Source organism: Leptosomus discolor, chromosome 6, assembly GCF_034619465.1.
Source record: "Leptosomus discolor isolate bLepDis1 chromosome 6, bLepDis1.hap2, whole genome shotgun sequence".
In the NCBI taxonomy this organism is placed as follows: domain Eukaryota; kingdom Metazoa; phylum Chordata; class Aves; order Leptosomiformes; family Leptosomidae; genus Leptosomus; species Leptosomus discolor.
In genome coordinates, this window is record NC_141396.1 from 65,859,912 (window position 1) to 66,002,404 (window position 142,493).

General features: G+C 46.5%; 4 protein-coding genes across 5 annotated transcripts; 2 read left to right on the plus strand and 2 right to left on the minus strand.

The window, feature by feature from the left end:
* Nucleotides 1–19,665: 19,665 nt before the first annotated feature.
* Nucleotides 19,666–50,947, minus strand: SNAP47 (synaptosome associated protein 47). 2 transcript variants are annotated; one of them, XM_086466575.1, is made up of 5 exons: nt 50,918–50,947; nt 41,733–42,288; nt 35,780–36,264; nt 31,656–31,786; nt 19,666–22,298 (listed from the first exon to the last, which is right to left on the minus strand). In XM_086466575.1, the coding sequence occupies exons 2-5, from the start codon at nt 42,227–42,229 to the stop codon at nt 22,152–22,154; spliced, it is 1,260 nt and encodes a 419-aa protein (XP_086322701.1). In that variant the 5' UTR covers nt 42,230–42,288; nt 50,918–50,947; the 3' UTR covers nt 19,666–22,151. The 2 variants fall into 2 exon arrangements, with proteins under 2 accessions (XP_086322701.1, XP_086322700.1); XM_086466574.1 differs by lacking the exon at nt 50,918–50,947 and adding an exon at nt 33,571–33,594 and having other exon boundaries at nt 31,656–31,768; nt 41,733–42,251.
* A 1,085-nt stretch (nt 50,948–52,032) lies between these two features.
* Nucleotides 52,033–57,294, plus strand: JMJD4 (jumonji domain containing 4). Its single transcript, XM_009946289.2, has 6 exons — nt 52,033–52,297; nt 52,918–53,083; nt 54,198–54,323; nt 55,023–55,290; nt 56,000–56,146; nt 56,962–57,294. Exons 1-6 carry the CDS (start codon nt 52,033–52,035, stop codon nt 57,271–57,273), a joined length of 1,284 nt encoding a protein of 427 aa, XP_009944591.1. The 3' UTR covers nt 57,274–57,294.
* Nucleotides 57,295–60,958: 3,664 nt separating this feature from the next.
* ALS2CL (ALS2 C-terminal like) lies at nt 60,959–86,288 on the minus strand. Its single transcript, XM_009946290.2, has 26 exons — nt 86,208–86,288; nt 85,701–85,809; nt 84,651–84,843; nt 82,809–82,874; nt 81,920–82,085; nt 81,337–81,465; nt 80,879–80,998; nt 79,017–79,093; nt 78,530–78,596; nt 77,619–77,815; nt 75,094–75,159; nt 74,188–74,286; nt 72,442–72,600; nt 72,023–72,134; nt 70,478–70,555; nt 68,849–68,976; nt 68,273–68,446; nt 67,611–67,704; nt 66,891–67,048; nt 65,310–65,378; nt 64,710–64,883; nt 63,800–63,842; nt 63,335–63,396; nt 62,416–62,565; nt 61,307–61,403; nt 60,959–61,030 (listed from the first exon to the last, which is right to left on the minus strand). The coding sequence occupies exons 1-26, from the start codon at nt 86,286–86,288 to the stop codon at nt 60,959–60,961; spliced, it is 2,940 nt and encodes a 979-aa protein (XP_009944592.2).
* Nucleotides 86,289–104,828: 18,540 nt separating this feature from the next.
* Nucleotides 104,829–138,557, plus strand: TMIE (transmembrane inner ear). The gene is made up of 7 exons (XM_086467363.1): nt 104,829–104,883; nt 105,441–105,542; nt 105,636–105,712; nt 108,689–108,814; nt 117,270–117,387; nt 133,665–133,814; nt 138,208–138,557. Exons 1-7 carry the CDS (start codon nt 104,829–104,831, stop codon nt 138,555–138,557), a joined length of 978 nt encoding a protein of 325 aa, XP_086323489.1.
* Nucleotides 138,558–142,493: the final 3,936 nt, after the last annotated feature.

Consider the following 142,493-nt stretch of genomic DNA (forward strand, 5'->3'; position numbering starts at 1 on the left):
GTGGGTTGTCATCCCACCCAAGTCTTTCACACAAACAAGATTTACAGTCTAATTAATGTCATGATCTTGCAAATCCTCCCACAGTGGAGGATGCCAAGACTTATGTGGAAGTCTGCATATGGCAGTGAGCTCATGTGGATGGTGTCAGTTAAGGGACTCAGACCAGCATTTAGATACTAGTGCAGACTTTGCGGCTCAATCCACCTGGCCAGGTGAGTCACCTAGGCTCCTTCCTGAAATAGAGGGAGAGAGATATCCAGAAAGCATTTCATCCCATCCCACAAGAGAATCTAAAGGTAGGGATAAACTGCCAAACAGCCTAGATCTCCGGCTTGCTGCCAGGTTTTGGCCTCCTAATTGTCCACTGTGCACGGGCGTTCGTTTGTCTCTCCTGGAAGAAGAGATAGCTTATTTTTTTTGAGATGAAATCTGAGTGCTTGCTGGGAAGATTTGGCGGCAGGGATCCCTCCTCATAAGCAGTTTGGGTACAAGGGAACATGTCTGCCTTCCTTCAGCTCACGCTGCCATCCAACGCTGTCCCAGCAGGTCTCGTTTCCTCAAGCACCAGGACATGCGGCACTAACCTTTGGTGGTGATGTATAAAACCACCACTGCCAGGGGCTCTCACCCCACCTCCTCATCTCAGAGGATGGATCAGGCCACCTGGGCTCACAGGGGAGTGGTGGGAAGACATTAGGAGGATCAGCAGGACTTGAGTGCTCCGGTTTGTGTCCTCACCGCAATACGGGCATCTACCAGCTTGTGCGAAAGGACACCTCCTGCTTTTAGAGACTGCTCCCAGGGTGGGCCAGCTTTCCTCAGCAGGGAGGAGTAACCAATGCAAAAGAGAGTGGGTTTTGTGCTTGTGGGCAATGAATGGAAAAGCTCAGGAAACCTCTGCAGAAAGTGCTCGCAGCCAACCTGGCTTCATTTCTGGGTCTGAGCTACTGCCTGTCCTCCTGCACCCTTGGCCAACTCGTTTAATCTCACTGCTCTTGGTAGTTGAAGGTGTCTAAACCACTCTCTACTATTGGGTTACCTAATCTGGATTGATTTCCGTGAGGATTACAAATCCAATGTGGAGTTGGGTACCTAAATGCTGGTCTTTTTATGATTCTTTGCCTTGGTTCCCAAATGCAAAGTGAGGAAGATGATGTCTTCCTGTGCTTGTGGTGTCTAGTGAAGAAGATGATCTCCTCCTGTGCTTATGACGTCTACTCAGGCTGCACTTGCTCTGAGACAGTGACTGTCTCTCACCAGACAGATCCTATCTCAACAAGAGAAAGCAAATGGGAGTCTGCTCTGTGCTACAGGGACTTCTTCCACCCTAAAGAAAGCTCTGATAGATGAAAAACCCCTTCCCCACCAACCTAACGCCAAAGTCCCTCCTTTGTCACACGGGCTGGTGGGCTCCTCCTTTGACACCCAACACAGAGCAACCCTCTGGCATCCCTGGGCATACTGCTGATGGGACCACAGATGGGATATCCCTGGTGGGATCCATTGCACCCAGCTTCAACCATCTCTAGATGAGGTGGCCAGCCTCATGGACACTATAGGCCTCCCCTGAAGCATGTACAGAGATGCTAACTCTCCCAGGGGACAAATCATGCTATATGCCCCTGAAACCTCTTTTAAGATGACAAGAATCACCCTCTGGCATTGCCAGTTTCTCCTCTTTGGCTGTAGATGTTTAACTTTGCAGATGGCCAACACAGAGCAGGTGAACCCCCCACCAGGTCGAAACATCTACTCTGACGTGTGTAGAAACTACACAAGGGAGCCCCAGATTTGCCATATCCTGCTGGTTTTGGAGGGTTCATTGCTGGCCAAAAGGCAATTCAGTGTTCCAGTTGGACTACAGTAGAATTAAGGCCCAGAGCTACCTGGTCTCCTCAGGGGACACTGCAGTTCAGGTCCTGACACAGAGGAGCTGCCCTGCCCTCTGTAACAACCTGTTGTTGACCGTGGGTTATAAAGGGAGCCTAGAGAGGACACGTGTATCTCCTTCTCTTGCTTAGCCTCTATACCTCCTCTCTGAAGCCCTTCCACCCCTCCGAGGTGGGTAAGCACTTATCAGGGTGAGTCAAGCTTGCAAAATGCAACCCAAAAGGAGACGAAATAGATTGGGGCTGGGAGCCACAGTGTTGTAACCTACAGAGTAAAAGCCCTACGGCCCCACCCAGTGCCAGCCATTCCCCTATATCCTTAGGGCTGCATGTTTTTTCCACATACTGTTCAATTTATTATTTGCCAGTTCCAAGTATAGCAAATTCACAGAGTGAGAAAAATCTCATTTTGAGTTGGTTTTGGCTTCTTTCTTGCAGTTGGACTCATTTGGAACAAGGTCTTTGTACTTTATTACAGCAAATGCCCACGGGTTATTATTTTGGAGAGCCATTAGGGAAAGGAGTCCGAGTAGAGGGGGGCGGTGGGCTGAAGGGGGGCCAGGAGCAAAGGCGCAAAGCTTCTGAAATGCATCGTTTTTCACCTTGCCATAAAAACAAATGGCAGAGAGAACCTGAGCTAATAAACACCCATTGAGAAGAGGGTGATTTTTTTCCCCCTCTCTTTGGCTTTGACCACTGGGGTTCTTTCACCTCTTTTTAAACACATGTAAATCGTAGAAAAAAAAAATAAATGTCTATTCAAACTTACAAAGAAATACCTTGGGCCAAATTACTTTAAAAAAAGAAGAAGGCTGGTGAAAGTTCTGCATGCATATGGCCAGATCAGACAGAGAGAGAGGACTGGAAACGTGGACCTGGACTTCAGACACCCTCTTGTTCAAGGTGCTGTACATCCTACTTGTGGACATGCCCATCTAAGAGGCAGATGAGAAACGATATCAAGATACTGGTTAAATCAATAGAGTTTTCTCAGAGTTTGCGTGATTGTTTTTCTCTGGGCACAACGTGTCTCCAACCTTTCTTCAACTGTTTTTCTTTACGTCAGCATTAGGAGTCAAGAACATGGTACGTGCCAATGCGCTATGTCTTGATGATTTGGTAATGCTGCTATATATATGATTTTATTAACCATACCTTTGTCAAAATACAGAATTTTTGCCAGTTATGCTTCAATTAGACAGTAGGTGGGATTGATCTTCAAAGTCAGAAATAATTACCTGGGCCTCTGTATAGGCAATGGTGAGAAATAACTCTTATCATAGCATAAGCCCCAGAAGAAAACCTTGGAGTTAGAGGTCTACCTTTACATTAAAAAAAAAAAAAAAATTAGGTCAAAAATAAAATTAAGTGAGGAGGATACTATACTCTTTAGGCACGTTCAGGTCATTACTTTTTGGAGAATGGATATTATGGATTAATTTAACTCAGAAATGGGACAACACATCCATTGTTCTGTTGGGTCCCCACCCATAAATCAAACAGAGGTTTGAGGTGGTATAATCAATCATTTTATTTGGACAAAACTATTTGAGATTATAAAGTATGGTGCTTTTTTGGATGGCTATAATTTGCAGTTAGAAGGGTCAAATATTTATATAGGTCTTCTCAATAGAAAATTTTCTGAAGCTACAGTGTTAAAGCTTTTGTGAAAAGCTATTTTCAATAGCATTTTGTTTGTTGATTTATTTTTTCGCATTTTAAATGACAAAAATAAGGGAGGAAAAAAAAGCATTTTCCCTTCAACACACTGCCCTCCCTCCTTTATTCTGCAAAGAAATAATACAAGAGAGCCCACACCAGACTTCTGACACTGTAATTAAAGAGTTGGGTTTTTGGAAAGAAAAGTATTTTATAATTTTCTACGAAAAAGAAACATGAAAAAAACTAGAAGGAAAAGAAAAAATACTAATCTCTTTCAGCAATTTTAATCAAAAACCTCACTTTTGGCCTACTCAGTTCAACATTAATTTCAATCAAGGGAGGCAATCAGCCAGAAAATCTGCACAAACATGTCTCTAACCCACATTGTCCTGATGAATAGCACTGTCAGTGTATGCAAAATCATGTATTTTCTTAAACGGGAGGAGTTGTTAGCAAAAATGAGAACCAGCTCCATGCGCAGACACAAAGGCGCGTGGCTTTCCTTGTTGCTGCTTTACCCCCTTCGTTAGCGGGCACGACCTGCCCTCACGCCACCCCACAGCGACACCGACGGTTGGATCCGTACGATGAGCTGCGGATTCCCCCTCATCCAGTAGCAACCGTACAAACAGGGTCAGATGAATCATGCCCAAAAAGTTCCTCTTCCTCCCCGTCGCCCATCAAGGGACCCCCAAGTGATGACTTCTGTGGCGTTAGCTGGGATGAATGGGAGACGAGGGGCTGAGTCCAACGCAACAAACAGCCATATGGTGGCTTGTAATGGGCTGAGAACAGATGGATCAGCGAGCGATTTATAGACGTAATAATGCTGTACGATCCCAACCCCATAACGAAGTCATATTATCCCCAGTTTGCAGACGAGGAAATTGAAGCATGGGGGAAGTGTAGAGCCCAGTTCAATTTCTGGCAAAGCTAAATTATTTGTCTGTCGTTACCCATGATGAGGAAAATCTGGGAATACAACACAGGCATTTTGAGACCGGTCCTGATCTAGGGAATCCCAGCCATGAACCGTCCGGTTACGTGCGGGACCTGGAGCTGACGTGGAAAGTCTCCTGCTTGGCTGTGCACCCTGCTGCATCGCAGTAAATCAGCTTGGCACATCCTGCAAACTCTTGTTTTGTCGCAGCTCTGGAGAGGACTTCTGGTTCTCTCGTGTCTTGCCGCTTTTTGGGGAGAAAGCAAAATAACGAACGGGTCGAGAGTGTTTCTGCTATGAAGCGTCATATTGCTGACTGCTCTGGGAGTACCTCGGTCTGTTCCTTTTCTTCCTCCACTCCAGGACACACTCCCAAGACGTGGAGCACTGGGCACCTCACAGATGATGGAGCCAACGCTTCCCAGAAGCGTTGCAATTCCTGTGCACGTGCCAGTTGAGCGCACTGCACATTTTCCCAAGTAACAGCCTCCCAGTTCCCAAGGGATCTCCAGAAACGGCTGGTTTGCTGCAGCTCATGCTGCCAGCGTAATTCTTTCAGCTGGTTGCGGTTCACCATCTTTCTCAAGGGCAAACTGGGAACCAGCAGGTCAGAGCTAGGTCAAGTGATGGTTGCTTGCAGCTATCATCTTTTCCAGGGGCTTCAGAAGCCATTTCTTGGTGCAGGTAACCCCAAACCCAAGGGAGGGGCTGTAGCATCAGCAAGCACTATGGAAGCTGGACGCAAAATGCTCCCGCCTCCAAAAGGAACCATCCAGCCCACAGCTTGTTACCACAACGTCCTTGAGAAAGACGATTGTGGAAGGTGGGACACAGGCTGCACGAATTGTCCCAGACAGGTTAGGGGCTGAGCATCCTAATCGCGGCGCGTGGAGACTCCTTTCACGGAACATCCGTGCCAGATGATGTATAAAAATGCAAAGCTGCTACAAGAAAGCGAAAGCACGGTCACACCACCAAGCTACACAGGTAGCTCTGAACTGCTGAGCTGCCTGGTGGATCTCCTCTTGCTGTAGCACCCAAGAAAACACGGATTAATGCACTGAGGCCATGGTTTGACGGCGCAAGGCAGCAGCTCTCCCCTCCCCAGTCAGTCTAAACCACCACAGTCCCGCGGCACAAAGCACCAAATCAATAGAAGTGAACTGGCTGGGATCAAGGACATTTGGGTGGGTTAAGTGTGCCCGGGCTCGTTTTCCATCTCATCTGACCCTTTGCAGCTAGTGGAGAAGTGACCTAAGGGCCAAGAGGCAGAGCAAGCTGTGGGTCCGAGCTGATTGCTGATGTAACGCACGCAGTGACCCAGGTTAGGGAACACCTAACCCAGGTATCTCCTAGCCTGGGGCATCTGGCCATGATGGCAGCCACCAGAATCGCTGCCTTAGCTGACTTGGTCTGACTTTCTGCCCATGGTGAGCTCCGTGCTGTCAAGCTACCTTGCTCCTTCACTGCTTGAGCCAGCTGATCGGCATTTCCGATCCTCATGGCTGCAGTGGGGGGTGTGGGTTGACATGACGCTGAATCCGAGGTAAATTGCTCCTGTGGGCAACAACCATCCCCCTTCTCCTTCTCCAGCTACGTGGTTTCGATACTCTCAGTGTTGATACTCCAGCCATTGTCCAGCCACGTGCTAAATCAGAGTAACTGGCGGATCAGGCAGAAAACTGAGGAGGTTCACATCAGATCGGGTCATCGATCGCATTCACCTCTTGGCTGTGCAATGAGCAGGTCCAGCACAAGGGAGAGAGAGGGAACACGTGTCTGGGGCCGTGTGGAGGAGGGAGCAGGCCGTTCCCTCCATCGCCAGATTAAGTGCAACGTGAAACCTCTGGTTTCACCGTGGTCTAAATGGTCTAAGGCTGTGGGGGTGCTTCTTCCCCACCACACCTCTTCATTTTAGCACCTTTCCCGTGCCAGCACTAACACTGAGGTGGCTGCAGGATGCGCTGGATCAGGTTCTTGATGTGGATGGGAGATATTTTTTTTTTAGTTTTTTTTAATTTTGTTTTCCTGGCTAAGATTGCAGCCAGGTCACTTCCCTCATCTGGCTCCCCCCACAACCGAGCAAGGTGTGGTGGTTGGGAACTGCAGAGGCAGAGGAAGCCCGCTGATTACGCAGGCAAGACGGATCAAATGCTTTTAAGCCTTTGGCCAAACCGTGTCCCAAGACACAGGCCAAACGGGTTGCAGATCAGCAGATCTGGGGGACAGAGCAGACCAGAGACTGGCACAGCAAACCAACCCCCGCAGGACGGTCAAAGCGTTTTGTGGCTTCAGGTGGGGCAAACGGGATGTTTAAAGAAGCAAAAGGAGAAGGTGGGTAGATTTGCAGCAGAGCAACAGCCCTCAGCAGGGACTGCTTGGGATGGCTGCTCTGCCTGGAGGCAGCCAGTGATGCACCCAATGCAGAGAGAAAATGGGGATGGGAGGACATGGTGTGAAGAAGCTCAAGTCCTTCCATAACCGAGGCATGACATGAAACATGCTTCCTTGTGTGCCCTCATGGCTGTTGGCCCTTTTTTGGACCTTTGGCTCTTTTCTTTACCCCTCCCCACATCCACTGAAGGGCGCTCGGAGCACAGGACCTCTCGGTGTCATCTGCCAAGGCGGCACCACCTTTTCTTCAGGCTACCTTCCTCCACCACATCCACCACTCCGGCTGAACTGGAAGCCAGACTGTTCTGGGAGTGGCGTCCCCTTGATTCAAGCTGAACTAGGTTAGATTTTTTTTTTTTTTGGTCATTCAGACAAAAATAATGATATTCTCATCTGTTGAGCTCCAACATTATTATGGGCTTTTCAATGGATTCCATATTGCACCCTCAGTTATAACATTAAGCCAGCCAGCTCCAAACCGCAGGATGATTGAAACATTCTGGTTCAGCGGCGTGTTCCAGCTCACGTCAAGCCAAGTTACTTTAAATACATCAAAATTCATGGGATGCATAAAGAACGCAGGTCAAACACAGTCACAGAGATCTGTGGCTGATAGGAGTGGCGCTCAAAGAATGCCACGGGGGGAGACGGTACCGCTTCTTGCTTTGCGAATTTGAAATGAAATGAAATGAAATAAACAAAATAAAATATAAAATAAAACAAAACAAAACACAAAACAAAACAAAACATGTGAGGAGGCAGATCTTAGTACATGCAATAGATCTGGAATTAGTCCAGGTTACCTGGAAGAACCTGAGCAAATATGTCTTTGACTCTTAAGTTTGCCTGTCTGGAATACGATGAGTCCATGACCCCCAAGACAATGTTTGAAGAACCTCAACACCCAGCAATGTCTGGAAGACAGGACCAAACAAGCCTACAGACGTGCAGGTGTCCATGAAGCAGCACAATCAGGGGATGCATTGCTCTCCCTTCCCACTCTCCTATAAAAGCAAGGCCAGAAGAAATGCAGTATAATTTGGGGCTGGAATCTACATATATAGGACCTTTGAAATCAGGGAGTACACAGACTAGGAGGATGAGACCACAGGACACGTTTTCTGAATGACTGTTTTTTATTTAAAATTCCCCAGTTTGAAAATTGTTACTGGAATTTTCCTTAACAGAAAACCTCAACCAACCAGTACTATGAAAGTGCTTCTTAAAATACTACAAGAAATACAGAGTTGTGTTTCATCACTGTTGAACGTGTCAGCTTTGGGTGGGTGAAGCCTTTGAAAAGAGTACTAAAACCCCAATGCCACCTAATTTTTGGAAAATCATTCAGGATTTTTTTTTTTTCAGAAATTTTTACAATAAACGTTTTGGGAGTACAGTTGTACATTTTAATTTCAGGTCACATATTTGACTGTCAGGAGAGAACAAAATCAAATGAGAGGAATAGCTGTGTATTAATTTTGCTGAAATAACTGAACAGCCTGTTTTCATGTCCTGTTGGGCTCTCCACCACTCCTTCTGTGACTTGCTCTATTACAGTGTTTATTCTGATCAACCTGAGTGTACACAATCCTTTGCAGCTTTGCTGGATTCATTCAAGGCATCAGAAGTGATTTTTTGGCCAGTGTAAACAAAAGTAACAGTGAGCTTCAACCCATTTGATGTGGTTTTAATATTTCAATAAACCCATAGATTTTTATTTTTTTAATAAGAGCGAGAAATTCAAAAGTGAGTGTAAATGTATATTGCGTTTGCAATAATAGCTGGGAATTAGTCTGAGTATTACATCAGCCTGAAATACTAATTTTTTTCAGAATTCTGAGCTCCCTTTCAACGTTGAGGCCAACCCTTTGAAACGCTGAGTGCACTGAACTTTGACTAGATCCGGATCCCTTGGAGGCTGGTTGCAGCATCTGTCCTTTCTGCAGTGATGCTGAGCTCCTCTGGTTTAGTTCAAAAGTCTGATTCTGCAGTATCTGGACGCTCAGGATCTGATTATCTCAGCTAAGGTCTAGGTTTAGGACCGTGGGCAGCCTCCGCTCTTCTGTAGTCAACGACCACAGCCCTCATGTAGATGCCTGGAACACGTGGGATGAACAGAGGTGTAAGGCGCAGCCATTTGCAACGTCAAGGATCATTCCCTTTCATGCAGAACCTGGCACAGCAAGGCCCTTCAGGCTCACAGAAAGAGTGAGCACTTTTACAAAGAGCAGGAGTTACCACCTCTGGAGACGGAGGTCTCAGAAAGCCATGCTGAAGCGCCATCAGCCCCGCGCTTCACCCTTTTCACCTCTGGCTCCATATTCTTTGCTCTTGGCCTCCCATCTCCCCCATCCTGCCCAGCTGCAGCCCACAGTTACGAAGCCATGGAAGAGAGCTGGTGTGGAAATTATTTTCTCATGTACCTGGAGACCAGCATAATTTCATATTAGAAGCTCAAATTAAAATCCTATTATAGTGAAAGTAACCGGAATCCCAGCGGGACAACATACCAAACACTAGCTGAAAACACCTTCCCGAGCATGCAGAGAAAATCACGAGGGAGAATGGCATCTGTTACTAACATCTGAGCGCAAATTCTTTCCACCTGCCACAGGCAGAAAGTCAAAACCCCTTTCATTTTCTGCCGAGCGCTCGAGCCGCCTGTCCGAAGGACACCGTAAACCTCATTAGCTGGCTTTCCACCACGGCCTGCGTGGATGCTATTTCAGGCCCTGCCATCAGCCAGCACCGAGGAGGCACCTGGGGATGCTGGTCCAGCTGACCAGCTTGCATTTCCCAGCTAGAACGACGGAATGCTTTCATTTCCTGAGCAGAAACCGCAACGTTCGGTATTTCTATAGATATATCGACACAGGGTAGAAAATCACTTATCAGGGCAATTGCAGCCACTATAGAAAAGCTTGATACAAGAGATAAACACAGTCTTTGGATACCACCAGCAAGCCAAGAACATCAATGCAACAATAAATCCTAATATCGAGGTCCTACCACATCCCTTGTCAACAGCAAGCCTTAAAGCCATTTCTGAAGGTCAACGATGTCGGCGCCACGTGATGCGCAGGGAAGGCACACAACGCTGGATGAGCACTGCCCAGGAGAGCTGGAAAGGTACCCTGTACCTCTGAAGTCCTCCAGAAACCTTTCTGAAGGCAAACATCAAGAAAGCAGAGCAAATCCAGGGCTCTCAGCCTGCCGTAGGCTGTGCTCAGGTACAGTTCTGCAGGACGAGTCCTTCTGCACAGCCATGCTGGGTCACCTGCTAATTCCTTCCATGCCCTCTTTTATTTTTTCCTTTTTTTTTTTTTGCTATTTAATTCCCAAACTGGGACTATCACTTATGCAGACGTAGAGCACCCAAAGAAGCCCACACCTCAGGTTGGGAGCTAAGGTTCCCACGCCTGTTTCTGCTGGATGATGGAGGCTGTGAAGGGGGAGGGTTCAAGAAGGAACCTTCTCCTTAGATCAACTGCGTAATCAGAGGTAAAAATGGCATCAATGTGCCTTTGGTTGTGGCCTTCAGCTGGGACCTCAAGGTCAGCGGCATCACTGTAAAAGCTACCGAGGCTGCAGGTTGCCTGCGTTGTCTGTGCAGCAAACGAGCAGAACAGGTACCCAAATAAACAATTATCCTTTTGCAGCTGCTCTGGTAGCTTCTCCCTGCCCCACCCCCCCAGGCCCTTGAAAAGCAAAACTGGGTGGCTGGTGTTAAGCAGACAAAAAGGTCCTGGAATCCTTTCCTCGGATCCTGCCCCAAGGGCTGGTTGGATTTGTTGGCAGCCAAATTCTGGCCGCAGCCTTCCCCTAGACTTTGGCGTGTCTTTCCAGCCCTGAGCACTACGCACAGGTCCTTCAGGCGGTCCCAGAGCCCTGGCTGTCGCAGGAAGGGGGGGTCCAGGGCCGAGCTGCCCCTGGGGGCCGGGTGAGCATGCCTGCACGGTTCGGTGAGGCACCTGGCGTGGTGACTAGTCCACTGGGATGGAAGCAAGGAATTCATTTTTGGTTTGGCCACGACACTGCTGTATGCCGCTACACAAGCTACTGTACCACCTTGTGCCTCAGTTTCCCCATTTAGAATTCACTGACTAGTACTGCTCAGAACCACAGAATGGTTGAGGTTGGAAGGGACTGCTGGAGGTCATCTGGTCCAAGCACCTTGCTCAAGCAAGGCCACCTACAACCAGTTGCCCAGGACGTGGCTTTTCGGTATCTCCACAGATGGAGACTCCACGACCTCCTCGGACAACCTGTGCCAGTGCTCGGTCACCCGCACAGTGGAAGATTGTTTCCTGACATTCAGAGGGAACCTCCTGTGCTTCAGTTGATGCCTATTGCCTCTGGTCCTCTGGGCACCTCTAAAAAGAGCCTGGCTCCATCCTCTTTGCACCCTCCCTTCAGATATTTATATATATTAGACAGATCTCCACAAACCTCTTTTCCTGGCTGAATAGTCCCAGCTCGCTCAGCCTTTCCTCATATGTGAGGTGCCCCAGTCCCTTCGACATCTTCGTGGTCCTTTGCTGGATTCTCTCTGCTATGTCCACATCTCTCTTGTACTGAGAAGCCCAGAACTGCACACAATACTCCAGGTGTGGCCTCACCAGCACTGAGCAGAGGGGAAGGACCACCTCCCTTGACCTGCTGGCGATGCTTTGCCTAACACAGCCCAGGATACCATTCATCTTCTTTGCCCCAAGGGCACATTGCTGGCTCATGTTTAGCTTGGTGTCCACCACGACCCCCAGCATCCTGTCATGCTGCTTTCCAGCACGTCCTGGTGCCTGGGGTTGTTCCTCCCCAGGGCCAGGACTTTGCATTTCTCCTTGCTGACCTTCAGGAGGTTCCTGTCAGCCCATTTCTCCAGGCTGTTGAGGTCCCCCTGGATGGCAACACGACTCTCTGGAGTACCAGCCGCTCCTCCTAGTTTGGTGACACCTGCAAACTTGCTCAGGGCACACTCTGCCCCACCATCCAGAGGAGTAATGAAGATGATAAACAAGACTGGACCTAGTATTGACCACACTGCTAGTTGCTGGCCTCCTTCTAGACTTTCTGCTGCCAATGACTACTCTCTGGGTCTGGCCATTCAGACGGTTTTCAGTCCACCTCACTGCCTGCTCATCCAGCCCGTTCACTTGCTCTAAAAACCCCACAAGGTGACATTTATGGCAAGTGCTATATAAAAGCCAGGCATTGTTATTAAATCTCACCCTTAGTCAGCAAAACACTCAAACATGTGCTTAAGATTTAGAGTAAGCTTAAAGCGCATTGGGACTCCACCGCCTGATTAAGTGTCGTGCTGAAGTGAGAGGGATCGCTGAGCAGCAGAAACACGCTCCTGGGTCGCCCATCGCACTTAATGCTTCTACGTCAACAAAGCGCAACCTGGAACAAAGCTGGATTTCACTGCTGAGGTGCTCTGCAGGAGGGACCTGGCACTGAAGCACCCACCTGCAGCCCAGTCCTAAAAGCACCGCTGTCCTCCTCAGCAGGGAGATTTTACCTCTAAAGGACACGGCAGGTACAACTCCTCCTGCTGCAATAGTCATGGCTGACCCCACAGAGCAAGGAGAAAGGCAGCCTCAGTGGCAGATAGACAGAAAGTCCTCTAAGCTTTAAAGGAGGCATCCAAATTCTTTGGAAGAGATTCTCTCCATCGATTTATTACGGAAAGAGCACAGGACCATCAGCTTCCTAACTTCGAACCAGTCTTAGAAGCAGCAGAAAAAAAAAAAAAAAAAAATCTTAATTTTAAAAGAAATCAATGCCCAAACTTGCCTTTTTGCTCTTGAAAAGCTGGTAACGTTCTGAAGCCAAAGGTTGTCTGCAACCTTAATAACTGCAAATGGATTAAAAAGATCAGATTCTCACTTAATGACCAAAGTTTGGGAGCTGGAGTTTAAAGGGATAAATTACATTGCATGGCATTTGTGGTAAAATTGACGGGGTTGAGAACACAGCAACTCATATAGCCTGAAAAACTTTACAGCTGGATGGTGTACAAGTCTCTTGCTTACAATAATTTTTAAAATGTCTGTTCTTCCTAAAGATTATTTCTAAAATAGTCTGTAGCGGGACCTGATCCACTTTATGCCTTCATTCAAACAGCATGCTGCTTTAATTTATATTTTTTTATGAATGCGTAAAAAGAAATATGTCTGTGTACTTATATAAGGATGTGAGTCCCACTGAACAAAGTGCCTGAGCACTCCACAACCTTCCAGCGTTTATCCGTCTGGGAAAGGGCAGTCCAGGCTCTGCACTTGTGTCAAAGACTGATTTTATTTTGTTGCTTTGGGTTTTCTAATCTATTTATTTGAATACGTGTTTGAACTCATTTGCTTCAGAAATCCTGAGCAGATCCCTGCAGCACAACGAAATCAGGCAACCAGGGTCTGGTTGTGTAAATCAGCGTGCAGGGTTTGGCCCCCAAGGGGGGGAGAAAAAGAAGGGGGGGAGAAAAAGAAGGGGGGGAGAAAAAGAAGGGGGGGAGAAAAAGAAGGGGGGGAGAAAAAGAAGGGGGGGAGAAAAAGAAGGGGGGGAGAAAAAGAAGGGGGGGAGAAAAAGAAGGGGGGGAGAAAAAGAAGGGGGGGAGAAAAAGAAGGGGGGGAGAAAAAGAAGGGGGGGAGAAAAAGAAGGGGGGGAGAAAAAGAAGGGGGGGAGAAAAAGAAGGGGGGGAGAAAAAGAAGGGGGGGAGAAAAAGAAGGGGGGGAGAAAAAGAAGGGGGGGAGAAAAAGAAGGGGGGGAGAAAAAGAAGGGGGGGAGAAAAAGAAGGGGGGGAGAAAAAGAAGGGGGGGAGAAAAAGAAGGGGGGGAGAAAAAGAAGGGGGGGAGAAAAAGAAGGGGGGGAGAAAAAGAAGGGGGGGAGAAAAAGAAGGGGGGGAGAAAAAGAAGGGGGGGAGAAAAAGAAGGGGGGGAGAAAAAGAAGGGGGGGAGAAAAAGAAGGGGGGGAGAAAAAGAAGGGGGGGAGAAAAAGAAGGGGGGGAGAAAAAGAAGGGGGGGAGAAAAAGAAGGGGGGGAGAAAAAGAAGGGGGGGAGAAAAAGAAGGGGGGGAGAAAAAGAAGGGGGGGAGAAAAAGAAGGGGGGGAGAAAAAGAAGGGGGGGAGAAAAAGAAGGGGGGGAGAAAAAGAAGGGGGGGAGAAAAAGAAGGGGGGGAGAAAAAGAAGGGGGGGGAGAAAAAGAAGGGGGGGAGAAAAAGAAGGGGGGGAGAAAAAGAAGGGGGGGAGAAAAAGAAGGGGGGGAGAAAAAGAAGGGGGGGAGAAAAAGAAGGGGGGGAGAAAAAGAAGGGGGGGAGAAAAAGAAGGGGGGGAGAAAAAGAAGGGGGGGAGAAAAAGAAGGGGGGGAGAAAAAGAAGGGGGGGAGAAAAAGAAGGGGGGGAGAAAAAGGGGAAAAGACGTGGGTCGCTGCTCCAGGGCCTGCTTCCACCACCAACTCACTAACAGCTCAGCTGAGGCTATTGCTCGTACTACAGTCACAACCAAAGCCTCGCCGTGCGAGGCGTTTACAAATAAACAGGTGACTTCATAGCCCAAAGCTTCACCATTAAGGAAGTTAAAGACAGGCTAAGGGTGAATCGTAAGACCCAGCTGACCGTGGGAGAATCGAGCCACAGAGCACTGCAACGCAGAGGGAAGATCCCACGGGAAATTTCTGATCAAGCTGTGACTGGATATAAATTTCTCTTAATTACCGATTTTACACTCAGAAGTTCCTTCCCCTCCTGGGAATGGACAGTTCTCCTCTTCGTCAGGCTGTTTATGAAGATTAGCTTGGCAGAGCGAGAGCACTGGATGGGAGACGCTCTCTATAAAACTCCCAACGTACGAAGCCACAGCCTGAAATTATAAACAAGAAGGGGATTATGCTATTAACGACCGTAAAGATAATTTCTGCTGTGAATTGTCCGTAGGTGTAGCAGGAACCAAGCAGCCTCCCACAAAAGCAGGTTTGGAATGGCACACCTTTTCCATCGGCTGAGCAACAGGGATTGAAGATGAAAATAGAAAAAGAAAAAAAAAAAAATCAAATCCAAATCCAAAATGATTCACACACTTTAAGAAGAGTGAAAATCATCACCCTGTCACGTCTAAACACGGCACTGATGGCACCAGAGGCTTGGCTTTACGAACAGGCAGCGTGTGACTTCGGCAGGAGCCTGTCAGCCTGCGGGAAGACACCGAACCCATCAAAATCCACGTCCATCTTCTCCTTCCTCCAGTTCTCTCCTTTCCTCCCTCCTCTCCTTCCTCCTACAAATTCTTGCCACGAATGGAAAAAGAGGCAGAAGATTAAGAAACTGATCCTTACCTGATATATCGAGGCTTTGGCTGGGAGTCGACACCTTCGACACAAGGTAAGATGAGCCAGGGCACATCTGCAGCTCCAAGGTGGTTGTACGTGCTTCCTCACCCATCAAAGGCAAACGTCTTCGTCTTCATCAAGAGGCACAAAGGTATAAACAACATTTACTACAGGATAAGACTATAAAAACAGACGATCAGAGCAGCTGACCTGTTGAGAGCTCACGGCGTAACACCCTCCGAGAGCTCCTTGGCTTGCTTTACCAGCAGGCGGCAAGATCTGGCTCTTTCATTTCAGGAAGAAGAAGGGGAAACGGGACAGAAAAACGTGGCATGAAACCTGGGCTCTGATTGTCATTTATTTCCACCCGCAGTGCAGCAGGAAAAGGCTGGAATCTATTAAGTAGTTCAAAATTGAACTGGATCCAGTCGTCAAGCTGAACGTTTGATGGGAAAAAAAAAGAAATACTTCACCACAATATCACTTCTAGCGGTTATGAAAGCATCGAAACAGGCATTATAAACGCAGCCTCCTGAAAAACCTGCAGTCGGACAGCACATGATTAGCAAGCAGCAAGGTATCTATTACCTTTAAAGTCAGTCTAGCATGACCAAGGAACAGAGGGAAAACTGTTCTCCTTGTGGTCTCTGCGATGGGATACGGGCTTTCTAACCAGGAAGACGATGCTCCAATTCCAGCTGGCGTTCATATATGCTGTAGGATTAGCAGTGAGCGAGCTGAGGACGTTGGCTCGGCCAAGAGCGTCCAGAAACGGGCGGCTTCACGTGAAACCGAGCTGCAAGTCTTCTGAAAGCACATGCGGGAGAAAACGTGATGGTTTCGTACATCCATCACCACCTGAGGGCACTTGGATACCTCGACACTCTCTTCCTACGAAACTTCCCTTTCCAGGTCAGAATTGTTTCAGCTGAAGGTAAAGGCTTGGCAAGGAGTCGTACTCGAACTCACGCGGCCTGAATGAATTTTGAGGCCTTACCGTGGTACGTACCAGTTTCTATACCTGTTACCACCGGTGTACGACGCAGGCAGGGATGTTTAGACAGCTTTATGAACACCATGAGATGACTGAAAGCCGATACACCCTCCGGTGCTCACCATGCAGCATAACCAGCAAGCCCAGTCAAAAACTCAGCCCAAACCCTGTGTTAAACACTCGTTAATACATGTATTAAGAGTAAAAACCGCAAGCCTGCGGTGCGGTTGGCTTCTTAGGCAGAAGGGACAAGGAAAAGAACGGAGGCAGCCCAAGAGGTTCATTTCCCAAAGGAGAATTCAAGTTCTGGAAACCGTTTCACCGAACGTGGATTCCTTTTCCAGCAGCTTGGCAACACAGGGAGGGCTGAAGGGAGGTTGCCATGGCAGAAGGGAACCCCTGGCATTGCTGCACGCCTGCAATGACCCTCTCCTGTCTCTGTTTGCATCCTCAGGGCCGTACACAACGTTCACCGCCGTACAAAGCCTCATATCAAAAAAACGTGGGCCGTGTGGAAGAAATCAGAACATTTCCGAGCAGGTCTTTCTTTTTCGAAAGGATTAAAGCAGTCCCCGCGGACGTTACGCGCTGAAGCTCGCCGAAATACACGCTCGCTGTCCGAACTAGAAGGAAAACGTTAAGCACCGAGTGTTTTACAAGCCCACGATACAACGATGAAAAGCCTCGTGAGCCTCGCCACGCGTCAGAAGATGGTCGTGCTCCTAACCCCACGCTTCAGAGGCTTAAGTGCAGTTTGTGGCTTAGTCCTCCTTGCAGAGGACTTAAACCTGTCAATGGTCTGGTGTCTCTGTTTCCACCCCCTGTGAAACGGGGGGGAACCAGTAATTCACTCGGAGGGAAATTCCAGTGGGTTCTACATTCATTCGTAGTATCCAGAACTGCGGGGTTTCCTCCCCTAATTAGAGTAGCTCCACAGTACGATGGGCACTTTTAATATAAATTAGGACTCAAGATTATCAGCTTGTTTAAGGCACTGAAGAGATGAGGAACAGTGATACTGCCAGGATACAGACAAGCAATGGAAACGCCAAGAGGAAAAAATCCTCGTTTTCGGCTGATACAAAGCGAGCACACCCCAAGTGAGCACGACCTCCAACGGAGAGCATCTGAACTAAATTCCAGACAATATGCACGGCTGACGGCCTCTAGCAGTGTCAGAAATGAAACCTCATCAGACTAAGGGCAGATCTTCCTTCTCCTTTCCGAAGCAGCCCCATCCCACCCAGCACAGCAAATTTCCTCTTCCAGAAATCTCAAGCACCGTTCCCCCCCCCATGGTGATGTAGCCCAGTCCTCCAAAGCTCGTTCTTTGCTGTCAGCTCCTGAATAAATCCTCAACCAGAAAAAACAGGGTCTACACCCAAACCTACACCATCCTTTTGAGAGCACCCATTGCTCTCCCTTTGCCTTACTCCCACGTCGCCCCCACGAGCATCCTTATGGTTCAACGGTTGAGCGGTGACGTACAAAGTCCAGGGCAGGTCCAGCTCCATGGGTTTCTTCTCTCTAAGCTGCACCAATTCCACAGCGCCAAGCGGGAAAGCTGAGAGCAGCAGGGCACGCGGCTGACACCCAGGCAGGCACCTTTTGGGAACCAGACAGCTTCAGGCTTAACTCCGTCGGTCAAGACGCACCAGCTGCTCTAAGGCAACGGCTTATGACACCACCATCCACGTGGCTCTCTTCAGCCCTTATTCCCCCCGCAGCCTGAACGATCCAGGGTCTAATTAAACCCCTAGGAAACCATCAAAAAAATGCCAGAATCCTGAGCTCAGGCTTCTTAATTTTGATGTCGAACTACTTTTAACCCCTCTGCTGCCAAACCCGATAATAAAAGGGTTAAAATCCGCTGGTTGAAAAGCCAACCGCTTGACAGAAGCCAGGCTGGACTTCCAAACCACGAAGCGAACACTTCAAACAGGAGGCAGCTTGAAGCCAGGGCGCTTGTTTTGCCTTCGGTGCGCCCTGGCTCGCCCGCAAAACGCTCGCCAGCGCCAGCACGGGCTCGCTGGGCTGGGACGAGCGCGTGCCGCCCCGCTGCCACAGGGACGAGGCCGGCGGGCAAAGCCCACGCCAGCACACATCCCCACCGGGTCCGTAACGGACAGCCCAAGGAGCCTCGGGCTGAGTTGAGAGTCGCCCAACAGGAGAGCCCGGGGCGGTAGGCGAGCCAAGCGCTGTTCACCCTGCAACATCCAGCTGTTAAACCTACGACTGGGACCATTACAAAACTCTTTTTCCCCCCTCGACCAGGCTGAGGTCGGCCGTCACCCCCACTCACCGAGGCGGGGGATGCTGCTGTCGTGGTTTGTCCTACCAAAAAAGCAAATAGAGGCAGTTTCTCTCCCAAACCCTCCGCCCCAGAGGCAGGCTCCAACGTTGGCGAGCAGCTTTGCTCCCTTTCCTTCGGCGAAGAGCACACCGGCGGTTTCAAAGCACCGGCTTTGGAAAGAGAGACCGCTCTCACGAAGCTTTTGGTTAAATTAGCTCGTTGCCGGAAAAAAAAGCTCCTGACACCGCTCGCCTGAGGATTGCAAAGCAATGATTCCACAGGAGCCCTTCAAGCAGAAACGCACTGAAGCTCCAGCCATTGCAGGCTCGCCCATCACTGCCGTGAACACACATCGGGTTAGAAACCCACCACGCGATACAGTCCAACCTAGTTCTGCTTTGCAGGAGCTGAAAAGCCTCCCTGAATAAAACCCCTTTATTTTTTAGGTTAGAAACTCTTTTATTAGTGTTTTCCCTTATGTCTCTTAATGAGAACCCCCCCACTTTTCACACTGCAGTAAAAGACCCGCAAAAAACTGTGTATATAAAAGGCAAAACTTATCCTAAAAGTACGTCTCTCAGCATCATGAAGACAACAATTATGTCAGTGAAGACCAAAGCACAAGAATCCTCTTTGGCACATGTGACCTGCTGCGTCTTACCCCCTGGAGTTTTGGTCCAGGTCTGCAACATTATTTGGAAAAGAACGGTGCTTGGGTTTAAGGTAGAAGGGAACTCAGGAGGCTCTAAGCACTTTGGCAGTAACAGAAGCTGTGTTATTCCATAAGAAGAGAAGTCTTGACCACAGTAAAATCTTTATACTGGTGTACCAAGAGGCTGTTCAAATCGTGACATGCCCAAGCAGTCCTTGGTCCACTCTCTCAGAGTCGGAGCAGCTCCTACGCCGCCGTCTCCAGGACGGAGGACCAGCCGCCGCATCTGCTGTGCCGACATTCCCCCACTCCGTTGCCCCCCTGAGGCCAGCTGCCATTCACGTTGGTGACATTCCACCAATTAACATTCACCTTTTTCTTTTTTCAATTAGAAACAAAGCCTCTCCTAAAACCCAACCCTACAAGAAGTGCTACGTTAAATTCCGTTCCGCAGTATGCCAAGGAGGGGGGATAGAATATTTTTTACTGCAACTTCTCAGCCAAGTGAATACAAGAGAGAAGATGACTATTCCAAGATATTTAATAAGAAGAAATTACAGATTGAAAGTCCTCCGAGCACACAAAATTCAGCCAGTGCACAGCTCTAGAACGGGTCACTTCTTACAGACAATATTACTATTTTTTTTTTGCTTCAGCGTGAACGTGTTGGACTAACGCAAACCACAAAATACTGAATCAGATGCAACAGAGATAGTGCTAAAACCCACAACAATAAAAAAAGTATGGCACACAGGATGCTAAACTAAACAACGTGTAATTAGTATTTACTTTTTTGGCAATCCTGGTTCGGATTCGTTCAGCTCAGAGATTCGTTCCCCGGCAGCACCAGGTTCAGTCAACATACGTTTTGTGCAAAGTATACTGTTAAATTCATGAAATAATTAGTTGTGTAAACATACCTTCCCTTCACAGTAAAACAACAGTGATTTGGGAACTGGAAACAAACAAGAGAATCCCAGACAATATTTGATTTCACAGTACATAGCTTATGTATACATAATCACCATATTCAGGCAAGTAGGTAAAGTGCATGCCAGTAACAACTTGGACTGTAAATTAAGAACTTACAGTGCAGAAGTACATTTTACTCCAATACTAACAAACTAATATGAAGTAATACAAAACAAGGTAGAGTAAGATCTTGAAAAGAACCTACTCTGTGTGATTTACTGTACCTTCTTTTAAAAGGCAGGCTGAATTACTCTGCAACGGGAAAATTTCACATCAACTATCAGTGGAATAAACAGTTCAGAGCGTCACTAGTTAAAAATATTGCACCAAAAGTGTTGTATTTGAAAGCAATACAAGAAGAATTTTTAAATATAAAACCACTTTTTTTTTAAAAAAAAAAAAAAGACATATTACAACAGCTACTTTGAACTAAAATAGCTGGTAAACTGGAGGAATTGATGAAATGTGAGCTCTCTGCCACAGGCGATAGGTACCTGGATTATCTGGAATCTCTCCTATCCAGTATGAAGTTAGGAGGGGAAAAGGTCTCCTGTAGTCTCAATGGAGCCAACTGTAAACTCAACGAAACCTATTAGACAATAACAGACAGTATTCCCTTTGATTTTAGAAATACAGGTCTACAAGGAGTCTTGAAACGCTTCACCGTCAGTCAGTGCAAACAAATAAAAGCCACAAGACAGACGGAGGTACCACGACTATCAAACGTCACCCGGATGTCTACAGCTCCGACCACAGGCCCCTCAGCCTGTGAACCTGGAGCAAAACCCACATGATGGTCCTCACAACTCACAAGGTTCCCATTTAGAGAGCTGGAGGTGAACGGTAGGGAGATCCTTGGAAAATGAGGGACAGAGAAGCAAAGGGACAAGAGACCTTCCACTAACATCCATCGGAGATGCGGCAGCCCAGATCCATCACGGTATTTAGGGACCACGCTAGGTGAACACTATGTTCCCGATGCTCTGAGGCCGCTGCATCCCACGTGAGATGGTTACCAAAAACCTAAAACCACTCTGTGCAAGCGAGGGATACGGTGAACTCCAAGAACTGAATAAATTCGCCCGCAATGAAAATCACTTTCTCCGCTCCAAGATCAACTCCTTCACTACTTGTGCAGTTTAAAGGGGGGAAATGAGACGCGCGAAAACGTGCAGGTGATCACTGAGGATCAGCAGTCCCTTCTGGGGAAGCAGAAGCACGTATTTGCCTTTGACACTTTTTGTAAGCGACTTTAGTAAGCAAAACACCAGCGAATGGCAAACTAAAAAACCCCAAATCTGCTCAATAAGTAGATGTCTCTAGCAATACACATACATTAACTAACCTTCTCCTCTTGATTTCCCAAGACATGGCATCAGACAGCCACGGCCACTAAGTCTTCATTACTCTTATAAAATTTCTGGGTACATTAAAAGCACGATTGAAACGTATTAAAACTATTCGCTGAGGGAACACAAGGTTTTATCACCATCATTTTGCTCACCTCAGCGTTAACGTACAAAAAAAAAAAAGCCTCAGTGGCTGCAGTTGGGACACCTGGCCCTTAGTTCAGCTATTAACTATTTTAAAGACAGACCTTGAGAGAGAATTAATAGGCTGTAATCATCTAAAGTAGTCTCATATGCAGTTCATTTCTCCTTCACTTCTCCATTGCAGTAATAAAACAAGAAAAACTTTCAAAAGCAGCAACGTAAAAAAACACATAAAAGTTGATTCAGATTATATCACATCCCTTCATATTTACAGATTTTTCTGTAGTAAAGAATCCACTATCATTCTTTCACTGCCATTAAAAGTCTTGGCCTTTTTAACCCTAAAACAGCCTTCAAACATCACCCAAGTCTGGAAACGTTTCCAAAACCCTCAGGAACTCAACCACAGCAGCCTCGTATTCCAGACAACATTGCAAACACCTCCCACGCAATCCAAGTGTCCGGTAAAGAAACAGTCTTGAAAAATACAGTTCCCCAGCCCTCCTCTTCCTCACGATACCGTCCCCACCGGCTCCGGCAGGCGCTACGTGAGCTTCTTTATCCTGCGGTTCTGCTTGGCGATAGTCAGCGTCGCGCGGTCCACGGAGGTAGCGATGGAATCGAGGGCTTCGTCCTGTCTCTCCAGCTCAGCTTCCGTCTCCAAGGCAAGGCCCTTCAGCTTCTTGAGTATCTGTCAGAAGAAAAGAGTGAGAGCTTTCAGCCAGTTCTTTGGGAAACGCGACAGACCCACGGGAATTCGGTATTTCACCGCTCTCCACGACCGAAGCATTGGCTGGAGCCTGCCCTGAAAAGCGTTGGTGAAGAGACGCTGATCTTGCTGTGACTGAGAAAAACTAAACCATGAACTAAAGACCAGAAACATCGAATCTGAAAAGTTAGGGTTATGGGGGAGGGGTTTGTAAACTAGAATTAAAAAAAAATCAATGTAAACAACAGCTTTTTGCTGGCTCAGTTATTACCTCCTTGGTTTATCCTCGTGTTAGAGCAGAGGCTTCTCCTGAGGTGTGGTCGAGTCAGAGAGCACGGCTGGTGCAAACATGGCTGAAGGCATAGCAAGGTTAGGCAGGGCCCAGGTCAAAGGACAGAAAATGTTGTTTTACTACAACCCACTAAAGAAAGAAGTGTCACTGGACGGAGCAGAAGGGAGAAAGTGAGACCTGGGCAACCAAATACATAATTTTCAAGGACTGGAGAGGTACGAGGGGACGTCAAGGCGGCCAAGAGGCTCAGGCTGTACCTGAGATGAGAAACAGCAGATGCACTGGCTACAGCTCTATTCCAGGCTGCAAGCGTTGTATTACAGGTCAACCAGCTCACACTGCACTTAGCAAATGACTGTTCGTACGTGGGACTGTAAGCAAACACCCTGAGCTACCCCAAGACTGCAAGGAGACCCTGTTGTCCGAAAAAGCCGACAGATCCTGGTGCAAACAGAGCAGAAGCCTCTGCAGGGGAAGGAGAACGCCAGGCTGGCGCATTCTCAAGGCTTGGAAACATCCATCAGGATGACTTACGGGTCCTACTCAACTTTAATTTTCATCAGTTCACACAACCGAGCCCAAGAGCAGAGATCCAAACAACACAAGAAAAAAAAATCTGTCTTGATTCCTTACCCTCTAACACCGGCTCCTTTTAGCAGCAGTCCACGAGTTACAGCACTGCCTCTTCTTCCCTCTTGTGGCTACTCCCTTCACAAGCCTGGTTGCACGAACTGAAAGCACCTGCCTGACAGACAAGCTCTCAGCTGCCTTCCCTCGGATGCATCCGAGGGAGATGGGGAAGCAGCGTCTCATACTGACTGGAAATGCGGCTTCTGGGTCACTTCAGACCATAAAGGGGCTGTCTCTGCTGGCCACCACGATCCGCTTCCTCAGCCATCCCCGCGATATCCTCACCCTGCCTGCTTCACAACAGCGCGTCACCCAACCCGCCGCAAAAACAGTCTCCAAGAAAGCAAATTATCCCAGCGCTATCCCGCAACATCCCCCGCTGTGGTACGCGAGCACCCAGGTAATGCTACCGAAGCCACCAGCACTGCAGCCTGTGTAATAAAATAAATCTGTAGCTTTTGGTAAATTAGGGGAAAAGAATTTTACGCTATACATGTTTAATCTTTTTTTTTTTTTTTTTTTTAATAACAACTGGCAAATGCTGTTTTCTTGTTTTCCTTTTAGAAGATGCACAATCAGCCCCCAGAAAGCTGCTGGGAAACATCAGCGGCCCCTTCACGTGCACGCGGGGCTGAATTCCACAGCAGCCCCTTGGTTTGCAGCTATGGCTCTTACCGGGTTGAGAAAAGCAGCAAGGAATAGCAAATCTAGCTGGAATGGCAGGGGAATTTTACGCAGAGAAAATGCTTTGGCTAAAGCTGGATGTCAGCCTCAGTAGTGAGATTTATCTTGTAAAATATTGCTCAGCTCTTTCCATAAATTAAAAGCAGCTAGAAATACGGCTGCGTGAATAACTGGGTTTGAAATTTGGCTGCCGAAGGAAAAAATACAAAACAAACCATGGATCAAGCTTAACCTACCTTTTTCTGTTCTCACCAAAACTACAAGCTAAAACCTGCTCTGTTTGTATCACTTCAAGTTCTTCCACTGTAACAGGAAAGCGAGGCTGAATCCCCCCAAACTGGAGGTGGTAGATGTGTGTGGGATAGGCACCAAAAAGAAAAATGACACGATCAGATCTATCACGTGTGTGAGATTCAGGACACGGGTCTGAAATGAGGTCTGGCCTCTCCTGAGGAAGTAACTTTGCTATTTGGAAATGAGAAGTTCAGAGCTGACTCTCCCTCAGTCTTTCCTTTGAGCTTCTTCTGCATTTATTTTATACCTACAAACACACACACATTTTTACAGTAGCCAGGGCTACACGAAATGACTCCTGCCATTCATAGTCACAGTATAATGAAGATCAGAAACGACCTCTGGAGGTCTTCTCCTCCGCTCCACCCAACTAAGAGCAGGGCCAGCTTCAACGCTCAGCTGAGAGAACATTACAGGGTTTCAGCCTCCACCCCAACAAACTTTTAATTCTTTGTACTAGTTTAAAAGAGGAGAGACCTCCCTCCTCCAGTATAGCCTAAAGGCCGGCAGTGAAAGACATGCGCTTCGTCCTTTGCGGATGATTTAAAGATGGTCCCTGCTGCCATTTCTTTCAGCAAGTTTACTAAAAAGTTTTATCAAAGAGCATCCCAAAATGTGTTTTCCAGCACAGCAGCACAGAAGCAGCAGCAGCTGCCAATGCTTTCTAGATCACGGCTTGACGCTCGCTCCAGGATGGTCCCGCTGGCCATCCAACACCCCCGCCTCCTGCCGCAGCAAGGCACGGGCTTTTGGAGGTTTAGCACCACGCAGCCCTGGCCCTGAGGTCAGTTCAGCTTTCCTGAGCCGTGCCCTCGCCCAGCACACCTCAGGTTGTGGAATCCACGGAGGGGAGGACAGAAGGTGGATGTGGTGACACGCAGCGCAAGCCTCCAAGCAGGGGCTGGCACGAGAGGGTGCAGAAAGGAAGCAGGGACATTCCTCCTTCCCCACCTCTCTACGAGGCACCAATTTATTTGAAAAAATCAAACCTGTGCCGAAAAAGGACCGGGCTTGCCCTGAGAAACGGTTTATTTTTGGTGGCAAACCAGATTACTTTTGATAGGCTTCGCATTCATTAGAGGACACAACATTTAAAATACAGAAAAAAGACACAATTGTTGGGAACAGAAAAGCTTTCAGAACACGAGAGCAGTAAAATGGAAGCTCAAGTCGGCTACAGGGCTCTGCTCGGTTCACCTGCCAATTAGGCTCTGCCCTGAAACGCAGCGGGCGATGACGATGTGGTTACTCACACACAAAAATAAAAGGCAAGCGGCTCACTTTCATCTGTTAATTCTCTTTCCCTAAGAGTCTGGTAATAAACCCCTTAACCCTTTGTCTGTCAGCATCTTTGACCCTCAAGCTGAGGGCCGCCACTCAACCCAAGGGGACCTGAAATAGTTAAAGATCCTTTTCCAGCACAGGCCACAGAGCTTGCTGGCAAGAGTTACTGGAATCTGAAGTCTGGCCAAAGCCGGTCACTGGTTTTGCAAAGCCAAATGATGGCAAGATGTCTAGTTATCACTGCTCCACTTCTGTCAGCTGCTCAGAGCAGCAGCGCCTTCGATGCCAGCGCGTAATTTGGACGGCGAACCAAGACACGAAAACTCAGCGTGAAACTCTATCTGTCGCACAAAGCCAAACAGCAGGTACGAGCCCATCAAAGACGCATTTTCAAGGCACATTTCCTCAGGCACCAGTCGGTGCCCTGTTGAGACAGCCTCGGATTTATGCCACCGGATTATAATTTGGAAAACTTGATTTATCCTCGTGGCCCTGCCACGGGTTTTCTGTGCCACTTCAGGCAAGTTCCCCAATATTCCCACGCGCAGAATTCTCGCTGTAAGAAAACAAACAAGGAAGCAAATTTGCCGCTGCTCTCCAAATCCACCCTGTGCCAAGCGTTCAACTACAGCAGACTTAGGCCTCGCTGGGAGAAGAGGTGTCCATCCAAGCAACGTACCCCAGTTCTTCCACAGACTACGAGGACCTAGACAATGCAGAGCAGTTTGGGTCATGGTTCATCCGCTCTGTTTCACCTACTCGCTCAAAGAGGAGTTCAGGAGCTGCCCACTCCTCTCTGCTGGGGCTCCTGTGAGAGCCGAGCAAGCAGCTGAGCTGGAGACAGTCACCACAGACAGAAAGGGACAATGGGAGGGGACTCCAAGCCTGTCAACCTGCTCAGCACTCGGCCCTGTCATTCTGCCACACCACCTGAAGACCTAAACTCACAGCATCAGGCACTGTCCAGAGATTGTAGCCTAAAGATCTTACCACGGAGACCACAGTTTGGTTTTGGGTCCCGAGGTGCCATCATCACACCCAATTTACCTCAAGCTTGTGATAGAAGATCTGCCATCTCAATACACTGAGAACCCAGCAGTAAAACTGGGCTACACAAAGTGTCGTTGCGCGGGGAGTACTGCCAACCGGAGTCTGAACTCCCCGGAATCCTCCCCGCGATCCACTCCATTATCCCCGCGCCACTGAGGTCTGAAGGTTAAAGCAGAGCGCATACGACCAGAAATGGCTCTCGAAGGCAGCCAAATCCCCCTGGTATGAGGAAACAAGGAAAGTTCATTTGCCGCACGCTGAACTAGGGCGCAAACAGGCGTTTCGACAGCGATAACTTGTCGTGATTTAAGACGCCGCTTCACTTCCGTGTTGAACATATTGCAGGTGGGCAGCAAGAACGGGCGACAACACCTAAAATACTCTAATTCATAGTCCCAATATAAGCTCAAACCCACAACGGGGATTAAGTGATCTTGCACTGAAAAGATGAAGAGGCCTGGCCACATCCTCTCCTGGCTGCACCTGGAAAAGGGCAGGGAGACAGCAGAGAGCAGGAACATCTTAAACGACCGCAACACAATTTACTAGAGGACATCCGTCAACGCCTCATGAGACAAGTGCAACTTGTTGTAACAAAAAAAATCAAGGAAATCTACGGATTTATGTTGCTTCAACAAGTTTCCCATTCGGGACCACCGCTATCAGCACTTGCCTGTAGCTATGCGAAGCGCAGACCTTCGTCCTGCCTGATCCAGGGTTGCGTTTGCTGTAGGAAGAGCCAAGCTCTGCGCCAGCCACTAGCAAAAGTGCTTCTGCCTGCTCTGGAAAATCAGGTTGTCTCTTGAGGCACAAAACTCCTGAGCAGAGAAAACACTGGAACAGGCAAGTTTGACAGGGACAGCAGGGTCCTTGCATTTGAAGCACCCCAAAGCAGACAAACTTTAAAGCACCAGCTCTTCTGAGCCAGCGGCTATTCAGACAGCATGGAAAGGTCACTGTGTACTATCTCATTCCTAGTGGCTGATTTCTCCCATTATTTCTTCTTGGACTTTATTTACTTTCTCAGGTAGTATTAAACACTCCTGGTGCCACTAACAAACTTGTCTGGAAAAAAATAATCAACAGCTCCACAGGCTTAACTACCACCTTTTATTTTGGTACCATTAAATACTTAAGTTACACACAAGCACATACAGAGCATTAGCCACGAGACCTCAGGCCTCTCTCCAAAAAATAAAGCTGGGGCATGGTCACTACACGAGTCTGTTAAGATCAGGTGTCTGATGATCGCTATAGGCCACGAAACGAGGCCACTCTACGAGCAAATTTGGTATTTAGCACTTGGAATGAACAGTTCCTCAACAAAAAAGCTTTTTCTCTGACCTAACGGTTGGGATTTCCTGAGATGAGGGCATGATAAAAGGGTAAACAAACATTGAAGACGCTCTGAAAGTAGCAAAGGACTGAAATGGAACCTTCTAGACCCAAGAAGACATCGAGGAAGCAAACATCACAAAGCCACGCACCGGGATGTGTTTTTTCCTAGATATTACAGAATTAACTGCTTTAACACAACCTCTGTCTTCATGGCGTACGGGATCTGCAGACAGTAGATACCAGGGCAACAGTTTTTTGGCAGAAACAGTTGCAGAAATTAGAAAGCACTGGTTTGGCAAAATAAATTCAAATGTAGTGAATTTCCCCCCCTCAACCACAGCCCTTAAGCTAATATTATCCTACTCCCCTCCCACACTCGGTGCCGTTATGTCAGCCCCAGCGAGGCGGTAGGCAGAGGCTCAGCCAGAGACCACAGGAACTTCGTAGGCTTCTTTCTCCATCTCCACAGCACAGCTCGCACCGCCACGAACTCTGTGGGGTTTTTTTTTTTAAACATAAATGTCCCTTCGTGAAGTCCTGGTGAGGTCCTTGACTCAAGCACTCAAGTCACAACTGCAGATCCTCAGGGCTTCCAGCTCTAGCGGAAGGAATTTAAGTATCATTCAACAATCCCTGTTGCAAAACATCTCTTGTTACTGCTGCAAGTACTTACGTTTTTGAGGGAAGAGCAACTACTAGTTGGCCGTTCATCACAAACTCCTCTGACTTCTCCAGCTTCAAAAGTTCTGCTGGACTTACCCACACCACAAGCAAGGAGGGGGACAGAGCCGAGCTCTTCTCAAAATCTTTGTGATTTTGTTTTGTTCTGGTTTTTGTTTGGTTTTGGCTGCTTGCACTACAGATGATCAAAGAATAAAAGATCATAACCCTCAAGAGGGGAAACTGCTCAGAGAAACGCTGCGGTCATCGACATAAGGACCTCAGATACCTTTAATCCGTTCGTGGAAGCCTGATGCCGCAAGTATCGCTGTCTTCAATGCACGTGAGTGCTTTGCACTCGTAACTTTTCCCCCATTCACTCTCCAAACGCTTTGCTAATGTGATGAACCATCATCCTGCTCCTTCCCCCCGTGGGAGCTGAACTGAAGCAGGGCCAAGAAGCTCACTGGGAGCACCTGCATGCTGCTGCAGGCCAAAACAACTATGAGACTATACGTACTGCTCAGGGATGAGATGTTTGGAGAAAAAAAAAATAAAGGACAAAGCAGCAGGCTCCACCTCAGCAAGGAGCACCCTACAGCCGAGCTCGTCACTGTCTGCCTAAGGTCACAGAGCTGGAAGTGAGACACAGCGCCTGGTTCCCTGCCCTGCTTTCTGTTTATGGACTTAACCTGCTTCTCAACTATAAAATGACTGAATGCAGCAAATATTACAACCTCAGATAAAGCCTTGACACACCTTAGGTAAGCACTGAAGGTCCTGCTCAGATGTAGTTTCAACTTCACCTCAGGGCTTCCAGGGGTTCAGTACCCAAAAGGTTTCGTACGGCTTTTACCACGCCGCTGCCCTCAAACCCCATTAACACACCCCCAACTCCCACAGCGCTCTCACTGGTAGGAACTCCCCCTTCAATCATGCTTTTCCTTCACTTCCACGTCTCTACGCTCCCCCTCTAAACCTCACCACGTTCCCTTCTCACAGAACCAGAAGACCCCGAGCTGTTTCACTCCGCTTTGCGCTTTAGAGCGACGAGAAAAAGCAAAAGCAGCGCTTGGACAACCCCTGGGAGCAGCTGGAGGGACAGCAGTCTGCACCAGCTGAGAGGCTTCATTCCCAGTTCACAGGACTTGTTGGGAGATGCCAACTCCCAAACCGGCTCCTCCAGTCACAGCCAACTGCTTCGATAGTATCGAGCACCAAAGGTTGGTGTTCAACTGCCAGGAACTGGCCCTGGGGATGCAATTCCTAGAGAGTCCTTTTTTTTTGCGAGGTGGAGCAAAATGTGTCTTCAAGAGGTGGTCCATGACCACCAACTCTTCAGACACACCCTATTTAGCTTTTTTGGGGTTTGGCTGCAAGTCAGAGTTTCGGTGCTGAAAAGCTGACCTTTAAGGAAGGAACAACGAGCCCTTCTGAACACACAACAGCTGGACAAAGCGTGTTCACGCATGACTAACAGGTTGCTGCTACCTGCACAACCACCATTGAGAAATGCCCTCCCTTAAAACATTCCAAAAGCTCAACGCTGCTTCAGAAAATGCTTGGGTTTTGATAAAATGAGACATCGTGGAGATAAGCTCTTTAAAAGGTGAGAAGAAGCGAGAATGATTAAATGAATAGTCCATTTTGGTTCTGAAAAAGCCCAAATAAGATATTTCAGTCGAAAGATCTTGATTATATGTTGGTTACAGAATCAAGTTTTGGTATTTATGCAGTGACTCCTAGTAAGGAAAAGGAGTTTTATAGGAATTACAGCATATACCTTCAAATTATTAATGGCTGGAATGATGATTCAAGAGGCCTGACTCTCAGGGAAGAGGTGCTCAGCAATTATTGTGAAAAAAAAACAGCCCAATTCATGGCGTTCAGACCTTCTCCCTGCAACCTCACCCCAAACCATTAGCTGGCTTAAAACCTCTTAGCTTGGTGAGCATAAATAAATAACAGAATTGTCTGTTGAGCTCTAGTTCATCTCAAAAGTGTTTTGTTTTGTTTTAAATAACATTGACCACTTCACACTGTCTCTAGTCCTCCATCCAGCACAGAGAATTTCAGAAAGTTCTGAAACGAACCTTCTTCAAAGGCTAAACTCTCACTTACCCAATTGTCTTTTGGTTAATCTTAACAAATAGATTTTTTTTCCCCCCCAAGAAGTTTTCATGTTTAGCCACTCAAGTCACTACCCACGTGCTTTGCGACTCTCAAACGCACTCAGGCTTGGCTCAGAGGCAACAGAACTCGCCAAGACTTCACGTGACGGTATCACCAAGCTACAGGTGGAATACCAAAAAGAATGTGATGCTTGAGGGGAAAAAAAATAAAATAAATAAAGTTTCATCTTCAACCACACCCCCTGATGCGGCTGTGATCATCACCAGTAAACCTATTTTAACAGAAAAACCACTAAAACCATACTCCTTTGTGGGTTTTTTTGTTAGTCCACTGTTCCAGATCAACCACATACTACAAAGAGGGATTCTTCACTAGAAGTTCTGGACATCAGCTATGAGAGAAATTCCTTGAAGAGCCATTTGGAGGAACAATATCAAACTGGATTACTTTAAATATTGTTTTTTTCTAGTAAAATCTCCAACCTGTTTGCCCTTTATTAATTTGCTGGGCTGCGTGCTTTTTTCCTAACGACAAGTTCTCTCCCCGTTTCTAAAGCGCTTTGTTCACCTTTGCGGATGTTTCTGAAACAGAACTGCGACTCCTTACCAAAAAGGATAAGATTGCATAGGGAAAACACAAAAAAGCTGAAAATTATTTAATCGTTAAGCTGCTTAATCTTCACCAAAAAAAAACAGGTTAACGTTAAGGATTTCCCTTGGGTTATAGTCTTATCACTTCATATATTTTGCTGATAATCCTTGTTTTGTTCAAAATAGTTAAAAACAAATATAAATATATAAATTTATATATTATATAAATGTATTTTAATCACAGGCTCGATCAACTAACATTTAAAATACACCCATTTAAATTTAGGTAGAGGAATATCTTGTTAAGGACAATGTTTCTGATGATGGAAACGTGTGTTATTAAGGAACATGAGGGAGGGAAACAAAAATTATCCCAACTTATACCTGTTTAAGCTCTTCTGCTTCTTCCTGAGAGACCTTCTCTTGCTTCTGCAGCTGAACCTGGTCGTTGTCCATCCCTTCTCTGCCTCCCACCGGAGAGCTGGGCTGCACCACTCCTCCCAGGAGTCCTGTGGCTGCAAGAGAGATTCCCACGGTCAGACTGCCACCTCCTGTACCCACGGGGAGGACTAGGGCTAGCATCAAACTGGGTTTGACCTCCGCTTTGCTCCACAGCAGTTTGTGAGGCAACAAGCGCACTCAGAGAGGCCTAACCTCACGCTGCCTGTTCAGCTCTGATCTTCTACAAAGGATTCGAGCTGGATTTTTGTCCGACACCCAACCTGGAGGTGACCAGGCTGCCGAGAGGTGACTTTAGTAAGTCAAAGGCAGCACTTGGAGAACAGATTCATTGGGGGCTGCGGGGATTCATCGGACCAGAGCGCCAAGCAGCAGCAGCACGCTCCCGACCCGCGAGGGTTCTCCACCCGCTGCCTCTTCTGGCTTTCATCTTTTTAATTAAAGAATTGAAAAGCGACGGATCAGGGAGACAGAGCCCAAGAGTCAAGAAAGAGAAGGGCAACACTGACGCTAACGGCCACCCCCAGCTAAGCAGCGGGGACGCAATCCCTCGTGTCACATGTCACCTGTCCTTTATTTAAAGCATCAGCTCTTATTGCGGTATCTGATACTACCCAGAAGGGTAGCAGGGACGTGCTGCAAGGAAAGGTTGTTATTTCTGATGCAGATGGGTGCTAAACACCCGAGACACACATCTTGGCTCCTCGAGGTGCTTCAAACGTCTCCGAAGCTTCTCCCTCTTAAAGAGGTACCGAGAAGGACGCGAACGCTGCTGCTGCTGCTGTGACCCGTGAGCACACGGCCTGCCCCCATCCCAGGGCAACAACAGCAGCTCTGATGCACATCGGGGCAGAAAGCCCAGCAGGGACCAGAGCTCACTGCCAGGTTGAAGAGCTGGTGCCCAGCTGGCCGGCCAACAGACGGGGTACACCCGACCGCTTCGGGGAGCGTTACTTCCCCGTGAAAAGGGAGACAAAAGCTAAACCAGAAGTACCAAACTCTAAATCCCTCTCAAGTAATTACTGCACACTCATAATCCCTGAAATTATTCGGTTATCAGCCTGAGAGTCACTGGACTCAGACACCGTCAAGATTGAAGACAAGCAAGTCATTCACTGTGCCAGGGTTCCCCCGTGTAAATGCTCCTTGTACACGGAGGGGCTAAGAACCAGGCACTGAAAAAACGCTGCTTATGGTAAATTAATGCTGTGGTCTCCCTCAGAGGACAAAGTGGGGAGGGAACGACAGACCCTCCTACGGCAGCAAATAGCCAGACGAGATTCTTTGTGTTTCTTATCAGCCAAGCCTCATCATATGCTAATTATTTCATTAAAGAAAGAAATCTACCCATTTTACTCCATTAATCTCGCTGAGGGCAAGAACAGGAAGGGGACATGACAAAAGCACACAAAGAGAACGGGATGAGGAAGGAGTTCTGGCATTTCCCAGCAATTTTCTAGTTTAAAAAAAAAAGAGAGAGAATCGACCAGAAAGGCAGAAACATTTGAAAAGCGATTTTGTTCCATCCGTGTTACACCCGGTTGGACTGTGAGACTCGCTGCCATCACGCTGAGGATGAGAAGGTACCAAACCTCTGAATAAAGTGCTGGGAACTCATCATAATGAGAACACTTGGGCACAGGGGTTAGCAGGAAAAATTCAGCAGCTGGGATAAAAAGGGATAAAAAAAACCCTGTTGAGTGCCAGTCTTCAGCTACAGGACAGAGAGCCCAGCCCTAGGTTGTCATACTGCAGCCTCACTGTAGGATTTCTTGTGCTTTTTAATCCTGATAACCCTGTTATCAGCCATTATCGAGGACATTATTGGCGAGGAAAGCACTGGCTTGATCCAGCACAGAAGAACCTCTGTCACAAAACAAACCTCACTGCTCTGTCCTGAGCATTTAAACACCCGCGCGACTCGGCCCAAAAAAATACAGTCAGAAACGACAGGCAAAGCAGCTAAAAATACTTTCAGATAATCTGGTGCGTCTAAAACTCTTCACAAATTCCTCTTCTAGGTGGAACCAAGCCAAAAGTCTTAGGAAAGAGGAGGGGTTTTCTGTATTGACTTACACAAATCTGCAATATGCAGCTTGAAGGCAGGACTAGCCCAAACAGACAGGACCCAGATGGGACTAGGATAGTTGTGGAAATGTTCACATCTGAGCTGCACCACTGAGGGCAAAGAACGCTACAAGCCAGTTCACCCAGACAGAGGTAGCTCTGCTGCAAGGGTAGTTCTCCTCTAAGTCTCTGAATCAACATTCACTATCTGAAAATACACACCATATATTTTAGGTGCACGCAGAGGCAGGCATGCACAGCACAGACTTTTCCCCCCCCCTTGCTTTTAGAGGGCAAAAAATAAAAATTAAAAAAAAAAATCAGTATTTCCACCCTGTGAGCAGCCATGGAAAAAACCCGAGTGGTTAAACCACAGTCCGTGAGTGCCACCTTGCGACAGGACCCAGGCGGCGACAGACTCCGGGGAAGGAACAAACAAGGGGTTTTTTGGTGGAGCTGGAGAAGTCAGGATTTCCATAACCTCCAGTTTTCTTTACTGACATTTCCAAATTAAACAGTCCCAATGCAGGTGGGGGTAGGAGAGCAATATCCTTGACTCACTGACTCAGATGCAAACAGAGCAGAGCAGTGGGAAATTAAGCACACTAGGGCTGTATAACCAATTATTTTATGTAACCAGCCTTAAGACCATCAGGAACTGAACACCAATTTGCTGGAATAACTCAGTGCTTAAGAAACCAGCAGGTTGTTTTTCCTCTAAGTTGTTGTGCTGACATTTTAGTGCCAGATGCCCAAGACTTACTTCCTTAAAAATTAACAAGCTTTTCCAAGCTATGGCCCTTGACGACTCGTCAACAAGAGGACATGATCCTCCCTGCTGAAGTCCAGTTTTAGCTTGGTGCACAGAAATAGGTTCCTCTATTGTTTGCTCGTATCATTTTTCTACTTCTTTTTAATATACTGGCAATAAATCCATCCACCGATTTGCTCTTTTCTCACTAACAATTAGGAAAAAAAAAAAAAGAGGACTCAGGCATGTTGACAGAAGTAAATTCCTAACAGACAAAAACTCACCAGCTCTCCAAACGAATCCAGGGTTGGACTACAAAAACCAAACAAAAATCATCCCCCCCTCCCTCCTCCCTGGAATTTTAGAAGAAGGAACAGCAGTAAGGAATGTCATTCTTATTGTTGTGAATGGGTTTCAGTCTGCGCTGTGTTTTCTTAAAATGATTAAACTATGCATTCCCCTAAGCTGAGACCTAAAATCTCCTAAATCCAAACACTTGAACTTCTCAAATAACAAAATTGTATTTTTTAGGATATGAAAACGAACATCATGTTTATCCCATATGTTATTTAAAAACTTGCTGGACTGGAAATTTGTTTTGAACTTTCTACAATTAACTGAACCACAGGTTTAATATAAATATGCTCCCAGCTACGAACTGCTAAAGGAAAAACAATGACAGAGGACTCTGAAGCACGCAGTCAGGAGGGAAGAATGGATTTCTAATGATGCTTCCCCACAGAGCGGCACAACATTGAATGGGTGAGCACTAGAAAAAAGAATGACACTGTAGTGAAAACACAGCCACTGCAACTCCAATTAAGCTAATCCCTTCAGAAAGTGGGGTGGAGTTAGTGACAACACCAGCTCAGAGCACAACGCTAAAGAGGGCTCGACATGTTCCAGCTGTCAGGCTCCTGAGGGACACTCAGCTTCAGCATCTACAGCCCCAGGTTTTGCTGATGCAGTTGGGAGAAAGGAAATTCGACTTGACTAAAACAGGGCCACGTAATTCTGTCATCTCTACCCTCTCCCTCTTGCCAAGAGGGTCTCAAGTCCCCCAGCAGTTATTTCTTGCATTTTATCAGTGTGGTCTCATCGTTGGGGCAGGGGGAAGAGGATTTAATTATGATAATAAATATTATTACACTATGCCGAGTTCGAAAACCGCTTGGAAACGTCCGGTGCGAGCGTTACTGCTTACAGATGGAGCGCTTTGTCCGTCACATACCTGCTTGCCAAATGGAGGTCCCCAAATCTACTTGAGGAGACTTCCTGGCACCCACAAATCCTAGGGCATCTTCTAAAAACTGTATCTTCTTGCTAAACTGCATCTCCAAGATGGGGATTGCTTCTGGCATCTTTGCTGACAAGAGCCGGTACGAGGTGTCGGGCTTCCCAATAAATCTCTGACGGACACTGATTTCATAGGGCGTGTGAACTCTGATATCATCTACCTCCTTGGATTCAAACCGGTGAATGACCTGAGAATTGCAGTCACTGATTTCCAGGCCAGAAGCAAAGAGCGTGAGTTTTCCTGGCTTGACATTTGAGTCTGTTCTGTGGGTGATAATAACTGGAATTCTAATTATGATTCCTTCCTGGTTCTTCGAATCGGAAACTGTGGCGGTTTCCTTTGGCTTGCTTTCCAACGGCGCTTTCCAGAGCTTGCTGCTAAACGGCCACCAAGAAGGAGATTCGAGCTCAGTCAACAACCTAGCGGAGAAAAGAGAGTGTTAGGAGAGTGAAAGCCAGCAGGAGGGTCGCGCTACCCCACCAGTTCAAAGCAAATTACCGCAGACACAGAGATTTCTTAAGACTGAATCCAGCCCTCTGGTAGTTCGCTCCTCAAAGCTATTCACAGCTTACCAGGATCCATCCGTTTTCAAAAAGCAGCTTTTCTTCATTTGCTAACACCTTGGAAAGTGGTCCCAGAATCTCGCTGTTCTGATGTGAGAAATCCAACTTCCAACTGGATTTATTCAGGCCAATTTACACCCATCCGTTCTCCAGCTCACACTGCCTTTTACCTCAATGTTTCCACACTTGGCCATCGCCACCACTGCCTTTTTCTACTCCTTTATACCTCAGCCCCGCAGTCCGACGACACCTTTTGCTTTGCCCCGACTCCCAAATTCTCATTGCCAGACCAAACACTAAGAGCCCAAGGCTGAGGCTGAACAGCCCAGTCGAGAGTGCCCACTGGCATCCAGCATCTGCCTCACCGTCAGGGTGGGCGTAGTTCCTGAAGGAGACGGGCCTCCTTGCTGTCAAACTGGTGTCTTAGCTTAAAGGTAACAGGAACCTACTTTACGGAGGAATCAAGCAACTGCTCCGCTGAACACCCAGAAATAACACGGGGAGCCAAGCCCCCTCTTTCTACGAAGCTGCACCCAAGCAGGCACACACGTTTCTCAGCTGCAGGCATGAAAGATGTAACACGCTGTCAGGAAGAACCAACGACATGGAGGACACGATCCTTCTGTTGTATTTTCCATCAGCATAGCCCGTTGCCCTTTGCTGGGGTCCTATCCCAAGAAAGGATCATGATCACAGAGCATTTTGGGTCTAAGCCTCCCCGGTACTCTTTCCATCAAAAATAGGGGAAAGAGAGGAAAGGTGGGTGGTTTTGGTTTGATTTTCCATGTCCTGTGCTGCCTATCGGTTAGCATCGCCCTCCAGGTCCAGTCAGGAGGCAGAGCCACAGTCAACACCTACGACACCCCGTTTCTCCCACTCTCTTCTCATCCCCTGCCCGTCACCCAAACCCATCCTGTGAGCAGAGGATGCTGTATGTCAGGATGCCTCAGCTTCAGTGGCTGGAAAGAAATTTTGGGGCCAATTACATCACCCCACACAGTCAACAGTAACCCCGTAGGGATATGGAGTCACCTCCCTCCCACGGTGCAACCAGCCACCTCCTGTCTCACCCACCAGTAGCCTCCAGTACCCACCTCGCATCGGAGCTGAAATGGCTCACCTCCAGCTACAGGCAGGCAGAAGAAGAGGCAAATCAAGCCACTGGGATGCACCCACTGCTCAAACCACCCTACCCAGTCCCCACTGGAGAACAGCGGTGAGCTGGCTGGGAGCAACCCACAGACCAAACCAGTCCGCAGGCAACCAGCCTCATCAGGATGATCCAAACGGAGGTTTCTCAGCCCACCCGTCAGTCACTGAGCAGCAAAGCCACCTCTGGAGGCACAAACGGATTCTCAATTAACTAAAGGAAGGTTAAGGGGTTATGTTTAAACCAACAACAAAAAAAAACCTCTCAGGAAGTTCAATCCAGATCAAAATTGTGTGTCCCCACACTCCACAAATATCCCTAAGGACCATCCAGGGACTAGGCATGTGCCACTCGCATGCCAGTTGTAGTAGACGTTTCTAATGAAGCCAGACCACAATAAAATCTTTACTGAAACACTGTTTACTGACTTAAATCCCAGAGATGCAAGCCTTATCAGACCAAAATACAAAGTGCTACTTCTTCATTGCTGTTTTGGAGAGCCAGCTTGATTTAATTTGCTTTTAAGTCGACTCTAGGAAGGTACTGCCTGATAAAATACGCACCACAGCAGCTGCTCTCAAGATACTTTTTTGTAATGATTTGTTTTCCGTGAGAGAATCAGTGTGTCCAGAGAAGACTTTGCAAATTTAAAATCCTGTTTAATTTGGCTGCAGACACCGTCTAATCTGAAAGGGGAAGCTCCAACTGAACACGCTTTGTTTACCAGCCATCAAAGTTCTGCACCAGCTTCAAAACTTCATCTGCTGGAAGAGCAGAAAAATAATATTGGGAGTCAACCATTGACTTCATGGATAGCAGAGGCAGAATGAATTGTTCCAAGAATCTACTCCCAGCTGAAGCATGAACATCAGATCTTTATGCAGACAGCACGCCACATGAGTAATGGGTCTGGAGCTCTCTGCTGCCCTCTGAAAATGCTGTGAAGCTTCTTAAAAAAGGGGGGGGGGGGGGGGGGGGGGATGGGACACCAGAGCATAGGAGATGTAACAAAGTCCTACAATAACAGAATTTGGAATGGCACAGTATCATAGATTTAGGGCTGAAGCCTGAAACGATGAGGTTCAACTGAAGTTCAGCACAGAGAATGACTGCAAAGGCCCCGGGCTCTGCTAGCAGACATCATCTCCCAAATTACAAGCCGTGCTCTAACCTTGCCTCCTGTCACTACGCAGAAACAAACGACCTGACGCCGCCTCTACAGAACGCAAAGCGCCTTTTCTGTCCTCTTGCTGTATGAAAAGGTCACAACAAGGCACCTCAGGGCAACGGCAGCCGATGGCTGTGTCCTAACCCATGCAAAGTCACCGAATTCCTACCACGACGCGGGTTTGCTTCATCACATGCGCCACGACAAAAGCACGTGTGTTCCCTTCCTGAAAAGCAGCTGCGATGTGACAAGTCTAAGCCTCCGCTGACATTGTGCTAACTCATTCTGGATAGCTTTGAGCCTTAATTTTTATCCCTTTATCCCTCTGTCCATCCCCTCCCCTCTTTCTCCAGGGACTGACATCCTGGCTGTGGGATGTGTGATTTACAGTCCAGATTTTCCTGCTGCACAGCCCTAACAAAGGCTCCAGCCAACTTCCCTGGCCTTCCACGGAGGAGTCACCCCTCTGTATCAACAAACTAGATGGCCGGTCCTTATACACAAACGAAAATTTGCAAGCAGAGGACCTTGTCCTCTAACAGCAATATATTAAAAAGGAACCAGCCAATCTGGCTTTCTGTTTATTTTTGGTCTTTGAACATCTGCTAGCACGTCAGACTCGGCTCTGCTTATCTGCACCCAGGTCCGCTGAAAACAGCTGTATACACCCAGGCACACACAAGGACCGAATTAATAATCCAAAAGAGCCCACACATACAGGCAAGATAAAGTTAATCAAAGTTTTAAACATACGGAAGTAGATAACGGGGCCTGGTTTCTTTTATGAAAGATACCACCACCAAACTGGTGTTGCTCACGTCACCTTGACCTAGCGGACACAAAAGTTTGTTGCCAAAGTTTCCTCCTGCACAAAATCGGCTGCACAGGCAAAATAGTCCTGCAGGACATGATCCATGCAGCTACTTCTCATCAAGTTTCTAAAGAAAGCAAGAATCTAAAGGCCTTAATAGACATTAGCATATTTACCTGTGTTAATAGTCTGAATTTTTTATTTTTATATATATATATATATATATATAACAATTAAGTGAGCTTCTATCACAGTCTTCCCCACCTTCTACATTGGTCAGGGACACGAAGAAAGATGCCATCAGCTTAAGAGAAGACTTTGGGTGGGGTGGGGAGGGAAGCAGCTTTATGAGAAAACACCCACAGACACCCACAAACCATGCTAGAAAGCTGTTAGAACTCCTCAAAAAGCACACTGCAATTAAAACAGAGTTTTGTTAATGGCTTCTGGGCTGCATTTTAGCCTCGAAACAAGCTGGCCAAACTCTTCACACTGTAGATAAAATGGAGTCTCAGCTAACATTTGGTCAATGCCTTCCCTTATTTTTCCATTTTTAAATCAAAGCATCTAGCTCTTCACATTCATGAGGACAAACAATACCTCCCAGTGCATCTTAACCCAAAACAAAACTCTCTTCCAAAAACAATGAGCAGGTATTTATTTTTCTACTCATTGTTTATTGCTACAGAACTTTAAAAGCTATTGCTGAAGCTTTCAGTTATCTTGGCTCTTCATTAAAGGGTATGGAGAATATCACCAGAATCACTGTGAAATCAACACTTTCTTTTAGACATGATATCCGTCTGAAAACAGATGCTGCTTCCAAAAATAACTAGTTTGAACTTTATTGCGTTTGTTTCTTCATGCAGGTGTCAGAGCCTCTACGAAGACACTCAGAGCTATGTATCTTCAAACATTACAATATTACTCGTAACCTCACCGTCTGTTTTGGACTGCTATCAAATCCAGCCTGCAGCATACAGAATGGCAGAGAACAACCCACTTTGAATGCTGATCATTAAATAGCAAAGTCGTCATGCTCTGATCAAGACACAGACTATTTAGTATTCACATTGAGTCCTGCAACAGCTGGAGTTAAGCAACATCTCAAATGTGCTTCAAATCTCTTATTTCAGACGTCTACAGGCAGCACTTGGTGGCCATTTCTTTTTTTAATACACTGGCTTAAGTGCCTGATGGAGATTACCTCAAATAGCCTAGGACTGGCTCTCCAGTTCTTGCACCACCCCACTCTGCAGACAAAGCTCAGCAGTTCAGTGTTGCTCAACACCGTCCATTTTGACCTCAAAATGTATTTATTCCAGCCAGACTTAAAGGCAGGGAGTATTCCAGGTAAGGTGAACAGCAGTGCAGTTTTACAGCACAGATAAGGGAGCGCTGTTTCTGCAGCCATTGGCCTGACGACATCCGCACCACAGACCCAAGCCCCACTGCTGTGTGTAGCTGGGAGTAGGAAGGAAAAGGCAAAGATAAAGCCCTCAACTGCACACACTTTGTATGCAAAAAGCAGCACAGAATAAGGTGTACGATCTACTTGAACTAAAGATTAATTGGCAGCTGCCTCCTGATAACTCTAGGAAACTGTCTCCACGCCAGCAGCCCACCTGCCATATTGCAAATGTCCTTTGAAAAGCAGAACTGTGGTTGTGTTTGGTGTGGAACAGCAAAACAGGCTGGTCCAGGACTGGCAAAATTAACCAAACCCAACTGCCAGTGCTCTTCCTTTACACATATTCTATGACATCTAATAAAAATGTCAATGCCATACCTTGTCCTTCAGTGGGGATACTAATTTGCATCTCTTTCCCCCAACTAGTTGCCAATTCTCTCAACACTTACAGGTGGTTACTATTTTGGAGATGTCTACCATTTCTGTCAGTTGTAGCCGAAACTTGCAAGGGCTTGAAAAGTCATTTGAAGGACAGAGGACAGGCGTACATATAGAAGCAACTTCACCAGGGTGAAAAAGGTCACACAGGAGGGAGGACAGAAATGCAGAAACATCTTACAACAAGAACTAGATCCACAGAAGACCATCACGGGCTTAAACTTGCAGTGCAAGTCACCAGTTCAGTTTCCAAAACGTCCTCTGTGGATCTGCCCCACAAATTTCAGGCCTAAACAACACAATCCCACAACCAGCGCTTAGCTCAGAGGATGCCACAGTACCGTACCTGTCTGCTACATCCATATCCCCTTCGATCTTGTTGAGTCCTCTCATGATGTTATCAAACTGCTCGCCCTGGTAATGCAGCACTTTGGCCGTGTCCTCCAGTCGTTTCTGCGATCCAGTCAATAAACCGGTCAGTTCTTTTCCCTTTGTTGACTCCAAAGCTGCTGCTTCTGCCCCTGCACCTTGGCTTGACAGCAACTGCTCCCTCCAGAAGTGCTCGAGGATGTTGAACACCACATTTCGGTTGGGTTGCAGAGAACTGAACCAATGCTTGGTGTTCCTCTCCAAGATGGTAAGGGAGCTGAAGATTAAATTTGAAGATTCCTTCTTGATTTCACTGACACTAGAAAGGTGGAAGTTGACCAAAAGCTCCCCAGTCTTGTCAGCTGTAAATTTGATGGCAACAGGAGTCAGTGAGAGTCTGCCAGAGACCCATTGTTTGCTGGTGTCCAAGTAGTAAGAACAAGGCCAGCTATGGATACGTATGTCTTCGTTCATCAGCTTGCCGTTCAGATCCTCTTCTTCAAGAGCAACGCTCTCAAAGCCAGAAGGAGAAACTAGAATAAAAGAGAGAGGGAAAACAAGCAAGAATCCTTAGCAACATATAAAAGCTGAGGTTAAAACACACTCATAAGTAATTAACCCCATCCACAGCAGGCTTCCAGTACTTTCACTACAACCTTTCAGGCGCACACCCAAGACAGATTTGGAAATAGCTGTGGATGGGTTACCAACTCCGGTAACCATTTCTAACCGAAATTCCTTCAGAAAGGCCCACCCCTTTCGAACAGGACTGTCAATATCATTGCCCACTCCGTAACAGCACTGCTTCCCCTTCTTGTAAGGTTCTCATCATGGTTTACACCACCAGGAACCAAATGACTATTGCATTAATGCCCTGGATATTTAATTTGGACAGGGGAGGTGCTTTATGATTAGTCTGTATGTTCACATGCACATGTTCCTATCTTTAGGGGAACAGAATCATGGAAAACTTTTACTAACTTTTCTGAGTGTTTCACACAGCCCTTTTCACTGGAAAGTGTAAAAATTCTTCCATTCTCCACCTCAACTTCAGAAACAGCTTCCCATAGACCAACAGGTACTGAAGAAAATCCAGAATATACCAAAATGCAAGCTCATCAGTATGTATCTACAACCATCACAATAAATAACTGGTCCTTCCACTACGATATCTTAACACCCAGGTATGTTAAGAACACATCCAGAACATTCATCCAATGCATTCCAACAGTGCAGGTGAAACCAAAAATCACCACTGACCAGAACTCATCATCACTCACGAGCAGAAACACCCAGAACTCATCATCACTCACAAGCAGAAACACCCAGCCACAAATGGATAAATGTTCTTCAGAAATTGTCACTACCTCAGATCATCGCTCTTGGTCTCAGGAGAGACTTGCAAAAATACCTACTTTACAAAACTGAAGCGGATACTGGAACTTCTGGTTGAACACCACAGCCAAAACAAAGCCCCCAAATCCATAGTATTTGGTTTGTGAAACACTTGTTGTTGCCCAGCTATTATCAAAGATGTTTGGGAAGAACCGAAAACAACTTAGCAGCGCTGCTGGGAAAACCTCGAGGGACCCAAGTGGAAGTTAAGACGACAAAGACGCCCCAGTGATCCCGGCAGAGGTGCTGCTGGCCTGGCAGGCAGAGCCACTGCTGGCCTGGCAGGCAGAGCCACTGCTGGCCTGGCAGGCAGAGCCACTCCGCCCACACGGCGGCAGAACCAGCAAGGGCTTAGGAGAGCCAGCAGAACGGACTCTGTTCACTCAGCTTGAAGGGACACAACGTCCAGGGCAATGGCTCATCACACCTCTGTGACAGGCCACGGGAGCCTGTGATGCTATTTGATGGCAGAACATTCATCTCCTAAGACTTGCTCACCGGTATCTACAATCCTAGCAAGAGAACGAAGAATGTCGCACGCCTCAGGCCTAGCTTGCTTACACAACCATAATCTCGAATTTGTAACAGTAAATTAAATGAAACCTATCTGGAGCAGCATCTCTCCACACTTCCAAAGAGTCTCCTTGCAGCCACGAGTCAGATTGTTTCCTGTAACACCTCCTTCCCAACGCCACAGCCCTCAACACGAGCACTGAAGGCCAATTACGTGCCACGACTACTCTGTGAACGCCCACCACGTAATGGTGATTTAATTACTCACATCTTCATTATGTTCTCAAAGCCTCTGATGCATCATAGCCCAATTTACAGCTCCGTGCCACAACATCCTCTCAAGGTGTTCTGCTACTCGCGTGGCACAATGAATGAAAAGTTCGATCTCCACCACGAAACGCCCAGTCGGGCTGGCGCTGACACCGGTTACACCTTTTGACTTCAGTACGACCTGTTCCCCTTAAGGAAATGTCTAGGAAACCTAATGCAAATTCAAAAAAAGCAGCTAGTAGTCCTTTTTCAGGTAGCACTGGTGTGAATTCCTGTAGCACACACTGAAGATCCAGTGCTTTCAGGCTGCTGCATCATTAATATCCCTTAAACAGAGTGCTCTGAGTCCAGTTCCAATGATGTCTCCCATTAAATATATTCAAAACTTCAGTATTAATGAGATAAGGACTACTCACAGTATGCTGTATTCCACAAAAATCTTTACTGTGGTTTTCATACCTTATTTCCATGGCATTATGAATTGCAGTGATGCAAATTGGGGGGAAAAAAAACAAAAACAAAAACAAAAACAACCTAAGTTTACAAAGCAGCTGGAGTTTAGAGTGAAAATCCTCCATCTGTTTTGGCCTAACAAAAGCACAGTCCTAGAGAGACAACTTCACGCTGTACTACAGGCCACAGAGAGGGAGGAAAAAGCCCACAAAAATCTGATTTAAGTGAGTAGGTATAGCCAACAATGACAAGTTGTAGGAAATAATTATTTTTTCTTAATCATTTGCTATATAATTTCACAATCTGGAGAAAAAGCCAAAAGCTCTGGCCTCAATTCTTCCATCTAGAAAGAGAAGGTAGTTCCTTTAACACAGCAAGGTTAGATCAAACAGATGATGTTTTTTCCCCAGCCTGACTGCGCTTTGTGAATAGCCAGTTGCTGTAATTTCTATTTAAAGGTTATTTTCTTTCTGTCATCCTCAAAGAAACAGGGAAAAGAAAAATACTCAGTCCAATGTGACTGCAAAGAACCCAGCATCAGCAGTGGGATTACAGACAGCCATAAGAACAGGGGCTTTCACAGGGTACTTTAAGTGGAAAACATTTCTAATACGGATGCAGTTAGGTGCTAGTAAGGGTACGCTTTTTGTTACTATAACTGACACCAGGGCAGTTTAAACCACAACATAAGTTACATTAATGGCCAAATGAATGACAGTTGAAACCAAATCTGGTTATAGCTTTATTCATGAGGATTCACAAATTACAAATCCAAAGGGAGTGGAACTGTTCGACACTGCCTAGACGCGAAGTAAACGCAACAGCGAACAGACGATAAACAAAAATAAACACCCTCTATTACACCCTCAAAGCTCCTCCCAGCCTAAACATACTGCAGAGGCTGTATTGAAATTTACTGAAAGACTCCCATCAGACCCAGGGAAAAAAGAAACAAATTAAAATGAATCAGCAGCCTCTCAACTTGTCAAAACAGAGCGTCACACGCAGGAAAGGAGATCCCAGCCCATACAGACAAGCTGCCGTCCCCTTCTCCCACCCTGGGCCAGCGTTTGCTACTTACACCAGTTTCTGAAAACCTCAGAGAGATCAGCAGGCTGCTCACAACAAGCTGTTGCCCTGAGATGTTATTTTATAAATAATGATGAAATCCAGACACCGAAAGCCTCGCAGAAGATCACGAGGGAAACCTGGAACCAAGTACAGGTTTCTCAACACTCGCTGCTGGGACAGGCACCACAAAACACAATTATTGCCTGAAAAACAACTCCCAGACCTCGTAAACAGCAACAGCCACCTTCAACCAGGCACAGCCATACTAGGGAGGCAAGGAGAAACTCTAAAGAAACAAATGACTCTTGAAGTTTTGTAAAATCTCAGCCTAGAGCCCATTTTCCCACACTAAGACTTCCACAATCGGCACAACCACCACCAGCTCCCCATCAAGACAGCAGTTTTCTCTCAAGCCCGCTCTCTACCATTAAGGCTGTGAAAATATCAATGTCTGAGGCAGCCTCACAATATGCCATTAAAAAAAAAATAATAATAATCTTCCTAAACCGTATCTCAAGCTCCTTACCTCTCTCTGTAGACGTAGAATTCTCAGGCAGCCTTCTGGGGGCTGCTGCCTTTATAGAACTGTCCATCCGTAGGTAGATTTTTTTTTTCCCCCCGCCTGAGTATTTCTTTCTCTTCAAAGTCCAAAAGAGCAGGTTAAAAAAAAAAGGTGAAGCTAAAGCAAAAATCCTACTGTGCCCGTTACCAAAAGGAAAAAAATATATAAATAATGGATATTCAACCCTGGATCTGAGAGTTAAACAAGTCCTCTCAGTCCAGAAGAAAGGCAGCTGTCACTTGACCTGGGTATATATCCGTGTACATGCCCTGGGTCTTGTGACTTTTGACTCACCTGAGAGCTTAAAGGCTTTTGCCTGACAGTCACCTCCTTTCTGTGCCCGAGGCCAGAATTTCCAAGCAAAAACCTATTTGGTAATTAAATCCATTCACTGTTCCAGCACATTTTTCCCCCATATAATGACGTTTTCATTAGCATCAGATCTGCACAACTTTGGGGTTGGTTTTTTTTCTTCTCTCTCGCTCACAGAGAAGAACTTTAAACCTTGCAGAAACACCAATGTCCGTAGGGATAACCAAGATTGGTGTCACTCAACAACGAAACCACTCAAAGGCACAGAACACGGCAACTATTTATGATTTCAAGAGCACGCCGTAACGTAACACAAGACTTCGAGATGTCAGATTAAAACACCTGTGAAATTTTACCAATGTTAAACAAATAAAAGAAGAAACAGTCACTGGAAAAAGGCACTAAATAAGTACTTCACCTACGACACTCGTACGTGGTATCGTGTAATTTTCTGATCAGCATTAACTTGTGATTATGGCTTCCGAGCTGCTAAAAAGAGCAGGTTTTCTGTATTTCTTCTGAAACTCTGTTCTCCTTGAGTCAATATTAAGGAAACTTCTTGGTCTCATCCACCAGCAGCACTTTGCCTTTTATAAAACACACCCTTTGTCTCGGCTTCCCGCTCAGCACCTCCGCGGAGGACACCTCATACTCGAGCTGTGCAACGCGTAGCAACGCTAAATACATCAGCTTCACCTCTGAGGTAAACAGTGAGCTCACCAAATAGCTCAGGTACTGCCCTTCAAAATGAAAAGGGTTTTTTTTCCCCCCCCGTATTTCCTCAAGTTTTGACCATCCCATCTCAGAAACACTGAGCTAGAGGCCTTCTGGCACCTACCCAGCTGGTTTACTACAAGGGACTATCACTCAAAATTCAGGATCTCTCTCCCTTCCTCCTCCCATCACGGTATTTTGACCCCCCCACCTGAAGTTCAGGATGATGTCACTTCCATTCTATTCCTCCTAAAACATGGCTAGAAGTTCCCTGTATAACAAGACACAGAATATTCATGGGTTTTGTAAAATACACTGAAAAAAGCCGCCCCTGCAATAAAACACACCAGTTCAGTATCCCCGCCCAGAAAAGAAAACAAACTAACCACAAAATCCCACAAGGAACCAAAAAATCCCCATCAACAGCTCTAAGTCCTTCAGACTACAATGGAAAGGACTGGGTTGGCAGAAAAACAAAATAATAAATCAATGGCTTTAAATTACGTGTCGATACAGTCAGGAGTAGGTTTATCAGCTTGAGAGGGTCACAGTCCTTAAGCCACTTCCCTGTACGCAGTGGAAGAGACATCGAAATGATTTCACAATAAATCCTTCCATTTTTTTTAAAGAAATATATGTTTGCCTACACTTTTGTCTACAGACCAGACGACACATGCAGCCTCTCCCCGTCTGTGCTCACCAACATCACCCACAGCCTGTAAATCACCTCTTTTGCTTCACAAACGCTGTCTTTTTGGCACATCAGCCCCCCCCGAACCGAGCTCAGTACCACACACAGCTACACACAGCAGCTCGGAGCAACAACTGGGATCAGCAGCAGAGAGCTGTGGATTATATTTCCGGCAGCGTCGTCACAACGTTGTAAAAATTCTTCAGCCAACACATAACTCGGTGGTTGCTTCTATAAAAAGGAGGTGACTCAGCTTCTCCTGGGAAGAGCTTGGAGATCATTCCATGCCATGTAAGCGTCACTAATGACCCCGGGCGCGAGGAGATGCTCTCTACACCGGGTGACGGTGCTGTCAGCTCACGAGCAGAACATCCTCCCTTCGCAACGGGGTTACCCCCGAGCCTCCTGTCCTGGTTTGGGCTAAATCAGAACTCATTCTGGTTTAGTGCTTTAACTTTTCAGTCAAGTCTCCTCTAACGGCACTTTCTGAACCAGCAGCACGGTTTTCCAGCCAGGGACTGCTCCAGCAGTGCCAACCCCTGATGTTTATAGTTGGTACCAAGGGATGGGATGCAGAGAGGCCCTGCCTGGGACTGGTTCTTGGAGCGACCAAGGTCACTGCTGAGTCTTGTACCCGTGTTGGGCTGCAGGAGGGAAAAGGGTCCCCAGCCCGAAAAAGGCCGCCCCTGCAGGGAGGAGCGAACCGGCCAGGGGACCCAAACCTGACCCACCGAGTGTTCCACCCCACGGACGGCACGGTCAGTGCAAAGCTGAGGGGTCCCCAGGGTCAAGCTCTCTTCTTCGGTGGCGACACCTGAGGAGGGCTCTGTCTGTCCTTCTGTCGTCCATCCCGACCCGTGCGTCCCTGAATCCAGGGCCTGAGTCCAGCTCCTGCATCCCGTCCCTGTCTGCTGCCCAGTCCAGCCTGGGACTGCCCCAGTGCCAGCCCTGCAGCGTGGTGGGGACGTGTCGTCATCAGGGTGCGGGGAGCTGGGATGGGTATTGGTGTTGTATCTATTTGTACATATTTCATTATTTCCTCATTCTTATTATTTTCTTTTCTTTTATTGTTATTGTTCCATTAAAGCTGGTTTAGTTTTCTTTTCCAAACCTCTCTCTTGGTAAAGTCTCTCTCTCCCTGGTTCTCTCTCCTTTTCCCTTTTTGGAGGGGAGAGGGGTTAACAGAGAGCGTCTGTCATTCGTTAGTGGCCGGCCCAGCCTCAACCCGTGACACCTGCAAAGCTTAATTCTTCTCATCTGCCTTCGGGAACCACCCACAGAACATTCCTGCAGACCTTCCTCGTGTGCTAGTGCTTGTTTCCTTTTTCTCCTCCTTCACAGCTGAAGCTTCCACAGGGTCATTCTCTTTGGTGGTTTATTCCCAAAGCTACCATCTGGCAAATGAGGAGTTTAACGCTCCTGTGAGCCCAACAACGCCCACAATAAACGCGTTGATAAGGCCCACCAAGCGACTCTCCCCTCTTTTTTAACTAAAGGCCTAAGACGCAGTTCCGCCAGGTTTCTAACTCTCAAGATTCTCCAAATGACGCCACAAAACACAAAGCACTCAGGGGCGACTCTCCAGGAGGTGCAGCAGGCAAAGACACAGAGAAGTTCAGCTCCTCCCGTCTCAAAACATCAACAGATGCCCCCTGAAGAACAGCTCTAGACTGAGGGGCTTCTCCATATCAACATGTTCCCACCTTTCTACGGAAAAAAACACCCTGATTTCACTCCATTTCTGATACAAAGCAACTTTATGGAAGACCAAAGTCCCACCAAACTCTCCCAAATACCCTTAAATATGGGACTGCCACAGGTCCCATCCTTTAACCCCCACCAGTCCCTACAGCACCCAGGTTAACCCCCACCAGCCTTCCTCTCAACCTTCACCCCGTCTCAACCTCTCCAACCCAAACCACAGACACATCTACACCTCCCAAACCTTGCTCCCCTGCCCCACCTCAGGGGTGAACCCTCCTCTGTCCATTCTTTCCTCCCACAACACACTCCCTTCTCCTTCCCCAATGCCACCCCTGAGACTCACCATCTATTTCCTTACCCCAAGACAGAACTCCCCCCTCCCAAAAAAACACCTCCACCCCTTTCTCTTCCTTTTCCCCAGTACAAAGACAGTCTCACTCCTCCTCACCCCGGACACAACACAGCAAACTGCTACACCAGACCTTTACCCAGTCCTTGTCCTTTTCCCAGTATCAGAAAAGACCCCATTCTTTTTCCTAGTAGGACTAGGGAAAGCCATAGGGCAGTCACCTAAAATCCTCTTCCATCCTTCACTGCTACACCAGGCGTAACCACAAACCTCATCTCCCTCTGCAACAGCTCCAAGGCAAACTGATCTCCAGAGGTCTCTGATCTCTTCTCCCCAGTATCCACTGACAGGACGTGGGGGAACTGCTCAAAGCTGCACCAGGGGAGGTTCAGACTGGACATTAGGAACCATTTCTTTACTCAGAGGGTGGTCCAACACTGGAACAGGCTTCCTAGAGAGGCGGTCGATGCCCCAAGCCTGTCAGCGTTGAAGAGGCATTTGGACAATACCTTTAATAGCATGTTTTAACCCGGTCAGCCCTGAAGGGGTCAGGCGGCTGGGCCAGGCGATTGCTGCAAGTCCCTGCCCACTGACAGAGCTTATCCCAGCCTCCACAAACCCCCACACCTTCCCCAAGGCCAGACCCACCTCCCCACGGCCATGCCTAACCTTTCCCTACCCATAAGCCAGATTCCTAAATCCCCGTGCCCGTAACTCCCCCACACAACCCGAGCCAAACCCCACATTCCTCCCCCTAGGCCACCCCCCAACCTCTCCATCTTCATCCTCCGCGCAGCCTTAGGCCAAACCACCCTTCCTCCCCCTAGGCCAACCCCCAACCTCTCCATCTTCATCCTCCTCTCAGCCTTAGGCCAAACCCCCCATTCCTCCCCCTAGGCCATCCCCCAACCTCTCCATCCTCCTCTCAGCTTTAGGCCAAACCACCCTTCCTCCCCCTAGGCCACCCCCCAACCTCTCCATCTTCATCCTCCTCGCAGCCTTAGGCCAAACCACCCTTCCTCCACCCCCACCCGGGCACTACCAACCTCCATCATCCTCCGAACCTCGGCTGGACACCCCCCCCCCCCTCAGCGCGACCCCATCGCTCCGGCCCGGCCCCTCACCCACCTCCCTCAGCGCAGCGCAGCCCGTCGCCGACCCCCGCATCGACGCTCTGCGCTTGCGCCCGCCGCCCGCTGCTATTGGCTGAGCCGCCGCGCCGGTGCTCTCCCCTTCTCACCCCCCCCGGGCCCCGCCCGCCCAGCGCTGAGGTTCCGGGAGCGGCCGCGGGAGCCTCTCCCCTCCGCCGCCGCCGGTGCCGCTCGCCGCGGGGTCCTGCCCCGCCGGCGGTGGGGGTGAGTATCCGTCTGCCGCTGTTCTCTCGGCTTCCGCGGGCCGTGGATGCGCGGGGGGACCGGGAATCCCGACGCGGGGACGGCGTGTGCGACGCCCTGTGGGGTCCGGGTTGCCCCCCTGGAGCTCCCTTGAGGGGGGAACAGCCTCATAGCGGCCCCTTTCCCCTCCCGGAGCACCTTAGTCTCCCCTTCCCCCCTCTCCTGAAGCCCATCCCTGGAGGGTATGTGACCTCATTTGCCCTCGGGCCTCCCCTCCCCTTCCCAGACACCTCCCTTGACTTCGCTATTATTTACCTTTTTTGGTTTGATTGGGTTTTTTAGTCTATAATTGCTGCCCGGCCCATAGAGAAAGGTCTGGGGAAGGTAAGGGGGTGCTAGAGCTTCTATCTTCTCCTGACAAAGGGGTGAGCCCCAGTGCAGTTGCTGGGCTGTAGCGGTTTCCCAGGGCCCCACATTTTGAGGAGGGGGAGGTTTCCTTCCCTGCACCCCTGCAATTAATTCATTGAGCAGGGATATCCCACTGAAATTAACGTTTCTGATGTTTTAGGAAGGAACCAGCCTTTGCTGGCCATCCCCGGAGAGTGTGGTCGCCCTGGCAAGAAGGTGATGAAGGAAAAGCAACATCTTCACCATCCGTAGGGTGGCTTCGTTGTCAGATATCCCACCGGCATTAAACTCGATAAACTATGGAAGACTCTAATTAGCCCAGCGTGGTGGGATGCTCCTGCACAACTTCTTGTTTTACCCCTGGCCTTTGATATTTTCCTGTGAGTCCTCATGGATTTACAGACTCCAGTCTTATTTTAAAGCAGTTTTTTAGCCGTAGCATAACAAGATAGCATCTGCTCAGCGCTGCCTTGGCTAAGCCAGGAAGGACATCCAGGCTGCATGGACAGGGCAACATTTGCCTGTTCCACTGCCTTTTTTCGTGACTACAGCAGTTCATCTCAGGGTGCATTCTGCCTCCCCGGAGGACACGTTGACTTTATTGAAAAAGTGGAATCGTTCACTTACTCGGACTTTTTCAGGGATTATTTGATTCCCAACCATCCCTGTATTTTCTCAGCTAAATTCACTGAAGACTGGGGCAGCAGGAGAAATTGGGTTACTTGGGATGGAAAGCCCAACTTTGATCACCTGCTGCAGAAGTTTGGTAAGTCATGACGGCCTTTTTAATACCTAATTAAAATATGTATGCTAAATGACACAGCTTTTTTTTTTTTAATCTTAGAGGAGTAGAACCACTAGACAAAACCAAGCAGTTTTCTTTTTTCCAAGTTAATACATTCATTTTTCTGAGTTAATACATTCATTTGCTCACACTTCATGTTTCACAGATTCCAATCTTGAATTTATTCCCACATTGAAATAAAATAAAAAGCGTTATATAATTTAACCATACCTGCTTAACTTTAGCCAGAGGAGCACGCTGACGCTTTCCCCTAGCAAGGGGAAGGTATTCTGTAGCTGAATAGCTCTTCAGGCTGTAAAATATTAGTGTATTTAATAGGAATCAATACCCCGCTCCTAATGTAGTTTAAGAGGAAAATTCAGGTCGCATTAAATAAATTACTTCTGGGCTGAATCATGTTTGCCTGGAATGACGGTGTTGGGAGCGAGAGCTGGGCTGGGGATTGTTGCTTGGTGTGTTTGTGCTGTACGTAGCGTTATGGGGCTCAGATATTAGAGGCTGCTGCGGTGGAGAAGGTTGAGGGAGTTGTTTCAGCATCAGTTATTCTGTCCTCACGTGGCCTCAAAGAGTTTCTGTTTCAGGAGAGGCTGTGGTGCCTGTTGCCAACTGTGATGTCAAGGAGTACAATTCTAACCCGAAGGAGCAGCTCCCCTTCAAGGAGTATGTGAAGTACTGGAAAGAGTACATTAAAAATGGCTACCGTTCGTCCCGGGGGTGCCTTTATCTGAAGGACTGGCACCTGAGCAGGTAAGAGAGCGCTGTGGAAACCCCCCCGACGTCGCCCACGCCAAAGAGCTGCCGGGGAGCCCTAATGCCTGAGCGTTTCAGTGCCAGCAGTGCTGTTTGTTACCACCCAGCTGCCAAAAGATCAGTCTGACGCTGCGCCGTGCTTGGGGGGGGGTTCCACACGACAAGATCCTTAGGCAGGAGGTTGTTTCCTGAAAAGGCTGACGTTCCTGAGTGCTTTCCTTTTCATCTGCCTTGTAAATGACTGTGTGTTATCCCTGTGGAAACCGTGTGGCTGGAACATTTGGCTTTTGTTTGACTGCTACAGCACAAACCTTACTTTTTCAGAACAAGGGGGACATTTCTAATTATGTTTGATCCAGTGAGCGTGTGCGAGTTATAATCCTTTATCACCCATTTCCTTTTCTGTTGACCTTCCCAGTTGTTAAAGTTCTCTTCACCCTGTGCTGGCTTTCCTTCTCCTCCAGCCTGCTGCTTGCAATGTCCCCATGTCTGTGTTCCACTTTTATGTCTTTTCACTCAAATCCCTTCTTCCTTAAACATATCCTGCTCTTAATCCAGCTTCCTTGTGGTCAGCTCTTGGTTTCATTTGTGAGTGTGCCCCTGACTTACGGTAGAGATTTGTCAGTCTCTGCCTCCCTGCCTGCCTGCTGCCCCGGACACCGTGGCTTGCTACAGAAAGCCTGCACTGGGGTGGGAAAAGGGCAGCATCTCCTGTGGGAGAAGGCTGTGCAGTTGTCAGAATCCCACAGCCTGGCTTCCCTCCTAACCCTCACACCCCCGACCTGTCGTCCAGTTGGGACACACCAGTCCGACAGGCACCTCATCTAAAGAGAATGTGTTAATTAGGAACTGTCTGCCATCATTAGAAGGAATCTCCCAAAGAGCAGTTAGCCTTCACAGCTTTCCTGCGAGACAGAAAAGCGCTCTTTGTGCCTTTTGGGTGCAACTCGGGGTGGTCAGTGACATAAAGGAGGGGGCAGCGAAGGGTTAATGCCCTGCTGGAGATGCAGGTATGACAGGGGCTCTGTATCTGGGTTTGGGGAACTGAAGCAGAAAGAGCAACGCTGCGTTTTTCTGAGACCAGTTTGCAACATGTTCTCTTTTTTTTAAGAGCTTTCCCCGTGCAAGATGTTTATACCACCCCTGTGTATTTCTCCTCCGACTGGCTGAACGAATACTGGGATGCGGTCGCTGTGGATGATTACCGGTTCGTCTACATGGGACCTAAGGGTTCTTGGTAAGGTGGTGTGGTTTCTGCCATTCCTACAGCCTCTTTTTTAAAGCTTAATATTACAGGGGGTTGTTGCATTGTCCTTCAGAAGAGCGGCAGCGGCAGCATGGCCCTACGTATAGCGTGGTGCCCGAAGCCAGCCACTCTTGTGTCTCAAGCAGCTCCTCTGGTTCTGGGTGTGAGCTGGCCCTATGCCGTCAGCTTTTGTGCTTCAAAAAGTCCTGAATTTGTGCCCGCAAAACCTGCAAAAATCATCAGCCGGCTTATACAAGATTTTAGGGCAGAAACTCCCCCGGGGGATCATCAGCCGCTGGTGATTTGCAGAGTCAACCGAAGCCTCGGAGGGGCGCTGTTGAGTCGGTCAAATGTTTTGCGGGTGAAAAATTTTAAGTCCAGGGTGGGTGATAAAGTAGCGTTTTTAGTATCCTCGTCGGTGCACATCACAGAATCTCCTGCCCTGGAGGTGTTTGTGGGACAGCTTCAAAACTAACTGATGGAGAGGCTATAAAACACCGCAATGCTGTGTAGATATAATGGCCTTTTAATACATAAGCAGTCAAAAATCAATGAAGAGGATGGCAGTTCAGGACCAGGTTTGCATAGTAAAGGTTGATTGCCGTGTGCACGTCTGATTCTCAGAGGTTTTAACTCATCTTGCAGCTTGGAAGCGTTGTCTTTACTTAAACCTCTGCTTTGCCCCCGCAGGACTCCGTTCCACGCTGATGTCTTCCGTTCCTACAGCTGGTCAGCCAACATATGCGGGAGGAAGAAGTGGCTGTTGTACCCGGCGGGACAGGAGGAGTACCTCAAAGACCGCCACGGCAACTTGCCCTTCGACATCACTGCACCTAGTCTTCAGGACAGGAGTGTTTACCCTCGCTACAACCAAAGTCAACCCCCTGTTGAAATCGTGCAGGAAGCAGGGGAGATAGTCTTCATCCCCAGCGGATGGCATCATCAGGTTTACAATCTGGTAAGGGAACCGACGCCGTCCTTTTCGTCACCCGGAGGGACCGTCGGGCAGCAGGCTCGAATCAGAGCAAACCTTTCTGGCCGCAGCGTGCTGTGCGTCTCACGAGTTTAACTGGGCTGCAAAAAGTTGAGAGGGGTGCGGGGAGGAAAGGTCAGTCAGGGGCTGCTCCAGAGGATGGCTGAAAGCCAGGCTGAACTCGTTAGCCCCTTGGGTCGCTGACTACTAGAAGCCAGGAGAGTGTGCAACTGAAGAAGCTGTCTGCACCCCCTTTTCTTATGCTTTTAGTCATTAGATGCTGCTGGTCCCTGAGAAAGAGGATGCTGGGTGAGATGGTGAGGCTGGGTGACTTATAGTGAGGCTTGTTTTCCAACTGTAAATGGTAAATTAATAGTGGAAAACACTAACAAATTGGTCTTCACGATCACGAACCAAAATTAACAGCTTTGTTCCTTTCTCCCACCTTTGTGCTGTTAAAAGGGGTGCTCAGATGGAGAAGCTGGAGACATTGGCCGGTTCACGGAGCAAAACAAGATTTGGTTGTTCAGGGACGTTAGAAAGAGCCTTTTGGCACAGCAGTGGTGTTGGTGCCGAAGCAGCAGTTCCCTTGCTGAGGCATGTGGGGTTACGTTTTGCAGCGTGGGTGAGGTTATAGGTGTCTTCTCACGCTTTCCTGCGTAGAGCTTAACAACCCCTTGGATTCTTCCTCCAGGAGGATACCATTTCCATTAACCACAACTGGGTGAATGGCTGCAACGTGGCTATCATGTGGTGCTTCCTGCAGGATGAACTAGCAGCTGTCCAGCGGGAAATCAATGAGTGGAAAGACCCTATGGATGATTGGCACCTGCAATGCCAGGTATGAACAACGTGGTGCTGGCTGCCTGACTCTCGGTTGGAGGGTCGTACATTTCGGGGGTGCCTTGCACCTTGTTAGAGCTCCAAGACACGCAAGTCCTTAGCCTCATACCTGGAATGAGTACGTGTTTCATAGAGAAGCAGGAACTGGTGACAACTTCAAGTTGCAGGAAATGTTTAGGCAGATAAGGAAAGGCTTGTGCCAGTGCATATCTGCTGTGTCGAGGAGGTTGGCTGGAAAACTAACGCTTCAGCTGCTCTTCTTCAACTACCAAGGTTAGAATTAGCACCGAGATCAATCCTTTATGCAGTATTTACATTCCCTTTAAAAAAATCCAAGTGCTTTTTCATGTAAAAAGAACTGCTTTGAAGATCATGGATGACGAAACAGTGAATCTGAAACAAGCAAAATTAAGGTGAAGGTGGCAGCAGGCTTCTGTGTCTGCAAAGTGATGCTTTTAAGAACACGTAACTGTACTGAGCAGTGTTGTATGCTTCCAAAATCTTAAGCGTGAAACAGATAGAAAGTTTATTTCTAGAGGCTGTTACTGCTGCTAGGTTGATATCCTTCAAGAATAGTTTCAAAAAACCACAGCCATTTAGTACTTAGAAGAAACAGGTGGTTGCTTTTGAGACTAGTGGCGTTTCAAGCAAGGGAAAGAATTTTAGTGCCATTGGGGAATTACAAAAAATATCATTAAACACGGTTACTTATGATTCCAGACAGCTGCTAGCTTGATAAAATATGTTTTCATAATTCTTACTGTAAAGAAAAGAGAGTTGTTTCCATTTCAATGCTGCTTTTCTTCCCCCTAGTTGATCATGAAGTCCTGCACGGGTATAGACTACAAGGAGTTCTACAACTTCCTCAAAGTTATTGCGGAGAACAGGATTTCTGTCTTGGAAAACGGCCTCGACGACGAAGCTTCGGCAAAGAACACTCCCAAAGCTGCCATTTCCACCTTGGGCATGCTCCATGCCGTGTTTGATTTAAAGAGGACTGTGAAGGTGTTAACATCATTGAGTGCTAATGAAGATTTCAAGAAACTAGACCTGACGTCACTTTCTCCACCTCCGGAGGCGTTGCTCCACCACTTGAAAGCAGCAATAGATACAGCCCTGCTCTAACTTCCTATTGAGTCAGCTCTTTGTAAAACGAAACCTTTTGCCAACGGGGTGTTTGTAGAAGACTGACTCCTCCCTGTTTAATAGCTGTTGCAGTTTCAGTACAAAGAGCCTTAATAGAGAGTGGGGAGAGAGAGTACATTCGTAAGGCTGAATATTTTTCCAGGTTGACAGCATTCGAGTAGAGTTATGTCCAATTATGTAGAGTAATTGGACAGGAAAAAGATCTCAGCTAAAGGAAAACCCCAAATCGTGTTAGTATGATGTTATGAGCCCTGCTGGTGAGCGTGGATTCAGGGAAGCGAAACAGAGATTCTCTGTGGATCAAGCTTAGGTCTGTCAGGGCTAAACACTGACATTGCAGTGGTTTGCACCGTGTTCCCTCTGGATAGGGACAGCAAACCTGCACTGCAGACTCCAGCAGTGAAGCTCTGCTTTGTCTGGTCCCAACTAAGTTGCTTTCAGCCCTGTCCTGCTTCCAGGTGCGGCTCAGCTAAGCTTTCCTTTTGTTTTTGGGGACCCTAGTTAGCTCCCACCGCAGCCTGAGCTGGCTCAACAGCTGCAGCCTGGATGGGGAAGAGCTGTCTGTACTCGTGTCCTGTCTCTCTAAAGCTGAAAGTCTCGGGTAGGGTCAGCCTTCAAACTATTCCAGGGCCTGCAGGATTAAATTGAACGTAATAATCAGGAAGCTGGAGTTCTCCTTGCAGATTAGTGCAAATCTACCACTCATAGCTTAAGCACGTGATCCACCCAAAAAAGGAGGAACTTGAATGTACTCTCGCATTTCTACCCACTATTTCAAGGCACAGTGTTTTTTCAAGCAGAGATTTGATTCATCAGGGAAGTTAGCAAGTAGCCTCCTATCTCCTAAAAAAAAAAAAGCCATGCTGTTAGGACACCAAGTAGCGCTGCTGCGTGGTTACAGAGCACAATTTGCAACCTCAATGCTACCCTCGGGCTAGAAGAGTATTTCCAGTGAAGCATCCCGCTTGCTTTTACTGGTTGGTGAGAAAGCCTAGAAGCACAAACGGCTGCACACTGTTACCTTAGTTGCCCCTTTAGGGCTCACTTGAATTGTTGCTCAAGAGCTTCCTCAATTTTCAACCAGATGACCAGTAGGAGCAACTAATAACGATGTGTTTGGAAAGTGCAATAGCAGAAATCTTCAGTAGGCTGAAAAATCACGTTGTTTTTCTAGATAATCCCGTGGAGTTTGCACATGCATGCATTTTGCATGTCCTATTTTCTAGTAGAAGTTCTGCATTTTAAGTAGGAAGCGGTACCTGAAATTAAAATCGATACCCAGAGCATGGAAGAATGCAGTATGGAGAAAACAGACTTTTTTTTTCTTTTTTTTTTTCTTTTTTTCTTACAGCAGCTGTGACTACATCTCAGTGATTCAACCTTCTGGCAGGGTGTTTCTTTAGACTGGAAAACCGCCAGTTTTAAGCAACTCTGAAATTAAAAGTTCACAGCTGTTACGGCTGTTTACGTTCTCAAAGTCAGGCAGCTGGAGCTTTCTTCCTTATATGAGTAAGGTGAGATTTCGTGGAGCTGAGGAGCAATGGTTTAAAGCTGACACTTGGTAGGAAAGCATGTTTTTAGTCTTGTATTCCCCGGTCTCACTGCATGCTGTGTTGGCACCAACCACTTGAAACACTGCAATTTTATAGAGGGTTTGCTTAGATGAACGGTACTTTTCATTTCATGCCCCATGAACCCGGAACTGCTTGCCCTTGCTGTGTGAAACCTGCGAAAATCTCGCTTTTACACCAAGAACCCAATATCTCGACATACCCAGGGTCGGTTCAGACACTGTCCAGCAGACTACATCCACGCTGGGATGGATGGCGTGAGTTTCCCCTGATGCAAAAATCCAGGCAGCGTTTCTGCAGTGAGTTCCTCTTCCCTGTGGAACATAGTTGAGGAAGGAAGAAGATAGGCCAGCACGGTAGGGTGGCTAAAGAGGTGTTCAGGGGAGGGAAGGTGGGTCTCAACTACTCATTCTTGCTTTCTCTTCACCTGAGCTGTCTCGGCACCTTCAGCTCTGAAGATGGACCACAGCCCTCCTTCATAAGGCCTGCTAAAGCTCAGTGGGATCCGTGTGAGACAATGGAGTAAAAAATAGGAGTTTAACTGCAGGAAATTCTCTTAAAGTTTAAGGCGTGTTCTCCTTACTGACTTGGCAGGGAACAGAAGCACAAAAATCAGTTTTATTGATTCAGTCTCTCTTACAATTACATTAGGAACCTAATTTGTAGTTCAGGTTTTCCATTCCCATGAATGATGAAGGCAGTAAGGGGGCCACGTGTTTTCTAAAGCTAAAGAGAGGAAAGCGGGTTCTCAAATGCCTGAAGACAGCAACAAGGTTGGAATAAGAAGTCTGCAAGCCTGGACTCTCTCTTAAAAATTAAACAGCTTTATTTAAATACAAAGTTACCATAAAACATACATTAGGATACTCTTATTCCAATATATTAACTATTGTAATCAGTGTACTATTTATTAAAGCATAATACTTGTGATAAAAAGGATAAAACAGCTTGTAGAGTTTTGTTTTGCTTTGTTTTCCTGAAGTCACAGACCTGGACAATTTAAAGTCAAACTTGAAAAAAAAAAAAAAAAAAAAAGGGTTAAAATCTAGTTCAAAAGAGCTTTTGCTCCAAATATGCAGCTCAAGACATTCCTGTTTTTGTCTGATAGGAAAAGGACACCAAACATCCATTTGCCTTTTGTAAAGGCAGCATAAAACCCAGCCTGATTCTAATCTGATTTGTACCCCACTGGTGTCGGTGGGGGGGTCTGTCAGCACCAAGCTGTGCGCCCAGGAAAACCAGTGTTTGTGCAGCTCTGTCAGTGCAGAAAACCAGGTGTTTTCTCTCACCAGGATTCGAGATTTCTTGCTCCAGGACAGCATTGGCCCTTTCTATTAGGCACACACGAAGCCCTGCAGGATTACAAAGCAGCACTAGCATGTTCAAGGTGCAAGTGTGATATCCCTGAGATTTAACAGGAGTCTACAGAGTATAAATATACACTTGTAACTATCATAAACCAAGGAAGTTAGTCCGTAGCAGCTTTACAATGCAATGGAGAGGTACTCAGTTTGGCATAGGTAGGAAGAGGAATAGAAAAACCTTCCTTTTCCTTACGGGAAAAGCCACCTCACTCCAGGAACAGATTGTTTAGGAGCACGGAGATGGTCTCTCCTGTCCACGCCCCATTTCTGCCAACCAGAAATAGTCCCACCAGTGTCGTTCTTGTGGTTTCATTTGACCCCTTTCTATAACAAAAACCTCTTCTCCCTGATGTCAGTTCACGAATCCAAAACGCACACAGCAGCTGAGAGGACAGTTAGATGAGGTTGCAGGGCAGGTTGCTATTTGCAGGAAAGTGAAAAAAAAAAAACTACAGGGCAAAAGAAACCTTGGCCACTTTCCGCAAAGAGATTCCCCAATGCAAGCTGAGGTGGTTTATTGAAGGCTTGTAGCCCACAGCATCCGTGTGTCTGTGCTTTGTGATCGTAGCTAGACTAAGAGAAAACCCAACAAGAAACCCTCATCTGATAAACAACCGTCCTTCCCTTTTGAAAGGCAGCCAGAACAGCCGTGGCTTGATTGCTTCTTCATCCAACAGTGTTTGGTCAAGAAAGTGCGGCAGGGAGGAGGCTCCTTTCGGGTCCTCGGGCTCAGGAGCTGTGAGTCACGGGGCAGTTCTCTCTTTGGTGGAGTCTCATCCTCTGTATGTGTTCGTAGCAGGACTGGGCAAGGAACAGAGCAACCCATTAAGGAGATGTTTTGGAACTTTGGGCCAAAACTCTGGTCTCTTGTGCGCTAGGTGAAGCTATACTGCCCCCGAAGGCAGGATTAAATCTGCATGTTGTAAGCATATTCTCTAGATTAGAAGGAAAATAACCTCCTGTGCTAGGTATAGAAACAGACCTCTAAGATTTGAAGAGTATAGAACATCAGTATCTCTACTCTTCAAGAAAAGCTACTGCAGCTTGCAACTGTCACTGCTGAAAACATTTCCTCACCTCCAGTGCTGTTAACAGAAAGTCGTACAGTCCCCCTTGATTGGTGGGGTCCATCAAGTCCCTGATCAGATGGATTTCAGCTCCCAGGTGCTGTATCCTAAGGAAAAAAAACCAAACCAACCAAAAAGTCACAACTAGAACAAATCTCTGGGCACCGGTGTTTGTGGGTGTATGTTTGAAATCAGATTGTGGCGAGGAGGAGGCACGGATCTGAAAGCCCATCGCTGATTCCTTGTGCATCAGCTCGATCTTCTGGAGACTGAGTCCTTGAAGTATCTGGCATGACTGGGTCTCAGCAAAGATGCTCAATCATAAGAAAATTTCAACTCCTCCATTTTTCACAGTTTCTCTTATTCCCCTCCTCTCTCATGTACGGTCAAGCAAGCTGCCTAGCAAACAAACCTGGATCGTCCAACTGGACTGCAGAAAAAGAAAAAGGCTTCTGGATTTTGTGGCCCTGAGTTTTAACATTTCACCCTTTTTTGGAGACCAAGCATATCCAGGAAGTCAGTCAAGAATTTTGACTCAAATTTGTGAGGAAAAAAAAAAAAAAGTACAGTTTCATTCTACTGGATGTAAGCAGGTTCCTGCAGTTACAGTGAAACAGCACAAGGCAGAGCCCCTTTGGCAGAAATTGCGTTTACAGTCATTCTTACACAGGAAAAGTCTTAATTACTAGATGGTCAATGTTCAAGACCTTCCTGGTCTCCAAACTGAATCACAGTGTCCCACTGAGAATGGAAAATAGATGGACAATGTATAGATGGTGCCTTGAAGGCAGCAACAATTGGCTGTCTAAGGCTTCATGTTCCTATTTTCTGTGGTAATCTGAGATGCAGGTCTCATCTCTCCCATGACAACCCTGAATTATCCTCTCAAAGAAGAGATGGACACTCAGAAAGTCCCTTGCCACTTTATGTCATGGTCAACAGCATCACACCACAGCTGGCAGACAGCAGCACACAGAAACCCCAATACAGCTCAGGAAAAGGCACGTTAAAACACAAACCCCAGTTTTTCATTTAAACTATTTGGCCTCGAGACGTGGTTGACCTTTCTCTGAGGTATCACACAGCAGCAGCACGGGGAGATGAAAAGCTTCCACTTACTTTGCTCGGGATACAACATACATCAGTAGGGGCAACAGGTCATCCATGGGGAGCTTGTAGTCCTTCTCCACCACCCGGGACACGGTGCTTTCTATCTCCTCATATGTCTTCTGGAGGATCACCAGCTTTTCCCGGGGATCCACCGTGGTGCTGTCAGTATGAAAACAGCCACGTCAAACATGCTTCCACTACCCAGCTAAAGAGATACAGCAGTAAAACTAAAAAAAAAAATAAATCAGAGCAGACTGTCATGCTGCAGAAAGAGTCCATCAACCATCTCAAAAGCCTTCACCAAAGTGCCCGTTGGCTTTCATAGGGAGGCTCTCACCAGCACCAGTGTACTTGCAGACCCAAGAGCTCCTGTCTGATGGATCCCACAGTACTTCCCTAACGCCCTTTAACTTCCTTCCCCCTCGTTACTGCAGCACTGCCACCTAGGCTGGACGTCAATAAATCAAGCTGAGCTTCTTAAATTGAGGTCTGCTTTTCTGCATTAACATCTTGGGATGCTACACTGGACAGAGATCCCTCACGTAGCTCCATGTGCCCAGGGCAATGGGCTCTATCCTGACCAGGCAGTCACAGCCAGGCCCAGTTTGCTGTGCACGCTGACAGGACCGAACTCCATCAGTCAGATTTTGGGAAGGAATATCTCCGCAAAATTAAGGAGGAATATTAGCCAGGGAAGGGTTGCATTGAAACACGATCAATATTGTCTTGGTATTTTGGGGGAGAAAAATAATAATTCTATGGAAGTTTGTTTTTCTTTTAAACAGAAATTATATCATGAACAACTTTTCTTTAAATAATCTTGCAGGCTGATCCAGAAATGCTTTTGTAAACAGGTCTAAATTTATGGTGTTTCCCAGAAAACAGAAAATCCCTGGTTGTCAGTCGGAGTTCATGGATAGTGACTTACATCAGCTTCTGCAAACACTCTGTGGCGGACAGGAAACACTTGTCTTTGATGAGGGACCGCCTCTGCAAGGGAGAGAAAGAGTTGCGCCTCTGTAAGAGCATCTCTCCAAGAGCCACCAGATGGCTCCTCCACGCTGCACCCAAAAGAAGCATGTTCGCTGCCCGTAAAGGAGGGCAAAATAAAGCTGTTGTACACAGTGCCATTCTGAACACAAATGTCTTTGGAACACCCCTGAGCAGAGCATGACGAAGCAATCCTATGCAGAGCTCATACTCCCATCCGTGGAAATTCATATGCCACACCTACAGATCATAACTAACCAGCACATGTCATGTGGCCCTGGTTTCTGAGGACAGCCTGCCCTGTGGTTACTTAGGTGAAGCTCCATCATTAGCCAGCACCAACGTGTAGCCCCGATGCCATCTCAAGAACACACCAAAGCTGACTCTTAGAGTTATTTCCTACCTGGTTGGTTGTGAGGGTGAGATCTTTCAGAGGCCAGAGGTGTCTGAAAGGAGATACAGAGAGAAGATTTAGAAGGCAGGTGTCCACATCTTAACTCCACCCTAAGTCAGTTTTGACTGTTTTTATCTCCTCGTTCGAGGTGATGCTAGTCTTGTAGGTGCCTGAGGCTGAGTTTGCTCCTCTCATTACACTGCTACAGGAAGAATTAATAGCTTAGACTCACTAACCTGAGTGTAGGGTTCATTTTACTCACAGATGCTCCTGTAATAATCAATGGAGAGTTTTAACACTTTCAAATTCCTCTCACTGAGTTTAGACTGAATCAAAAAGCCAAACTGAGACTCTGCATCTCCTGCTACTGTGCTTAAGTCCTTGAGCTGCAGACGATACTGTGTTAGAAAAGCTCATGTGCCTCTCGAATCTGAGTCATTGGTCCTCACATACCACTTCCAAAGGAGGGCCTAGCTGCAGGAATGGATGAAGGAAACATCTGCCCCCACAGCCTTTCCCCTGTTGTGAGGCTGTGTGCCTACACCATTACAGCAGATATACCATTGGGTGGACTATGGCCACTTCTAAGACACATTCATATGCTGTCTGACTGGTCCTGAGTTGGAGCAAACCATCTGTTTTGTAAGCTAGAAAAGATTTTTGCTACACAAAAATGAAAATTAGTATAGATAAATAGCAGCTTTCCACTAGTCAATATTGCCCTTCCAGATGGTGTTGCACGTGCTCCACAACAGGACTTCCTCTGGCAGCCTAGGAAAAACCTCAGTGCTACAGACAACGATGGACGCAGGAACAGGTTATATGTCCTTTCCTCCTGTGCCATCAGAGCTTTCCCTGGCTGCTACTTTCCCAGCTGGTATCGCGGAGTTGCATCCTGGGGTGAAAAAATGCCACTCACTTCTGCACATCCAGAAACTCTAGCAGCTTGATGTCAGGAAACAGACTTAGGTCCACGATCCCTTGGCAGTAGAGGTCATCTTCTCTTTCATGATAGAGCATGTAGAGCATGAAAAGCTCGGGGTAGAAGCAGGGCAAGATCAGCGGCAGGACCACACTGTATGCGTTCTGATCACTGTGGCAGAGAAAAACAAAGTAGAGTCCAACAGTGAGACCTACAGCCTTGGTATTACCAAAAGCCACACAGCACACGTGTGGAAACCACCACCCCCGTGATGAACAGGTTCCTGAGACTAATGCAAAGCTCATGGTAGTGCTGTACTGCTGTCTCACACACAACCATGCTGCTGCACAGGAGCTGCTGTGGGTAATCTTGCAAGGCTGAGTACTGACTCCCCACCCTGTTCTGCTAGATAACGTGGTTAGAAGAAGTTGCTCTCATGCTTCACGCAGAACTACTGAAAGCTTTGCACTCAGGGAGGAGCGTGGGCACTAAACCTGACTCAAATGGACAAATACCATCACTTCAGAACTTGATGTATTCTAGAAGACACCTCATACGTCCAAGAAGCTTAAAATTAAAACTAGTGGTGACACATACCTTGTATCTCCCTCCATACTCTTTGCAGGCAGTTGGCCTTTCTGTTCCAGTGCCAGATGGAGCAAACCCCTAGAAGAGGAGCAGAACCAAGGTTTAGTTCCCTCACTCCTTTTTTTAAGGGTAATTTGTTATTCACAAATGAGCTCAGCTGTCCCAGCATCAAGTGGGGTACCAGTAAAGCTCTCTCTAATCCTTGCAGTGTCATTTTAGTATTCAAGTTTCACTTGGAGGCTTTCTCCATTACCAGCAGAAGCTGCCAGGAATGAGTAAGTGTTTCAAAAATCTCCATAGCTTCTGAAGAGTAGGGTGGTCACTCTGGAGATCCTAACTGTGGTCTGCATTGAACACCATCTCCTTGTATTCCCACTCAAGGGACATGAGGTTTCAGGACCTGTCATATCAATCAATTCTCTAACCCATCTATAAACATTAGGGGATGTTCACACTTTGAAAAAGTAGCTTGGGTTTGTCTTGAAGTTTCCAAGACAAAACTCCTTAGTTTTAAAGTGGAGATTAGGGAGAGGTCGCCTTTTTTTGGTGTAGAATATCAGCCTAGGAAACTTAGCCAGGGGCACAGCAGAATAAGATGGGTCTCCCTCCCCATACTACACCTGAAAGGTCTTGAGACATGAAGCAAGCTTTCCAAGGTCGGCACTGAGCTCGGAAACACGGCACTGAGCTCGGAATCACGTTCACATGAACCACTGCTCAGGCTGTCAGCCCTGTTGTGCTGTTCATGAGCTCAGCTCAGATGAACTGAATCAAACCTGTCTTGTTCCCATCAGCTGTGCTGCTGTTCTCAGACTGCTCCGGGACAAACAACGCCTCATCATAGAGCTGGCAGCCTCCCTCAAGCACACAAGGCTACACCGACAGAACAACAGAGCTTTTATCCAACCTCTTTTTTTTAAGGCGATACCACCCTGGGTGCAGCTAGAGGCAGAGCTCCCCACCTCTGCCTACTGTGGCATTTTCTTGTATCCTCTCCTAAAAGACATTCAAAACAGCAACAAGACCCCAATCATGCCTTTGATCCAGCCCTTAATTACCCATGGGCACAACTGCACGAGTGAACAACCTCATGTTAAAGTCACTGCCCGCATCAGCACGGAGCCTCAACAACACGCTTACATGGCATGTTCTTCCCTCCTGTTGAGCTGAGGCATGTTAAGCTTCAGCTATTTTTCATTCAAACATAGATATCGAACCCCACTCTTATGTGCTCTGATATACTTTGCCATCCTCGTTACTTAGTGAGGTTTCTTGTTCATGTTTGTGCTTGTCTAAATGAAGTCTTATAAAGGGTAACAGGTCACTGAGCTACCACAACTCAGTGAAATTTAGTCACATTAAAGCCCCTGGGTCATATACTGAGCAATGGGCATAATAAAGGTTTTCTAGGTCCATATGCCCTCAGTTATTGCAAATAACTCTTTATCTAGCACCATCCTGGAGCAACTCTCCCAAGGAATATGCTGTGAAATAAAGCAGCCCTGTCACCTGAAAAAAGGATCCCAATGGTCTATTCCACAAGCCTTCTATGCTCATAGCCATTGGACGGGCTCAGCATGCTTGACTTACTGGTAAAACTCCCATATTTTCTTTGCGTAGTACTTGACTTCCTCTTGTGCCATAGTCAGCAAGTGTCTGTTGGCCCCAATCCCAGAATATGTTGCCTGAAAAGCTATCGTCAAGGCCTTCAGCAGCTTTCCCAGTGGGTGCAGGGAAGACTTCAATGCCTGCATGATAGAGGAAAATTAAATTTTACAAGTCAGTCCTTGCCACTGGTAGAGGATAACTCTGAAAGGCCACCCAACCTTCTCTTGTCAGCAAAGGAGAACAAGCCTAGAGGTAATCAACTATAATTTTGGTCTATTTTTACTTCCACAAGCCCATTCTCCTCCCAGTAGCAGGCAGAAATGTGCTTAGTAGAATTGCTGTTCTGATGAGATTTGCTGTGATATACAAGAGAGAGCAAAGGGTGCTTCAGGGAAAGGCTGGATGAGTGAAAAACAATCACTGAGAGTGCATGGAAGTTTCTTAATCATTTCCAGCAGCGGGTTATTCCCTGACACAGCTTGAGAACCAAGAGTGAAGCTTTATCATCGCTTCCTGGCCTGTACAGCTGTACACAAAATGAGTGACCAAAAAGCATGAAGGACAACCCTCTTCTTCACAAGCATCGGTGTTCACATATAATTTAGAGAAGACTCTTGAAGTCACTGCTGATGTTATATCTGCCTACAGAAAGAAACAGAAACTTGCTATGACCTCGGGGATCATTATGGCTTTAAACTTTACCTTCTCTAAATAACTCTGTAGTGACTCCAGACCCTGGTGCTGGACAAGCTCTTCAAGAATATCTTCTATCTTCCAGGATACATCCTCAGTTCCCCTGCAAAGATGAGAGGTGAGGAAGGAAAACCACACGATCAAGCACTGGGATAAATCCAAATTGGTATTGCAGGTACATTCCAAGGGAGCAATAAGACTATTAGAACAAATGAATTTTTCTCTACCCTTTTCAATGGAATTGCTCCACTGGCTTACAACACCTGCGATTATCTAAATTCATCGCCTTCACCTCCCTTTGCAACCAGCCTGGGTTGCACCCTGCACGTGCTTGTCTGATGTATTTTAGATAGTTTCTTAAGGGGAGATGAGTTTGCTCCACATCAGCTGATGATGTCAGCTAGATTTCTCTCAAACGCAAGAGGAGCCGATGACGACCGGGTCACATGCAGATGCTTACGATGATTCAAATGAATCCCATTCAAATTTTCACTTATAAGACTCAGTCTCAACAGCACAGCCTTAAATTCAGGCTTAAAATTCATCCTCGTGTCTCATGAGCAGGAACAGCTGGATAAACCTTGGGTTCATAACTTTAATGCATTGGAGACCCTGATGTAAACCCACTATCCTCTCTACAGAAATGGGCTCCTCTATTGCAATACTCTTACCTTTGGCAGAAGAGGTACTCCTGAGATTTCCGCAGCTCTTTGCTCGTTTGTACGTGGAACCCTGTGAAAGACTCCTCCGTTTCTTCTTTGCAGCCAGATTGGATGAACTCCAGGAACTGGTCATAGATTCCCTTCCACCTCTTCTCCACTGGGAACTCCTCGAGGCCCAGTTGACTGCAAAACATAATGTGGCATTAGGCTTTTCGGCATCCCTCAGCAATTATTTCAGACTTCACTTTCAAATACAGAAGGTTCTTCAGAATCAGATATTAGCACAGGAACTATGGGAGCAGAGAATGAAGGCAGTGCGTAACTGGTAACTCAGTGAAAAGCAGCTCAAGCCTATTGTCCTGACAAGAAAGTACTTTGGGTGAAGAAAAATTCCTGGTGCGTGGAACATCAGTAATCTGAATCTTTGCTGGTGAATTGATCACAGGCTTTCTTTAAGGTCCCTTCCAACCCAAACCATTCTGTGATTCTATGACTGCCTTGATCCCTGTGGGGTTTGATCCGGTACTCCTCTAGGTAGAGTCAAAATACAAGCCATGACCCAAGAAGTCAGCTGTTGTTGCTCACGCTTTGGTTATCCTCTCATCCAGCTGCTCGTTCGACGTGTTCAGGATGCCGTGCGTCTGAAGGCCTTGGCCCAATTTGTTGGTAAAGGTTCCTTCCAGAGTGAAGCCATTGGCAAAGGACAACTTTCCCTGCAACGGAGAAATAAAGGGTTATCCTGCCAAAATCTCATTAGTGAGAGGAAACAAGCTGGACCGAGATGTCAAATTCTCTTTTCAATAGAGCCAGCTCCTGAAACAGCGGCTAAGAACATCTTCCAGCACGGAGGTGCACATTTTCAGCATCCAAAGCAATCGAGTCATTAAGGTGGCAGTCTCTGGAGAAAACACATCCTTGCTGTTGAATGACACACGCAGGATTCTGGAAGGGAAAGACCGCCACAACCGCAGAGTAGAAGACTTGCATTACGCTTTACAAATGCCCAATATCTTCTTTGAGTTATAAAATTTTCTGGCTTAAATTTGACAATAGTTATTTCTTAACCTAGAGCGAACACACGGAACTTCAATTTATCCTGTTTTCCCTCTGCTTGTTAAAACCACAAGCAAGTTTGGCCTCACAGGTAAGGGGAATCACATGATATTCACCATAAGGGCTTTCAAGATGTTTGCTGCTACCAAGAAAAACCTTAAAGTCTCCCAGGCAAATACAGAAGACATGCAGTAGCTTGACTCAAACTTAGAAGTTTTAATTAAATCAAACCCAAAGCCAAACAATATCATAACTAGTCTAGCTTTGAACACGAGCCTGAAATCCTCATTGCTAATAGCAGAAGGCACTCCATCTTTAGATAAAGAACAGATTTTTCTAGACTAACCACCAAAACTAAACGTTAATTTTGGAGGAAGCGGTATCTAAGCACTATAATGAGTTGCTGCAAAATCCTCCTGGAGTCTTCTGGATGAAGAAGATGATGACAAACTCCTCCTGCCATGACAAGTCAGTAAATGACAGGGCTCATTTGCAGTCGTCACCAAGTGTCTCTTTTGACATCCACTCTGTCTGATATAACCACGCATTTCCTGGCAGGCTCATCATAGATTTCTGCAACAAGCCGGAGGACTAGTTTTCCCTGCAATGGGGCACTTTGTGAACACTTTGACCAGATATTTCTGTTAAAGATCAACCACAAAATATTGAACGTGTCAGCATCCAGCTTGCAAAATTAAGCTTCCAACATCCCTCAGCTATGTTAACATCTCAGTTCCGTTTGCGCAGTGCTGGTACTGCAACTCCGTTTGGTTTATACATCATTTCCTGTGTTCCCAACCACTACAAAGGCTAAAACGTTTGTTCTAAGAATACAAAAGCATCCCAACTGCAGCTGCAAAGCGTGGCCAAAAATGTCCCGCAAACAACAAAAAACCCCAAACCCTCAGTGTAAACAAAGCAGTAAAGCCAAAACAATGCACAAAGCCCCCAGCTACTTGAAGTCTCTCAGCTGCAGCCTTTCTTCTGTGAATGAGGCCGATAACAGGAAAAACAAACCCAAACCAAACAAACAAACAAAAAAAAAACAGGAAAAAGTTGTTTTCTAGGGGACTGGGGGAAGTGGAGAAGGAAGGTATAAAGATTAGTCCTTCTAGAAATCCAGCAGCTGTATAGAAAGGCTGAGATGAAGGAAGTGCTCACCTTTCCAACAAACGTCAGATCTTCCGTGAAGTTCCCTTCGTAGACAGAGTCATCTTCCAAAAGCAGAATCCCAGAACCCTTCGTTTGAAAGCAGAAGTAGTGAATTCATGACATTAACTTCCTACCTACTCGAGTTCATCTAGAAACAGCCACCAGCTTGGAATATTTATGGGCTGCCAATTCTGAGAACCTTTTTGAAAGCCCAACGCAGCGTTGCAATGCTGAAGAGAAAAGCAAGGAGATGCTCTAGAGATGACCCATTAGGCATCACAGCAACATACTGGGTGGTCAGGAGGCTTTAAACAACAGCACTATTACATTCATTTCCCTAGAAAAAGGAACAAAAGGCAGGTTCCTCTTCTAAGAACAGTCACCAAGCATTGCCATAGGGTCAAACTCCTAGTCCTCCCAATCCTATGACCTTGAGGTGATTGTAGCCGATCGTGTCATTCTTTGCAGGACAATCAAGAGAAAAGAGGAAGGCAGCTGCTGTGCAGCGTTAGCTTTGTCCCTTGCTGTGCAGTCAGTGGGGCTTTAACGAGAAGCATTCGAAAAACATCTTATTCCATTGCCTCCCCGACTCATTACAGTAGCACATTTCAGGGAAAAAGGCACCCAGATGCAGAACAGCCACAGAATAATTTCTAACAGTGGGGGAAGATTCTTCTTGCTGGGGCTTAGACCGTGGTTTGGGCCCGAAGGTTTATACGTACCCATACCAGCCAGAAAATGTGGTCACTTTTAGAGCTGTAACACATTTTCCGCTGGAATGGTTTTCTTGATGGAAAGCGCCCTTTCTGGCAAAAATAAAAGGTTTCCAAGGGAAGCTTCTTGGCCGTACCAATTTTCCACTAGGAAACCTGAAGTGACTGCTCCCCACCCGGAAGCCTTGTGAAGTTGAAGGAGCCTTTGGCAGCTGGCACACCAAAAGACAGCTTTGTTTTGGATCCCTGCAGATGGAGTTTTTATGGAAAGCCCTTCCGATGAAGTTTCCATGTTAAACATTTCGTCCTAATTTGGTGAGTGGGGAAGGGGTTGTTTGTTTTTTTAAGCGTGTATTTTTTATGAGAAGAAATGCTTTTATTTCCAAGCCAGTTCTAGCGATGCCAATCGCTTTTGCTTTCTGCACCAACGTCTAAACTTTCAATGAACTGGACAGCCAACTTGCCATAGGTAAGCTCACATTGGAAAGGTAAAGGCTTAATCATCTGTAAGACAGATGTGGTATCATATATAACTGCACAGCGCTTTATATATGAGTTCTGGTCTATAATTGTGACCTGATGGTCCATCAAACAGTCAGATAAAGTGTCTTAGCATGAGCAAGAAGTGGCAGTCTCACATCTAGTTCCTGCCTGTGCCTCGGAAAGGTGATGCGAAACAAGAGTTAATCTAGGCCTTGTTCTTCAAAAACATTATCATGGTAAAATATCAGTGCTTACATTTTCTTGCTTTCTTTTCCCTCAAAGGTTATGAAAATTTTGCCCTTGAGAGGGAATTCCATGTCCCATCGATCTAGCAAGTCCACTGAAAATGGATACTCACCACCATTTTGTCAGCATGAAATGTCCTTTGATAGCAGACACCCGACTGGGTTACTACAATGCCTTGTCCATGTTTGTGATCGTCGAGCCACGTCCCTATGTATCTCTCCCCTCTGGAACACAATAGAAAACAAATTATGGGTTTTTTTCCCTGTTTTATTAGATCTTAGTCAATTTGATATGTCACTTACTGAGACTAGTTTTACCTGATATAATGCACCATGCAGTACAAGTGCCAGATGTACTGCACAAACTCAATTCATATCATGCTTCACCAGGACTCCAAGCCTTACAGAAGAGGTTGAAAACATCCCCCCTTCACTCCCAAGTCTCCTCATCAAAACATGAGGCTTTATCCCTTTGTTAGAGGGACAAAACTGTCAGGCACCTACAACCAGCTCTGATCTCTACCACCTTTACCTATCTTTGTCTTCCCAGACTCCATATCCATTCTTCTTGTCATTTTCCCACTGTCCTGTGTATTTGAATGGATGATCAGCTGAGAGGTTCTCCAGTATCCCAAACCCTTGACGCACGTTGTCTTTGAAGTAACCTTTGTAGACCATATCATTCCCATACCTGTGGGAGAGAGACAAACAGAATTTCAATTAGACTGTGCCTATTTGACAGCTACTACTGGAGTAGGAAGCCAGGAAAATTAGTAGATTGGGCTCATCTGCCTGCCAAATATTCCAAATATTTGACTGATAGCTCTGGAGCTGGTAGTTGTTCACTATCAGGAACATTCATCACCCAAGCTAGTCACACCACAGTGACTTGGGACACAACACGTAGGCTTGCAATTGTCCTGGGAGCGGCCACTCAGTCCTTGTTAATCCAGAGTGGGAATAGATAAAACCATCAGGAAGCCAGATCTGCCTTCACCTTTCTACACTTGCCAACTACCCCTTCTCCTAGGCTCATCCCCCTGAGAAGAGCTCCCCTTAGCTCTGTCCATGCTGCCCAGCTGATCATCACTGCTGCAACAGAGAAAGCCCTTACGCTAAGCAGAGCTATCCCCTATAATTATCAACATGCTCTCACATTTGACACTAGTGCAGCGCTGCTCAGCTGGCTCCAAGTTCCCTAGAGATTTCTGTGTGTCCTGTACTCTCAGTTTGAGTTGTAAATAAGGAGCAGAACACACAGACTGTAGGAAGGAAGATGGTCTGTCCCATAGTCAGCAGCTGGAAGGCTGGGCTCTGTGCTTTCCTCTGCCACAGTTGGCTCAGTGAAAGCAGGAGGAAGTATGTGTGGTAACAACGGGCAGTCCAGTCTTCACATTGGCCAACCCGTTTGGCTTCAAGCCACGTGTGACCTAAGCGAAGATGAGGATGCTGTTGCACTCACTGCTACATAAACAGAGCAAGCTGGCCCTGTCCACTTAACCCCCCGGGCTGCAAATGAAACCCGTTTATACCTACAACTTGCTGAGCAAGACCCTGCTGCCATTTCTGGCTTTCTAAAGGGAAGGTAGATGAGGGGGGAAGGCTGGAACACCACCATGTGCCCACAATACAGTGCTTTACAGACCGGGTTCTGTCGTAATTCCCAGCAGGAGCGCTTTGAGACACAGACGTGCCAATGACCATTTCCAGAAGCATTTTGACAAGTAAAAAAAAGAAAACTTTGGACACCATTTCTCAAGTTAAGCTCTGGGGGTTAAGCTAGGAAGTTGAGTGAGCAAGAAAAGCAAGCTGGGAGAAGCAGCTCCCTTCAGGATAACAGCTATGATTTCCAGACCCACAACCCCATCTATCATTACAGAACCTATTCTGCACAAGATTTACTTCAAATTGCATGGCCAGGGGAGGCAGAGCGAGCTGTGTGCTCCACCAAGTCTATCCAAAGCTGGTGGCACACCACGTGCTCTCTGCTCTGCAATTGCAAGCATGAATGCAAAATTATGTCCTCACCTGTAGGGCACAGAGGACGCTACCTCAGGTAGCTACAAGGGTCATAGCTTTCAGAGAAGCTCTTACTATTTTAATGCTCAGGAGACTCAGGGCTTGTGAGAAGCCATACTGCCCATCACCAAAGCAAAAGCTTCTGGGGCCTGGATTACCTTGGGTTTTACACTGTGACTAAGCCTTTTACAGTGAGGTGGGAACATTAAATCCGTGGCCTCCCCTTTTTCCCCAGAGGTCGTCTTTGGGTTTTACTTACTCACAGATTCCATAGCCTCTCATCTTGCCCTCGTACCACTGGCACTTATAGCAGTCATACCGGTCTTCCGATCGGCGTGGGACGAGGCATATTCCAAACCTACAAGGTGCACATGGCAGAGGTCAGCATGGCTAAAGGTGATTCAGCTCTACTGGATGAAGCTTAAAAGCTAAGGACCTTCCAGACTCCCAAGCTGATTTACGTGGTTGGGGTCAGCTCTACCTCTGACACTATTTCCAGACGTTGACGGACTTGCTCCAAGGAAAAGCTCGTCTCCTTGTGAGCTGCAGACAGTTTCTCATTGCTTCTTCTACAGAGCTACCTCCAGTGTTGTTGCTTTTTTCCTGTCTCTCCCCCTTCCCCAGTTTAGGAGGTGAGTTAGAGTACCAAAGCAACTGCTTTTGGCCGAACAAATTGCTTTCTTAATCCCAACACAGAGTATTTGAGACATTTTTTTCTTTTTAAAAACCTAAACTATTCTGGACTCATGTAGAAATGAGTAATCTAGAAGTCTTATTTTCAACAAGTTTTAGAAAAATTGTGTTTGAATTTCACAGTATGGTTTCTTTCCCCTGAAAACTCATTTAAGAAAGTTTTTTCATATATTTCTAAAAATCTATTTTTCAAGGTATTTCACGTGAATAAGTACACCTAGATTTAGAGATCTGGGGTCAGATTCATCCAGCTGAATGCATCTTAATCGGTCATCTGTGCACGCTCCCTGTCCACTCACTCTAGGTTACAGTCAACTCAACCTTAAGCCAGGTGTCTAAAATAGATCAGATGAATTGGGCTGTAACAGTGAATAGAGTCCCCCTACAAGACACCAGCGCGCCTGTACCTCTGTGAGGAATCATCTCTTAGCTTATTTTAAAAGCAAGAAGCACCCTGTTTTTCAAGGCTTACCCATGCTCCAAGCCCTCTTTGAAATCTCCAACATGGTTGCGTCCATCACGCCACTTCAGCGTCCCCCTGTAATTTGAAGCAACCATTACACAAGGGAGATCACCAGCATCATTCACAGCTGCAACAGAAAAGTATCAAGGCACAACCTAGAAATGGCTAACATCAAAACATTTCCTCAGGGGACAGAGACACAGAAGTTCTCCAGGCACCTCTGGGACTTTGGTTTGCTCTGTAAGCATTCACACCATAATGTTTTCTTGCCCTGGAATGAGGGGGAAGAATCCTCTTCCAAATTCCCTAATCTCAAAAGCCTTTCGTAGAGTTGCTGGGTTGTGCATTTAGGACCTTGCACATGATCTTTTTGTAATTGCAGTGCAGCGTGTGATTAAGCCAGCTGAAGTTCCAGCATGGCACATCCCTGCAGACGACATAATGACACCACGGTCCAGAACTTCGTTGTGCCAGGCACTATGAAAACAAAAGAGACAAGCACTGGCCTGAAGGGATCATATCTTTCCATCTGTTTTGCGTGGGGGTTGTAGAAGCGATTACACAAGTTAGCAATGCAACAAGGAGACGGGAATGGTCAATGTCATGGTCATATTACTGCATGGCCATGCCCAGTTGTGAACGCATTTCCCTCCCTCCCGGTCTTCCACTCCACCCACGCCCACTCACTGTTTGAATTCTTGCATCATCCCAGACATAGTGAGCTCCCTACACATCCCCCGACCAAACACAATAGAAGATGGGGCAGTACCAAAACCATGACACATTTGTTTGACTTTCACCGAGGCTGTTGCTTTAAACACCTACATGAGACAGGCTCTTTTTCTGGCATTTATAGGGAATTGATCAGATATTATTAATTTGAAGTGGATTTAAAATACATCTCCTTTTGGTTTGCTAGCACAAATTCTAGCAAAGGAGAGCAAGCCAGAGAGAACACGTGCTCCAGCCATGGGGATGGTTTAAACTACTTTGCAGGGGCAGTACCTCCTTCCCCCACACCAGGTCATCAGGAGTACTAGGTCAGAACAGTGAACAACACAGATGTTTTGGCTGAAGAGCCCAGATTCACACTGCTGCAGCTTTCTGCTCACGTGCTTTGCCATGCCAGCCTCTATGTCAGAGGTGGACAAGCCACCAAGGCCAGCCTTGCTGCTCTGTGACCTTGTATTAGTAGCAAGTCGCATAGAAGAGCAATTTCAGGAGTGGGAAGTACAGCCTAGTAATTAAGCAATTAAAAGTCCTGGCATTAAAGCACCTGAAGTCACTTATTTTTGCCACAAATTGGGATGCCTCTGTCAAGTCCCTTAATCTGAAGCAGCAGAGGTATTTATTCATCTCATCTCCTAAGACAGGAGGAGACAAAGAGCAAGGAAGAGTGCTTGTCCCTCTGTGTCTGCACACAGTGGTTTTCATGTCTGTTAGGAGTGCAGGTGCTGGGGATGATGTAAAGGACTGCCTGAGGCATAGCTCTGCTCCAAACACCTATTTAATTCTGTTCTGGGGCAAGGCATAATCCCTTCCGCAGAAGACTGACGATTAAGCTTTTGATTTTGGAGATTCTCACTATTTTAAGGCTCTTTCAAATCAAGTCTCTACAACCTTTTTGCTTCAATAGCAACTGTAAACAAGCTCTGTAAAATTCAGGAAGTATAAAACTTCCAAATCAGCCTGTTTTGGTGTCTGAGGAGGTTGGTCATATTTCATGTTTCTTCACAAAAACAGACCGTGCTCTGTCCTATGTCACAGAGATTTTGGTTGAGACCATTTAACCTTTTATTTACAGACCATTCCCTTTTGGCAGAGCTCACTTTTAAACTTCAGTTGCATTTAGCAAACAGTTCTCAAGAAATGCATTTGAGCCTCTTTTGTATTTAATTTTTTTTTTTTAATTGCTTTGATAATAGTTTGGATGTTAAAATAGATGTTGTTAGCGCAGGATAAAACTTTTCTCTCATTCACAAGCAAAGACTTTTTATTGTTGTTTTTTTTTTATCATCATGGTGGCAAGATTTTATGCCTCAGGCTGAGGTCTCGATAACAAACATTAGCTCAAGTCTAAGTCCTAATTACAGGCATCAGCCAATGCAGCACCTTCAATGTGATCATTACCACATTATTAGGGGCAGCCTCTACAACCTACTGCATAACCCAGTATCACTAGTGAGACATCTGCAATACAATAGACCACGTGGCAGGACTCATGCTTTGACTAAGCCTTGAAATCGAGCAAATGTGTCCCAACTGCCCCCCCGAATCCATCCTCCATATCAGATTTCCTTCTGGAAACAAGCGAGGCAGGAACCAGAGAGGCTGGCACACCCTGAGAAATCACCAGCCCAGAGTCTGCGGTGCAGACCCTCAGCATGGAGTGGATCACCCCATGTCCACAGCCACACCGTGGCATCTATACCTCCACCTGCGCATCCGGTGGATCCAGGCAGCGCTACACAAAGACAGCAGGGCCATCCTTGCATGTTCTTGCTTAGGAAAGGGGCAAAAAAAAGGCTCCTTACTTGCCATGCGGCTTTCCCCAGTGCCACTCGCCCTCATAGGTGGCGCTCTTGAACTTGCCCTCCAGCCTGAAGACGTAGGTGAAGAAGCGGCAGGACGGGGGCTCGGTGCCTTCACCAGTCTTGCCCCACAGTGGGAAATCTCGCTTCCCGTTCAGTGCCTGGCGGACAGCCTGGTTCAGCTTCCACTGCCAAACAGCCTGGGGGCAGAGGAAGAGGAGAGCTGGACTAATGAGTGAAGAAAGCATAATAGCTCCCCACAAGAGGTATTTTGGGAGAAGCAGCAAGAAGCTGTTGGGTTCCCGTCAATCCTGCGCCATTCAGCTGGGTGGGATGGTGAGTTACAGCCCTTCAACAGGAGGTGTTGTCTTGGATCCTGCAAGTTGGATACTGCACCAATGCACAACACTTCCATGTGATTTAAGCCTGATTCTCACTACCACTAATTGGCCTTGGCACAGGACCACACTGACGGGACTGTACTGTCCCAAGCTCTGCAGCCCACACTACTGCCCAGGGCAGTCCGCTTCCAGCGCCCAGATATTTTTCATCTGCCATCAACTGTCTAAGCCACCTCTGGCCATCTAATACAGTATTGGCTCCACAGCGTGGGGTGGGGGGAACAAAAACCCCAGCAAATCCCACACTGTGGTTATTCTGCTTTAAATAATAAAAAAATTGACAAAAATCACAGAGGAAAGGCCTCAGCTGCATTTAAGCAGATGGAGAGCCCACTAATCTGTCTTCTAATCAGGAAGCTAAAATCCTGACCCTTCATGGGATTTCAGCTTCCACTCAATAGCCAATGTTTTGCCTCCACTACAGAGCTGCCATCCCCTCTATGCCATTCCCCTATTTCAAAACTTGGTGCATAGTATTTCAGGTGGAGCAGAAACACCCTGCCCACTGCTAACCTTCATCTGCGGGTCTTTGGCAGAGAGAAGGAATGTTTCTTCCGGGGTTATAATGCGGAGCCCATACCTGTGAAGCAAAAGACATTACAGAGACTATAGAAAAGACATTTCTCAGTCAAACTGCAGTTCCTGCTCTTCCCATTCCTCTTCAGAAGCTAATGGTGCTTTTGCAGTCAGTTTTTCCTTCTCAAGAGGTACTCAACTAGTCAACTCATCTTCTCTAGGTCTGGAACCAAAACCATTTTATTATTGATTGATGTCAATATGTCAGGAAAGGCCAGCAACGCAAGTCCAGGCTGCTGTGACCCCATCCGAGAAGTGCCGCAATTACCTGTAGCCCAGAACCAATCCCACTGGGTGGAAAGGAGATGGGATAAAGTTTTGAATTGTCTTCTCAGTTTCACAATCAAGTTGAACACTGGTGGGTTTTTTTGTTGTTGTTGTTTGGGGTTTTTTTTTAACCTCTAAATGGAAATTTTTCACTTACACTCCTGGAGCCAATTTCTCCCTGCAGTTTTCATCTACCCACACAAGCTTCAGATCGAAACTCTGAAAGCTGTTTCCCTGCAACAAAAGGGAGAAGATGTTCCTGTTATTGATGTAAACATCACACTTTGCCCCCACTCTGTCCATCCATTGAACAGCAGAGAAAGACTGACAGCGCTGTAAATTCCCTCTTTTGTGGTCCACACTTCTATCCCACACGACGATGGCAGACCTCGTAGACTGAAGAAATGTAGGAGAAGTAAGTGTTAAACGAAGAACTTTTTTCCACAATGCTATGGCTACAGCTAACAGTAACAGACCTACTTAGACGGCACTTATCTCTACAAGAGTCTCTTCCCTGTTACATGACAACACTCCGAAATCATCCCTGGCACCAAGTATGCCCTAGTTTTCTATCTAGAATTTGGACTCCAGTTGGCGCAGCAAATAGTAGCCCACAAGTACAAGGAGTTTAGGAGTTTAAGGAGTCGCTATTTTGATCAATAGCACACCAAACAGAAGAAAATAAAATGGTTGAAATACTAGGTAAAGACTGCATTTAATATTACATCTCCCTTCCCTGTCTAACATCCAGATGCCCACACTACAGAGCTGCTCTCTGCAAGGGTGTAGTTGGCCAAGGTTGAGGTACCAGCACCATGGAGTTCCCCACGAGTAAGTCACTGATGTATCTACCAGATTTGGGGGAACAAGGAAGGGAGAGAGGTTCAGATTCCCAGCACCGGCACCCTCATCAGTAGTCCCTGCTAACCAGTTCAATCCCAGTCCTGTTATGTCTCCCTAAGCCTCCATAACAGTCATAGCAGCAGATGAGACATAGTGGTGGGAACCGTTGACTAAACAGAGATGACTACCATGTGGATATCTCCGTCTGAGCTAGTTATCCCGTGCTCTCCTCCTAGCCAATGGAGTTGAGGGCATGATTCAACTCATCATAATTGTGGCATCTAAAATAGGTCAGATAAACCACACCCAGACAGCGCATGTTTCTCTCCCCTGGCTATAAAGGGAGCCTGGGGGCACTTGCTCACAGCGAGATCACTACAGTGCTAAGAAGCCTACAATGTAAAGTTGGATGTAAAATCACCACCCTATTTCCTCAGGCCTAGACCCTGCAAGCTCAGTAGGACTGTCCAGCATTATCACAAAGGCTCATGTTTGGAAGAGCCCATAAAATTCATCAGCTCACAAGGCAGTCATGTGTTTGGACACCTGAGGGGCTGGCACATGACTAAAGAGCGAGCAGAGACAGGTGCAGACGAAGAGAGCTGTGCGAGATGACAGAGGCTGTCAGTCAGAGCAAGCCAAGCTGGATTTAGTTAACATGCTGCAGAATCGCTTTGAACACGTGTTATTCATCTAGCTGTCCATGCCTATAGACACTACCCATGGTTGTAGACACTCCCTGCCCCACACCCAGGCCCTAAATACCTGAAATAGCCCCAAGAACACCTGCAACTTCACGCCACTAGCAGAGTCAACCATGAAAGATCATACTTTGTCCTATGCCTGAGTGCTTACAGTATAATATCGTTGACCCATCAGGCGCCCTTTCAATAAGCAAGGACAGAAATCAACAGGTTCATAGGCAAGCATAGGTAAAGGTGCCTGTGGTGGTTGGAGAGTACACATTTACTGGGGAAAAAGTTATGTGGATGGTCCTCTATTCCTTCTCCATTAGGTTTTCTTTTATTCTCCAGTGCAAACCACAGGTGCGTGGATCTCAGACACGGTTTTGCCAACAGCCAAGCTCTGCTGCATTCTCAACATCAAAAGAACTTGATTTTTACTGCCATTTTTCTGTGCTGCCCTTCTAATGCCTCTGAAAGACTGCAGACTCACCTGAATTAGAACGAGGACATCATCAAAGAGCAAGATCCGGTCTGATCGATTCGTGCTGGCAGAGATGGGAAGATTTTTGCTGTCTTCCAGCAGTCTCCTTTCAGGTACACAGAGCATGTCCTGCAGAGGAAACCACAGACTTCAAGATGGAGGGACCAAAAGCATCAGGAAACATCAGGATTTTGGACAGGACATACAACTAAAGCATACAGTTCCTGCAGAGGCCATCTGACTCATGACACAGGCTGACAGTGACAGCAAAACTGGACACAACACTCAACTTCTAAAGCGCCCAGTGACCGTAAGGTTTCTCCAAGGCTTCCACACTGCCCTGCTCTGTTGCCTTCAAATCAAACCTCGAATTCTTGATCCATATTAAATTTCCTCCATGGGAAAGTAGAAGTGTAAGACCTCCAAAAGAGTGCTCCATCAAGCCACTTTCTACATCCATGACTCACTGTGAATTTGTAGCCCAAGGATTTCCATAAGGACTTGGTAAAACAAGCTTCATCCAGGACTTGGCTGATGAAAGACTCCAGCTTCTTATATTCCTTGATGGCAGTGGTAACCACGTCCTTTTCAGAGCCCTGATAAAAGAAGGCAGATCTTGAGCAATGCTTCAGGCATGGCTGTGCAGGATATCCACTCTGGGCTACAGCTGCAGAAAAAACTCAGCAGCTCTGCATCCAAAGGGCTAAGGAGAGTTAACTCTCCACCCTCTTTGCAAGGAAAGCCTCCCAAATCTAGGATTATCTCTGCCACTAGCAGAATTGTACAACCTTAGGCCAGTTACTTGTCTCTTTGCAGCTTCTCTATATGACAAGTACCTCGTACTACACTGGAGTGGCCAATGTTTGTTGCTTTGAGACCTTTGGGTGGGCTGTGCTCCACCGGTGCTGGCTACTACCACCCCAGCTGTCCACTGGAAAACATTTTCCTTCCAGCCTGCTTGGGATTCACTGACACAACCACAAAGCCCCGCAAGCCCTGCACAAGATGTTAGCATAAGCCAGTCAAGTAACGTCATGTAAATCTTCCTACCTCTTTGAGAACCTCATTCAGCTTGGTAAGGAGCAGTACATATTGCTCGAGATGATCTCGGATAGGTTTGTGGAGAACAGTGTATAAGGCCAGCGACATGGAGGTCTCAGAGGTGAAGTCTGTGAGGAATTGCTTCAGCACTGTCTTGTGGTGCTTCCAGGCTTCACTGCAAGGGGGCGAATTAAGACAAAGGTTCGTTAGTTAGTTTTTGTGCAAATTGCCGCTCCTTTGCCTTCCAAACTTCATATGCTACCTTGGTCCCAGAGAGAGTATAGAAAGACTTGAAAGAGCAGGAGATAACATAGTGCAAACATATTTGCACACCAAACACACCGAAATAAGGCAATGGAGCGAACAACAGTTCCATCCATCCTGCCTCTGGCCCAGTGGTCTTTCCGAGTAGGAACCAAACCCACAGATGTGCAGAACGTAGCAGGACTTTCGTGGTGGTTTGCACACCAAGAAGTTGACTCAGATACAGTGGCTGTGAATCTGCTCAGGTGCTCGTGCTTTCATTCGCTATTTCCACGAGACTCTGGTGACATGTGGGACAAGCAGTGGAAATTTCCTGCCAGATTCCCACAGAAACGTTTCTCAGGTCCCACCCCTTATTTACAGGCTTCCTCTGCTACGAAAGGAGTTGTGCATGGCTAGAAAGAGATGGAGAGAGATCTGTGGAGGAAACCTTTCAACAGCTGCTGTCTCTGCCTTCAGAAGATGGCAGGAACAGCCAGTATGGCTGGTTCAGAGGAGAGGCAGCCGGACCACGAAATGATGACCACAGGAGGTGCAGCGCTCGGTGCTGCTCACTCCAGTTTAGTGTCTTAACCCATACGATATCGCTGTGTTCCTGTCAGCCCCTTCGGCAAGCATTTTTCAGCCCACTGACCTTTTGCTCTTTGCGGCATGTTCGAAGCCGTGGACTACGACGTAGTTTGCAAAAGTGACGAAATATCTGTTGGCAAGAAAAAAACCAAGCACACACAAGCATGAGACGAGTTAGAGGTGCACATTAGCGACGGGGTTTAAGTGACAGAGGGAAGAAAATGTCATGTTAAGTCCACCTTTCTGAAGGAGGCAGAGAAAGACGTGGCTACTCTACCTCTCACCTTGTTTCACCCCCCTTTTGTCCCCTTTGCCTGCTCCTTAGTTTAACTGCCCTGTTGACTTTTACACTAGAATCGTTACAGGAAGTTTAAATCATCCTGCCATTTAGCATAAGCAGAAGTGAACTTCAGCAACTGTTCTGGAAAGCAAATCTACAAAGGCTGAGCTTAAGATACCAGCTTCAGATGTATGAATTTCTGCTGGTTGAAGTAAAAGTATCACTGGTGGTAAATTCAAGTCGAGGTGTCCCACGCCAGTGTATCTCATCTCACACTAGAGGGAGATCGAGCCATATTTTGTCAGCAAATACCGTGCTTTCTTCCAGTAGTGCTTTCAGATAAGACATGTATAAAGTCCAGATTAATTATCCTATATTACATCTTTCAGGGACATGTATTTACTCCTGATTTTCAGACCCCTGAACAGCAGCTTTTCTTCCTCCTGTATCACTCCAATACACACGAGACATAGGATCAGGCCTGCGCAGAGTGAGTCAGCGGAGGTGAGTAGGAACCGGCTCTTTTTTTTTTTTTTGCATGACGCCCAACAAAAACAGGTTTTAATTTCAGAATAAGGGGAAATGACATCTCAAGATAAACTTCTCCTTTGTGTCACCTGAAACCTCAGCACAAGTTTTCACCTTTTATATGCCTTTTTAAGGCAAACCAGTTGTAATTCACTGAATCGGTTCCCAAATGAACAACACGCGCTGTTCCAAACCCCAGTAACGTAAAGGCAAAGCTTGTTGGGCATCGCCTTCTAAAATGATGCTGTCCAAGCAAAAAACAAAACAAAAAGTCCTTCCTTCCTCCTCCCTCCGTGCAGACCAAAACCAAGGCTAGATGAACAGCCGTGTCCAGGAGCCGGTGTACCCCCGTTCCAAATGGTACAAGCCCGTCTGGCAAAGGCTCGGCCACATTTATGGCCAATGTGACGAATGAAGGATTGAACACTGTCTAATCTCTATGTCATCCGAGATGGCTCTAAACCATTTTTCATGCTGGAACACCAAGGTTACACACGGTACAGTGCTTTTGGTAAACATTGTATTTCGTGTTGCAGACAGATGGGGAGCAGACGTCGTTAATTATAGAAACAGCAATGGGGCAATATGTTTTTCACATCGCGCTGCATCCATCAGTTGCTACCATACCCCTTGCCAAAAGCATAAAAATGTGGCACAAACACGTAACATGTGCCTAGTGACATCTTCTCTCCTCATCCCTACGTGTGTCCTTTAAACCTGCTTGTGCATGCCTTTCTCTTCCTGATGACAGCTCAAGCTTTGCTCTCATAAATTACCCAGGCACAAATTCTCCCCCTCCACCACCATCCTCTTCCTATTTTTGAGATGCATTAAAAAAACCCACTCTACTTGCAAGAAAAAATTCTGCCTCTTACAAGCATACTCACAGCGACAAAAAAGGCTGCTTGTGTTGTCTGCACAGACACTATATTCTGTAGCATTCATCATGAGCACCGCATGGAATCACTTCCCTGACCTGATAACTGCACACTAGTGGACAGGACTGAGCAAATTAAATGCACCAATTAATTGCACCAACCTACCAGTTAGTTGATAAGTTTAGTCCCTTATGCTACTCCAAAATGCTTCTGTACTTACTGGATGTAGAGGCTTAGAAACAGGTCTCCTTTCCAGACAGTGTAAATGTCCTGGATGCAGAATGACTCAGAGGTGCTGCATTTTTGTTTCAGTATCCGGTAATTTTCTTCTGTGAGGTTCCAGAGAGCTTGAAATCGATCATTCAGGAGCACGAAAAGCTTGAAGTTCTCCTTTCCTTTCTGGTCACTAGGCTCTTTGAGGAAAAGATGGGGGGAAAGACTATCAGAAAGCCTTGACTACAAGAAATCTTGGTGAAAACATTGCCTGTATGTGATACTCAGCCCGATTTTTCAGCGTAAAGCACACATATTCTTACAGGAAAACAATGACAAGGAGGAAGGAGATTATGATTACTTCACGTTATGTCCCTGTAAGTTATGACATGAGTTATCCACGCTAAGTCCTTCCCATTAGTCTGGGACATGTGGTCAGGTCAGCCCCAGCTCAGACACAAGCACCAGAGGAATATTTTCTGCCCCTGGCCCGAAGGGCTGTTCTCAGTCTCCTTGGAGGCTAGACAAAAAAGGCAGTGACATGAGAGGGAACCACCCTACAGGCCTAATCCAGTCGCACCACTTTTGGCCAGACAAGCTTGTGAATATTTATATGGATTTGTTGTTTCAGTAGAGCTGCTCTGATTTACTGCCAGCTCAGAACCTGCACCCACAAGTTTTACCTTCAAAGACGGGCATGACCATGGACCAAGAGCAGAGAGGCAGAATGGGCACAGTTTAGGGGTCGCCTATGTGCAAGGCACAGCACCATGCTGGAAACAAGCCTCAGAGTGGGTGCACAGGCTGATACTGGTTAGAATGTGGATTAACCTCTAAAACCAGCAGGAATCACAGTCCTAGACTTGAATGAAAGGCCATAGGCATCCTTAAGAGCTCGCTATCTTCAATAAAACATCTCTACATACCACTTAGTCCAGCAAACCAGCCTCCAGCAAGTCCTCAGCTGTGGAATTTCAATTATAAATCTCTTCATAGGTGTGCCAGTCACTCAAGGCTAGAACTACAGACAAAAAAAATAAGTAGTCCTCTGACCTACCTGCCTGGAGCAGAGGCCTGAGGACGAGGGCATCTATCCGTGCCAGGCATGCTGAGAAGGTTTCCTCCACTTGGAGCAGAGATGCAGTTGCTTCAGCTGTGCACATGTCCTGGACACAACACAGAAGGCACACATAAACTCCCTTGCAAGAGTATCCATCTACCAAGGCTTCAGTGCTCATTGCAAACAACCAGCCCCTGCTGCTCTCGACAGCACACACAGGTGAAATTGCTGTCCCCGAAAAGCAGTTGAAAACGTTAGAAGAGGAAACAGAAACCCAACAGCTCAACATGAGCTGGTGTTACAGAAGACCGCCGAGGCTACAGCCCATTTTCCTGATGCCCCAAATCGAAGATCTTCTCAGGTGGGCCACAATACCTCTTCCACATGACTGGAAAGGCCCTAAACTTCTTGATATGTGTTAATCCTGCTTAGTGCCAGATTTGTTCTCCCTGAAGTACAAGGCAGCAAAGGATGAAGCAGAGCATCTCTTCCCGCATCTCTCACCAGTTTTCTGCCCGGGTGCCTCAGCCTGCACCTTTTGGCGTTAAAAGCTATCGTATGGAGCTGCAGAGCCATGCCAGCCATGCCCAAACATCCAGCCGTCCAGAGGAACAGAGGTCTGGTGTTCCTTCTGAGTTGGACACTGCGCTGCTGGTTATATGTCACAACTGCTGCGTCAACAAGGAAAGCTTGCCTAAAGTGGAAGTGGGCAGCACTTAAGAAAAGGCAGCAAACCCATGTGAGCACACTCCAGTAGCTTCCTCCTTCCCAGCCTTACCTCCCGAAAGAAATGTGTCAGAAGAAGCGACTGCAGCCAGCTAATAGCATGTGATAAGAGGTTACTCTGGAAAAAGGCAGGTGGTGAAGATACTATGGGCTAAATCAGCTGATATTACTAATGGTGATAAAAATACAAAACTTCGAGATTCTTTTCACGTTGTGAAGCGAACCAACACACTTAAGGGAGTCCACATTTACCCTTAGCCTGGTTGTAGGGCATCCTCGAAGGCTGCGCTCCCCACAGTAAGCAGAAGAGGATATAGCATTATGCTGCGAAGATTTTACATTGCTAAATTGGTGGCAGAGACTTTGGCACAAGTTTGATGCGTGCCAACCGGTGCCTCTCTGAGACAATTGTCAGGTATGGTCCAGGGACCATTTGAAATGGGTAGCTTGCACATAGTCGTGCTGGTTTGGGGGGTAAGGAGGAATTGGCTATGCATAGGTCATGCAATAACCACTTGGCTTTGGGGCGAGACCTAATTTATTTACTAACGGAGACGAAACTGGAGTCTTTGCACTGTTTCCAGGAACAGCTGAACGGAGGCTACCTGCTGCTGGCATACTGAAAGACATCCTGAGCCTTTATCCTGATTGCTACAAACAATGAGTGAGATTCATTCTCCTTGTGTTGAGATGTCAGGAAGTTAGACATAGAAGCCTAACCCTACTTAATACTCCATGGGAAGAAATACCTTAGGAGTCTCAGTACAGACTGTAAAAGCCATCGGGGTGGGGTGACTAAGTTAGGTGGGAACATCTTATTTTTAGGCTTCACACGTGGGTGGATTCCTTGCTAAATAGGAGTTTGAGCTCCCTAAAGTCACCAAACTCTGCTTAGGAACTCACTTTCTAGGCCATCCTGGAGCTTGGGCTGAAATGGTGTCACAGAACAAAGGACGCTTTGCAGTTTGAATGGTTATGGTTAGCTGGCCTGGATTGCAGCGGGGTTTTTTGAAGCCAGACACCACTGACTGCACAGACGAATGACAATGTTTTCTCCTTAGTAACCACTGCCTCTTAAATTTCATTTGTCTGAAAAACGGGAAGCATTAAAAAATTCCATAATCTTATTAGCTTGCAAGTTTTCATATATCAAGGTCTGCATGACCACAAGGCTATTTTTTGCAAGAACACTGGCGATTAGTCCCAAAGGAAAGCTCTAGGCATGCAAACAGGTCAAAAAACTGGAATCTAGACTCCTCCTGGCCCCTCCCAGTGAAGGCAACTGAGCCAGGAAAAAAAACAAACCAAAACAACAGCCAGCCAGCTCTCACCCCAGAGCACCAGGAGGACAGGACAGATCTAAAAGTTGCTTTTTTTGCCACCACTTAATCCCCTGTCTCATAGACACAAAGAGAAAGTTGTTTCTCACAGGTCCTAGAGAGCACTTGAGCTTGTTAGTAATTTCTAAGCATAAGTAGCTTGCTTCATCAGTGAGTGAAAACAGGCTGGGTGTGTGGCAGCATTTCATTCTCAAATGCTTCAGCAGGCAGTCAGTGGGGTCGTATGAGGCTCACCGAGTAACAGTCTGGTGGATTTTATTTGTTAGTGTTTTTTAAGCCTGACTATTTTGACTGGTTTTGGGGAAGGAGAGAAGTTGATTCCTTCATTTCATATAGCTCTGATACAAGAGGGTGTCTCCCCCTGGTCCTTATTTGATTCTGCGAGAAAATGTTTTATTCTGTGCAAAACAAAAAGAATGGGTGCTAGATGCCAAACTCAGAAAGTCTTCCCCAAACTCTTACCAAAACAACCATAAAAGCCACCCATTCGTTACACAGAGATGACCTAATGTAAACTCAATGACTCAAACCAAGGGTGCAGATACCCACAGCTTTGCTCCACAGGACCACGATGGTCCGTGAGCAGAGGCAGGAAGCAGAGGAGCCTCCTCAGGGCTGAAGAGCACACGTGCGACACCACAGGAACATCACTGCCCCAGCCTGAGTGTTATGTGGTTACTTCTGTAACGGTCGCCTGGAAGAAAAACTGTGAACGTCCAAGGTGGACCTACTGGTCTGGATGCAGCATCGCCCTTTCCAACCATCAGCTGGTCCCATGTTTTGCCACCTGCCCATCTGCAATCCTGGCTTGTTGAGGGTCTATTACCCACGAAGCCCTGAACTCACACCTTATGGGGATGACCCCAGAGCATTCCCATGGTGGAGAACGTGGGCTGAGAAACCCCTGTGGTAGCAACACTGTACAGACACCCATGCAAAACCCAGAAGCATTTGGATACTCTTTTCTGTTATAACCTGATACAGATTTAGCGCAGTGGTGTGTTTTGGGTTTGGTGTGGGTTTTTTTTTTCTTTTTAACAATTATGTTCTCACCCTTCCTGGGAAAATTTGTGGCCTACTTCCTGCCTGAACACAACAGCCAGGGATCGTTTGCTGAATGGGCGAGCAGCACCCGTCAGCTTTCAAAAGAGCCCTTCCAGCACCACAAAAAGACCTAAGTTGCCACATCACATCACATCACATCACATCACATCACATCACATCACATCACATCACATCACATCACATCACATCACATCATCGCATCACATCACCCAATGAGGTAAGCATGAGTTTCAGCCACCATTTCTAGGCTTTCCCCATCAGTTCTGTGAGAACAGCATTTGCACGCTTATTCTAGACCAGTCAGGCAAAAAATATTTGAAGTTCATCACCTCATGAACAAAACCAATGCTGGCTCAGCCGCAGAGGGCAAAGGAAACAATTGGGACCATCCAAGGGCACTCGGAGGTCATGTTGTGAGTTCACATGCGCGAAAACCTGAACGCAAACTGCAGCGCCGCTGGGTGATGGGAGCACTGAGCAGAAACCCGGGGCTGTCACATGCTGTCTTCCCCCAGCTTGGACACCACTTGCACGTGACTCAGTGGTTTTGTAATTGTGTGTTTGCTCCATGAGGGAAAGGCAAGCTTGAGCAGAGCCCCTCTGAAGCCTGTTCGCAAGGGTTTGGTTGGCTTTTCACGCATGGCTCTGCTGCTAGGGAGTCCAAGACCTGGCCGGAATTGGAGGAGGTGCACCTCCAAGGAAGGGGCCACTAGCTGCCCATAGCATGACAGCATCTGGTTTTATCTACAGAACCAGCAAGTCTACGGCCTTTGAGGATGGAGGCTTCTACTGGCAAAGCAAAACAGCCACCAGGCTGCTTCAGGCTCCCATGAGGAATGAGCTTTTCCTAGGAGAACACTTTCCAAAGTACGAGACGCACCTCTTTATTCTCCTTAAATGAAGGTACAAGAAAGCCATATGGCACAGGTCTGTAATTAATTAGAGAAGGGACACAGTATTCATCTAGAAACAGGAAAAAGACCTTGAGAAACAGCTTCTGTAGGAGTTGCTGGATCTCTGTGGCTCGTCACGTTCTTGGCCTGTCTGCTGAGCATGACGCTGAGGGCAGGAAAAAAGGGTGATGCAACAGCTAACACCAACCGAAGCAGCTGCTGAGCATCCAATAGATGGGAGCAGCCTGGGTCATCTGGAGGAACATTCATCCCCAACAGGGTCTGTCCAAAGTTGCTAAATGCACATTTCAGCAAGAAAATACATGTCTCGAGGAGCCACAGCAGGTTGTTATACCCGGTTTCAGGAAATTGCCAGAAGGATGGGTAGAACAGATAGGAAACCAAGCAAAGAGACATTTTGGTGGAATGCTGAGCTTCATTGCCAGCTTTTTGTAGAACCTCTTTCTACTTTGGAGTCTGTAGCTCTGAGGCAGCTGTTCCACCAGGAAAATATCTGGAAAGCCCCATAGATTTCAGATGTGACACAAAGTTTCTCATGGAAACACGCATCTAGTCAAACTTATCACCTCCTGTACATTAAGGAACAAGCTGGACAACCACAGAAGGTCTATTCATTTTCCATCTTCCTCTTGTGAATCCCCCTCCGTACTGAAGTTAAGATTGTTAATCAACAAAAACGTTTCTCTTAGGTGGGAGAAACCTGTCATGAACTATGCCAGGTTTAGGGAGTGCTTAGGGTGTTTTAATACCAAACAGGGTGGACTGTAAATGCCACGACCATGTTTGCTCCCCTTGGTGAGCTCAACATCTGTATAATCATGATCAATATAATCAAAAATAGTTGTGGTGGGTTTTTTTTTTGGGCAGGAGGTGGATTAGCATTAAGAGTTAGTCTTAAAGGGTGTGAGAGGAAAGGAAAGATTTGTTTGCGCTTGGACCATGGACCCGAGCCTTCTTTGCCTTATTACTTTTTAACCTGGATCCGTTCACCAGCATAGTTTATAATGTACCATCACATAAACATGCCTACAAGCAGGGTGGGGTGTCCTCATTGAGTTAGTAGTGCCAGCTCAGAGTCCATAAACTCAGGAGCTTCTTAGGCCATGGGGGCAAATGCTGGTGGCCAATGCCGAGGCGTTGCTCCTCTTCCTGTCCCGACCTTTGCTGCTTTTCTTTAGGGGCCAAGTATCCTCATGCATCCTAATTGTGTTTCCAACCGACATCCCCCCTTCACGTGTCACGCTCCAGCTGAGTCTGCATTCAGGCTGGCACAAAGACCATTCTGTCATGTGGAAAAACAATTCCAGACTTTGTTTAACCAACACCAACATGCTGGAGCAAATGCTCCCATTCAGGCTCTGCCCTTGTCAAGCCTCAGATAGTCATGGCTCGGGATGAATTAGTGTTCAACTCACTGGAGCCACCTCATAAGCAGACAGAAACACACAGTGTGCAAGTTAAGAGGTTATTTGGAATAAACAGGGCAGAAAGACAATAAAACTCTGAATCCCAAGACAGCCCTTAGCAGCATAAAGAGGAGGAAGAGAAAAACAGAAACAGCAGTTACTTGGATTGGGCTTTAGCACGGGGTGCAGGGAGTGTGCCAACGCCAGCCGTGTGAAGAAACTAGGCAGGGTCTGGTTCAACATTTTCATTACCAGGGGAAATTACTGAGCAGGACATCAATGAAAGTAGGTAGGCACAGTTCAAGAAAATGAACAGACCCATCAAGACCCCCACCCTGAACACCAGACTCTCAGGCTCTCAGTTAGTCCAGGTTCATGAGCAGATGAGGCCACGCAGCAAACGTTGGGAGCAGAGCACAACCACCTCTACCCTCAAGCAATGGGGCCAGCTCAGGATGAACAGCAGGACATTTGACCTCACCACGTCTCATTAAGCCATAGAACTCACTGCCGTTGCTGTGGTAATACTATACAAGCGCTCAAAAGCAGCTGGACGAGTCCACGGAGGAAAAATCAGTTAAAAACTGATAAAAACAAAGGCATCAGCTCCAGCTCAGGAAGTCCCTGAGGAGGCAAGATGCGCATACGGAGGAAGTATTACTACAACGCTTTCCAGTTTTTGTGGTGTTCTTCTCCAGGCATGTTCTTCTGGATTGAGAGGTGAGATGGCCTGGCTTGATAGTGCTGATTTTGTGCGTCACTCATAAAATTGTTTGTTGGTCACCTGCGTGGCAGGACCTCAAGTACTGAAAGAATTGACAACGCAAGGCTGTCAAAATATCAACCACCTGAAAATTGCAGTGAATTTAGGATAGCAGTGTGTGGCCAGGAGCTTACAAAGGGTCAAACAAGCATTCAGCACTCTCTTCAGAAAGCGCTGAAGCTGCGTAATTGATTTTTCAGCCCAAGGAAAACTTTTCTTTTCCCCCAGACTTTTATCTTTGTCCGTCTTTAACACGGAAAAACAGGAAGCTAAGCATGGAGGAGTGTGGTTTTGACTTTTTTTTTTTTTTTTTTTTTTTTTTTTTTTTTTTTTTTTTGGAGCAAAAACAGGGAACGGAAAAGCTTTTCACAAACCTTATCTGACCTTTTTTCTTTCTTCCCCGAACCCAAATTGGAAGCTCGTGCCCCTTCCTTAGGAAGTTCACTCCTGAGCCCAATGAAAACAACCCTAAACCTCTAGTTGACTTCAAAAGGACTAAATCCATCTGCCCTTTCTGGGTGTCTGAAGGCTGAACTACCCACCCCAGACACCCTTTATAACCAAAACAAAGCACACGAGAAGCCCAATTTAATCCAGCCTCAATGAGATGAGTGGACCTTTCGGCATGCCTGGTCTCTCTCCACTAGCTACAGGGTTAAACAGCTCAAATAAGACCCTTTAGTTGTGGACAACTAAGGCTAGAGAAGATCACTGTCACAACAATTAAGGATATTGTTCAGCCTTTGCAAATAGCAAGGCAAATCCAGTAAGGCCCACAGGTGAGATGATGTTTACTTAGTGGTTTACTCCCCCATGGCCTTGTAGCTCCCATTATCATTATTGTTATCACTTACAAGCAGCTTATGCCTACAGAAGCGTAACTATTTTGATCCAGCACCTCTTATGCCACACAGAATGACTTGGTCTACTGGATGAAACTCCAAGCCAAACCCGAAAGAACTACAGGCTGTCTGGAGGCAGGCAAAGGAAAGGAGATCATGAGAACTCAGTAATTCTCCATTGGAGTGGAAATACGGGAAAGACAGAAGGTAACAGCTAGGGACAATTTTTGTGTCACAGCTCTGGGTGTAGGAGCTCCTCTCCCTTGGCTTCATACTCCCAATATGCCTACTCTGCTTTTCCAAAGCAAATGGGGTTTCAGCATGGCCTCAAAAAGCAAGAAAAATGACAAAGCACTGCCCATCTGGGGTTTAGAATATGTGTTACCATCTACAGTGATGCAGTTTTGAGTCAGACCCTGAGTACAGCTTGGAAACCACCTCAGAGGCACAAAGAGTATCAGAGGAGCGTCCCTTGGGACAATAGGAGAGCTAGTTGCAGAACTCCTTCACAGATGAGTTGGAGTTCAATGTACAGTAATGTCATCCCCCTGAACCATCCTCTGCACTCAGCACCTCCAGAATTTGAGTAGCACTAGAGGGGATTTCACTTCCTTTGTGCTAAAAGACAGAAAATCATCATAAAACTGTGATAGTAGCCACTTTTGAGATGGCTGGCTCCACCAAATATTCACAAGTGAGGCTCTGGATCCATCCTTTAGCTGCCCTGCCTTTTGATACCGCTACTTGCCTCTCCTCCCGTCTCACAGATTGCTTGTCCTAGAGGCAATGTCCAAAAGCTAGCAACGTGTCACTGCAAAATGCCCCTTACAAAATCCCCCAGATCTGCCCTACCAGGTTACCCATGCAAAGCATAGGCACTTCACAGCATCCCCGATACCTGCCAGAAATAAAGCAGGTCTAAAGTCCATACAAAGGAACAGAAATGGAGTGGAAAAAAAAAAAAGAAAAAGGCTTCCTTGGATTAGTTTAATCCCTGCACCCAGCCTTTCTCTGCTTTCTGTTTAGGTCCCTTAAACTCACTCACGTCCAGCAACATTAAAAATCCTGAGTGAAGAACTGACAAATTTTTCCTCCTCCTCTAGTGCCCAAGGCCTTTACCAAAGACAGAGTGCAGTAGGAAGCTTCGAGTGTTTCATCAAACCCTTCAGGTGCTCTTGGAGGACAAATTACAAGCCACTGAAGGCAGGACAGACCTGCAAAGAGTTGCCAGTGCTTCCTAACCTCTGATCATCATTCCGAGACGCCACAGTTCACTGAGGTGCTTTGAGTGCCAAAACCCAGGTCTTTTGATGACCTGAAGAGCTGGTCAAAACTCTGACAAAACTGTTTCACCAGAAAATTCCTGTTTGTTGAGCCCTAAGTATTTTGCATGAGCCTTTTCCAATTCAACAGGAATGTAAACAATACCCAACCAGGTCAGGCCAGTGGCCTAGTTAGTCTGGCCATAAGAATAAGAGCTGTTATTTAGAGAACAAACAGAAGCTTGGCCACTTTCTGAGGTCCATTGCTCTTGTATTGCACCAACAACCAACAGTTGCAGTAGAGATCTCAAAGGGTGCAACCTTTTTCCTAGTATCTGCCCATGGATCTGTTGTCCCTGAATTTATCTTATCCCTCTTGAACTTGCTGACATTGTTTGCCTCCAAAATGCATTACTAAATTGAAGGTAGGGTCTTGAAGGACAATTCTGCCTGGTTTCCTTGCAGATCCTCAAAAATCTTGTCTTGCAGCTCAGCAGGAATTGAAGTCATTGCAGTAGCAGGAATGAAACTACCAAGTTCAGGGAGCAGCTGCAAAGTCTAGGAAGCTTCCAGGCCATAGGAAATTTCCACAAAGAGACCCAGCTTTGGTTCAGGTCCAAATTAAACTAAGCAAAAGTTTAAAAACAGTCCCTCCTGTGAACTGCAGCTCCTCCTCTCCTGACTCTAAACACACTGTTGTTTGTTGCTTTTTAAAAGTCTTACGTGTGTTACTGTTCCCCTATAATTGGGCCTTTGACCCAGACTTTTCACTTAACACCTAAGACACCCGCAAGCTTTTGACCGCTTCCCTCCCTTGCAGAAACCCAGGCGAGCTTGTCGGCATCTCTCGCCCTGACTAATTAGTTGGGTATTGGTTTCTTTCCTCCGCCAGGCAAGCTGTGCAACCCCAGCATCAATGCACGGTTTCCAGCCTTACTTCATCAGGTTTGTGTTGCCAGGTGAGGCTGCCTGCTTGCCTGGCACGCGTGGAAAACCCCTCCCTCAGACCAGGAGCAAGCCCAAACACACACGGGATCAGGCAGCTGCCTGCACGAGAGGGACCGCACGTGCACATGCTTCTCCAGCATCCCTTTCTGGAAAACACAAAGCGAGAGCAAGCAGAGGATTTAATGCCTCGAGTCTAGACCATACTGGAAATTAAATACCTTAAAGACAACGTACCTTCTTTATGCAAGGCCAATGTGTTTTCTAGAGAAAGCGCAGAGGTGCGTGCAAGTGCATTTTACACTCCAGGAAAAGGCACCCCACACCTTTGGTCGCTTGTGCAGGTAAAATTTCTACCTGTAGAAAACACTCCCAAACTTTACTCCGCCTCAGGACTTTTACTCATAGCACATTACCTCCACCAGTCCCTTCACCCTGCTAAGGCTGATCTTACAGCTCTCCTACAAGTACCTGGCTAAACATAAAACCGAGCCTCGGGATCAATGGGGAAACGACCAACCAACGAACACTGGCCACGAAACCCAAAAAGAACCAGCGCGTAGAGCAACGTACCTTGCATAAGGCAGCCAATTAAAATTCCCCTTCGGTAAATGCTACGGCAGCAGCTCCTCCGAGCTTCCGAGTCCTGAAATACTCGGTGCTCCCGGAGCCGCAGCTCTCCCCTCCCACCCCTCCCTCCCACGTCCAGCCGCCTCGTTTGCTGAAAACACAGATCTGGGCCTGTTCATTAGTCGAGACACCCACAGAGCCCGGAGAGACAGTTACGAAACCCGTGCGAATAGGGTTTCTAAAGCAATTGGTTGTTATTTGCCTTTATAAAAGGACAACGCATTTTGTGATTCGTGCTCTTGCAGTTCGTGTGTCGGGAAAAACTAAAACACGGGAAACTGAAAGGGAAAAGGGCAGGATGTGTTTTTCTTTGCACAGTGGCGCTTCTCGGCTCTAATCCCTTTTCGCCTACAGTGCTTTCCCATAGCAGTTTGCCAAATGAAGCTCTTGGGCTTTTTCTCCTTGTTCTGCCAGTCTCTCCCCTCACGCAACTTCTGCGCTTGCTGTAGCTCACAGACGGAAACCCTGGGAAACGGGACGTTTCCTCCTATTCAGAGCCTGCTGCTGGGCGCGTGTGACAGCCTGCACGTGATGCGTGCAAAGTCTGTCCTCTGCTACACCTCAGCCAGCAGTAACTATTTCTCCTCCTTCTAAAAAAAAAAAAAAAAAAAAAGCCTAAAAACACCCCCCCCAACCCCCAAGTCCATCTATCAGGAGGACCCAGAGTCCTTCCCAGCCCATCTGCTGGAGCTCAGCCACCACCCCACCTCCTAACGCACAAAAGGGTTTTTCCAATTGATCCCCAATTACAGCAAATCCCTACCAGCGTTTCATCAAAGCAGCAGCTACCACCATGCACTCACTCTCCACATCAGAAAAAGTAGGTGAGCTGCCCAACAAAAGCCCCCATGCCCTCCTCTTCTGCTTCAGAGAGTGCTGAAGAGCACTAACAAAGCCCCATTCTTTCCCAGGCGCTCCGACATGTTACGACTCAGCAGCTTCCCTCCTCCCCAGCCATATGATTTCAAGGACTTTTACAAACTGCTGGAACTTACTACGAGCTGAGGGATCAGGACAAGTCAGTTTCTGTAGCGGGGATGCTCAGGGTGTAACAGGAGACAAGAAATGCCTCAACCACCTTTTGTTGATAGAGGTTCTTCCATTGTGTTGACTTCCTTCCCACTTTCCCGGACTCCTGGGGTGTTTTCAGAGAGGGATGTGCTCATAACTCACTGTCTGCCTCATCACAATGGTTTACACCACACAGGCAGGCAGAGCAGCAACCCTCAGAGCAGCAATACTCATATACAGCGGGGAACAATACCAGGGAAGGATGCAGCCGGGGAATGGAAAGGATGAGTGAGCAATGAGCTCACTGATGGCCTCCTACCTGCTCTGCAAGTTGCAAGGGCAAAGAGCTGGTGATCAGGACTTCAGCAGAGCTACAGACCTTTTGCTTCCAGCCCAAAATCTGGAATTAAGTCAGATTTTCCACAACCTGAGGAAGGGCTCACCCACAAGGGCAGACAGGCGCCTCAAGTCCTTTTGAAGTCTCTTCGTAGGTGCTTGAGCCCAGGAGGACTTTCCAGCCTCCAGACTCTATACGGATGGAGATTGCTCCCTGACAGAGTTTATGAAATGGGGAGGGGGGAGTTTCAGAGATCCCTGTGCTGAGCATTTCCCTGTTGAGCACGAAGGTTTGGGGATCTCCAGCTCCCCTGCGGCATTGTGTGAAAGGCCTAGGACTTCTGCTCCACATAGGGGTAGACGGACGCTGGAGAGCCCGCCTTACATCTAAGGTCGTCTGGTTCAACTCACTGAGTGCATTGGGGTCTGGGTCTCAAGCTCGGCTTTGTGGCTTGTTTCTGCACAGTTTTGGTCAAGTCGCTTGTTGTGTGTGCTTTGGATTCGTGTTTTTCCCCTGTTAATCTTTTTAACTCCTGTCTGGTAAAGCTGTGTTGAAACTGTGCTGACATAGAGGGGTGTAACAGTTTGGTTTGGGACACCTCTTTTACTTTTGGTTGTGTTTCCTCAGCAGAATTCTGTCTCCAGTCACTCAGCCAGTTTTCCTGAAATGCTCAGAATTTGCACAACTGTCATGTTCAATCTGAGACCTCCAGGCTGCTTCTCAGCCTTCACCTCAACGAGCAGCAGCAGAAGCCCCAAGTCCTGATGTTTGTGCCTCTGCATTTCAGCTCTGAGACATCCCACCTGGATGTGGGCAAGGCAAGTCGTGAGCCGTGCAACCCAGTTCTCAGCACGCTCCTACTCATTTGCTGCTTTTCCTCTCCTCCCGCTTCTCCCCAGCCCTAATTACCCTTGCTCCTTTGGATACTTCCAACAGCAAACCAGGCAGACAGGATTTTTTCTTTACCTTCCTCTGAACAGCTTCACATTCCTGCCCCCTACATGCTGTCCTCAACAGAGGTAAGACCTCCAGCTTCCAGACCAGGATACTTCCCGCCACCATCTAACGTTTGCATGGAGAACGGTGCAGTACCTGTGCAGCACCTACCAGATTGCCACAGGTTACAGCACGAATTGTTGTTGCTTTGCCTTAAAACACTGGGCGAAAAATGGCAGTGAATTGCTGCTACCTGAGCAATCACGGAGCCATCCTAGAGGTGGGACCACTCTGACCCCTCTGCAACTACAATAGGAACCTTCAACACGTTGTGGACATCTTTACATCCAGTCTTTAAGACCAGGTTAGGTCTGGGTTGGATACGGAGTGTAAAACACAGCATGGTCCATTACCTATATTGTACAGAGAGTATTTCTTAAGATAAAGACTGATAAATGGTGAGTGTGAATAGTACTCTGCTGTCCAGAACATTTCTGCAGCAGACAGGACAGTGATGAGGACACAGATGTTCCAAGAGCATCTAAGGCTGTGTATGAAACATACTTTTCATCTTGTAAATGTAGTACTGAAATTGCTTCCCCATCCTGATTTGATTAGAGGGGAAAGAAGGGGGGAAAAAATACACGAAGACATATTTTGCAAATAGTAAGTCTTAGTCCTGATCAACCTAAAACCAAAAAAGCCTTGTTTTGATCTTGGGAACTTGTTGGTTTCAAAACTTGATGAAAGTAGACCTGAAAGACTTTCAAAAAAAAAAAACAAACAAAAAAACAAAAAGAAGGAACAACAAGAAAAATCGGACACATTGGCAGACGCAGCGTTTCTTTTGGAAAAAAAAGGAGAAAGGAGTCTATGCCTAGAGTTTTGTCAGAACTAAGCTTCTTCTACTAACTCTTTTTATTAAATAAACACAGCAGTTTTCTACAGAAGTCTTTAGAAATCTTCCCTGTCAGCTCTAGGTCTCTCTCCCATTATCTGACCAGACCATTATTAATGAAATTGTCGCTGGCTATCTGCAGCCACAGATCTTAAACACAGAGCACCTGATACCATTTCCAGCCAGGAGCTTAGGAGATGCTACCAGCATTCATTTGTCTACAGATGGCAATATCAGATGGTTCAGGCTTTACAGTTTGCTCTCCTGCTTGACCTCAGTTTAAAACCTTTGTTCACGGTGCTTGCATGTGTCACTCTGGGGAACATGGTTTAATGCTAGGCTTAACACCATCACTAGAAACATCTACTCAAGGGATCGGGAAAAGGCAGTTGCGATGCAGTGGTACCAATGAACATCCTGTCTCCAGGAGGTCTGCCCTTAAATAGACAGTGCACCAAACTGACATTCAAGCACCTATGGCAATTAAAAGCATTTACCCCTCTAGACATACCAAACTGGGTTTGATCAAGAAAATTCTAAGAGAAGGTGTTCACCTTGTTCCTCCCGCTTAGGGATTTCAGCCATGAGAACAGAAACCACCAAATCTCACCCCAATTTGTACCTCCTGAGAAAATGTCTCCTTTCATAGAATCATAGAATGGTTTGGATATGAAGAGATCTTTAAAGATCATCTAGTCCAACACGCTTGCCATGGGCGGGGACGTCTTTTGCTAGGTAAGGTTGCTCAAAGCCCCATCCAACCCGACTTTGAGCACTTCCAATGATGAGGCATCTACAACTTCTCTGGGCAATCTGTTACAGTGCCTCACCACCCTCAATTTCCTCCAAATACAGCTTCCCTGAAACAAGTTGCCTTTTCCATAAAGGAGTTTCTGTTTTCTTTTAACCAAAGCCTATTTATAGTCCAGTTTCTTCTGCTGAAACTAGGTCCCAGGCAAATTCTTGAGTTCTGGGGCCAGTGATGCTGAGTCAGCACTGTTGACCAGAACATCCTTCTGTCACCAGGGCAATACCACCCCATGTTACAACCAACCCTTCTGGAAATAGTTGCTTTATGACTCACTCAGTTGCAAGAATATCCTTGACTATACCAGCTCTGATACAGGGTTGCTGAAGCATGCCCCAGAACAGCAGCAAACAGCCTGCAGTCTCCTATTCCCACAGCATCACTCAATAAAACCTCAGCTCCTGCTTACCCCTAGGGAGAGGCTGTTTGAAGATGTGTGAAAAATAAACTACTCTTTTCCCCTCCAATAAAACGTAGTTCCTCCTGGCGTATCTCGCAGTATCATACAGCATTCTTTTCCTTCCAAAAAGCTGTTTTAAAAAATCAGCAGCTTCATTTACTCCTCAAGACATCCCAAGAGTTTCAGATGCACATCGGTGTCAAATGAAAGAGGATCGAGTTGGGGGATGGAGGAGGCAACACAAGTCTGAGAGAGCACCAGGCCCATAATCCCAGCTAGCACCAACCTGATATTTCTGCTGCCTTGCTACAGGCACGGCACATCTGGGGCTGTGGCAAGGAATAGGGCAGTCACAGCAGCTGGATCTTCATTGGATCAGTTGTGCTTCAGCCAGCTAAGGATCTTACACAGCACCCACCCCAGACAGGAACAACAAGCTGAAGTACTCGGATTCATTCACCTAGGGGACTGACATAGAGGTGGAGGTCTGATCTGGGCACGTACTCTCTAACTCCTGTGCCTTGCCAGCCCAGAAGCAGGGTATTTGTGCATGCCATTGGGAAACTACATATGGAAACGGGAGCTAAGTGTGCAATTATTCATATCTCATGCAAAAGAAGTTTCACAATCTTCTTGATAATCAAACTTGCCCCGGTTCTTTTCACTGAGGCAACACAAGCCTTTTGGCTAAGGGGTAAGAGAAGCATGCAAGGCAGGAGTGATTAAAAACCAAGGAATGAGAAACTGGGATCAGCAATGGGTACAGACATGTTTTCATTCACCTGTAAGCCAGTACAGAAATCAAACACTGCTAGAAGTTCTCCAGACTTGTGTCAGGATGCACGGAAGAATTCAGGCACTGCAGAGAGTCATGTGTCTGCATCTGTATGCACAGAGTCACATAGAATCACAGAATGTAAGGAGTCGGAAGGGACCTCGAAAGATCATCTAGTCCAACCCCCCTGCCAGAGCAGGACCACCTAGAGTAGACAATATTTCTGTCCATGAGAGACCGAGATGATCATCAGACAAGACCAGGGATAGATTGCAGCACAAGACTGGGAGCAGTAGGACAGGCACGGGACAAGAAAAAGGAGAGGAGGCATGGAAAGAGATATCAATATGTAGGTGACATCTTTCCTTACCACACTCATTTCCTTATGTAGGAAAGCTCCGTACAGAGTTAGGAGACTGACTCTTCCTACAACCTCCAGTCTCAGTGTCTGCTAGACAGAGAGCTCAGGCTCAAACTAAATGTCACCGTATTGATCCCACACAGGCTATCAGCTGGAAGAGTCAAGAGTTAATCCCTGGAAGTGTGCACAGTCTAGACGTTTCAGCCTTTGTTGAGCAGCCAGATGACCCAAATACCGTTTCCTCAGCTGTTTACATGACCTTTGACAAGTCCACTCCACCTGTGCTCTCCTCTGTTAGACAGCAGGCGGTCCTGGGACTGTTTCTGACGACGTGTCCATGCAGTGCCTGGTCTATGGCAGACCCAGTTCTTAGCACCAGCGTTGCCAAAGGTCCATCACCAGTAGAGACTTGCTACAACTTTGAGTTGTCAAAGCTGTAGAAGCGCAAGGTCATCCGAGGCATTGACAAGACCCAGGACAGACAGTAGCTGTCAGCGGATGGCCTTCAGCAGGTAGCACCTGGTTCTCTTTAGAGTAAGGAAGAGCTGGAAAAGGGCAAAACCAAAGAGGAGCACTCTGGCCACCAGCAAAAGGGACAAAACACTGGTCCTGATCCAAGGACCAAGAAGTACCTGAGAGTAACATGTCTCCTTGTGCCTGCTAGTCAAGCTGTACCAGTTTCTTAGCCTGTTGGACAAACTCCAGCTGCAACGAGGTGGTGCTGAAACTGTGCATCACGAGCTGCACCAACTGGTCCCATCCTCCCCCCGTCCTACACAGCACAGAAGATTAGGCTGCTGAGGCAGGAGAACTAGGTGGTCATGGTGGGGGTGGACACCATTTCCCCCTCCATGTGACCTGTGGCACTTGCTTGTACCCTGAGGGCAGAGGGACAAATTGGGATGCCCATTCGTCTGGCTGTAGGTGCCATCCAAAGGTCAGGATGCTACGTTGCTCTCAGAACTGTGGAAAACCCATACAGTTTACAGACACTTTGGGAAGATGTGAAGCACCTCTGCAATCACACCAAGCCCCACGCTGTATCCAAAGACACCAGCTCACTTGGGATGCGATACCGCATGGCGTTAAATGATTAATGCTCTTAGTGCTCAGTAAAGCAATTCTAATTCTTACTCTGCAGAACAAAACAGATAGAAGTACCAGCCTTAGAGCAGCTACCTTCGACAGTGACAGCTGTCCATTGGAAATCCGTTGAGACTCTGCTTGAGGATTAACTCTCTGTAACAATAAACACAGAAACAAGGAAGCCTTTTTTAAATAAACCCATGATGCCCACTTAGTTACAAGAATTAAATATGACTCATGATTCCAAACTATTTATTGCTCTGTGGTAGCTTGTCTAACCGAAGGCCTTGCTAAAAAAAAGGAAAACCACCTCTGGCAGTCAGTCCCAATTCCATAGGAGCTGATATACGTGCAGGGAGCCAGAAAACAGGAAAACAAACAAAAAGAAACCCACTTTCCTGTGTTAGCACCAAGCTGTCATCTTTCAGCTCAGAACAGTTTCTTCCTCTCCGCAAAGTTTTCTGAAACCATGAGCCTTTCAGTGGTTAGTTGGATGGATAAGTTTCCAGAAAACTGCATAGTGATAGAAAAAGCATCGTGTTGTTCTTTCATTGTAGCAGAATGATTACAACCCTTCCAGCTCTGAAAATGACATGAAAATGTGTCCAAGTTGGAGCAGAGAAGTGATATTGTGTGAGTCTTTTGGGCTGCAGAACAGCCCAGCTGGGGAACAGCACAGAAGACTCCAGTGCTTAACAGCAGGACAGGGACTTTTACCAGGGCTCTTCCAAACTCTACAAGCAGGGTGGCACAACCCCGGGTGCAATGCTGGGGCCTTCTTCCCACCTTTTGGCAAGCTATGTCAGATACATCCAGTTGGTGGATCAGAGCAATCCAATAGCCAGAGGCGTCTGGGAAGTGGAGATATGAAAGAGGAGCAAGGGTGCCAAGCTACAGGTAGGCAAGAAACTCACTGAAGGAGGATGGAGAGCAGAAATCAACTAGACAAGATATTTCTTATGCCAAAGATCGGTCCCCTTCCACCACCCAGATGGGTTTTATGGGCCTGAGGAGGCCACCATTTGATTTGAGAGGGCTGGGAAAGTCTCTCCTCAAACACAAGCAGCAGGAGAGAATACGATGAGGGCCAGCCAGCACATGAGCAACTCTGAAGAGCGGAGCAAGTCTTGACCATTTGGACCATTCCTATCACTCCCAGTTCCCCAATTCCCCACTGAGATTGCAGCATAGACCAGACAGCCCATCAGCAGCCCACCTTTGCTGTAAGAGCAATGACGAGTGTCTTACGCTGTCACTGGAGATAGAACAAACCAGGAGGAGGTGACCTTTCTGCTGCCACATGAGATCGGTGGCCCTCTCCTTGCCTTTGGGCGACCTTCCCACGGCACCACACTGGCCACATCCGACCTCTCCCTTCAGCAGCTAAATGGGGACAGCAAGGCCCTGTCCCACTGGGCTGGAAGCCACCCGCAGCCACGAGGCACGTCAGCTACATAACGAGCCCAACCACCTGGAGACATGCTGCTGGAGAAACAAAGACACCTTGTCCCACAGCGTTGCGGTGAATCGCACCATTATATCCCACTCCGGCAGCGCAGGCCCTATCAGGGAGGGTTTTTGTGAATATTTTCCTTGATGCAAGTAGGAAGTGAGAAATATTCCTGTTTTACAGAGGCAGAGATGCCAGAATTTTGCTGAATTCGCAGCCTTCCCAAGCCTTTCCATCTTGTGTCTTAAATGTGGACACATCCTTTCCTAACCCTACAAAATAGCCAAGAAATAAACTTTGGAGAGAGACATTGTCACACACAGAGCATCACCCCATTCCCTGATCTTCGTCATGGCACAGAGCCAAATCTTTTCAAATAGAACCACAATGTCCCACGAGACTATTTCAACTGCAGTTTAGTAGCCCCTCCCGGTAGCCGAAAGTCACCTGAGCAAAAGATCCATCTTACCATGGGTTGAGCTGTCAGCCAGGATATGTAGCCATGGGAATGGAAAGAGGAGCTGGTGATGAAAGCTGCCTGCTCTAACTTTTCAGCTCCTTTATTTGCTCACTTTAAGGGGAGGGGAAGAAAAAAAAAAAATCATCAAGGAAGTAATGTTCCTCTCCCAAGGTGCACTGCAAAACAGTCTTGGTAGACATGGAAACCCCTGGCAGGCTGCCACGGCTTGGCCCGTCTCCACGTTAAATTTCAGTGAGTAACTCAACACTTGAATGGCTTTTAGAGAATTTAAAGGGAAACGGCAGCTGCGGGTGGGTGATGCGGCTGCCGCTCCCCGTAGGCGAGCGTTAGGGGTGTTCCCGAGTTCCCCTTCAGCTCTGCGGGAAAGCTTGTCGTGCTTCTGCGGTGCACAGGGCAGGCAAGTTGTGTTGGAGGCAGCTGAAAACAAACGCAGCCTCCACAGTTCTCCTACAAAGGAGTTTTCCTGGCCACGGTCTGCGGGGACAGAAGGCAACCTTCAAATACCTAAAGGGGTGCTGCAAAGGGGAAGGGAAAAACATTTTGCCGTGCTCTGGGGATTAAACTGCAGCCAAAGGTATTTAAGATGATCCATTCATCCCTTCTCCTGGTTCCTCCCCACTCCTGGCTCCCAGGCACCCTCCGCTGCCCTGGGGCTGCCTCCTCTTTGCTCACGGTCGGGCTGAAGAGCGATGGGGAACTGTGAGCCTGGTCTCCCTGGAAATCTCCAAACGCTCATGAGAGCAGGCAAGCACATGGGCTTGGGACCTCACTGCCCTGGGGGAAGGGTGAGGAGAGCAGAGAAAACCTGGAAGTGATCCCTGGAGGGCATGGAGGCTCTGGGGGTGGTTGGCCAGAAATGATCCCACACCTGGGCAGGAAAAGACACCCTCCTTCTTCCCCCAAATCCCTTATTCCTACTCATTCTACATGGCAAAGGATTAGTTCTGTCTAAACGCTGTAACCCTGCGCAGCGCCCATCACCGTGGCTTCAGGGTGCTTTGAAGCACCTGGAGGAAGGGAAGCAGCGTGTACCCAGCAGAACGAGCCGTGTGACGGAGCTGTGACGTGCACAAAAGTTACCCACCCGTCCAGTCTCGGTTTTCCATCGACGGTACCTGCAAACAGGTCTACGACACGTGAGTGAGCACGCGGGACACACAACTTCTCTCTTCAGGGGCCTTCTCACAAAAGAAGTTTGCACTAAAAGTCCCTGTTAAGAAATCCCAGCTATTTGGCAGATATCGATATCAATAAAGCCAGACTAAAGCACGGAGCCTCACTTCCCTGCTCTCTTCTTCTAGTGCTCAGTGCACTTCCAGGGAGACCAGACCTCGAGCCCCCCGTGGCTCTTGGTCCGTTTGCCCATCACTCCAAGGGCAGGCAGAGAGCAAAGAAGCCCCAAGGTGAGGGAGAAGATGAGGCAGGCAAGAGCCGCATCCCCTTTCCGTGGTTTGACCCCCAAGGCTCTTGCTGCCACGCGGAGCGAACTCTCGCAGTTCAAGACTGCGACGCTCTCCCCAGAAGCAGCGTGCTTTTGCGTAGCAGCAACGCCAGCGTCGCAGGGATGGGCGAGGTGACATGTTTAGCAAGAGCCACGTTTCATTTATTTCCCAAGAGGATGCGAAAGGCACGAGCTATAAATAGGAAGCTGACAAGTTTAACAGCGCCTGTGGTTTCACTAAGAGATTGGTGGTCATCCGCTAACCGGTGAGTACATAACAGCATGTGCAATGTGGGCTATGAGTAACCTTATCCGGCGAGGGGTCATTGCTGGGAGGGCTGTATGTGGGGAAAAAACAACCATTTCTCCTCCCTCTGCAAAGGCCGTTTCCTCACTGTGGCGGAATTCAGAAGTTTTGCAACACTTTTTTTTTCCCCTCTCTGCAAAATATCCAGCTCAAGGGGTCAGGTCACCAAATTAGAAGTAGATGCTTGGATATAAAGAGTTTGTTTGTCCTCCTTGTCATGAGAAAAGGTTAAAAATGATGATGATGATGATAATAATAATAATAATGATACTAGTAAAGAACCCTGAAAGCTCAAAGGAATAGAAGGCTAACATGAAATCTTACACTTCTAAAAGCCCAGCAGAAGATTCTGCTCTGACCTACTCCAGGTATTTTCAAATTGTCCCAAGAAGCTGAAATGAAGTTATGGTGTGCTGAAAGGTCTGGAGTCTACAGAAATCTACATGTTGTTTTTTTTTCCCTGAAAACTAAAGGAGGCACTCTGCTTCCATGAGTCATATATAGAATAAGAAATCTGGAGGCTGGAAGAAAAACAATCAGGTTTGTGCTATTTTTGCATAGCACTTGGCACAAATGTTTTCCAGGGGTTTGATGCCACGGCAGGCCTGGTTCATGAGCACACAGAGAGGAGATAGCTCCCTGTCAGCTGCAGGAAAGCCACAGCCTAACCTGCACAACTGCACTAAAAAACCCACAAAACAAAACTCCAAAACCTCTTGAGAACCCACAAATAAAAGGATGGGAGCAGCGTTGAACTCCCAGCTCATGGGCAAGACACCGATAACGAACTGTCCTCTGGAAACAACAACCCAGAGGCTTTGGGAGCTTCTACTGCTCCCAGGGCACCGCAGGTCCATTTCCACAAGCTCCTCTGAAGCAGAGCAGTACTGGTGCTTAGACAATGTTTTCTAAAACGAAGCAGTCCCATAAGCAGCAGGGCTGGAAGCCCCATTTTCTGTGAATTTATGCCCTGTTGTTGCATTCTCCAGTGTCTAGCAAAATGCAGGCACAAACCAAAGCTCCCCATGGCTCAGCTGGTCACAGCGACTCTGCCCAGCACAGATCCTCTGGTGTCCGGCAGGAATCGTCCACATACTATCCTTCTTCCTTCCATGGGGTCTACAGCTGATGTAATTTTTTACTCAATGGCACACTTTTTTTAAGAAATGAAACACACAAAAACTTGATATTTCCCAGACCTTTATCCCTTGGACAATTTCAGCTGAATTAAAACAACATTAATTTTTGAGAAGTCTGGACGAGGGAAGGTAGGGCAGAGGGAGGAGAGGGGCAAGCGAAGTATTACGTCTGAAAGCCCCATTTCCTTAAGAAATCAAGCTGAAAAAAACCCCATTAAAACCATCTCGGTGAACCGCTGCTTAAGATCTCAGAGCCCCGGACTGGATTTTCGTTGGGGAAAGGAGGACCAAGCTGCACAGCTTCGGAGACAGATGCATAATTCCCTGCCTCGATGCTGCCACCATCTGTTGTCTGCTGATGAGACCTCCTAACAGCATCCTGCTGTCCCTTTCCACCACACCCAGTTCTTTTACCCATTTTCCAAGCCCAGAGTTTCCCCATCGTCTCCCGCGTGGAACGCAGCGGCTAACAGTCACCACGCAAGCCTGCAGCAAGCACGAATGCAGCAGAGAACCGAACGGCTGCTTTTCCTCCAAAGTGACACACGCGTTGGCATCATTCCACCCTCCTCTAATCTTCACAATCTAGTCAGTAACGCAAAGCTTAAAGCCGACCTGCCTATTTGAGCCTCTAAAATATTCATTTGCTATGGAGCTGTTTTTCCTGGGATTGGGCTTAGTTCTCTAAAAGTGCTAGAACACGGTAGCAGAAGTGACTGGATCCTCCTGGATCTCATTGCTTGTTTTCTTGCCTAAAATCCCAGGCTTCTCCGAGTGAGGAACACTACAAGAAATTATGAGTAGGGGAGAATACAGTAAACCTGGTTCATCCGGTCGCTCTCCTCCTGACCCTCTTTTTCACTCTGTGGCTGAAAGTTTTGGTTGCTCCTTGGTGAAAGGACAGCCCGGATTAGAGTCCCGCTCTCCCTCAAACCCCTCAGGTTGTGCTTTCCCTACTCATCTGATTCAGATAATTTTCTTGAGCCCCTCGAGCAGAGCTGAGCCAGAGATGTTGGCCCTGCAATTTTAGCTTCTACAAATGCTCTTCCCAGTTGCCTTCAGTTCCCTTCAGAGATCGAGTCCAGGTGAAGGTGCAGACTGCAGCAACATATCCAGAAGATCCTTCAGGGCTGGAAGACACTTTTAAAATCCCGAGATGTCAAATACTCGTCTCTAGTAACGCTGGACTCTGCTAGCACAGGGTAGCTATGATGCTGATGATGCATCAGCTTGGCTTACAGCCCTTTTTCATTAGGGGAAGAGAATTCTCTCAACAGGCCAGCAGAAAAACAAGAGCAAGAGAGCTGGAATCAGTCAGGCAGCTGTAAAAAAAAAAAAAAAAAAAAAAAAAAAAAAAGAGAAAAAAAAAACGCAAAGCCAGGGTCTCAATGAGTGAATTGCCTTTGTCTGGGGGAGCAGCAAGAGCTCCGAGCGCTACTTCGCTCCCCGCATCCCCCCCTTCATGAAGCCTGGCTTGAGGAACAGGAGAGCACTCTGTAAGCGACACCGGTCTCATTAATTAATGACTCTCCGGCGTCGGCTCTGTGGCTGCTGGGTTAGAAAGGGAGGCAGTAAAGAAGGGCCAGGACAGCACACGAGCGCTTCTGCTAAGCGCTGAAGGCTGCTGAGAGCTGGCTGGGCTGTTCGTCACCTCCCCTGCAGAAGTCAGAGATAGACGGGGAAGAGAAGATGGCGTGGGATCCACCCTTGCAGCATCGTCTCTCCTGGGTGAGGTCTTCCTCCCTCTTCTTCGCCTGCTCGAGAGCTGCCATAGCACAGTTCATCGAGGTAAGGAGCAACTCGCTTTACAGGCTGGGGGGGGTTCGGGGAGGGGGTGTCCAGGAATGTGTTTTTTCCATTCTGTGTTACCCAGAGAGGACAGGTAGGGCAGACAGCAGGGAATTTAAGGTGGCTCCAAGGAGTTAGAGGCTTCTTTGGGAGATGCTTGTTGCTTTCTACAGGCCCAGTACTAGAAAGAAAGCGCTTTTAAAATGCCAATAGGTGCTGCTGAGGACAGTCAGCACCTAAGGGCCGCTTTAAGCCCCGACGAGAACTTGACACGGTGCAAAGGGCCAAAGTCACAGCATTTTCTAACCCAGTACTGCGTGTCCAACAAGGGCCCCACATCAGAGGCTCAGGGGAAAAAAAAAAAAAAAAGAGAAGGACCAGGCATGACCCAGGTGATCCTGTCCCTGGATATACTTGCCCAAGTTAAACGTTTGGACTCGTTTTTCTTCCTCTGCCTTCCCTTATTTCCTCTAATTCAGCCAAAATGTTAACTTTTGAGGTGATGTTCCCCACCCACAGCTCATTTTGAGAGTTTTCCCCTGAAGAGGACTATGTGCTCCCATGGTCCCACCTCCCCACAGCAAGGCTGGGATGAACCGGAAAGGAAGAGCAGCTTCCCAACCCAGGGCTACACCCTGGCAGCACTTAGACGTATTGCCAGCGGTTCCAGAAGCGAGAATCCGGCCTGGAAGAACAGCCCTCCCTCCCCCCAAGAATTACAGCTGCCAAAAATTCCACGGCCCAGATATTTTCAACCTCTTCATCGCTTTTCCTAAGTCCTGAGCCACGTTAGAGGCAGCTGCTGCGTTGGTCCAGGGTCAGAGCCCCAGTGACGCTGCGCTGACGAGCGGCGTGTTCAGATTCCTGGGGTTAGCTGAAGTGCTCCAAAACGCAGCCGTGCAGGCATAGCTGTGCTAAGGGCTCTGATGGGCTAGCACAAGAAAAGGTTGGTTTTCAACACCTGAAAACTTCGCCTCCCTGCCCGCCCTGCCCCTCACCTGGCCTCGCACCCAGCCGGGTCTGGTCTGCGGATTGTAGGAGTTCATCGCCAATAGGTCAGAAGCGATGACAACCGTGCTGCGTTCATATCCCCGCCCCGTGGCCCAACTATTGCCCCGATCCTCTGGTTGTCTCACTTTAAAGTTACTTAATTCAGGATTTTCAAATGGGTCTACCAATCCCTCCTATCTGACCACAGCATAACATCCCCAGCAAGGCAAACAGGAGCCTAAAACTCCTTTACAAACTCATGCACACGCTGCTGTAGACGGGTTTTTTCCCGTTTTTCCAAGCTGTTCAGCCTACAGCAGCTCTCAAGGTGACAAGCGAGGCAGAACTTTCTCTTACAGCGCACATTTCACGAAGCATGCTTCGCTGAAGCCGGGGAGACGTGCAGACACAGCATCCACCCCACCAGGGAGACGTTCCCTTTCACTATGTTTTGCAGACACACACTTCGCAGGAATTGTCCTCATGCCAAAGCAAAACGAAGATAAATGGCAAAATTATGAGAATTGTTATAAAACAGGTGTAATTTGATGGTCTGCTTTACTTATACCAGACTTTATTGAGAACTTCTCTACTTCTTCTAGCACGTCAGGAGCAAAAAAAAAAAAATCTCATCTGGAAACACAAACTGTGCGGCAGGTTAACTACCAGTTACCCAAAAATGAGATTAGAAGAGCAGTCAGTTTCTGTATTTCTAAAAGCAGATGAATTACAGGCTGCTCCAAAGCTCTGCAAGGACTTTTTACTTCAAATAATTATACAATGTAATTAACTTGAATAATTCAATTTATGCTAAGCCAGCCCACCTAAGCAGATAGAGAGAAGGTCAAAGGGACTGGACACCACAACATTTCAGTGAGCTCAGAAAAACAAAACAAAAGCAGACCCATACAGTAAGGAGACGTAAAGAAACAAGAAGATGCTCTTGTTTAATGGTGTTTGAGTGTGTTTAAATGTGCAGATTCACGTGCACTTTCCACTTGGGAGTGAAGAGGCAATAAAAGCCTCTGAATATTGAAACAAATTGCATTGACAAAAAGCTTTTCTCTTTCATAGGCCTTTTGGAAGAATTCTCAGTCCCTCAGGTTGAAAATTAACTGTTCAGGGATTAGCAAGCTACCCTGGCACGGGGTAAATTCAGAATTAGCTCCATGGGCTGCCTTGGACACTGCCCCATTCAGTGCACCAGGAGCCCTCCTGTAAGGTGCATTGCAGAAGGATCTCCTGCATTTCATCTGGAGCTGTGGACTCCTCCCCAGGAGTCGCTTGCCCAAGTGCAATTGTAGTTTGTACTGGTTTGTGAGGCTACAAACCCACGTAGGCACCCCTCAGTGCTTCCATATCCTGGCCTTGAAAATGCATTCACACGCTGGGACATCAACAAGCGCTAGATAAACACCTCGAAGAATGGGAAAACTCTTTTCCAGCATCACGCCAATGCTCTAGCACCAAGAAAACTGATGATAAAAGCCAAAGCCTTGCTCTCTTGTTTTCCCCTTTGCACAGGACTGCTCAGATAATGCATTCAGCTCCCATAAATGAATACCCAGAATAGCACTGGCCCATTCCTTAGCTTTCCACCTTCCCCATCATTTCTCCAAGAGCCTCAGCCAGGATAAAGTATGCATTCCAAGAAGCGGGCAGCTTACATAGGGATGGAGGGGTGAGGTGATAGCACAGTTCTTAATTCTGCTGCTTTTGCCCATCAGACCTTTGACATGGCCAAGGGGTACTCTGGAAACAGAATTAGGACAAGTCAGGGAGGGAGGCACATCAACATTTCCAGTGCCTCTAGAACAGAAATTTCCCCTTATAAAGGCGAATATGAAACCCATCACTTCTTAGATTCAGCTGTCTTTTGGGCCAGGGCTGAAAATTAACAGCATAATGTTTCATTCACTATTTCGTAATCAGCTTAAGGGATAGCCTGCTCTGCAGCATAACAGGAAAACCATCTGGACCTTGCTTTGGGGAAGCACAGGGAAAGCTCTCTGCTTATTTGAGTCACTTTATTGCTACTAAGGGCTGATAAACCAGCTGGAACAGACCACATTTTCCCAGTCATCCCTACATGGTTCATTACTGAGTTCCTTATTGACATTATTATCTTCTCATTCCTACCTCAAGGCTTTTCTCAGCCCTCATTTGATTTACCTGGGTTTTCTCCTTCGTTATAAGCTTTCCTGTCTGACTGCAGGTACCTAAAGGAGGGAATCAGGCTAGAAAAAACACAAATGTAAAAAACAAATAGCAGTCTGAAACCTGGACCCTTGCAATCCCCGCTCTTTTATAGGAGGGGTCCACCCTGTTTTGGCAGAGTTTAGGCCTGTCAGCTCCATGGGTTATCACAGGATGCTGTGGCCCCTGATGGGATGCATTTCTCACGGAGAAAACAATCAGGGTGACCTGATCAGGAAAATGTGCATCTGGTCAGCTCTTAAAAGGCTTGTCCCAGGTGTGAAGTTGGACCCTGGGGTGGGAAAGTGTATCAGGTGTTTGGGATGTAGCATGTGGTTTAGTCAGTGATCCCCTTATTGAGTCAATTCTGCATCTGTCAGACCTTTATTAAGCTCTTGGTCTCTGGATTGAAGTTTGGAGCTTCCTATTCAGGAAATTAAGCTCTGCCAGTGGAAGTCACATAAAAGAAACTTTTCAGAAGCTTTATCAGACCAGAAAAAGATGCCACTTCTCTCTACCAATACAGAATTTAAAATAAAGATGCCTCTGGTCTCCTGTCAATTCTAGCTCAGACTCCTTGGAAAAGCTGTAAAACAGACTTGAGAGTAGGGAAGGAAAAAAAACCCCAAAGTAATCTTTTTTACTATTTATGAATAGCTTCAGGGGAGGAAAGGCAGGTTCTGGCTGAGTAGGGTGAGAAGATTACTGCAAGATAAACTGAAGGCCATTAAAAAAAATAAAAATGGGTTAATTAAAGGCTTTCAGATGTTTTCCAAGATCTTCCACTTTCAGATTGCCATACAGACAAGTGATGTGTTTGATACAGTGGGTGTTAAGTGGAATACACTTAGCTGTATATTGTTGGGCTCAAGGTAGAGTAACCCTCATTTGTAGACCCCAAGTGAATGGGATGGATATGATGCTGTATGCAATAAACTAAAAACACTTGTGTGTGACTGTATGTAGTTTAAATGAAGGCAGGTAAAATTACCAAGTAGCTCTAACGGACTCCTGAGGTTGATTTCCCATGTGGATGCATAGATTTAACTCAACAGCTGACAATAAAAAGAACAAACAAGAAAATAATAGTTCAGGAGGACAGACGCAAGCAGCACACAGGATGATTTGAGAGATAAGTGTTAGCTTTAAGAAGGCATCTTTAAGGAAAATAGCAGTATTTGGGGTCAGCTGATTTCAAAATATACAGAAAATTATAAAAGTAATTTTTCTGGAAAACTCCTTGTCCTAATCTGAGACAGGCTCAAGAGAGAGGGATGGAGACTACACAGGGTACAAAGTCATGGGACACTCCTGGACCCAAACCCGCATGAACGTTGAGGAAAAACTTAGTTTTCATTATTTGCAGAGAGATTACATCTACAACTGCATCTATTGTCTCTGCTAATAAACACCTGCCCTGAACGTTACAGCTGCGCCAAAGAGGCTGTTGTGGGACTGCTGCCATTCCCAGATGAAAAGAGGCACCAGGATTCAATCTGAAACTGTTGTTCACAGGACCATGAACTGGTCCAAGTACAAAAAAAATAACAAAACCCAAAAAATTAGATTCCCGTTAGGAGCTAGGGAGGCTGAAGGTCTGAGGCCACAAGAGGGGTCCCTTTGGCCAGCCCAGGAGAAGCGCTGGCACAAGGAAGCTTTCACAACCAGGGCAACAGCCATATCTACCTCAGAATTGAACATTAATTACTAGATTTATCAGCCACCACACTTAAATTCAGTCGTTATGATCAGGTTGTTTTTTTTCTAAATACCTAATCCTATTATATTGGCCCTTGACCTGTGAAGCCACAGATCAGTTACCATTACTCTATTTTCAGTGTTGCATCTGGACTCTGTCAGGGTTTCCCCACCACTGCAGAGGATTTTGATGGCCTCACTAGGTAAGTTTTGCCTTCGTGGAGGTCCATTGTCAGATCACCCATCTTCTTCTTGTTCCTTGGAAGGAGGGGAAGGGAGAGACCACACATGTGCATTCATTTAAAGCTCAGCCCCCACAAACCATCTGTGGCCTTTAGATACGTGTAATCAAAGACAATTAGGAATAAACATTGTTAGTTTTTCAAAGCCCAGCCATGCTGCAGGCCAAGCAGCAACGCCAGTCAAGCCCAATTAGAAGGGGCATTTCAAAAGACCTTGGCAAGCAGTGCCTTTTACAATTTTTCTTCTCTGCTGCTTAATGAAACAAATAAATTTCTTTTTCCACTGGGGATGATACCTCTGCTCTCCCCCTGCCGCCCTCAACAGTTTCTGCCTGCCTGAAATGAACCAGAAACAAAGCAATCCTGATGGGGTTTTTTTATTTATTTATATTTTTTTTTAGTTAGAAGAACCTGTGTCAAACTGTTCTGACCTAAAAGTGCAGCTCTCCTGGAAATGATTTAATGTTTCAGGGTATAGTGGATGTTTTACAGCCCTGAGTGTCCAATGTCACTTCAGATCCAGCTCCTCATGGAGCAGTTTTTCCTCCTCCCAGCCCTTGCTGGGCTCTTGGAGAAGCTGATACCTGCACACAACGCAGAGATCCTTTCTTCAGTGCAACTCAGAGACATGCTGGGATGGGGGAGGCATGCCTGGGCTCCACCGCACCTGGGGACGTGTCCTCCAGCAGGGCTTGGGGCACAAGTCTTTGGCATAGTCCAGTCTTCGGTGGAAGCAGATGTTGTGCCTCCACAGCTAAGGAAACCTGCCATGGTGGGTAATAAAGCAGAAGAGAGGCCAGGGTGGCACAAACATAGTCCAGCCTTAGCTCCTGCTTTAGATCCACCCACCCCCCAACCAGCCCTACGGAGTCTGAAGTGTCAGAACCCCAAAGGATGGGGCAGTAATGGGCCACCAGCCTCTGTTCCAGACCCTGCCAGGGAGTCACCTCATCCCTAGGACAACCCCCAATATCCCCTTGTCTGTCTTCCCTGCTCCTACTCCCAGAGATCAAGGAAAGAATTGGATGAGTGCTGTTCTTGTTGTATCAGACACACTCCCTTCTTTAGCCAAATCCCCTCTCTTTTTGAAGGTATGCACTAAACAGGACGTTATCACACCTTTTCTGACCTTAGATACAGAACAAGGCACAGGATTTAATTCAAAAACCTCCTTGTTACCCTAAATAACTTAAATTATTAAGGCGTGCTTTCCTGAATGACCATCAGACTTAACACAACATCTACAAGACAATTTAAGAGCAGGTTTCTTTAGTCATCATCATAGAATCTTGTCATAGAACGGTTTGGGTTGGAAGGGACCTCCAAGATCATCTAGTTCCAAACCCCCTGCCATGGCAGGGAAGCTTCCCACTAGACCAGGCTGCTCAAGGCTCCATCCAACCTGGTCTTGAACGCTGCCAGGGATGGAGCATCCACAACTTCCTTAGGCAACCTGTGCCAGTGTCTCAGCACCCTCAGGGTGAAGAACTTCTTGCTCGTATCTAGTCTAAACCTGCCCTCTCCCAAACTTGTCGTTAGTGACTCAAAATGCAGAAGCAAGACTGCTTTAAAAGAGATACTGTTTATGAATGAGGAAAAAAAGAACTTTCTCAGTTCTTTTTTTATGTTTCATTGTAATTAATTACTAACTAATTTCAAGACTTGTTTAACAGATAACACCACTAAAAAACTGACTTCTTCAGAACAAGTACAAAATGAAAGAAAAAGTACATTTACAGCTGGGAAAAGTCCACTCAATTGAAAAAATAAAGACATTTTTAATCAAGAGACATTTGGTATCACATCCCCTACCTAAATTATTTTCCAGGTCACGATATATGTAGATATGTATATATGCATGAAAGGACAAAAGGAACCTGCAAGCTACAGCATAAAAAGAAATGAAACAGCATCACCTTGCCAGCAGGCAGTCTCGTGGTTTTTTCATGGAAAAATATGAGAGAAGCCAGGACCTTCCTCCCGAACTCACAGCACGACTCGATTGTCTCTACACATTTAACATGTTCTCAAGGAACACAAGGGCTCTCAGCAAATACAGGTTGCCTAATTCTTCGTTGCAAACAGCTATTTGTTCACTGCTGTTGTTTATATATATAAAAAAAGCGATAGGATCCCTGGTCTAAGCTTTAATCCCGACTCCTTGATGCTGTCCGTGCTGTTTAATCTCCCTACGGCAGATTCTGCTTTCTGCTCCGAACCTTTTATGTTGCTGGAGCTGTGGGAATCCGAGCTCTGGCTGCAGAACTGGAGCCTTTAGCCCGAAGTGACCTATTTTGAACCAATATCTTTCAACACCAAAACCCCAGCCTGAGCAAGGGAAGCAGCTCCCCATGTTCCACTGGCAAGTCTCACAATATAGCACAAAGAAAAAGAGAAAGAAACGACCGAGCTCAAAGGTCAGCGTCGACTGCTGTCTCACACACAATAACTTCTGTCCCATTTGATCTAGCAGTTCTTCTGCAGGGCTTGCTTCTCAAGGGTTCAGGAAAAAGGCAGAAAATTACCCTCCTGGAGGTTGGGCTGCTGAGGCCAACTGCGAGATGGTGCAACAAGGGCTGACCCCTGTCCGGTGGGAGCTGCTTTAAGCCAAGGCTCTAGCGTTTGCCCCCTGCCTGTGCCTGCCCACGAGCTCCACCGACCCTCGAACCTGTCCCATCTCTATGGACGGGTCTGGTGACCTGGGCTTCCTGCTCACCCTGGGCAAGCCCCACTCCCCTGATGTGGAGGAGGTGGGATGAGGTCTTGCTGGTGAGTCCGCTACCCTGCTGTTTGTCCTCCTCAGCTCCCCATCTTTAGGGAGCAGCTGGCTCTCATTGCACCCCGATGTTTCTCTCTTGTCTTCCTTCCCTTCTTATCTAGCCTTAGCAGAGCAGATACTGCCTCAATGCAACCTGTGGAGAAGTCTTTTCAGGAAAGAAAGAGTCACGTTGTACTTTGGAGCTGAGTCTTAAAAATATATTTTAAAGATAGGAATGTAGAATATAAGAAATTTCCTCCTGGCCCCAGGAAATGGACTCTTTAGAAAAAAGAACCTGAGGCTTTGAGAAACGACAGCAAAAAGATTTGCTTTGTAATTGTGAAAACTGACAACACTTCAGATAAATTTCAAAATGGCAAAAGCTTTAGATAAAATCTTTTTATTGAACCTCTGTGCCTCAAAGTTTTCCAAAATTTAGGGGGGAATGGGGGGGCAGTAAACTAGGGTCTACCCTCTCCTGTGCTATTGGCATCTTTCTGACTGTTTTAAGGACCCTTGCAAATCTTAAACCACACTTCTCTCTTCTTTTTTTTTTCTCCCTCTTTCCCAGGCCACCACAGAACCCCCAAAAAAGAAACCGGACCCTGTCACTTCAGAGACGGTGGTGATCTGGGGGCTGCGCCTCTGGCAGGTGATTGGTATCTTTGCCATCTTTGTCCTGGCAGTCAGTAAGTCATCATTCTCTGCCTTGCACCAACCACAGCACCACCCCAAGTAGGACTTGATCCCGGAGGACTACAGACCAGATGGCCGTGGAGGTCACGGGCTGAGGCTCTTTGGTCTCTGGCATCACAGGGCTATGCGCCGAGGGGTTTTGGCAGCAGGGAGAGGCAGGTGGGGGTCTTTCAAGGAACCACAGATAGGCTTCATCTTGTAACGTACTGGTCAACAGGTCCTAGCTGGTGGCATCCCAGAGAAGAAGGGATACTACAGGGCTGTGCCACAGCTGGGGCTGTGCTTGGCTACAGTACCACATTCAAGCCCAAATGCATGTTGTAGCCGTGGTCCTGCCCCATCACACAACCATGCAAACATGTGGTGATGTCCCACATGCTGCAATAAGAAGCTTCAAGAGGTCTGCAGTCACGGCCAGGTCTGGCATTAAGATCCCCAACTCCTATTCTGGGTGCCAGGACTTTCAACTTTGTTTTAGCTGGGCTTTCAGGACTTAAAAACCTCCTTTTTTTGAACCCAGGCACTAGGAAGTCACTGTTTCAGACTGCAGTGGGATGGGATCAGACACTCTCCCAGCACACTTTGAGGATCTATCTGATTGTGGCCGATTCCCCTCACCTGAGTGTCTTCATCCAGCTTCATCCCCTTGCAGCTCACTCTCTGGGAAGAGTGTAAGCCAGCTTGACTGTGCATTGCAAACTACTATCATGAGCTTCCTTACAAGAATATCACTTAGGACACTATCATAACCCCATCAAAATTCAAAGGAAGGATCTTCTGCTTCTTCTTGAGCCAACTATAACTTCATACAAAAATAGATCACTTGGATATGAGCCAAATGTGATAACTACCTTTCTTTCCCTTCTTCTTGTTGTTCTCTAGACTTTTGCAAAGCGTATAGCTAATTCATTTCTTCCAGCAAACAAAGTTACACTGACTCATCTACAATTCCCTTGAACCTCCTCTTTTTCCTGATAGGGACAGCTGAACAGAGGGACAGAGTCCCCAGTCCCTGAAAGTAAAGCCCATCAACTTGGAGATGGGCGATCACCCCATATCTTTACCCGCTCCAGGAAGGACACCATCCAGCTGTATGGACTTAGATACATCTAAAACTTCTAGGCATTTTTTACCACTTCTCATTCTGGCTTGTGGCCCTAATTGCTTGCTAAGATTAGTTTCCTAAGTGGAGTAATGAAGAATTTCGAAGAAAGTGAAGGAAGTTTGCATCCTTTCTGCTCTCATTCCTCGTGAGTGATGAGCGCTCTCCAAAACAGAGTGGCCACACGCAAGCTCCTGGCAGGGAACAGCCACAGGCAATGCCAAGCCTGACCTATGAGCAGCCGTTGTTTAGAACATGGGTTTGCTGAGCCAGCTCTGAAAACACAGTACTGCAGACAACTGATTTCTAATGCTCCCTGTTACTTTTTAATTTGCTGCTAAAACCCCGTGTAGACATAGACCTAATCTAATCAGAGAGCACAGCAATCTGTGGATTGTCTCTGCTGATACCGGGGGAATAAAGTCACTCCTTGTCGCCACAGCCACCTCTTTGGCTGCTGTAGGTAACCTGTATCAGTCCGTCCCTGATAAGCCTCCCTGTTATCTTCCCATGCCCTGTTTAAACCAGACATTCACATTTTCAAAGCCAGTACAAGCATTTTCCTCTGTTTTCTTTTCCCATCGTTGCCCATCCTGGGCAAACACCACACCCAACACCCAAAGTCTGAGGATAACTACTCCTACAACTTGCCTGCATCAATGAAGCTTATGATAATTCATCATATGCCACAACACTCTTTGCAAACAATCACAAGAAACTCTGCAGAGCAAAGTAAGCACGGCCAAATTTTTAACCCTAGTGACTCCATACACCGTGTGAAACAGGCAGGAGCTTTGGAATGCAAGTAGACTAGGGGAGGGGTTTATTTAGCTTGTTTTCCTTGGACAGGGGGCATCAAATCGTAAAGAAATTTTCACCCAGTAGCTCAGAGTGCTTCGTTGTGCATTAGGAATTGGCTCTAGCGTTACAAGGTTGTTTAGGGTTCGAGGCATGGAAAATTTGGTATGCTGGCAAACCACGGTGCACTGCTTGCCGAAAAGAAACTACGTTTTGGATTTTTTTTTGTTGTTGTTACCTAAAAATATCAGTAGCAAGAAGCAAAATCCATGAAAATTTGCTCATCTAACCACAGCCCATGAATGAAACACATTATAGAAAACAACACACAAAGAAAGTTACAGCCTAGTTATTTAAAGTGCTGAAAGCAGTGAATTATGAGAAACTAAAATACTTTTAAGGATCTGCATTTAGACAAGCAAACAAACAGGTTATGTGCAAGTCAGTAAAGTAACATCTGCTTTAAAGTCCAGGTTCCCACTAATACATTCAGGTAGTTCAACAAAATCAAGCCATTATGTCACGCTGTTACAGATATATACCACTGGAGAAGCAGCAAAGTATTTGCTAGGAGATCACAGGGTTTTGGCTTGCTGAGCCTCAGAGTGATAAATAGATTCAGTGCCTCACAACAGGTAATGGAGCCAGTTGATGGCTCTACTGCTCTGTTACAGCCTTTTTGTTTGAAGAAGCTTTCTTTCAAGGAGCAGAGGGGATTTGAAAGCAACTGTACCAGCTCAATGAGCTTTATGAAAACAGCATTTGGTGAAGGCTGCAACTATTAACCAAGTCTGTGATCGGAGTTAAAACAAGGCAAGTCCAAATTAATGGCATTAGAATAACCGAATCATACAGTCAGTTCTCACCAATCTCTCGTGTCTCGCTCCAGCAACATCCTCCTCCTCCTCCTTTGCTTTGCGATCCTCAAAGCACTGATGGTTCCCCAGCTTTACCAGCAAAGCTTTAACTCTCAGGAGCAGGCACAGGTTTCCTTGTGAGTGAGATCTTAGAGGCTGCCTTGGTATCAGTCCAGAAAATGAAGCAATGATCTACTTTTCTAATGGGACAAGAGCTGGAGAAGAGCTGGCTTCCTTTTCCTGGTTCCAGGAGCACCTTCCCAGTCAGAGAATAGCACAACCCTCTAACAGCACTAACCCTCTGCACTAGGAGACAAAAGAGCATCCTTTCCAGGGCTTCTTAGGGCCTACACTTGATCCCATTGGCTTACCATCACACCTTGTTATCAAGGCTTTAAGGGTGTGTCTACTTTGTCATGTGAATTCAGGTGAGGAGTAAGTAAGGATGAGGAGAGGAATTGAGAGGCTTTTAAAGTTATTGCCCCTAGCGACTTCACCGTGGGTGATTGTGGAGCCCTTGGACTGGATTCCTTTCAGCTGAAATGGAAATAGAAGATAGTTGCTCCAGAAAGGTATGTTCAGATATGCATGCAAATTGCTAGGGGCAGTCACAGGACCAAACTAGAGTACCTCGCCTGAAATAGGCTGAGTGTGGACGGCAGATCCTCCACCCTCTTCCACCCCACAAACCTGCTCCTGCTGAACGACAAGACTTGTAAATATAAATACGATCTAGGTGCGGTTTCCAACTCTTGCTCTTAGCAACTTCCACAAGATGGCATCGTTACATAATAAAAGGCAGAAAAATTGGCCAAACCTCTAACATTTCCGTATTTAATGAAAAACAGAAATTAAAACCCCCTACATAAAGGCATCTTACGTGTCAACACACAACACCAAAATGGGCAAAAACTCTCTGGGGAGACCTTCTAACTGACAAGAAGGTTTTGGGGCAGGTTACAAACCAAAGGATGCAACTCCAGCAGAGACCAGAAGAGATTAAATGTTCGCACGCTTGTTAGCAGAACGCTTTTCTGTCTCTCCCACAGCAACTAATAGCCAGCTTTCTCAGATACCACATGGGAGCATCTCTCTGTCAGACCCACCCATCTCGATCTTCTTCCTTTGTTTCTGCTCTGTGAGAGGATATGTCATAGCAGAAACAAATCTTTGGGAGCAAACCAGCCCACAGCAGAAAATATAGCTTAGAATCACATGCAGAACATCATTCAGGTGATGCTAGAGGCATAACTCTCATGGATTTGTGTATCATTACACTATCCTTACTCATCTACTAAAATATCAGGAATGTCAAATCTTTCTGCTACAACTGGAGAAGGCACACGAGGGCTCATTTTTAAAGCGCACACAAGAGCTCATTTTTAAAGCAAGCACAATCTCTACAGGGAAAAAAAATAATCTGTAAAACAAAGGGAGGATAAAGAAAGTTTCTCAGGTATCACACACAGCAGGTCAACTCACTGTTGCTCCTCTGCCCCCATAGCTCAGTCATTTTGTCCTCGGTTAAAGGAAACCTTCCCTTTTGGGTATTTGAGTTAGGTAGAGCAAGGCAGGCCATTAAGCTAGTGAGTGCCCTGATGATGTGCCTTGACATTCTTATCAGGGCTGCCTCTCAACACCCAGCAGAATTCAGCTGCTCTGGGTTGCTTCTCTGAGTGCTGGTTGATAAGAGACCCCTCACAGGCAGGAGCAGAGACAAGGGTTGCACCTGCCTGTCTCTTTCTCTGAGAGACTTTGATAAGACAACAACAGACAACTAAGATGAGATTAGCTGTCAGGAGGATTTGACTCGCTCAGGAGCACAGCTATCTGGTTTCTTAGTCTTGCTTTTTTTTTTTTTTTTTTTGTCCTGTGAAAGCTATGAACAGGGAGCTGAGGTCCAACACTGCTGCCCTGATAGGATGGGAATGAGTCATAACCTTGGAATCTTGCACAGCCTGTTTCATCTACAAAGACTGAGGACTTGGCACCAGAAGTATTACCCTTTGGAAACTGCAGTGCTGTGATGGAGGAGGGGGTGGTCCTGATCCACCCCCGGGAAAGCCAGCAGCTGGGCCAAGGCTTGCCCAGTGTGCTCTCCATTGACTCACCTTTTTCTTTGGCCTCACAACCGCCATCAACATTCTTAAGCAGCCCTGTGGGCTGTTTGTTTTCCTCTCCGGATGTTACTTTGGCTTCAAGGTCTTCTGGTTTCCTTGTTTCAGTGCCCTTCCAGGTCTGTTGACAGCAGCCCACCAGGGAGGATGCAGGCAGCACCTCTTTGAGTAAGGCCCCACTGATTTCTGCAGAGGCAATCCAACAACTGGGTTCGAGATGCAGGGCAAAATGCCTCAGCATCCCTGCTAGCATATTCCTCTGGAGTGAAAGGCATGAATAGAGGGGACAGGGCATGAAAAGGGTGATGGGAGTAGGGACAGTGCTGTGAAGAGAAAGCAGTGCTTCTCAGCTTCTGCCTGGAGTCCTCCTTCTTCTGTGTCGTGCCAGCTTGATGCGGAGAGTCAACCAGAGGTGTTTCATGTACCACAGGCAGGGGGAGACCCCTTTCCTTATCATCCTGTTTTGAATCTGTACTCTGTTGAATGGAGAAAGCGAGGGACAAGGTAGGATGGAACTGTAGGAGGAGGCTCCCACGTGGAGTGGGGCTGCAGTAGAGCTGTTACTGCATCCCACGCCTGTGTTGTGCTCAACCCAAACTGAAGAGCAAGTTGGCTTTGGATGACACCTAGTTATCATGCCAAAGAACGCTTGAGTTACCCAACGTGGTGGTGGGCTTCAGACCACCTTGTGCCCACGAGTGCTGGACCTTTAATTCATTGGGTGCTGGTGTTTTAGTGGCACCAGGACAGCTCTGGGGCCATGGAAACAGGTTTGCTCACCGCACACCCTTACATGTAGTCCACACCATGTCTAGTACTCCTGGCAAGTAGGGCTTACCCAGATGAGGAGTGACATAGTGGGCTAAAGCAGAAGCTGATTGCAAAAGCGGGAGGCTCAGTTCTGATCTCTTTTTCCCTACCTTTGTCTCCTTCTGCAAGCCCTACCGGAGATGCTTTCCCATTCTCACCTGTGCCAGTCAAATCATAACATGAAGCCCCAGACATGAGGGTCAGTAGTTCTTCTCCTGGCATATAACCACAGACATGAAAGCTTGAAGAAGCAGGTCTGTCATCAGGAGAGATGCTTGGGAGTCACAAATGCAAAGCTTTTGCTTATCTGTCTGCCTAAAGTGGGAGTCTTTCCCTTGAACCTGCCAAAGGTTCAAGAAGAGTATAAAACAGTGTGAGAGTACAAGGGAGGGAGGCTCACACTGAACAGTGTTCCCAGGAATGAAGTATTATTTAACGAGCCCCAACAAAGCTGTCAAACATCTGGAATGCAATTAACTAAGCACAGTTTAATCTGAAGTGTGAGAGGTTTTATTTACCAACACGCTGTGTGTGTTGAAATATAAATGCCAGGCAAAAGATTTACACTGTTAAATAACCATTACTTTTTGGATGGCAGAACTACCCAGATGTTTCCCTTAATGTGCAGAATTTCCAGTGGGGCACAGATAATTTAGGCTGGCTTGGGGATGCTTCACATGGTGCTTTCTGACAGAGGCTTTAGCTGTCTGTCTTCAAATACTGCATCACCAGCATATGAGAAATGCTTGTAGGGGTGCACAGAACACCACATGCAAAGCTGGATGCAAGTACTGTCCTCTACCACAGAGAGCAACACTTGGGACTGGCTCTTACATGGGGACAACAGGTTGAGCCCCTCTTTTGCCCTCAGCCCACGTTCTCACATGGAAACCTCTTGCCACAGCTGAGACATTTGCTTCTGTTTTAGAGCTGGTCTGCACATGTGTGCTTAGAAAATAGCCCAAGCCCCCAAACTTATTGGGACCCGAATATGTCGAACAAGCTGAGCACAAAATGGGGTGCTTAAGAGAAAGATAATTGTCTTTTACAAAGGAAGGAGCATTTTTTAAAGTACTTCAATCACTAACAGGTAAATAGTCTTTCTTGTTGATTGTTTTGATGACAAATAATCTATGCTGTTCCTGGTTTGTACTGTAATGTTATCTTAAACTTCCATTGTCAGCTATGCTCACACACACACACAAACATACACGCCCAAGGCAATCACAAAATTAGTTGTTGTGATCTTTATCAGCTAAAAAAGCACAGGAGATGCCATTGCCTGAGGCTGACTTCCCTTAAATGTGACAGCTACCAGGTCACATGGAGGGGGCTGTGTCTGGAGTCTGCAAGGGGAAGAGCTGGGGTGTTGGACCATGCTGGGGATCCAAAACAGCTCCTCTGTGTGTTCCACCGGCTGGAAGCCTAACCCTCTTCTTCATCCTTCCTCCCACACGGTGACCGTTCAGGCTGAAGGCAATGGGGTGATGGAGTGCACAGGTAGACGCTGGCATCAGAGATGGGGATTCCGAGGAGAGGCTGCTTCGCTGTGTGGCACAGTGCGCCAGGTACAGGTGTGCTTGTGATCGGCGTGGGACAAGCAAATGTCGCTTACTTACGGCTTTAAGGATCTGAAACTGAAAGTCAAATCTCCAGCCTTCCCGGCCAAACCCACTTGGTTAACTCTTCACCTTCTGATTTATTATTACTATAGCGCTTTCAATAGACCATCACAATTTTAATTCCCATTTGCCCTTCACCTGCAATTTCACGCATGACCCTGCCCTGGGGCATTTTCTCTGCCCAGTGCAGAGAACAGGCACAAGTCACCATCTCACACAAAATCCGGCTAACATCGAACAGGGATTTTGCAGATTCCCAGTAAGTAACAGCCCCTATCCCTGCTTCTCAACTGGTGTAAATGAATGCAGGTAGCAGCCGTCTGTTGCCTGCAATGAGTTATGAAACCTGTGTGTATTCCTTCGGTCTACATGAGCTCTGGGTGTAGACAAGTCTGAGCTGCACAGATTAGACCCAAAGCTGGTTTTGCTCTCCCCAAGTCACAGGATTAGCTGTGGGTGTTGGGATCCTGGATTTTGTTGCGAGCTCTGGTTTGGCAGAAAAGACAGGCCCAGCTCATTGACTAATTTTGAATAAACGCCTGACAAGAGGTATTTTGCCTTGTTATGGAACAATCATCCTTAGATCTCGCCTCACACAGCTGCAGTGGTGGCTCCTCCTCGTGACAGCTCCTCTCTCTGCATGGAGGCAATGGAGAGGGTTCAGACCCAAACCTCACACCCCCTGGGACGGTAAATCCCACTCCTGCTCCCAGCCTTTAAGATGGCGTGGTGGATAAGGAGGTCAGAGAGCTCCACCTTAGCTTTAGGAGCTATTGCACCAGGTATAAAAGAACCCAAGAAGGAGACAGAAAGCATAAGCAATCAGGAGCTTTTTTTTTTTTTTTTTAATTAATTAGTTAATAGCTGTGCTAGTTAATAGCTCAGATGGCCAGCCAAAACCTCTAGTATGGACTTTGCCATGATGATTCATCTCACCTATCTAGAGACGCCCTCAGGTTAGGCATCTAGAGTGACCAGATGAGAGAATAAGTCGGAATAACTAATCTGTTTGCTTTAGATGTCTGCCTAAGGAAGAGATGACCTGTGTCCCCAAGTGCCCGGGATCTACAGGAACCTCCCAGTGACTACCTGCTTCCTTTTGTCCCACACATGCATTGCCTAGCCCAGAAATCTAACTTTGCTCAGACCAGAATTTCCTTAGCAAACATTTCTTCTGATAAGAGGTTCAACCCTAATCCATATTTTTCGGTGGTGAGCTCAGAATAAATACAAAGTGGGTTCAGTTAAAGCTGTCCTCCTTACCAGTGGACAGAAGAATGAGGGGGGGGGGAAAGAAGTGGAAGGAGCCATGCAGGGAGCTGGCTGAATCTGTGCAAACAAAATGGAATGAATGACAGCAGAAGCAAGGATTTATGGTTGGGAGAAAGGAATATAGACCTCATCTACAGAATAAACAAATATTCAGTGACCAAATTATAATTAGTAAAATTTAGTAACTATTATCAGACCAAAGCAATCGGTTAAGCAACACAGTTCAGGGTGATGCTGCAGTAAGGAGTTATTTGAACGTATTAGTGTGGGTTAGTGAGGAGGAAGAAGGGGTTTTGACCTCTGTATGCTGTCCTGGTGAGGTGCTTGTGCCTACTGACGAAAACAAATGCTGAAAAAACAAAGGCTTGCAGGAAAAAAAAAAAAAAGGGCCAAAAATCCTCACCTCTGTTCAATGCCTGGAGAAAGGTCTTCAAACAAGAGCCTCACTGAATGCACTTTGTTTAGCTTGATGGAAAGGAGCTCAAAAAACCACTTGATTGCAGCTCTGAAGGACTTCACAAAGAAAAAAGAAAAAAAAAGTGTTAAAGATCTTTTTAGTCTAGTGGAGAGAGGTGAGAGTGGCATCTGGAAATGTAAACTAGGTCAATTCAAATGAGAATTTGAGAAATAAATGTGGCAGGGAGGGTGATTAAGCGTTGTCACACTCTCCATGCCTTAACAGCTTTCAGCAGAGTAAGGTGGGATTCAATCCAACACGAGTTATTCCAATCACTAATTAAACATCGTAACTGGTGTTGTGCAGAGAGGTCAGATGATGTGATTTAATGGTGTGGACAGACCAAGACATCAACAAAATATCACGTGTAGAGCTGTAGTAAACCTTGATGGCTGAGCAAATATTGGAGCAGCCCTGACCCCTTGCAGCATATCCTCAGGGCGTTTTACAAAGGTGGACATACCTGAAAACATGTTTTGCTTGAAGTCATATTGACACAACTATTGGGACCACAATCTAGGTCTCTTCATCCTTTGGCTCCTTTTTTGGCTCTTTAGGAAATTAGTACATTAATCCAAGTACTAGATTTCCATTGAAAGAACAAGCATAGAGCAGGACAAAATACAAGACAGAAGGATTTGGAGAAGGCATCTAATTAATCTCCAACCTGGACTTTAAATCTGGGATTTTTACCATCCATGTGTCCCCATTTTCCAGAGGAAAGCAGATCCCGAGTCCCCGTTGCCACAATCTGGTCCCAAGCCTGAGCCACAGCCAGGACGAGGCTACGTGCCCTGTGGATGGTTGCACACGCTTTAGAGAGAAAGCCTCCTTCTTCTGGAGCCAAGCTCAGGGACCACTTCTGAGGCCCTAGCATCTCAGCAACAGCTCTAGCAGCAGCGGTGACATCTTTAAATGATGCACCACCAGCAGCATTGTCTCAGCATCTGAGCGCTCGGGGTGGACCAATCCTACAAGCAACCACCCGAGCGCTAACTGGTTTTCCTTAAGGGTTTAGGAGCCCTCACTGGTCATTGCCGTATCACAACTAGCCAGTTATTAACACCACCGTGAGTAGCTTCATCAGCCAAAATACACTAGCTCTTTCCTTAAAGCATCATTGTAATCCTGCAGCAAGCATCTCCCCAGGCTTCTCAAAGAGCATTTGAAAACAAAGGGCTGCAGTTAACTTGCCGTTGAATAAATCTGCATTAATTGTTCACATTCTTGCATTATTAACAACGGAATGGCTGCCTCATTAACTCAGAGCAGCGGCAGGTTACTTTGCTAAATGTTAATTAAATACTTCATTGGCAGGCTGTATTTTTTCAGCTTCAAAGGGAACAAACCTTCTGTGTATTGCAGCCAGTTTCCCTTCAAATTATAAAACTGTTCAGTTCTCACTCATAGCTCTGCTGAAATATTACACCAAGCAGTCTCAGGAGAAGACATTTCATTTACATCTTTCCCAGCTCCCAGGAGAACCAAGTTGTTTCTTTCTTCCTTTTTTTTTTTTTTTTTTTTTTTTAATTTACTGCCCAGCTAAACTAGAAGCAACTGTGTTACTGTTGATGAGCTAAATTTGCTTAAGTGGGAAAAAAAAAAAAAAAGAGACCATGAACAGGGTAACTTGGCCACATGGATATTTAGTTTAAGCCAAAAGAGCTTCTTTCATGGTCTTTTGTGTATGCTCTTAGCTTGCTTCAATTACGAAACAAAATATTTTAGTTTAAGGCAGTGAAAGTAAACACACAGCCTTATTTAGTCACAAGCATCTGATTGTTTATGGTGGAAATTAGGTGTTTGACATTTGTTCTGTTACTGTACTTCAGATGAGAGTTCTTTGGGGCCATTTCTCAGCTCCTCCAACCTGAATAGTATTGGATATGAATATTAGGAAGACATTGTCACCCATAAAAATAATGAAAACAAGCTGAAAACCCAGAAAGGAGCAAGTCTCAGAGTTCTTCCTTATTTCTCAAGTCAGGGATTTTAGTCTATGCCGAAGAACAAAAATATATCACTTAGAGTAACTGTTTTGTCATCATAGAGAGCAAAATGTTGACTCCTTCAAAATACTCATTTCATAAAGGACCGCCATGTATTTGTTTCCTTCTTGAAGAATAACATTTCACATGACCAGCCTGGCAGAAACAATGAAAAATGATTTGATATGTTGTCAGCTTGAGTCTTCAGTGTGGAAGGAGAACACCATGTGCAGGATCAGACCGGGCTTTTTAATTTAAAATAGAAATGTTCCTTCAGAATAGGTGGCTGAATTAAACTCTGTATGGCAGGTAACTGAAAAGGGAAAAAAAAAAATGTGAGAAAATTATTTTTAGAAGGCAGACAGCAAAGCAATCCACGGATTGATGTTGAAAAAGAAAAAGCTTGTATTTTAATTATGCAGTTCATGGAAGATGCTTATTATCACAGTATCACAAGTTCATATATTATCAATACAGAAAAGCTGAGAAAAATGAGGAGAATTGAAAATGACTCCACTACGTTTTGTCACTCAGGATGTTTCTCCTTCTGCTTTATGCAGTTTGGTAGCAGAGAAACCATGAATAACGCCACCATTCCGAGCCTCAATGGTGAATATTTTCATGGACCTTCCGTGGTGCTAATGGGGCACTGATACAGCTTACAGAGATTGCTTCAAGCTCACGGCAGCATCAGGCAGGCGTTAAGGTAATAGTTTACTTAGGCTGCATTTCAGAAGCCTTCTCAACAGTTAAAACAAAAGCTGAAATCCTAGAAAGGAAAAGGAGAGCCACAGCATGAAAGGATGAGACTAAATATTATTTGATAGCAGTGTGAGTAAAGCATTCACCTGGGGAGTAAGAGAGATGGTAAGCGTTTAGTATAAAGCAGCCATCCAAGGCTTGAAGTCAGGCCGTCTGCCTGCCGAAGAAAAGCATAATAACAAATTCTCACGTTACATCCAAGCTATCTGGTCCCCCAAATACCTCATTCTGTTGACCCAGAATCAAAAGTGATCAAGTTATCAGTATCCAACTGAGTTGCAATTAATATTCCTGCACATATTCATATCCTCCCCCCAAAAAAAGCCAAACCCCACCCTTATAGTTAAGCTACTTTCATTGTACGTATAACCCTTATGGAGGTTTTTAGTCTTGGGGGTGGTTTTTATGTTGTAAGTCTCTACCCTGAGAACATGGGCCTACCAGTGACTGTGCTCAACTGATGCCAAGTCACATACTAAGCTTTTGTAAGAGTATTGCTTTGATGTTTAGCTCTCATGAAAGAGAGTACAGTCCAATTCTTGATCCGCTGTCTTATAGGAATGGATATTTTTAAACAGCAATCCTCGTTACCAACCATCCTCACATGACAGTTAAGTATAACCAGCGTCAGGCACAGCCAAGGCAGTAGTGATGGAGCAGGTCTGAGCTGAAGCCAGAAAGTCATGTCCCTGGGTCAGGATCTGGGTCAATGGGACACATGACCAGCACAAGCACAACTACACCCACTGCAGCGGAGCTCTGGCAGGGGCCAGGCGTGAAAGCATCATCTTAAGAGTCACTCCAAGCAAAGAAAAGGGGATCCTTCATTGAGGGCTCTTCTAACTCTTCCTTTGAAGGTCCCCAGCTGTGTAACTTCTCATCTCGCCCTGAATCCAGGCAGCCAAACCCCAGAAAGGGTAATGGTGGTGAGGATGCTCTCAGGACCCTTGCAGGAATGTTCAGTTTCCTAGGTTGTCTTCAAAATGAAAAAAGTCTCTGCTCTTCCAGCAGAAAATAATGTTAACCTTTGCATCAACAAAGGCCCAGGAAACTTTACAGGTTACATTGCTTTCTGTGTCACTTGATGGATAAATTGTCAGTGAAGCAAATATAATCTCATCAGTTTGACGCAGGAAAACCCATAAAATATCTACCAGACACAAGAGAAATGGTACTAATATAGCTCCAAACTTCTCATGTGCAACAGACATTTCACTCTTGACTTCCAAAATGGTCAGAAGAGATTCACCTCTTCTAACCAAGGGAGCAGTTCACGAGCCTAAATGTAGATCTCTGATACCATTTTGGAAACCCCAGGGCACTTTGTCCAGCCTCTGGCTCTCACTGCAGGAGGTCACAGCTCTTCCTGGGCCAGACTGGTCACTCCAGGCTCTTTGTGTAGTTATGGGGAGAAAGGCAGCTGCAGAGAATGATTTATTTGGCACACCTTAAATTTCTGCCTTAAGATGAGGTTAATCACCCTGTAGAGATGCTTCTTTCTCTCCACCAGCTATAAAGGGACCCTGGAGGACTGTCTGAAACCGTAATCTCTAGTTTTGGGGGGACACAAACCAGAGCAGATGAATTCTACCCACTCTGTCTCCTGTGTCTGACCTGGAGGGAAAAACGAATATATCCAACAGGCCATAACTTCTGACTAGCAGCGAAATGATCATTTCTGGCATCAGTTTCAGCATCCTAAATCTCCTGTACCAAAATCTTATGCACTGGCCTATTCTTTTGGAAAAATAATGGCATTCAGTCCAATACTTAGCCCCCTGCATGAACCTCACACTAAGCCCAGCTTGCAAGGGAGATGGAGATAGGAATAGGACTGTATTATTTTCAAATAAGCCTCTTGCTCTGGTGGCTGGTTATGAATCATTTCACGTCCCAAGACAGCATAGGTCCCCAGTACCTCACTGTAACACTTCATCTCCATGAGAAGGTTAAACAGAGAGCCCTGTTCGTGATTGTCGCGTAGCAGCTACCATCTTTGTCCTTAGCAGAAGTCGAGCTGTGAGATACAGAACAACTCCTACCCCTTCCTGCAGGGCTAAGCCAACTACTGTGATATTGGTGGGCATTTTGTCCTTGATTCTCAAGGGCGTTGATCAATCTTTTTGTGCTTTACTTGAAAGCTGACAGTCTCATCGTTTATTAATCTCCAGGAAATACGGTGCTAATTTTCCTGGCAAAAATTTCTCAAATGTGAGTCGAGGATTTCCTGGCTTAGCTGAATTCCAGCGTCCTTTTAGGAAAACAATAGATCTTGATTTAAAAGTGGTTAGAGAAAAAGCACGTCCCCCATTCCTCCCAGTAAATTGTTTCCCTGCTTGCTGTCGCTGTTTTAAGTGCATACTTATGTCCAGCCCAACCTTGCCTTGAGTCTTTGCCCAGCTACTGGGTATTTTGTAGTCTGCTGGCCTGAAAAGGTCTGTGCCATCCATCGGTTGTGGTGTAGCTGCCGCAGGCTCTGGGGGCAAGTGCTCAGTGAGATCCTGCTGCCCGGAATGGGTGCTGTGTGCTTTCCAGATGTGGTGCGTTACCCACTCTCAAGGTGCCAACGTGGGTACCTTGCTTTCCTTTTGTAGGACAAATGAAAGCTCAGTTAACTTCAGCTTGTTGCTGACCCTCATCCAGGAGCAAGGATAAAAGCGCCTGGATTGCTTCCCCAATTACAGGTAATTACAGTTTCACGTTCTTTTAGGCAATTCACTGCAGCTTCGTTGTCTCGTCCTGTTGTGACATTTAGATGGCCCTGAGTGTGATTCCACTACAACACCTCCGCAGCAAACTGTTTAAGGGGAGTGATATTTTTGGCAGCAAAATTCAGCAAAGGGGTAGAGGAGCTGCTACGCTTTGCTTGGTAAAGTTGCACCAACCTCAAAACGCTGTTTTACTGCTTTCCTTTTCTCTTTTGTGATACAGAGAGGTCACGCAGAGCTTGTTCCTGGTTAACATGATCCCTCTTTACCTAGGAGAGGCTGGACAGGCACAAGACAAACTTTTATGGAGTAAAATTCACACCAGCAAATGGTCTGTGTCCTTGTGATGTGAAGGCTGCCTGCAAAATGATTTTATCGTGGTGAACGAGAAAGGCTTACACTTGGAACGAAACATACGGATTATTTCTCTCATTTCCTTGGATTAGTCTCAAAGGTCTCATACATTGCTTGTGGGGATATAAAGCTAGAGGAGATTACCTGGCTTTTGCAGTGTACAGAAATTTGGATGCTTGCTCCTTTCTCGTAGGGGAACTCCAGTTAAAATAAGAGACAGAGCATGTAGAGCTGATCACACAACATCTTGCCAAGCACAAGGAACTGCCTGCCTGCAGAACCTATTTCCATAAGGTATATAAATGAGGTTAAGAACGTAGTTAATTTGGAAAGTCAAGTTTTTATTTAGAATAGAAGAATCCCTCAAACTATTTAAAGATGCCCACAAAAAAAGCAACTCAAAAGTTCATGGAGACCGTGAGATCTCGTGCTTATTCATGTGTTTATGACCTGTGAGCCAATTAATTTTATGATTACCTGTTTCCAGTTTTCATTGATCTTTTCCCTGAAGCTGCTGCTTGGTTGTTGGCTGAAGTGGTAGAGGGATGAACCGATTATCTGCTCAAGCCTCTGAATTCCTAGTCTAGGAAACAAACCAATAGTGATTTCATGACAAGGACTTGTCTGAATCATGATTAGATTTGCAGATGGAAGTTCTGAAATAATGTACCAGTTTAAGCATGATGGTAAAATATATCTTACTAGGAGTAAAAGTATCATCTACATCCTTAAGACATGTAAGGAAGCTTAGTTCACGGAAAGAAGAGTGATGGCATAGTAAGGGCGTGATGGTGGGATTTAGGACGTCTGGGTTCTTGGCCTGCCCTAAATGGATTTGGATGAAAGTCAATTAAGGCATGTATTGAGCTCTTGTTCTGTATCTCTTTTGGAGGGTTCACAGCATTTCCATGCCAAATTCCTCATTGCTTTCTTCAGCTGGAGGTCCACAGCCCCGGCATCTACCTACCACAAAAACGAATGGCTAAGACATGTTGTCAGGAACCTCTAGCAATAAGACACTGTTGAAGGGTGGCAGCACATCTTAATTGCTGCTATAATTTCCAAATAGATAATTAATTTAGTTTGTTGATGCTCTGATGCTCAGAAACACCGGTGCCATATATGGTTTAAGACAACGGTTTACATCGGTTTTGGTGGGAAGGACATGCTCCGTCTTTTACCACAGCTCACCTGAAGGGTGGTAATTCTTTATTTTCAGGTAACTCAATTCCTTTAGACTGTGTAACCATGTCCCTCAGGTAGGTACTGCTGCTGATGTGAATGACTACAGGTTCCCACTGGAAGAAACTCCTCTGAAATGAATTTTCCTTCCCTGTCTCCCCACTCTAAATGGGCCAGGCTGTACTAGACAGAGATCTGCTGACTAAACCGAATGCTCTTGCTTCCCTCTCTCCTTTCCCAGTTATCACACTATGCTGTATCTTCAAGTGCCGGATTCCCCGGACAAAGAAAGAGATTGAGGCACGATATGCTCAACGGCAAGCAGCAAAGACATATGCAGACAAACTGGAGACCGTGCCACCGCTCAACGAGCTGACAGAGATCCCTGGAGGTACTTCCCACGCCCACACCCACACGAGACACATTTCTTCTTTTGGGGTTGCTTTGTGTAGGCACGAATGCAAAGGGCTGGGTGCTCCCTTAGTGTAAATCGGTGTGGCTCCTTGGGCACAGCCATTAAGATATTGCCATGGCTTGGTAAACCCCTGCCGCTCACACGCACTAAACCCGCAGCATTTGTAGCAGCAGGCACAGTCTTTTAGTTGAAAGGGACAGTTTCTCCTTAGGTACAGGTCAGGGTCGTTCCTTTGAAGTTCACATTTAAAAGTTTCAGAGGGTCTGATTCGTTTCAAGGGCCAGTTCACGGGTTGGGGCACGTCGGTAGGAAGAAAAGGAGTTGTTAGATTTTCACATTACCCACAAATGGCTTGCCCTATTTGGATGGCCAAGAGTATTTCTGTCACTGCTGTCCACTTCTCTCACTCATCTTTCCTGATTCTGTACCCTAGGCTCTACTGAAACTCTTCTAACTCTCTCTGGTCATGTCCAGTCCAGACCTCTCAACTCCCTGCCTGTGGTGAAAGAAGAAGATGAAATGGCCCTGCAAGGAAATTAGGGGACTGCCTTCCTGTCTGTCTGTCTATGGCTTCTCTTTTCTGATGACATCCATCATACCTTGGACTCTCTGCTTCTCAGTTCCCTTTCTGCATTTGACCTCTCTTTTCTCAATACTTTTTTATGAACTTTTTTTTTCTCTTTCCTATGTCTCTGCAAGCCCTGTGATCTATAGCTTCATAGAAACTGCAAGTTTCCGTAACTCATAATGTGATGCTTCAGTTCATGAAACTGGTGAAAGAGGCAGATAATGCAATTGTAGAAATTTAGTCCTACACCAGCAAAATAATGAACTAAGTGCTTAACAGTAGGAACTTGCACATACCTCTGTATTTCAGAGGTGTTCAGACATCTGACTATGCCTAAACTGTAAACTGGGGATGGCCAGACCGCTTTCTGGAGTTAAGCCCAATTGGCATAAATAAGCCCTTGTCCATACAGTTAAATTCTCTTAACCTACTTGAAAGTCAAATATCATCCAATGGTTTAGTTAATGCACTCTTACAGGTATGAGCAATCACACATGGAAATGCTTAGTTTTGTATCCTTTGGTTTCCTGCCCAAAAGACCAAATTCTGACTCTGTAAGGACCAGCTATCAGTAGATCCCAGACAGCAGAAGGCCAAATTCACTCTTTTGCTGCTGCATCCTCTTCTTGCCTAGCTGTTACTGCTGGAAAACCAATAAATTAAGGACAAGAATATCCAGAAGAGACAGAAAGGGTATTTTGGGAGCAGAATGGCCATTTCACCCCAGAATGGTCATAAATTTTGATCTCCTGTAAGCAGCCTTTACATCCCACAAACATGTACAGGTACTCCATTCAAAGGCTGGCTATTTTGGTGTAGATTTAATCAGACCGTGGTAAATTGTTGCAGCATGAACTCAGGAATAAATTACCACGAAAAAGTAATTTATGGGAAATCAGCTGCATCAGAAAGACTACCTAAATTTTTATCCAGTTAAATGTGTCAGTTGAGTAGTTCACCACCCTTTGACCTTTGAGAACTCCAGAGTTATGGTCCTGGCATGGTGCAGGGTAGGAGGTTGGTGGAGAACATGTTGCTGAGTGGCTGCTGATATAAGGTAATGGCTCATGAATACATGTTTTATGAAGCTCCTAGTCCTCTGGGACTGGGCAGATATAAATCTGCCCAAGCTATCCTGAAGGAACTGGTACTGGGGTGGGAGTTACCTACCCACAGGTACACCATCAACATCCATGGAGAAGTCTGCATCAACACTAGTTGTCCAGACTTTATCCACAGTGGAAAATAAAAAGGATGTGATTCCTTTCACAAGTAGGCGAGGTGCTAAAGTGGAAGAGGTAAATCGTGCCTTAAAAATGCCTGTACGTCTCCAGCCTTGGGGACCCAAAAGGACTGACTCAGCTCTCAGCACCTAAACCGTTAGATGCAAAAGCTATGTGTGATCGAACCCACAGGTTTCCCCTCCTTCTGAGATTAGTGTGCATCCTGCCGCCCCGAAAAGTTTCACTACATGATTTAGGCGTTGCAATGGAAAATATGCAAACCTTTGGGCTTCATCTCTGTGCTGTTATTTTCATCTGTACAGAGTGTGGTGCTCGGCTGTGTTGCCCCACTGACATTTGGCCACCCACCTTGATTTGTGTGGCTGTGAAATGTAACTTATGTATTTGTTGACTATATATTATACTTACACTGTGACAACCCCTAGTAGACCCAGTCAAGGCTGGAGAGGTGAGTGATTTCAGTTACTGAGTGGTCATTACATGCCTCTCTATACGCGTCAAATGCTATTGATCGTGAATATATTACAATACTTAAATACTCTCATTTCTTGGCATTATTTTACCCTACTTCACATTTACTATGATCGAATATTCTAGCTGCCAAATGGGTCTCCGTGCACTTTTGTGAGTGTCATATATGGCAAACCCTTTTACTGGACATAAATAAAATGGACTTTAGGGTTCCATGTATAAAATATTATACACAAATTGATTCATTTATTCTCTGTCTCCCAGTCTGTGGGACAAGTACAAGCAGGGCTTGGCCTTTTCTGTGGGTGGAGATGTACTGTCTGTGTCCATGGCCTGGGAGAGCTTCAAGTATTCTGATCTGAGGCTGCTCCAGCTGACAGTTTTGGGAGTTCACCTGTTTCCTACCATATTTGTCCAGGAAGCAGACGAGTGGTGTGTTTTCTTTTTTTTTAATTTATTCTTCCCTCTCCTTTTTTTTTATGTGAGACATCAGGATTTCCCCTGTGGTTGTAAGACAGAGTCTATATTGTTTTACTCCCATTTTTATGTACAAATGAATTGCCAGTTCCCAAGGTCAAAGGATGATATTTCATTTTAGTGTGCACACTGAAGGAATATTTTAGGTAAACGTAATGAATTATGGTTTGATTTGCACCTGTAATACATTCCTGCAATTTGAAAGTGACACTACAGACATCCATAGCAATGGGAGACTCGGGGCTACTTAAGCATATTGGAGTCCAATGGCTCCAGGTAAGGGTCGAGATGCCTCGTACCGAGCCACCTCCTAAGCCAGTTCACTGTCACCTTTCCTTAGCCTGTGACAAATGTGAAATAATTTGACTTAGCCTAGGTGCCAGCTGAAGAAATCTAAACAATGACCAATCATGCTCCATCTGCTGACGCCACTCCTAGGTCATGGCTACATCTTGGCTGATTTTAGTTATTAAGTTGTGTTAACATGGTCATCTATTTACATATCTGAGTCCTGTATGGGGGCTTTTTCAGAGAAGGAAACTTGCCACATTTTCACTCGTTTTTGCAAAACTTTATACTCTGCTAGTCTTGAGCAAAATAAAAACTTTCTGTAAGAAATACACAAAATATGGCCTGTGTTTAAGTGTCAAGTTGCTGCTTGAGATGAGAGCTCAGTGCATGAAGTTCTGGCTTCAGAAACGCTTTTGGGATAATGAACTAATTCTAGCAGAGGGGAAAAAAAAAAAATGAAGAAAGTTTTCTGCTACCAAATCCTGTGTCAGAGTAATTAAAGTCTGCAGAGCCAGTGTGATACTTAGGAGTTTTCTCACCTGAAATGTGGGCGCTGAATCCAAGATATTCCTAAGTAAAAATATTCCGTAAGTAAAGATATTATTATAAGCTTCCTATAACTAATAGGGCTTGTGTATTAAAACATACCAAAACAGGGCTAACTATGCACTAGAGTTACTGTGTGCCCATGGTATGTTGCTGCCATTAACTACAGTGATATGGGGGGAAGCTGGTCCCATGGTGACTTGGCATGGACAGGACAGAAGCTAAGCCTACTTTGTAGTCTTGTGCTGGGCAAGCCGTTTTCTGCTTGTCTGTCTCCGAAAGCAAAGGTCCCCAGCAGAATCCCTACTGTCCACTCTCAGCTGCAGTAGACATACCCCACACACAAAGACTTAAAAAAGCCAACGAACCAACCAAAAATAAACCAAACCCCAGACAGATCTGTGCTGAATTACGTGAAAGACGTTTCTGTTCCTTCTTGAGGAGGGAGAAAACTCCACATTGAATGTCATTACTGGGAAAGGTTTGTAATGTTCATGGATCAGTTCCTACCAAGAGGAACCATTTCCTCCAATAGATCCACAACTCAGCTCTTGAAATTACCAGTTTTGCTTAATCCCATTAGCCTATCATCTTCTTAAAACAAATACATGAAAATCTGCCAGTCAGTGAGCAAAACAGCTCTACGGAAAAAGCCCCAGTAGAAGTGGTTTCCCTTTGTCCAAGATTTGCCAGCAGGGAGCAGGAGTTTTGCCCTCTTCCTGGGTATTATCAACCAAAGTTAACTGTTTTCTTTTTCCATCCTTGCATACAGCTCAGGTTGCAGAAGAAAAAAAAGAAGAAGTTCCCACTGTATCTGGAAAAATGGACAAGGCTCAGGGTAAGAAAGATGCATCCAAAGGTTCCAAGAAGAAGAATGGTGAAAAGGACCAGAAAGAAGGATCCAAGAAGGAAGGGAAGGATGGGGCCAAGAAGGAAGGGAAGGATGGGGCCAAAAAGAAAGAAGGAGAAAAGGGAGAAAAGGGGGGAAAGGACACCACTGACAAGAAACAAGGTGGTGGGAAGAAAGGTGAAAAAGAAGATGAAGGAGTAAAATCAGGAGGAGGCACCAAAACTAATGGCAAGGCTGGTGGGAATGCCAAAGCTCCAGCAAAGAAGAAGTGACCTTGCTAAAAGACAGTGCTGGCAGTCTTTTGGGGAGGGCATTTGTCAAATTGCTGTGAGTCGAGCACTGGGAGCAGAAAGGACATGCTGTCTCCATGTACTCAGGCTGTTGAGTGCCACTGGATGTATGCATTTATTACCTTTTGAAGACCAAGTCACTGGTTTTTTGTCCAACAAAGGAAAATCTGGGCATTTGTCTTGACAGTATCTTGCAAATAAAATGCACGATGCAGAGCTACGTGATAACTGGAACCAAACTGCAACGAGGGGTGAGAATCAGGACCTTGGATAAACATGGAAATGCACAGAGATGAAGATCTAGACTAATGGGAGGACATGATTCATTTTAAATTTGTTCTTCTTGAGGACCTTAGGGAGTTCGATAAATATTTACTAGCACTCAGCTCCTCCTAAGTAGGATTTAAATGTGGATAATTTTACGGATTAAGTGAATTCTGGATGCTAAAACCCAAAGAATGGAGTTTTTTCTAAGCCATAGCTCATGTGGTTTCTTAGAGGTGGCTTGGACACATGGGAGAAAAGCTTTCCTTCCTTCTCAGATGCCTCTTTCTCTGGGCTGCTGAAAGAAATACAAAGAACTGCGTAAGTCCCAGAAGATTTATCCACCTTTTTCTCTTTTCGGATGAAAGACATATAAATCAAGCTGTAGGAGGCTGTGCACAGAATAAAAAATATCAGACTGCATCTGCGCTGCTGTAGACAGTGGCAGTCCTCAGTTCATCATCCCTTCAGGAAAAAGCAGCAGATGAGACGAGCCCACTGGGACAAAGGGGATGTGAAGATGCTCAGCGTGTTGCAGCAGAAACTCGGGGTCTCGGGGGAGCAGGGCTGAATGCATTCGTGTCTTTCCTCTCTGAGCATTTTTTAAACCAGGGATTTTGCTATACTTTTATGTGGCTGCTGTTTCTTTCACCTTCTGGAAAAATTTGAAGAGTAATTTTATCAGGAGCAGCTTTTCTCCTGGTTTGTTTTGTAAATATCTCAGCAATTTACGCTTTAAGATTAACAGCCATGGAGTATTTATCTGAAAAGCTAATGGGGGATAGTTTGTGAGCTATTATGATGACTAAAGCTCTACCTGTTGCCTCCACTGGATACACCATATCTGTGTACATACACTAGCATGGCTCGGTCTACTCCACGGGGCAAGAAGGGAGTTATCTCCAGTGGTTTATTCAGCTCAGGCCCCATGAGTTAGATATATATTAATCCACCTGCTTTCTATTCACCCTGTGGTTTCAGCACAGACAGAAAGCTGATATAAGTCTACAAAGATAAAGATATTTCTTATTTGTCCCACCTTTCCTTTCCCCACTTTTCTCTCCTACTCAACCCATCCTGATAGAATATGGACACAGCAAAATGAAGAGTGTGTTCTGCTAATGAGGTCAGTCAGTTCATAAAAGGCCCCCAAAGCACCAGAGCTACTGAAGGGGTGGCGTTAGACTTGAGGAGCAAGGAGGGGAAAGATGTTCACAACCACAGAAATATTTGTGAAGGAGACAGTTTGCTGCCTTCAGGTATGATCTGCCATGCTAGAGAAGTACAGAGAGAAGTCAGGGCCAGAAATATTGCCCCTACATGCAGCCAAGTGGTTGGAGCCCTAAATCTCTGTCCACTGCAATGATACCAAATGATGAATGTGAATATGTATGTTATAGACATCTATGGTTAAGGCTGAATCTCAGTCCCACCCCCTTAATTTTTCAAAGGCTGAAGCTGAGTGGGGATTGTAAGTTCCAGGCAGGAGCAGAAGACCTGATGTCCAGGTTTATGGCTCGGGACAACTACTGGGCTGTATGTGAGACCAGGAGAAGGACTTTTATCTGCTTTTTCAGCTGGAAGAAAAGGCAATACAAGAATCATAGAGCCAGCTGGGGAGGTGTCAGCCCTGCAGGAGCACAGGTCTGTAACCAGGTCTGTGTGTGTGTGTGTGTGTGTATGTGCATGAGGTATCAGTTCGTGGTAACACACCTTCACTCAGGGAGCTGCAGAGACTCCTAGAGCCAGAGTTAATGAAAACACATTGATGCCAGCAGGGGTCAATCATTATATTCCAGTTACCAGTTAAACTCTCCCTGTTTAATTGATTCATTTCATAAGGAGTCACGAAGAAAATAAAGGAAAAAAGATTTTTTTAAATTGCATTCAGGCCGTACTCTTTGCCTGTGTGTAGAGATGCCTCTCACTGGGACCTGCACAAGGTTGTATGAGCTCACTGTTTATTTTTGGGACCTGCACGAGGTTGCATGAGCTCACTGTGTATTTGAGGGGCCTGAGTGGATGCTTGTGGCTTATAAACTCCGGTTCACAGGTGAAGCAGCTGTAGGATGGGATCAAGCTGTGATTTCGGCAGGAAAGACTGCTTCCTTCTCCTGCGGCTGGAAATACGGCGCGGTGCTGTTAATCCTGCTGTTAAAGCTCCTTATGATGTTCAGAATGAGGATGCTGACTCAGTCTGCACCTATGTGGTGAGAGGAAAGAGGAGCAGGTCTATGCCTGATCTGAAAGTTCCGATGAAGAAACTCTGCCCCTTCACTTTGTCATTAGGATGACAATCACAGAGCAAAATAGCTGTATCCTTAACCTCCTCCTCCCCAATAAAATCACCATCTTTCTCCTGCCAAAAAAAAAAATACAACAACCAAACAAAATGAAACAAAAACCCCCACAAAAAATACTGCATTGGGGCTGCTGGAGACTTTGCAATTCATCTTAATTAGTTTCTGCCGAGATCAGACAGCAAATATATTAAAACTCTTATATATTGGATCACACTACTTCGTGGTTGTGTCTTACTGAAAAAAGATGTTGTTTTAAAAAATGTTTCTTCTCTGAGAAGGACCAGCCCCAGGTCACCTGAGGGGATGTATCAGCTTGTTTGTAGGTTGGCAGTGACAGAGTATGGGTGGAATGAAGGGAATACATTACTGGGGTTCGCTGACTTTCAGGGAAACATCCTGCCTAACAAAACCTATAATGTCTGAAGTGGGCATGGACAGAAGTAAATTCACAGGCATGGCCCAAAACTGGTGTGTGTTTTCCCCTATTTCCCCTCGTATTACAGTGGTCGGGTAGAATCTGAACTCCAGATGACGGCAGGTATAAAATAGCACTGCTGGAGTGGAGCACGCTGATGAACAACAGCTTGGGAGCTGATTTTTACACCACCAGATGGGGAAATTGCATTGGGAAAGTTATATCCACAGCTGCTGAAGCTTTGCAAAAAGAATCATTAGTGATAAGATTGGAATTGCGCTGATTTCTGTGAAAACACAAGTAAGACAACAAATCCCAGAGGCCGAAAGCGGGATTTAAGACCTAAAGCTCAGACATCCAGGTAGTAATGACAGTAGCTCTGCTTTCATTAGATTAGCCTGATCGTGTGCGCGTGGCAAGGGTGGGGTGGAGAAAACAAACCGAGATGCTACAGAGCCAGGAGGAGGAAGGACTTGCTCCTGCTCGACATATTCCATAGCTTTCCACTAGAGGGGACCTTGTTCTTTCTCAGTAATACGTGGAGACAGTTTAAAGTAGCTTGTGTTGGATATATTTTGTCTTATTTGTGGTGTTAAGTGAAGCCTGGTGTTGGTAATGTCTCTTCTTCAATCCAAAGAAGACTTTCATGGCATTGGTTTAACTACACAAGCCATCATGTCTTCTTCCAGTAATTTTCCTCCACTGGTTAATAGAGGTAACAGTTCAGTTGACAGCAGGTTAATATCCTAAGGACATCATAGATGTAAGAGACATCAAGAAAATAGTCATTGGCTTTGGTGATTAAAACTTCAGTCAGCTTAGCTAGCGGTCCCCAAGGCGTTGCGGTGGGGATCAGAAGTCGGGATGAGCAGGTCAATAGGACGAGATGGGAAGCTGAAGTTTTTTGATTTCGCTCCTTGTTCATTTGAGAAAGAA

Excerpts from the sequence above, each read along its gene's own strand:
- ALS2CL (XM_009946290.2), bottom strand. The coding sequence starts at position 86,288 with ATGGCTGGCATGGCTCTGCAGCTCCATACGATAGCTTTTAACGCCAAA. Across the intron at positions 82,086-82,808 it reads CATGCCGCAAAGAGCAAAAG|TGAAGCCTGGAAGCACCACA; the intron begins GTCAGTGGGCTG and ends GCCCCCTTGCAG. Across the intron at positions 77,816-78,529 it reads CCAAAGACCCGCAGATGAAG|GCTGTTTGGCAGTGGAAGCT; the intron begins GTTAGCAGTGGG and ends CTCTGCCCCCAG.
- JMJD4 (XM_009946289.2), top strand. The coding sequence starts at position 52,033 with ATGGACAGGGCAACATTTGCCTGTTCCACTGCCTTTTTTCGTGACTAC. Across the intron at positions 53,084-54,197 it reads AAGGACTGGCACCTGAGCAG|AGCTTTCCCCGTGCAAGATG; the intron begins GTAAGAGAGCGC and ends CTTTTTTTTAAG. Across the intron at positions 56,147-56,961 it reads ATTGGCACCTGCAATGCCAG|TTGATCATGAAGTCCTGCAC; the intron begins GTATGAACAACG and ends TCTTCCCCCTAG.
- SNAP47 (XM_086466574.1), bottom strand. The coding sequence starts at position 42,229 with ATGAACGAAGACATACGTATCCATAGCTGGCCTTGTTCTTACTACTTG. Across the intron at positions 36,265-41,732 it reads GATATGGATGTAGCAGACAG|GTTGTTGACTGAGCTCGAAT; the intron begins GTACGGTACTGT and ends TTTCTCCGCTAG. Across the intron at positions 33,595-35,779 it reads GACCTCCATTTGGCAAGCAG|GTTCTTCTGTGCTGGATCAA; the intron begins GTATGTGACGGA and ends TTTGTGACAGAG.
- TMIE (XM_086467363.1), top strand. The coding sequence starts at position 104,829 with ATGGGGAACTGTGAGCCTGGTCTCCCTGGAAATCTCCAAACGCTCATG. Across the intron at positions 105,543-105,635 it reads GAGAGCAAAGAAGCCCCAAG|TTCAAGACTGCGACGCTCTC; the intron begins GTGAGGGAGAAG and ends GAACTCTCGCAG. Across the intron at positions 133,815-138,207 it reads GCTGACAGAGATCCCTGGAG|CTCAGGTTGCAGAAGAAAAA; the intron begins GTACTTCCCACG and ends CCTTGCATACAG.